The sequence below is a fragment of the Heptranchias perlo genome, chromosome 12, assembly GCF_035084215.1.
Source record: "Heptranchias perlo isolate sHepPer1 chromosome 12, sHepPer1.hap1, whole genome shotgun sequence".
In the NCBI taxonomy this organism is placed as follows: Eukaryota; Metazoa; Chordata; class Chondrichthyes; order Hexanchiformes; family Hexanchidae; genus Heptranchias; species Heptranchias perlo.
Window position 1 is genome coordinate 73,848,061 of NC_090336.1, and position 144,179 is coordinate 73,992,239.

The 144,179-nt window shown below is 49.5% G+C and overlaps 2 protein-coding genes across 9 annotated transcripts in view; both read right to left on the bottom strand.

Annotated features, from left to right (window-relative positions):
* Nucleotides 1-261: 261 nt before the first annotated feature.
* ampd3a (adenosine monophosphate deaminase 3a) lies at nt 262-85,831 on the bottom strand. Of its 6 annotated transcripts, none has more exons than XM_067994262.1 (15): nt 85,732-85,831; nt 79,892-80,117; nt 75,718-75,913; nt 71,764-71,929; nt 69,233-69,452; nt 49,540-49,669; nt 38,670-38,864; nt 37,657-37,788; nt 27,605-27,768; nt 22,924-23,050; nt 15,945-16,108; nt 13,946-14,066; nt 7,970-8,143; nt 4,637-4,747; nt 262-1,020 (listed from the first exon to the last, which is right to left on the bottom strand). In XM_067994262.1, the coding sequence occupies exons 2-15, from the start codon at nt 80,110-80,112 to the stop codon at nt 844-846; spliced, it is 2,298 nt and encodes a 765-aa protein (XP_067850363.1). In that variant the 5' UTR covers nt 80,113-80,117; nt 85,732-85,831; the 3' UTR covers nt 262-843. The 6 variants fall into 6 exon arrangements, with proteins under 6 accessions (XP_067850363.1, XP_067850362.1, XP_067850359.1 ...); XM_067994261.1 differs by lacking the exon at nt 85,732-85,831 and adding an exon at nt 85,345-85,650; XM_067994258.1 differs by lacking the exon at nt 85,732-85,831 and adding an exon at nt 83,487-84,320.
* Nucleotides 85,832-108,147: 22,316 nt separating this feature from the next.
* LOC137328094 (GTPase HRas) overlaps nt 108,148-144,179 on the bottom strand; it is a 68,926-nt gene continuing 32,894 nt past the window's right edge. For all 3 annotated transcript variants that reach the window (XM_067994267.1, XM_067994265.1, XM_067994266.1), the window contains exons 2-6: nt 136,895-137,034; nt 130,340-130,518; nt 128,677-128,836; nt 115,385-115,509; nt 108,148-109,540 (exon numbers count right to left, since the gene is read on the bottom strand). In XM_067994267.1, coding sequence (XP_067850368.1) covers nt 115,390-115,509; nt 128,677-128,836; nt 130,340-130,518; nt 136,895-137,005 — 570 coding nt within the window. In that variant the 5' untranslated portion in view covers nt 137,006-137,034 and the 3' untranslated portion in view covers nt 108,148-109,540; nt 115,385-115,389. The remainder of the gene's footprint in view (nt 109,541-115,384; nt 115,510-128,676; nt 128,837-130,339; nt 130,519-136,894; nt 137,035-144,179) is intronic.

Sequence of the window (144,179 nt, forward strand, 5' to 3'; positions counted from 1 at the left end):
CCTCTGCTGTAGCCAGGTACCCTAATCCCTGAGTACGGCACTGAAATGTCAGCCTAGATTATGCGCTCAAGTTTCTGGAGTGGGACTTGGACCCACGACGGTTCTGACCCACTGCGCCACGGTTGACACCTGATTAGTTTGAACAAATCAAAGTGAGCAGTCCTCCTATCTCAGCAGGTATTTGTACTCGTGACCGAACGTGAATTAGTGCACAAGCACAAATGCCTCTATTGAACAAAAGCCAGTTTGCCTGATGGGAGCTCGGTTTGGGCTGGCACCTTTATTGTATGGTTTTACTCACAACCGTTTCACTCCTCAGTGTATTACATGTACATATGGGAGATATAACGTACATAGAATAGACACATCAATAAAGCAGTTTTATATAAAAATAACAAAATTCTAGAACTTATTGCCAAAACACTTATGACATTAGTCCTGGGTGACTAGGGGGATAAAGTAACATCACCTGGCTCGATTAGTACTACAAATAATCTTTCCAGGTTTAATTTAAATAGTGTACTGTACACTTTATACACTAATGTACTATATTATATATATATATATATATATTCACAGTAATTTCTGCACTAGGATTATTTTTTTTAAAATCTATTTTGAGTTAAAATATATGTAAGTGTCAGGCTAACTATAGGTTGAAATACATGCAATAATCTCACGGTTAGCTGTTAAGAATTTAATCAAACGGCAGCTGTGCTTTTCTGGGCATGCACCAGCCCCGGTATCTAAGTCCATTTTGAAGTGGATTATAATGGGATGGTATGGTTGATTACCCGATGCCGTTGTGCGTGTCCCTGCGAGTGTGTCGACACGAGCCCACCGCTAATCTAAGGGCATGTTAATCTCTGTCGACTTCACGGCGTCCACCAGGAAGGAGAGCTCGTTGCGGAGTGTCTCGTACCGAAACGCCATCCGGATCTGAGCGACGTTCGTCTTACGGATATCATTCCCTTCCGGCCCGTCCTTTAAGTAGTTCGCCCCCAAGAAGTGCTGCTTCTCCTTTGAAGTGAAATAAAGGCAGGCGTATCAGCTGGGCTCTTCACCCGTCTTTATTGGCTGCACTGACGACTTTCACTCCAGCTACACAGCTCATTCAGGGGAGAGCAAGAGGAGGAGGAGGAGGATCAGAGACACAACTACCTCCTTGGGGGAGCGATGAAGACGCAGCCAAGGAGGATGACGATGGAGGAGGTGAATTCAGACTCGTGCCCACCTGTGAGTTCCTGCAGGGACCACCGGCCCTGTGTACCTCTGCTTCGTTCCCTGCTCACTCGCCCACCCCTCCGTCACCCTCACACGCTCAGATATTTTCACCCGGGGTGGGGTGGGGGGAGTAGATAGCGTTAGTGAGGACGTGACACCGGGGAGACGGGGAGAATATTCTTTTATGCAGCGAGTTGTGACGATCTGGAATGCGCTGCCTGAAAGGGCGGTGGAAGCAGATTCAATAATAACTTTCAAGAGGGAATTGGATAAATACTTGAAAAGGAGAATTCACAGGGCTCTGAGGAAAGAGCAGGGGGGGAGTGGGACTAATTGGACAGCCCTTTCAAAGAGCCAGCAAGGCACGATGGGCTATGCGGTTCCGTCATTGACAGAGCATCAGAGAGCCTGGGAGGTGGGTGAGGATGTGCCACTTTCCCAGCAGAAGCTTCAGAGTCGATGGGACCCCCATGGGTACTCGGAAAGAAGGACGCAGGAGGAACACCACGCCACCATTCGGGCTCTGAGGACTTGCGGCAGGCGCTGGTCTGCAGCTCTTGTTTGTGCAGCACGAGGGATGTTTTACCTTCGTTGCAGGCACTAACGGAGCAGGTGGCAGCTTCGTTGGAGTCTGCAGCAAATCCCCCTCGGCCCCGTCCGTATTTGAGGGGGGGAGTGGGGGAGAAAAAAGAGGTGAGGGTGGAGATGAAAATCTCCTAGCAGCCGCAGAATCAGTGAGAAACAAGTCCCGGTCTGTGGAGGCAAAACAGCAAAAGAACAATAAATTGCTACAAAACTCATCCGCCTACTCTTAAAAAGAGAAAGAACTTGTATTTATACAGTGCCTTTCACTACTTCGGGACGTCCTAAAGAGCTTTACAGCCAATGAAGTACTTTTTGAAATGTAGTCGTTATAATGTAGGAAACACGCAGCCAATTTGTGCACAGCAAGCTCCCACAAACAGCAATGAGAGAAGTGACCGGATAATCTGTTTTTAGTGATGTTGGTTGAGGGATAAATATTGGCCCCTAGACACTGGATCTTTCACGTCCACCTGAGAGGGTAGACGGGGGGGGGCTCGGTTAACGTCTCATCCGAAAGACGGCACCTCCGACAGTGCAATCTACTTGCCCTGATCACGCACTGAAATTATGCCGGAAGCAGCATGGAAATATTACCCTCTGTTCAGTGAGGAGAATCACTAACCCCTTTCTTAATCGAGCGCGTTGATGCACTGACTGTTTATTCTGCATATTCTTCCTCAGCCGACAACCAAAACTGCAAGTCACGTCCATACCTGACTTGTAAACCCTCGGTATGACTAAAGCTGCAGGTTTAACCTTCACTTTGTATCGACTGATTTGCACGAGGTGTTGCAATCAGAGCTCGAGTGAATCTCTCAGCATTAATCTCTTAATGTGCTTCCAGTGATCGATTCCAATGGTTGTACAGATAGAAGTTTAAAAAGCACTAATTCTTTACTGTTTGTAATACTGTCTCCGATGATATTGATTCTCAGCTCTGCGTAGAGAAAAGTGCAGATTGTAATGGAAAGAACATTCTCCAGTGGAAGGAAGTCTTGGCACCTTGTGAATGTTCTCTCAATGCAACAGAGGGACAGAACCAGCTTCTACAATGCGCAGAATTTGGTGGCGCAGTAAATGCAATGGAAAGGACAAGTCATCCTGTCCACCTTGGATCAATGGGTAGCACTCATGGGGGTCACCATTGACCAGAAACTTAACTGGACCAGCCATATAAATACTGTGGCTACAAGAGCAGGTCAGAGGCTGGGTATTCTGCGGCGAGAGACTCACCTCCTGACTCCCCAAAGCCTTTCCACCATCTACAAGGCACAAGTCAGGAGTGTGATGGAATACTCTCCACTTGCCTGGATGAGTGCAGCTCCAACAACACTCAAGAAGCTCAACACCATCCAGGACAAAGCAGCCCGCTTGATTGGCACCCCATCCACCACCCTAAACATTCACTCCCTTCACCACTGGCGCACGGTGGCTGCAGTGTGTACCATCCACAGGATGCACTGCAGCAACTCGCCAAGGCTTCTTTGACAGCACCTCCCAAACCCGTGACCTGTACCACCTAGAAGGACAAGTGCAGCAGGCACATGGGAACAACATCACCTGCACGTTCCCCTCCAAGTCACACACCATCCCGACTTGGAAATATATCATAGAGTCATAGAGTTATACAGCACGGATAGAGGCCCTTCGGCCCATCGTGTCCGCGCCGGCCATCAGCCCTGTCTACTCTAATCTCATATTCCAGCATTTGGTCCGTAGCCTTGTATGCTATGGCATTTCAAGTGCTCATCCAAATGCTTCTTGAATGTTGTGAGGGTTCCTGCCTCCACAACCCTTTCAGGCAGTGAGTTCCAGACTCCAACCACCCTCTGGGTGAAAAAGTTCTTTCTCAAATCCCCTCTAAACCTCCCGCCTTTTACCTTGAATCTATGTCCCCTTGTTATAGTACCCTCAACGAAGGGAAAAAGCTCCTTAGTATCCATCCTATCTGTGCCCCTCATAATTTTGTACACCTCACTCCGCGTCTGCAGTGGGCACCCTAGGGGTAAGGAGGAGGTTCCCTCAACTTTAATATTCCAGTCGGGCACTCGACACATGGGGGGGGATGCTGCAAAACGCAGTGGAGGGCATCTTCCCCCAAAAAGATGCCAAAAGTTTGCCTTTTGTACAACAACTTGCATTTATGTAGCGCCTTTAATGTAGTAAAATGTCCCAAGGCATTTCACAGGAGCGTCATCAAACAAAATTTGACTCCAAGCCACAAGATTTAAGGACAGGTAACTAAAAACTTGATTAAAGAGGTAAGTTTTAAGGAGCATCTTAAAAGGAGAGAGAGGCGGAGAGGTTTAGGGAGGGAATTCCAGAGCTTGGAGCCCAGGCAGCTGAAGGCACGGCCGCCAATGGTGGAGCGATGAAAATCAGGGATGCGCAAGAGGCCAGAATTGGAGGAGCGCAGAGATCCCGGAGGGTTGCAGGGCTGGAGGGGGTTACAGAGATCGGGAGGAGCGAGGCCGCGGAGGGGATTTGAACACAAGGATGAGAATTTTAAAATCGAGGCGTTCCCGGACCGGGAGCCGATGTCGGTCAGCGAGCACAGTGGGGGGGGTGATGGGAGAACGGGACTCGGTGCGAGGAAAGGCGGGCGGGGGGCACTAAAAGTCACAATGCCCACTCCCTGCAGCATATTGGGAGCCCCAGCCTCGTTCCCGGCTTTTCCGTCACACTCCCGCCGGATTTACGATTGCGTAGCATCTCCGTGGAAGGGGACGGAGAGGCGGAGGAGGCACGAGAGCAAAGCCACCGTTGGTTGAGAGTACTGAGTCCTTAGGAGGGTGGAGGGACAAACATTCTGTTCGCTGAACTTTACCTTATGAGACAAACCACTTTGCAGCACGCTGTTTCTTGCTATCTCACACTGGTCACAGGTGCTGAGTTTCCAGACCTGAGCAGCTATTGCGTATTCCTCCATTAGTGCCTCCTGCATCAGGACAGAGCAGTTCATTAGTGCCCATCTCAAACCACAAGCAGCATCACGACACAGGCCAGAAACAAAACTGACTGGTACTGTCCTTGTAAGAACCTTTAATAGGGTTTGAGCGCCAAGGCTTCTTCGACAGCACCTCCCGAACCCGCGACCTCCACCACCTGGAAGGACAAGGGCAGCGGGCGCATGGGAACAACACCACCTGCACGTCCCCCTCCGAGTCACACACCATCCCGACTTGGGAATATATCGGCCGTTCCTTCATCGTCGCTGGGTCAAAATCCTGGAGCTCCCTTCCTAACAGCACTGTGGGAGAACCTTCACCACACGGACTGCAGCGGTTCAAGAAGGCGGCTCACCACCACCTTCTCGAGGGCAATTAGGGATGGGCAATAAATGCCGGCCTCGCCAGCGACGCCCACATCCTGAACATGTTTTTTTTAAATTAAATTGAATTATAATCTGAATAAAAGGTGCATTTAATTAACGCTGTAAATTTGGGAATTAATTTCTGCTGCTGTTCTATACCCCATCAAATGTACAGCCGCGTGATACAGTGTGAGACTTTTATTAAAAGCACAAACCTTTGATCCTGGCGAAAAGAGCAGAACCCAACCGACAGTGACCTCCGGCACTGACCCCACAGGTCGGTAGGGTCAAAGGTGGATCACGTAAGTTAATGATGGAACCCCTGCCAGGACATGCAGCTCTAGCCCAAGGTGCCCGGATCTGGGGGCCGATAAGCACGGCCAAACTTTTCCAGTTCGTGGGGGTGTGGGGTGAATATAGAGGGTCCAGGTCATGGCTGGAGGCCACCTGCCCCACACTCCCGTCTCTCAGGGCAGCGCCACGTGCCAGGGGAACATGGGGCCGATGGGCACAACTTGCTGTATTTAGCAGGCTGGCATAGCTGCTCCTGTTCTATCATATCATTGGCTTATCTGCACCTCCCTTGATCCCCTTACCCAACACAAATCTTTCAACCTCAGTCTTGAAAGCTCCAACTGAACCCCAGCATCCACAGCCTATTGGAGGAGTGGGTTCCAGATTTCCACCCCCCTTTGTGTGAAGAAGTGCTTCCTGACATCACCCCTGAACGGCCTGGCTCGAATTTTACGGTTATGCCCCCTTGGTCTGGACTCCCCCCACCAGAGGAAATAGTTTCTCTCTATCTACCCTATATGGACTTCCAGAAGGCATTTAATAAGGTCCCACATAAGAGACTGTTAGCTAAGACAGAAGCCCATGGAATCGAGGGAAAAGCACGGACTTGGTTAGGAAGTTGGCTGAGCGAAAGGCGACAGAGAGTGGGGATAATGGGAAGGTACTCACATTGGCAGGATGTGACAAGTGGAGTCCCGCAGGGATCTGTCTTGGGGCCTCAATTATTGACAATATTTATTAACGACTTAGATGAAGGCATAGAAAGTCTCATATCTAGGTTTGCCGATGACACAAAGATTGGTGGCATTGTAAGCAGTGTAGATGAAAACATAAAATTACAAAGCGATATTGATAGATTAGGTGAATGGGCAAAACTGTGGCAAATGGAATTCAATGTAGACAAATGTGAGGTCATCCACTTTAGATCAAAAAAGGATAGAACAGGGTACTTTCTAAATGGTAAAACATTAAAAACAGTGGATGTCCAAAGGGACTTAGGGGTTCAGGTACATAGATCATTGAAGTGTCATAAACAGGTGCAGAAAATAATCAATAAGGCTAATGGAATGCTGGCCTTTATATCTCGAGGACTGGAGTACAAGGGGGCAGAAGTTATGCTGCAGCTATACAAAACCCTGGTTAGATCGCACCTGGAGTACTGTGAGCAGTTCTGGGCACCGCACCTTCGGAAGGACATATTGGCCTTGGAGGGAGTGCAGCGTAGGTTTACTAGAATGATACCCGGACTTCAAGGGTTAAGTTACGAGGAGAGATTACACAAATTGGGGTTGTATTCTCTAGAGTTTAGAAGGTTAAGGGGTGATCTGATTAAAGTTTATAAGATATTAAGGGGAACAGATAGGGTGGATAGAGAGAAACTATTTCCGCTGGTTGGGGATTCTAGGAGTAGGGGGCACAGTCTAAAAATTAGAGCCAGACCTTTCAGGAGCGAGATTAGAAAACATTTCTACACACAAAGGGTGGTAGAAGTTTGGAACTCTCTTCCGCAAACGGCAATTGATACTAGCTCAATTGTTGAATGTAAATCTGAGAGAGATAGCTTTTTGGCAACCAAAGGTATTAAGGGATATGGGCCAAAGGCAGGTATATGGAGTTAGATCACAGATCAGCCATGATCTTATCAAATGGCGGAGCAGGCACGAGGGGCTGAATGGCCTTACTCCTGTTCCGATGTTCCTATCAAATCCTTTTAACATTTTAAACATCTTGATTAGATCAGTCCTCAATCTTCTAAACTCAAGGGAATACAAACCAAGTTTACGCCACCTGTGCTCATAATTTAACCATGTAGGAACGGGTATCGCTCGGATATGTTTGTGAAAATGGTTTTAAAGTGTAATTGCAAACAGTTCATGTCTGGGAATAGCGCAGGGACATGTAACTGAACCAGTGACTTATGTAGTATTCGAAGACTAATTTTACATGGTAGCATAGCGGTTATGTTACTGGACTAGTAATCCAGAGACCTGGACTAATATTCTGCAGTCATGAGTTCAAATCCCGCCACGGCAGCTGGCAAATTTAAATTCAATTAATTAAATAAAATCTGGAATAAAATACTAGTATCAGTAATGGTGGCCATGAAACGACCGGATTGTCATAAAAACCCATCTGGTCCACTCATGCCCTTTAGGGAAGGAAACCTGCCGTCCTTACCCGCTCCGGCCCGTATGTGACTCCAGACCCACAGCAATGTGGTTGATTCTTAACTCGCCCTCTGAAATGGCCCAGCGAGCCACTCAGTTGTTCAAGAAGGCGGCTCACCACCACCTTCTCAAGGGCAATATTAGGGATGGGCGATAAATGCCAGCCTCGCCAGCGACGCCCACATCCCGTGAACGAATAATTTTTTTAAAAAGATTGTTTTGAGTTTGCACTTCTGGCAGTGACCTTCACCCCTCGGTCACGCGATGCGGGGCAATCGTGGGCTGCGTTGGCAGGCACAGACCAAATGGGCAAGACTCCGCACAAGGCAGAAAAAGACGCCTCCGGTGTCCCTATCAGCATCACCCGGCACTTCGAAGCACCCACCTTCGTGTAATGGAACTGCATGGGGTCGTCGGTGGAGAGAGAGACCTTGAGGCCCTTGTGCAGGAACTCCCGGAGTGGGTTTTTAGAGTATTCCAGGAAAAGGCTGTTGTTGCTCAGCGGGGACATGGCGATGGGGACCTGGGCCAGGTAGTAGAGATACTGAAGAACTGGGCTCTGTGAATTTGAAAACACACACGGAAGAGTCTTTTATCGGACAATCAGGCATCCTTTCTTATTGAATACAAATAAAACCAGCACTGCATTGAATAAATAAATGTACATCACAAGACCCAAACTCAGTGGACTGGATCTTGATTTTTTTGTGAAACTGTAATAGCGAATCGGCAGCGCGTTGATTTTAACAGAGATGTAAAACGGGCTGCCGATTCGCTATTACGTGTTTTACACCATCGCACAGAGCCATGAAACTGTACATTCCACTCCCGGTGAAGAGTCTCACTAGACAGTGCGGCGCTCCCTCAGTGCCGACCCTCCGACAGTGCAGCGCTCCCTCAGTACTGACCCTCCGACAGTGCGGCGCTCCCTCAGTGCCGACCCTCCGACAGTGCAGCACTCCCTCAGTACTGCCCCTCCGACGGTGCGGCGCTCCCTCAGTACCGACCCTCCGACGGTGCGGCGCTCCCTCAGTACCGACCCTCCGACGGTGCGGCGCTCCCTCAGTACTGACCCTCCGACAGTGCGGCGCTCCCTCAGTACTGACCCTCCGACAGTGCGGCGCTCCCTCAGTACTGACCCTCCGACAGCGCGGCCCTCCCTCAGTACTGACCCTCCGACGGCACGGCGCTCCCTCAGCGCCGACCCTCGGACAGTGCGGCGCTCCCTCAGTACCGACCCTCCGACAGTGCGGCGCTCCCTCAGTACCGACAGTGCGGCGCTCCCTCAGTACCGACCCTCCGACGGTGCGGCGCTCCCTCAGTACCGACCCTCCGACAGCGCGGCGCTCCCTCAGTACCGACCCTCCGACAGTGCGGTGCTCCCTCAGTACCGACCCTCCGACAGTGCGGTGCTCCCTCAGGACCGACCCTCCGACAGTGCGGCGCTCCCTCAGTACCGACCCTCCGACAGTGCGGCGCTCCCTCAGTACCGACCCTCCGACGGTGCGGCGCTCCCTCAGTACCGACCCTCCGACGGTGCGGCGCTCCCTCAGTACTGACCCTCCGACAGCGCGGCGCTCCCTCAGTACCGACCCTCCGACAGTGCGGTGCTCCCTCAGTACTGACCCTCCGACAGTGCGGCGCTCCCTCAGTACCGACCCTCCGACGGTGCGGCGCTCCCTCAGTACCGACCCTCCGACGGTGCGGCGCTCCCTCAGTACCGACCCTCCGACGGTGCGGCGCTCCCTCAGTACCGACCCTCGGACAGTGCGGCGCTCCCTCTGTACCGACCCTCCGACAGTGCGGCGCTCCCTCAGTACCGACAGTGCGGCGCTCCCTCAGTACCGACCCTCCGACGGTGCGGCGCTCCCTCAGTACTGACCCTCCGACAGCGCGGCGCTCCCTCAGTACCGACCCTCCGACAGTGCGGTGCTCCCTCAGTACCGACCCTCCGACAGTGCGGTGCTCCCTCAGGACCGACCCTCCGACAGTGCGGCGCTCCCTCAGTACCGACCCTCCGACAGTGCGGCGCTCCCTCAGTACCGACCCTCCGACGGTGCGGCGCTCCCTCAGTACCGACCCTCCGACGGTGCGGCGCTCCCTCAGTACCGACCCTCCGACGGCGCGGCGCTCCCTCAGTACCGACCCTCCGACAGTGCGGTGCTCCCTCAGTACCGACCCTCCGACAGTGCGGCGCTCCCTCAGTACCGACCCTCCGACGGTGCGGCGCTCCCTCAGTGCCGCCCCTCCGACAGTGCGGCGCTCCCTCAGTACTGACCCTCCGACAGTGCGGCGCTCCCTCAGTACTGACCCTCCGACAGTGCGGCGCTCCCTCAGTACTGACCCTCCGACGGTGCGGCGCTCCCTCAGTACTGACCCTCCGACAGCGCGGCGCTCCCTCAGTACCGACCCTCCGACAGTGCGGTGCTCCCTCAGTACTGACCCTCCGACAGTGCGGCGCTCCCTCAGTACCGACCCTCCGACGGTGCAGCGCTCCCTCAGTGCTGCCCCTCCGACAGTGCGGCGCTCCCTCAGTACTGACCCTCCGACAGTGCGGCCCTCCCTCAGTACTGACCTTCCGACGGCACGGCGCTCCCTCAGCGCCGACCCTCGGACAGTGCGGCGCTCCCTCAGTACCGACCCTCGGACAGTGCGGCGCTCCCTCAGTACCGACCCTCCGACAGTGCGGCGCTCCCTCAGTACCGACAGTGCGGCGCTCCCTCAGTACTGACCCTCCGACAGTGCGGCGCTCCCTCAGCACCGACCCTCCGACAGTGCGGCGCTCCCTCAGTACCGACCCTCCGACAGTGCGGCGCTCCCTCAGTACCGACCCTCCGACAGTGCGGCGCTCCCTCAGTACTGACCCTCCCACAGTGCGGCGCTCCCTCAGTACCAACCCTCCGACAGTGCGGCACTCCCTCAGTACCGACCCTCCGACAGTGCGGCGCTCCCTCAGTACCGACCCTCCGACAGTGCGGCGCTCCCTCAGTACTGACCCTCCCACAGTGCGGCGCTCCCTCAGTACCAACCCTCCGACAGTGCGGCACTCCCTCAGTACTGACCCTCCGACAGTGCGGCACTCCCTCAGTACCGACCCTCCGACAGCGCGGCGCTCCCTCAGCACTGACCCTCCGACAGTGCGGCGCTCCCTCAGTGCTGCACTGGTGTCCCGGCCAACATTCCTCTCTCAACCAAAAGCACCAAACACAGATTAACTGCTGATTCGTCCCTTTGCTGTTTGTGGGATCTTCCCGTATGCACCATGGCTGCTGCGTTTGCCTACGTAACAACTTAAAAAGTTAATTCATTGTCTGTGAAGAAGTTTGGGACATCCCAAGGACGTGAAAGATGCAACATAAATGGAAGTTCTCTCTTTGTGTCTCATAAACTGAAGGTAATGATTCTGAAGAGTGAATCACATTCCTTATTACATCGAAGGACAATGTCAAACACTGAGGGCAAATCTACCTCCAATCCATGTTACGAAGAGCAGCTGCTGCTTACAGCAGTTTGAAATGTCCAGTCCCCAAACAGAACACTCGTTTGAGGTTTGCAGATGAATATCCAATTACCAAGTGCTGTTTTGAACTCTTGCCCACTTGGAACTGGATTGGATGTTAACTGATCTCATTTCATTCTGGATCCTGAACAACGTTCAGACTGGCTCTGCCAGATTCCATTCCTGGACTGGCTTTAAATGAAGGTCACTCGAGTGAAAGGGGCAGGTCGTTTATTCTGATCGGCTGCGCTCGAGAGCTGATGACATTGTCCCCAATATTCTCCTGTCCTGGGGGTGCTGACTCTTGTTGGGAACTGCTACCCGATTGGCGACATGAGTCCGGCGAGTGTCCACGAGCTATTCGACCATGGAGAGCCCGACCTGATCTTAATCCCCACCCGACAGTCACACAGACACCCCGATACAGACACCCCCTGACACGCACACAGGTGTACACCCCACCCCGACACACACACCCCGACACGAGCGCACACCCCCTCCCTGACACACGGTCACATTTCTGTGCAGCAGTTCCTGGTGCTGTGAGAACTTGTTCTCGAGCCCAAGGCAACCAAAGCCAAAAGTATTGTTCTAACTGAGAACAACACAAACAGGGGACAGACGCTGGGCCCTGCCGGGTTTGTGCAATACAACTCACACAAATAACTTTCTGGCAGGATTACTAAGTCTGAATGATCAGAGTTTGAATTGTTGAAACATAAAAAAGGACAGCTTGATCGAACGAACTTGCATTTATATAGCGCCTTTCACAACCTCAGGACATCCCAAAGCGTTTTACAGCCAATGAAATACTTTTGAAGTTAGTCAGACAGCAAGATCCCACAAACAGCAATGTGAGACATGACCAAATAATATTTTTTAGTGATGTTGGTTGAGGGATAAATATTGGCCCCAGGACAAGGGGGAGAACTCCCCCCTGCTCTTTGAAATAGTGGCCGTGGGATCTTTTACATCCACCTGAGAGGGGCAGATGGGGCCTCAGTTTAACGTCTCATCCGAAAGACGGCACCTCCGACAGTGCGGCGCTCCCTCAGTACTGACCCTCCGACAGTGCAGCGCTCCCTCAGTACTGACCCTCCGACAGTGCAGCACTCCCTCAATACTGACCCTCTGACAGTGCGGTGCTCCCTCGGTACTGACCCTCCGACGGTGCGGCACTCCCTCAATACTGACCCTCCGACAGTGAAGCACTCCCTCAATACTGACCCTCCGACAGTGCAGCTCTCCCTCAGTACTGACCCTCCGACAGTGCGGCACTCCCTCCGTACTGACCCTCCCTCAGCACTGACCCTCCGACAGTGCTGCACTCCCTCAGTACTGACCCTCCGACAGTGCGGTGCTCCCTCAGTACTGACCCTCCGACAGTGCAGCACTCCCTCAGTACTGACCCTCCGACAGTGCTGCACTCCCTCAGTACTGACCCTCCGACAGTGCGGCACTCCCTCAGTACTGACCCTCCAACAGTGCAGCGCTCCCTCAATACTGACCCTCCGACGGTGCAGCACTCCCTCAGTACTGACCCTCCGACAGTGCGGTGCTCCCTCAGTACTGACCCTCCGACAGTGCAGCGCTCCCTCAGTACTGACCCTCCGACAGCGCGGCGCTCCCTCAGTACCGACCCTCTGACAGTGCAGTGCTCCCTCAGTACTGACCCTCCGACAGTGCAGCGCTCCCTCAGTACTGACCCTCCGACAGTGCAGCACTCCCTCAGTACTGACCCTCCGACAGTGCAGCACTCCCTCAGTACTGACCCTCCGACAGTGCGGCGCTCCCTCAGTACTGACCCTCCGACAGTGCGGCGCTCCCTCAGTACTGACCCTCCGACAGTGCAGCACTCCCTCAGTACTGACCCTCCAACAGTGCGGCGCTCCCTCAGTACTGACCCTCCGACAGTGCGACGCTCCCTCAGTACTGACCCTCCGACAGTGCAGCGCTCCATCAGTACTGACCCTCCGACAGTGCGGCGCTCCCTCAGTACTGACCCTCCGACAGTGCAGCGCTCCCTCAGTACCGACCCTCCGACAGTGCGGCACTCCCTCAGTACTGATCCTCCGACAGTGCGGCGCTCCCTCGGTACTGACCCTCCGACAGTGCAGCACTCCGTCGGTACTGACCCTCCGACAGTGCAGCGCTCCCTCAGTACTGACCCTCCGACAGTGCAGCGCTCCCTCAGTACTGACCCTCCGACAGTGCAGCACTCCCTCAGTACTGACCCTCCAACAGTGCGGTGCTCCCTCAGTACTGACCCTCCGACAGTGCGGTGCTCCAACAGTTCTGACCCTCCGACAGTGCAGCACTCCCTCAATACTGACCCTCCGACAGTGCAGCACTCCCTCAGTACTGACCCTCCGACAGCGCGGCGCTCCCTCAGTACTGACCCTCCGACAGTGCGACGCTCCCTCAGTACTGCCCCTCCGACAGTGCGGCGCTCCCTCAGTACTGACACTCCGACAGTGCGGCGCTCCCTCAGTACCGACCCTCCGACAGTGCAGCGCTCCCTCAGTACTGACCCTCCGACAGTGCAGCGCTCCCTCAGTACCGACCCTCCGACAGTGCGGCGCTCCCTCAGTACTGACCCTCCGACAGTGCAGCGCTCCCTCAGTACCGACCCTCCGACAGTGCGGCGCTCCCTCAGTATTCAATGTCGGCCAGGATTATGTGCTCAAGTCTGTGGAGTGGGACTCGAACTCACAATCGTCTGACTCAGAGGCGAGAGTTGCTCCCACTGAGCCACGGCTGACTGGTTTGAAGTGAGGTGCTGTGATGTTGATGAGCGGGGGCTGATTTTCACAGCCCTCTTGTGGTCGATCATTCCGTGCTGTTTGCTGCGTGTGTTCGTACCTTCTTCAGATTCAGTCCATGTGAAATGTTGTCCGCCGTTAGAAAGGCTGAAACCAAATGAGTGATTGACCCGGCCTCCCCACAGTGAGGCCGGAATTGGAATGTGCTCAAACCTCGCTCCCTGAAAAACAAACCAGACCATCAGTGTCGGGAGGGGGGGTCATAGGGTCCGTATTGGGGGGGTCACAGGGTCCGTATTGGAGGGGGGGGTCACAGGGTCCGTATTGGGGGGGTCACAGGGTCCGTATTGGAGGGGGGGGTCACAGGGTCCGTATTGGGGGTCACAGGGTCCATATTTGGGGGGGGGTCACAGGGTCTGTATTGGGGGGGGGTCACAGGGTCCGTATTGGAGGGGGGGGTCACAGGGTCCGTATTGGGGGTCACAGGGTCCATATTTGGGGGGGGGTCACAGGGTCCGTATTGGGGGGGGGGTCACAGGGTCCGTATTGGGGGGGGGGTCACAGGGTCCGTATTGGGGGTCACAGGGTCCATATTTGGGGGGGGGTCACAGGGTCCGTATTGGGGGGGGGGTCACAGGGTCCCTATGGGGGGGGGGTCACAGGGTCCGTATTGGGGGGGGGGTCACAGGGTCCGTACTGGGGGCGGTCACAGGGTCCGTATTGGGGGGGGGTCACAGGGTCTGTATTGGGGGGGGGGTCACAGGGTCTGTATTGGGGGGTGGGTCACAGGGTCCCTATTGGGGGGGTGGGTCACAGGGTCCCTATTGGGGAGGGTCACAGGGTCCGTATTGGGGGGTGGGTCACAGGGTCCCTATTGGGGGGGGTCACAGGGTTCGTATGGGGATGGGGGGGGGGGGTCACAGGGTACGTGCACCAGGAGTTAGAACGACCCGGGCCTCACGCTGAGTTCCCTGCGGGGGTCTCTCTCCCGTCTGCACCCCAGCCCGTCCCGAACACGGTCTCCACTCCGCCCCCCCCCGCCCAGTTATAAATGACCCCAGTGGGTGAGCTCGGTGGGTCACCCTGGGACTGAAGTGTCCCATCTCTTTTGCTCATTTTCCTTCCCTCGGCTGAACGCGATCACCCTCCGGTGAAAATGCTTCCTGAATCAATGAGCTGGAATCTTTAAACAACACACTGACCTGCGACCCCGCACGCTGACCTGCGACCCCGCACGCTGACCTGCGACTTGTAGAGTTGATGAAGACAGATCTGGGTCAGAAGAAGTGAATGATACAGAACAGAATGAGGCCGTTCGGCCCATTGTGCCTGTGCTGGCTCTTTGAAAGATCTATCCAATCAGTCCCACTCCCCCCTGCTCTTTCCCCCAGAGCCCTGCAAATTTTCTCCCCTTCAAGTATTTATCCAATTCCCTTTTGAAAGTTATTATTGAATCTGCTTCCACCGCCCTTTCAGGCAGCGCGTTCCAGATCAGAACAACTCGCTGCGTAAAATAAATTCTCCTCATCTCACAGGAACATAGGAATCTCTGGCTCTTCTCCAATTACCTAATCTGTCATCTCTGGTTACCAACCCTTCTGTCACTGGAAATAGTTTCTCCTTATTTACTCTCTCAAAACCCTTCGTGATTTTGAACACCTCGATTAAATCTCCCCTTAACCTTCTCTGCTCTAAGGAGAACAATCCCAGCTTCTCCTCTGCACCCTCTCTAAGGCCTTGACATCCTTCCTAAAGTGCGGTGCCCAGATTTGGACACAGTACTCCGGCTGAGGCCTAACCAGTGTTTTATAAAGGTTTAGCATCACTTCCTTGCTTTTGTACCCTACGCCTCTGTTAATAAAGCCCAGGATCCCATATGCTTTTTTAACAGCCTTCTCAACTTGTCCTGCCAGCTTCAAAGATTTGTGTACGTTCACCCCCAGGTCTCTCTGTTCCTGAACCCCCGTTAGAATTGTCCCAGAGATTGATGTACACAACATCAGCTGCACTACCCTCACCACAATGGGTGAGGTAGTTACAAGATCATCTGAGGGAGAGTACACTCTGTTCCGGGCCAGAGTTGATGGGGGAATACTTACTTTCTCAGGTTGTTGAGCACCATGATGTTTGCGTACATGTAGTACAGGTAGTAGCTGTACGGAGGGTTCTGTTCCCTCGTCCACTCCCCCGGAGTTGGGCTCTTTATCGAGAACATGTGAGCGCTGTGCTTGGACTCATCGTCCACGCTGTCAAAGCCCGTCACCTGCGACAGAAAACAGACCAGTCAGACGGCGCAAACTCCCGGTCACGAAGGCAGCGCAGAGTGCGCAACGCGCCCCAGTGAGGTGCATCTTGGCGATTTCAGGGAATGTTAGGACGCAGGCCCACTGGCTCATTGACCAGCACGTTTGCGGCCCATCGAGGAAGGAGGCATTCCTGGACTTGGTTCTGGGGAATGAGGCGGGCCAAGTGGAGCAAGTGTCAGTGGGGGAGCATTTAGGGAACAGCGATCATAGTATCATAAGGTTTCGAATAGCTATGGAAAAGGACACGGACCACTCTAAAGTAAAAATACTCAATTGGAGGAGGGCCAATTTCAATGGGATGAGAACGGGTCTGGCCCGGGGTAAATTGGAATCTAAGATTGGCAGGCAAAACTGTAATTGTACAGTGGGCAGCCTTTAAGGAGGAGATGGTTGGGGTACAGTCTGGGCACATTCCCACGAGGGGGAAAGGGAGGGCAACTAAAGCCAGAGATTCCTGGATGATGAAAGAGATAGAGAGTAAGATGAAATGGAAAAAAGGGACATATGACAGATGTCAGGTTGATAACACAAGTGAGAACCAGGCTGAATGTAGAAAGTTCAGAGGGGAAGTGAAAAAGGAAATAAGAGGGACAAAGAGAGAGTTTGAGAATAGACTGGCGGCCAACATAAAAGGGAATCCAAAAGTCTTCTACAGGCTGTAAACAGTAAACGGGTAGTAAGAGGAGGGGTGGGGCCAATTAGGGACCATAAAGGAGATCCACTCATGGAGGCAGAGGGCATGGCCGAGGCACTAAATGAGGACTTTGCATCTGTCTTTACCAAGGAAGAAGATGCTGCCAGAGTCTCAGTAAAGGAAGGTATAGTTGAGAAACTGGACGGACTAAAAATTGATAAAGAGGAGGTACTGGAAAGGCTGGCTGTACTTAAAGTAGATAAGTCACCCGGTCCGGATGGGATGCATCCTAGGTTGCTGAGGGAAGTAAGGATGGAAATTGCGGAGGTACTGGCCATAATCTTCCAAACATCCGTAGATACGGGGGTGGTGCCAGAGGACTGGAGAATTGCAAATGTTACACCCTTGTTCAAAAAAGGGTGTAAGGATAAACCCAGCAACTACAGGCCAGTCAGTTTAACCTCGGTGGTGGGGAAACTTTTAGAAACGATAATCCGGGACAGAATTAACAGTCACTTGGACGAGTGCGGATTGATTAGGTAAAGCCAGCACGGATTTGTTAAAGGCAAATCGTGTTTAACTAACTTGATAGAGTTTTTTGATGAGGTAACAGAGAGGGTCGATGAGGACAGTGCGGTTGATGTGGTGTATATGGACTTTCAAAAGGCGTTTGATAAAGTGCCGCATAATAGGCTTGTCATCAAGACTGAAGCCCATGGAATAAAGGGGGCAGTGGCAGCATGGATACAGAATTGGTGAAATGAGAATAACAGGGAGTAGTGGTGAACGGTTGTTTTTCGGACTGGAGGGAGGTGTACAGTGGTGTTCCCCAGGGGTCAGTGCTGGGACCACTGCTTTTCTTGATATATATTAATGACTTGGACTTGGGTGTTCAGGGCACAATTTCAAAATTTGCAGATGACACAAAACTTGGAAGGGTAGTAAACAGTGAGGAGGATAGTGATGGACTTCAAGAGGATATAGACAGGCTGGTGGAATGGGCGGACACGTGGCAGATGAAATTTAACACAGAAAAATGCGAAGTGATACATTTCGGTAGGAAGAACGAGGAGAGGCAATATAAACTAAAGGACTGAACTCTAAAGGGGGTACAGGAACGGAGAGATCTGGGGGTATATGTGCACAAATCGTTGAAGGCGACAGGGCAGGTTGAGAAAGCGGTTAAAGAAGCATACGGGATCCTGGGCTTTATAAATAGAGGCATAGAGTACAAAAGTATGGAAGTCATGATGAACCTTCTTCTGCAGTCCGTGTGGTGAAGGTTCTCCCACAGTGCTGTTAGGAAGGGAGTTCCAGGATTTTGACCCAGCAACGATGAAGGAATGGCGATATATTTCCAAGTCGGGATGGTGTGTGACTTGGAGGGGAACGTGCAGGTGGTGTTGTTCCCATGTGCCTGCTGCCCTTGTCCTTCTAGGTGGTAGAGGTCGCGGGTTTGGGAGGTGCTGTCGAAGAAGCCTTGGCGAGTTGCTGCAGTGCATCCTGTGGATGGTACACACTGCAGCCACAGTACGCCGGTGGTGAAGGGAGTGAATGTTTAGGGTGGTGGATGGGGTGCCAATCAAGCGGGCTGCTTTGTCCTGGATGGTGTTGAGCTTCTTGAGTGTTGTTGGAGCTGCACTCATCCAGGCAAGTGGAGAGTATTCCATCACACTCCTGACTTGTGCCTTGTAGATGGTGGAAAGGCTTTGGGGAGTCAGGAGGTGAGTCACTCGCCGCAGAATACCCAGCCTCTGACCTGCTCTCATAGCCACAGTATTTATATGGCTGGTCCAGTTAATATTGATTGATATTTGTTGGGTATTAAGGGCTATGGAACCAAGGCGGGTAAATGGAGTTGGAGTATAGATGAGCCATGATATAATTGAATGGCGGAACAGGCTTGAGGGGCTGAATGGCCTCCTCCTGTTGCTATGTTCCCATAAAATCAATGCTTAAGGAGACCTGGGACCTGCCCACCATACTGGCAAGGAAGAGGAAGGGAGACTAATCAGAAAATAACTGTAAATTGGATACTCAAGGATAGAACACAACAGTTACAGGCAGTGTCTGAAGAGTCCAGTTCAAGCCCTGTGCAGAATGACTCGTAACAGAGTCTGTGTTTCCCCTTTGATTGCGTCAGTCCTGAGTGAGCTCCAAATGACGAGATCTTTGAAGATCGGAGAAACTTAGACTTCGCAAAGCGAGTCAGGAATAGCAATGATCTCAAGCCGCCCGAGACTCAACCGGCCAAGGCACTGTCACACATTCCCGTCCCCGTCACTCGACCCCGTCACTGAGCTCCACCACCGGCAGCAGCTGAAGCTTTGTTCATTGGTGCAACTACTGGATGGGAATGGGGGGGGGGGGATGGGGGTTTGTTTCCCTGCATTTTTCTTTTGCAATGTGTTACATTCTCCCCCGCTCCCTTGCAATGACACCATTTATAGAACGTTCCATTTATAGAAGCTGGGATTGTTCTCCTTGGAGCAGAGAAGGTTAAGGGGAGATTTAATCGAGGTGTTCAAAATCATGAGGGGTTTTGATGGAGTAGATAGAGAGAAAGTGTTTCCAGTGGCAGGAGGGTCAGTAACCAGAGGACGCAGATTTAAGATAATTGGAAAAAGAGCCAGAGGGGGAGATGAGGAGAATTTTTTTTACGCAGCGAGTTGTTCTGATCTGGAACGCGCTGCCTGAAAGGGCAGTGGAAGCAGATTCAATAGTAACTTTCAAAAGGGGAATTGGATAAATACTTGAAAAGGAAATTTTACAGGGCTATGGGGAAAGAGCAGGGGGGAGTGGGACTAATTGGATAGATCCTTCAAAGGGCTGGCACAGGCACGATGGCCCGAACGGCCTCCTTCAGTGCTGTAAGAGTCTATGATTTGAGAGAGGTTCCCTTAGGAATCAGTGTCTGACAATATTGCAATAAACTGACCAGTTTAAGGCTGTTTGTTTGAGCCGAAACACTGAAGAAGGATCAAAAGCTGAGTTGCTGTATCTGATATTTTTAAAACCCCAGGAGAAAGTTATTCTTTTTATTTGATCCTGGGATTATAAAGCACCCTGAAACAAGTAAATAACTTTCTCCCCCCACCCCAAATCCCACAGTTGTCCCCTGACTATTTAGCTGCTCTGATTCTGACAGATAGAAAGAACGACCTTGCATTTATAATGTGAGCACCTCCCGTCCCACGTGGATGCAGTGGTTGTGTTAAGAACATAAGAAATAGGAGCATCCGGCCCCTCGAGCCTGCTCCGCCATTCAATAGGATCATGGCTGATCTTCTACCTCAACCCCATTTCCCTGCACCATCCCCATATCCCTTGATGCCTTTAATATCTAGAAATCTATCGATCTCTGTTTTGAATATACTCAATGACTGAGCCTCCACAGCCCTCTAGGGTAGAGAATTCCAAAGATTCACCACCCTCTGAGTGAAGAAATTTCTCCTCATCTCAGTCCTAAATGGCCGACCCCTTATTCTGAGACTGTGACCCCCTGGTTCTAGACTCCCCAGCCAGGGGAAACATCCTCCCTGCATCTACCCTGTAAGAATTCTGTATGTTTCAATGAGATCACCTCTCATTCTTCTAAACTCTTAGAGAATACAGGCCTAGTCTACTCAATCTCTCCTCAATCAACAATCCCGCCATCCCAGGAATCAGTCTGGTGAACCTTCATTGCACTCCCTCTATGGCAGGTATATCCTTTCTTAGGTAAGGAGACCAAAACTGCACACAATACTCCAGGTGCAGTCTCACCAAGGCTCTATATAATTGCAGTAAGACATCTTTACTCCTGTACTCAAATCCTCTTGTAATAAAGGCCAACGTACCATTTGCCTTCCTAATTGCTTGCTGCACCTGCATGTTTGCTTTCAGTGATTCATGTACAAGGACACCCAGGTCCCTTTGAACATCAACATTTCCCAATCTCTCACCACTTAAAACAAAAACTCTGCATTTCTGTTTTTCCTACTAAAGTGGATAACTTCACATTTTTCCACATTATATTCCATCTGCCATGTTCTTGCCCATTCACTTAGCCTGTCTATATCCCCATGAAGCCTCTTTGCATCCACCTCACAACTCACATTCCCACCTAGTTTTGTGTCATCAGCAAACTTGGAAATATTACATATGGTCCCCTCGTCCAAATCGTTGATATATATTGTGAATAGCTGGGGCCCAAGCACTGATCCCTGCGGTACCCCACTAGTCACTGCCTGCCACCCGGAAAAAGACCCGTTTATTCCTACTCTCCGTTTACTATCTGTTAACCAATTCTCAATCCATGTCAGTATATTCCCCCCAATTCCATGTGCTCGAACTTTGTTTACCACCCTCCTGTGTGGGACCTTATCGAAAGCCTTCTGAAAATCCAAATACACCACATCCACTGGTTCTCCCTTATCGATTCTACTAGTTACATCCTCAAAGAACTCCAGTAGGTTTGTCAAACATGATTTCCCTTTCATAAACCCATGTTGACTCTGCCAAATCCTACTATTATTTTCTAAGTGTCCTGTTATCACATCTTTTATAATAGACTCGAGCATTTTCCCCTCTACTGATGTTAGGCTAACCGGTCTGTAATTCCCTGTTTTTTTTTCTCTCCCTCCTTTTTTAAATAGTGGGGTTACATTTGCCACCCTCCAATCTGTAGGAACTGTTCCAGAGTCTATAGAATTTTGGACTGTTGACTACAACAACAACAACTTGCATTTATATAGCGCCTTTAATGCAATAAAACATCCTAAGGTGCTTCACAAAGCTTCACTAATAATCCAGAGAACATGAGTTCAAATCCCACCAGGGCAGTTTGAGAGTTTGGAAATAAAAAGCCGGTCTCAGTAAAAGTGACCGTGAAGCTTTCGGATTGTCGTAAAAACCCGACTGGTTCATTCACGTCCTTTTAGAGAAGGAAACCTGCCGTCCTTACCCGGTCTGGGCTTATAGGTGACTCCAGCCCCCACACCAACGTGGTTGACCCTTAACTGCCCTCTGAAATGGTCGAGCGAGACACTCCGTTGTATCAAACACGCCACCTTCTCAGGGCAATTAGGGACGGGCGATAATTACCAATTACATTTAGCCCTTTACCATAATTACCCGTTACAGTGTCAGCTCCTCCCACTCTGGTTTACTGCTCACGCCTGATGCCACAATTGGAGTCCCATCCTTCAATCACTATACCTGGTTAGATCGCACCTGGAGTACTGTGAGCAGTTCTGGGCACCGCACCTTCGGAAGGACATATTGGCCTTGGAGGGAGTGCAGCGTAGAATGATACCCGGACTTCAAGGGTTAAGTTACGAGGAGAGATTACACAAATTGGGGTTGTATTCTCTGGAGTTTCGAAGGTTAAGGGGTGATCTGATCGAAGTTTATAAGATATTAAGGGGAACGGATAGGGTGGATAGAGAGAAACTATTTCCGCTGGTTGGGGATTCTAGGAGTAGGGGGCACAGTCTAAAAATTAGAGCCAGACCTTTCAGGAGCGAGATTAGAAAACATTTCTACACGCAAAGGGTGGTAGAAGTTTGGAACTCTCTTCCGCAAACGGCAATTGATACTAGCTCAATTGCTAAATTTAAATGTGAGATAGATAGCTTTTTGGCAACCAAAGGTATTAAGGGATATGGGCCAAAGGCAGGTATATGGAGTTAGATCACAGATCAGCCATGATCTTATCAAATGGTGGAGCAGGCACGAGGGGCTGAATGGCCGACTTCTGTTCCTATGTACCTCTTGCTCCCTCTCTTTAAAAGCTGCTCTTTAATCTTTGTTGAGTTCCCCCTCTTAAATTTTCTCTGTGGCCTGACTCCCTGCACTCCTCCTTGTAAAAGTTATTGGTGAACTGTCTTTAGGTCAAAATGCAAATTGTTGCTGTTGTCTTTTTTTTAAAAACTTTTTAATCTCCAAAAAAAGAATTCGGAAAATTGTAAGTAATTTTTATTCCGATGCCCAAATCATTAACAGTTAAATATTTAGCCGGGTTTTCTCATTTCAATTGGTTTAATTTGGTTTCTTGATATAAAACGTGAGATTAAAAACCCGCTCACTGCCAGAGAGTTCAGTCACGGGCGGGCGGGCGATGGAACAATACAATAAAAGGAGAGCAGGTTTACGCACGTATTTTAGAAAGAGGTGAAGTTCCCGATTTTCTTTGGGGTTGATTGTTGCTTCAAAGAGAGGCATGAAAATGTTCTCCAGCATTTTTCCAAAACTAGGTAAGATTTTCTTTGTTCGAAATATATCGCTGGAATAAAAAGTAAAACAAAGAGTGACAGATCAGTCTGGACAAGATCCACTTACTCCAGTCTCACCACTCATTCGACTTTCACTATTATAGTACGGTGGGGGAAATATTGGATAAGGGCCGTTTTTGGGCGCGGGTAGCGCGATGCGCTATTACCCCGCGCCCAGTGGCCCCTGCGCAGGCAGGACCCGGGTTTCGGCCGGCCCGAGGATCAACGCGATTCCCACTTTCCACTGGCAGGGGGAGCACAATCTCTTAAAGGGAGGATGTTTCTCAGAAATCTCTTAAAGGTAGCTGGTACCTGTTATTTGCTGAAAATAACAGTTTACTGTCTGCAGGGAGTCTGAACAGAGATCAGATATCGCACACGTAAAACACAGATGCAGGTCCCGTCCTTATGTTTACACACTGACGAGTTATGTTAAAACATTGAATAAAGGTTGCGCACCACTAAATCCCACATCCTCCAATCTGCACACCAGACCTCAGCAATCTGCCAATCTGAGTTTGTACCAGGCCTGTGAGAGTGCATGCACCAAGGTTCTCTGCTGATGCACTCGAGACCTTGGAGCAAGAGGTGGACAGAAGGAGGGACATCCTATATCCCTGGGAACGGGGGGCAAAAGGCCCTCCAGACATATACCCAAAAGACCATGGAAGGCAGCGGGGGACGAAGTCAATGCCAGGCTCACAGCATCATGGACATGGACGCAGTGCAGGAAGAAGTTCAATGCTTTGACATGAGTGGTCAAGGTGAGTGAGGTCAACTGTCGAGTGACGTCTCCGACCAACTGCCCCACGGACCACACCCCCATCACCCACAGACCAATAAACTCTCTCCATCAGCACTCAACTCTTCCAATCAGAGGCTTCCTCTCACCCTCACACATTACCTCTGTTTCAAGCCGCCCACCCACAACTCACAGGCCACACACACTGGCAGCTATTCAACCATAACAGGCACTGTCGGAGGGGCAGTACTGAGGGAGCGCTGCGCTGTCGGAGGGGCTGTACTGAGGGAGCGCCGCCCTGACGGAGGGTCAGTACTGAGGGAGCACCGCCCTGACGGAGGGTCAGTACTGAGGGAGCGCCGCACCGTCGGAGGGTCAGTACTGAGGGAGCGCCGCACTGTCGGAGGGTCAGTACTGAGGGAGTGCTGCACTGTCGGAGGGTCAGTACTGAGGGAGCGCCGCACTGTCGGAGGGGCAGTACTGAGGGAGCGCCGCACTGTCGGAGGGTCAGTACTGAGGGAGCGCCGCACTGTCGGAGGGTCAGTACTGAGGGAGCGCCGCACCGTCGGAGGGGCAGTACTGAGGGAGCGCCGCACTGTCGGAGGGTCAGTACTGAGGGAGCACTGCACTGTCGGAGGGTCAGTACCGAGGGAGCGCTGCCCTGTCGGGGGGTCAGTACTGAGGGAGTGCCTCACCGTCAGAGGGTCAGTACTGAGGGAGCGCCGCACTGTCGGAGGGTCAGTACTGAGGGAGCGCCGCACTGTCGGAGGGTCAGTACTGAGGGAGCGCCGCACTGTCGGAGGTGCCGTCTTTCGGATGAGACGTTAAACCGAGGCCCCCTCACCATCCATCTCTATGTTCCGGAGAATATTAAAAGGTCCCATTTATGGGGCAAAAGTTCTCCAACTGTCCTGGTCAACATTCCAATCCCAACCAACACCACCGAAAACACGCAAACATTCAACTCATTGATGCTAGCGGGATCTTGCTGTGCACAAAATGGTTTCCACACTCACCTGCACGACAGTCGTTGCACTTTCCAAGTAATTTGCCGCGTGCCAGATGTTTCTTGGGATGTTTAAGAGTTACAATAAAGATATATCGTCACGATCGCACCCTCTCTGAGGCCATTATGTTTGAGCTGTAACAGTATCTGTCCATGGATCAACCAAGATGACCTGACTTTTACCAATAAGCTCCCCCCTCGCACACCTTTGTAACGTTCTCTGCTCCTCTCCTGCAAGCACCAAACCCTCTCACAGTTTCACAGGTACGAGGCCAACCAAGTGGCCAATCTCTACGTGAGTGTCAACAGGCAATTTGGCCAAGGAGGCATCACGGCCTCGTCCATTCCTCCCCTCGCCTGATGCCCACACATGTCTGGCAGGGGTCACTGGATGACACGTAGGGGAAGACCACCCCTGGTTCCATTGTACACCCCCACCCACCCCACCCACCCCTGCTGCCACAACCAGTTATCACACCACCAGCTGAGGTCAGCTAATTCAGGACAGTCCGGGGATCAAGCCTGGGCCTTCTGGTTCTCATTAGACCGTAAGGGATAGGAGCAGGAGTAGGCCATTCGGCCCCTCGAGCCTGCTCCGCCATTCAATGAGATCATGGCTGATCTGATTTTTACCTCAACTCCACTTTCCCCGCCCTTTCCCCATATCCTTTGACTCCCTCGCTGATCAAAAATTTGTCTAACTCAGCCTTGAATGTATTCAATGACTCAGCCTCCACAGCTTTTTGGGGTAAAGAATTCCAAAGATTCACGACCCTCTGGGAGAAGAAATTCCTCCTCATCTCTTGAGGAGTGTACATATTACAGAGAGGGAGGTGCTGGAAGTCTTAACGCGCATCAAGGTAGATAAATCTCCGGGACCTGATGAAATGTATCCCAGGACGTTATGGGAGGTTAGGGAGGAAATTGCGGGTCCCCGAGCAGAGATATTTGAATCATCCACCGCTACAGGTGAGGTGCCTGAAGATTGGAGGGTAGCAAATGTTGTGCCTTTGTTTAAGAAGGGCGGCAGGGAAAAGCCTGGGAACTACAGACCAGTGAGCCTGACATCTGTAGTGGGTAAGTTGTTAGAGAGTATTCTGAGGGACAGGATCTACAGGCATTTGGAGAGGCAGGGACTGATTAGGAACAGTCAGCATGGTTTTGTGAGAGGAAAATCATGTCTCATGAATTTGATTGAGTTTTTTGAAGGGGTAACCAAGAAGATAGATGAGGGCTGTGCAGTAGACGTGGTCTACATGGACTTTAGCAAAGCCTTTGACAAGGTACCGCATGGTAGGTTGTTACATAAGGTTAAATCTCACGGGATCCAAGGTGAGGTAGCCAATTGGATACAAAATTGGCTTGACGACAGAAGACAGAGGGTGGTTGTCGAGGGTTGTTTTTCAAACTGGAGGCCTGTGACCAGCGGTGTGCCTCAGGGATCGGTGCTGGGTCCGCTGTTATTTGTTATTTATATTAATGATTTGGATGAGAATTTAGGAGGCATGGTTAGTAAATTTGCAGATGACACCAAGATTGGTGGCATTGTGGACAGTGAAGAAGGTTATCTGGGATTGCAACGGGATCTTGATAAATTGGGCCAGTGGGCCGATGAATGGCAGATGGAGTTTAATTTAGATAAATGTGAGGTGATGCATTTTGGTAGATCGAATCGGGCCAAGACCTACTCCGTTAATGGTAGGGCGTTGGGGAGAGTTATAGAACAAAGAGATCTAGGAGTACAGGTTCATAGCTCCTTGAAAGTGGAGTCACAGGTGGATAGGGTGGTGAAGAAGGCATTCGGCATGCTTGGTTTCATTGGTCAGAACATTGAATGCAGGAGCTGGGATGTCTTGTTGAAGTTGTACAGGGCATTGGTGAGGCCACACTTGGAATACTGTGTACAGTTCTGGTCACCCTATTATAGAAAGGATATTATTAAACTAGAAAGAGTGCAGAAAAGATTTACTAGGATGCTACCGGGACTTGATGGTTTGACTTATAGGGAGAGGTTAGACAGACTGGGACTTTTTTCCCTGGAGAGTAGGAGGTTAAGGGGTGATCTTATAGAAGTCTATAAAATAATGAGGGGCATAGATAAGGTAGATAGTCAAAATCTTTTCCCAAAGGTAGGGAAGTCTATAACGAGGGGGCATAGATTTAAGGTGAGAGGGGAGAGATACAAAAGGGTCCAGAGGGGCAATTTTTTCACTCAAAGGGTGGTGAGTGTCTGGAACGAGCTGCCAGAGGCAGTAGTAGAGGCGGGTACAATTTTGTCTTTTAAAAAGCATTTGGACAGTTACATTCGTAAGATGGGTATCGAGGGATATGGGCCAAGTGCAGGAAATTGGGACTAGCTTAGTGGTATAAACTGGGCGACATGGACATGTTGGGCTGAAGGGCCTGTTTCCATGTTGTAACTTCTATGATTCTATGATTCTATGATTCCCCTGCCTTTATACTCCATCGCCCTTGGTTCTGTGGCTCGGTCCCACACTGGGCACTGTATTTACCCAGTGAGTGATTGATGGGTTCAAATGGGAGACCCTGAAACAGATGACTGGGTGAGTGTTGAGTCCATGGTTTGGCCTGAAACAGACGATCGAGGTTATCACGGGAGACTAAGGGTATCTGCCCACAACGGGCCACCTATCCTAATACCTGGTTGGAGTTGTGACTCTCCAACATGATTCTCACGCACAGAGCGAGTTTGGTCATCGCTCGGGATCCATTCCATTTCAATGGCCCGACCCTTTATCACACATGCTGCTGATTCACTCCGGCCCTCCTAAAGTCATCCAGAAAGCTCGGACTTACTAAATTCGAGGGACTTGAATGACCCAGCGGATGTTTGGCGAGTAAACTTGGTGCTTTATAAACCACCGGGCCAGACTGGCCCACTCGCTCGGTGACCCTCCGTAGATCGATAGCCGTGGCTCCATGTGCTGGTACTTGCTCTCTTCCAGCTCGTGAGAGACTTCCTGTGGAGAACCACACGGAGCATTAAAACTCGACAGGAAGTGTTGATGATGACTAAAAGAAAGGACTTGTGTATCTCCAGCGCCTTTCACCCACCTCAGGACGTCCCGAAGCGTTTTACAACCAACGAAGCACTTTTGAAGCGTGGTCACCGTTGTGATGTGGGAAACGCAGCAGCCAATTTGCGCACAGCAAGATCCCACAAACAGCAATGTGATAAAATGACCAGATGGTTGAGGGATAAATATCGGCCCCAGGACACCGGGGGGAGAACTCCCCCCTGCTCCTCTTCGAAATAGTGGCCGTGAGATCTTTTACGTCCACCTGAGAGGGGCAGACGGGGCCTCGGATTAACGTCTCATCTGAAAGACGGCACCTCCGACAGTGCGGGGCTCCCTCAGTACTGACCCTCCTACAGTGCAGCGCTCCCTCAGTACCGACCCTCCGACAGTGCAGCATTCCCTCAGTACTGACCCTCCGACAGTGCAGCGCTCCCTCAGTACCGACCCTCCGACAATGCAGCGCTCCCTCAGTACTGACCCTCCGACAGTGCAGCGCTCCCTCAGTACTGACCCTCCGACAGTGCAGCGCTCCCTCAGTACTGACCCTCCGACGGTGCAGCGCTCCCTCAGTACTGACCCTCCGACAATGCAGCGCTCCCTCAGTACTGACCCTCCGACAGTGCAGCGCTCCCTCAGTACTGACCCTCCGACAGTGCAGCGCTCCCTCAGTACCGACCCTCCGACAGTGCAGCACTCCCTCAGTACTGACCCTCCGACAGTGCAGCGCTCCCTCAGTACCGACCCTCCGACAGTGCAGCACTCCCTCAGCACTGACCCTCCGACAGTGCAGCACTCCCTGCACGGAATTCCCAATTTTAGCTGTGCCACTGTCCGGTGTAGCCAAGGGTAATCCTCAGGCATCCCCTCCGAGGGAGGATGGGAAGAATTGGAGGAAGAGTCAGCCTGATCGATTCCCACACAGTCCCCAATTTGCCAAGGCTTGTCAGCAGGGAGCAGGTTAAAGATGGTAATTCTCACAGAGAGAACAGCGGGCGGCTCGATACACAGGTGTGACACGCCAACACCATTAGTTTTCCGAAAGTTTATATTTTATTTTCCCCGATCAGTTTTCTCCCTCCTCCCCCGGGGCACAGTTCACAGCGACTGCAGGGCATTGTTCGGGTGTGAGCAGAGAGAGAGAGAGAGTCAGGTGTAGAGAGAGACCACGGAACGACAGGCAACGTCCATTCATCCAGCAAGGAGTCACCGATCAGGAGCAAGAGACCCTGTTCGATACGGGGAGTCACCGATCAGGAGCAGGGACCCTGTTCGATACGGGGAGTCACTGATCAGGAGCAAGAGACCCTGTTCGATACGGGGAGTCACCGATCAGGAGCAAGAGACCCTGTTCGATACGGGGAGTCACCGATCAGGAGCAAGAGACCCTGTTCGATACGGGGAGTCACTGATCAGGAGCAAGAGACCCCGTTCGATACGGGGAGTCACCGATCAGGAGCAAGAGACCCTGTTCGATACGGGGAGTCACCGATCAGGAGCAAGAGACCCTGTTCGATACGGGGAGTCACTGATCAGGAGCAAGAGACCCCGTTCGATACGGGGAGTCACTGATCAGGAGCAGGGACCCTGTTCGATACGGGGAGTCACCGATCAGGAGCAAGAGACCCTGTTCGATACGGGGAGTCACCGATCAGGAGCAAGAGACCCTGTTCGATACGGGGAGTCACCGATCAGGAGCAAGAGACCCTGTTCGATACGGGGAGTCACCGATCAGGAGCAAGAGACCCTGTTCGATACGGGGAGTCACTGATCAGGAGCAAGAGACCCTGTTCGATACGGGGAGTCACCGATCAGGAGCAAGAGACCCTGTTCGATACGGGGAGTCACCGATCAGGAGCAGGGACCCTGTTCGATACGGGGAGTCACCGATCAGGAGCAAGAGACCCTGTTCGATACGGGGAGTCACAGATCAGGAGCAGGGACCCTGTTCGATACGGGGAGTCACCGATCAGGAGCAAGAGACCCTGTTCGATACGGGGAGTCACCGATCAGGAGCAAGAGACCCTGTTCGATACGGGGAGTCACAGATCAGGAGCAGGGACCCTGTTCGATACGGGGAGTCACCGATCAGGAGCAAGAGACCCTGTTCGATACGGGGAGTCACAGATCAGGAGCAGGGACCCTGTTCGATACGGGGAGTCACCGATCAGGAGCAGGGACCCCGCTCGATACGGGGAGTCACCGATCAGGAGCAGGGACCGTGTTCGATACGGGGAGTCACCGATCAGGAGCAGGGACCCTGTTCGATACGGGGAGTCACCGATCAGGAGCAAGAGACCCTGTTCGATACGGGGAGTCACTGATCAGGAGCAAGAGACCCTGTTCGATACGGGGAGTCACTGATCAGGAGCAAGAGACCCTGTTCGATACGGGGAGTCACCGATCAGGAGCAAGAGACCCTGTTCGATACGGGGAGTCACTGATCAGGAGCAAGAGACCCCGTTCGATACGGGAAGTCACTGATCAGGAGCAGGGACCCTGTTCGATACGGGGAGTCACTGATCAGGAGCAGGGACCCTGTTCGATACGGGGAGTCACCGATCAGGAGCAAGAGACCCTGTTCGATACGGGGAGTCACTGATCAGGAGCAAGAGACCCTGTTCGATACGGGGAGACACCGATCAGGAGCAAGAGACCCTGTTCGATACGGGGAGTCACTGATCAGGAGCAGGGACCCTGTTCGATACGGGGAGTCACCGATCAGGAGCAAGAGACCCTGTTCGATACGGGGAGTCACAGATCAGGAGCAGGGACCCTGTTCGATACGGGGAGTCACCGATCAGGAGCAGGGACCCCGCTCGATACGGGGAGTCACCGATCAGGAGCAGGGACCGTGTTCGATACGGGGAGTCACCGATCAGGAGCAGGGACCCTGTTCGATACGGGGAGTCACCGATCAGGAGCAAGAGACCCTGTTCGATACGGGGAGTCACTGATCAGGAGCAAGAGACCCTGTTCGATACGGGGAGTCACTGATCAGGAGCAGGGACCCTGTTCGATACGGGGAGTCACTGATCAGGAGCAAGAGACCCTGTTCGATACGGGGAGTCACTGATCAGGAGCAAGAGACCCTGTTCGATACGGGGAGTCACTGATCAGGAGCAAGAGACCCCGTTCGATACGGGGAGTCACCGATCAGGAGCAGGGACCCTGTTCGATACGGGGAGTCACCGATCAGGAGCAGGGACCCTGTTCGATACGGGGAGTCACCGATCAGGAGTAAGAGACCCTGTTCGATACGGGGAGTCACTGATCAGGAGCAGGGACCCTGTTCGATACGGGGAGTCACTGATCAGGAGCAAGAGACCCTGTTTGATACGGGGAGTCACCGATCAGGAGCAAGAGACCCCGTTCGATACGGGGAGTCACCGATCAGGAGCAGGGACCCTGTTCGATACGGGGAGTCACTGATCAGGAGCAGGGACCCTGTTCGATACGGGGAGTCACCGATCAGGAGCAAGAGACCCTGTTCGATACGGGGAGTCACTGATCAGGAGCAAGAGACCCTGTTCGATACGGTGAGTCACTGATCAGGAGCAAGAGACCCTGTTCGATACGGGGAGTCACTGATCAGGAGCAAGAGACCCTGTTCGATACCGGGAGTCACGGATCAGGAGCAAGAGACCCTGTTCGATACGGGGAGTCACCGATCAGGAGCAAGAGACCCTGTTCGATACGGGGAGTCACTGATCAGGAGCAAGAGACCCTGTTCGATACGGGGAGTCACCGATCAGGAGCAAGAGACCCTGTTCGATACGGGGAGTCACTGATCAGGAGCAAGAGACCCTGTTCGATACGGGGAGTCACCGATCAGGAGCAGGGACCCTGTTCGATACGGGGAGTCACCGATCAGGAGCAGGGACCCTGTTCGATACGGGGAGTCACTGATCAGGAGCAAGAGACCCTGTTCGATACGGGGAGTCACTGATCAGGAGCAAGAGACCCTGTTCGATACGGGGAGTCACCGATCAGGAGCAAGAGACCCTGTTCGATACGGGGAGTCACCGATCAGGAGCAAGAGACCCTGTTCGATACGGGGAGTCACTGATCAGGAGCAAGAGACCCTGTTCGATACGGGGAGTCACTGATCAGGAGCAAGAGACCCTGTTCGATACGGGGAGTCACCGATCAGGAGCAAGAGACCCTGTTCGATACGGGGAGTCACCGATCAGGAGCAAGAGACCCTGTTCGATACGGGGAGTCACTGATCAGGAGCAAGAGACCCTGTTCGATACGGGGAGTCACTGATCAGGAGCAAGAGACCCTGTTCGATACGGGGAGTCACTGATCAGGAGCAGGGACCCTGTTCGATACGGGGAGTCACTGATCAGGAGCAAGAGACCCTGTTCGATACGGGGAGTCACTGATCAGGAGCAGGGACCCTGTTCGATACGGGGAGTCACCGATCAGGAGCAAGAGACCCTGTTCGATACGGGGAGTCACTGATCAGGAGCAAGAGACCCTGTTCGATACGGGGAGTCACTGATCAGGAGCAAGAGACCCCGTTCGATACGGGGAGTCAATGATCAGGAGCAGGGACCCTGTTCGATACGGGGAGTCACTGATCAGGAGCAAGAGACCCTGTTCGATACGGGGAGTCACTGATCAGGAGCAAGAGACCCTGTTCGATACGGGGAGTCACCGATCAGGAGCAAGAGACCCTGTTCGATACGGGGAGTCACCGATCAGGAGCAAGAGACCCTGTTCGATACGGGGAGTCACCGATCAGGAGCAAGGACCCCGTTCGATACGGGGAGTCACTGATCAGGAGCAAGGACCCCGTTCGATACGGGGAGTCACTGATCAGGAGCAGGGACCCTGTTCGACACGGGGAGTCACTGATCAGGAGCAGGGACCCTGTTCGATACGGGGAGTCACTGATCAGGAGCAAGAGACCCTGTTCGATACGGGGAGTCACTGATCAGGAGCAAGAGACCCTGTTCGATACGGGGAGTCACTGATCAGGAGCAAGAGACCCCGTTCGATACGGGGAGTCACTGATCAGGAGCAAGAGACCCTGTTCGATACGGGGAGTCACCGATCAGGAGCAAGAGACCCTGTTCGATACGGGGAGTCACCGATCAGGAGCAAGAGACCCTGTTCGATACGGGGAGTCACTGATCAGGAGCAGGGACCCTGTTCGATACGGGGAGTCACTGATCAGGAGCAAGAGACCCTGTTCGATACGGGGAGTCACTGATCAGGAGCTGGGACCCTGTTCGATACGGGGAGTCACCGATCAGGAGCAAGAGACCCTGTTCGATACGGGGAGTCACCGATCAGGAGCAAGAGACCCTGTTCGATACGGGGAGTCACCGATCAGGATCAGGGACCCTGTTCGATACGGGGAGTCACTGATCAGGAGCAAGAGACCCCGTTCGATACGGGGAGTCACTGATCAGGAGCAAGAGACCCTGTTCGATACGGGGAGTCACCGATCAGGAGCAAGAGACCCTGTTCGATACGGGGAGTCACCGATCAGGAGCAAGAGACCCTGTTCGATACGGGGAGTCACCGATCAGGAGCAGGGACCCTGTTCGATACGGGGAGTCACCGATCAGGAGCAAGAGACCCTGTTCGATACGGGGAGTCACTGATCAGGAGCAGGGACCCTGTTCGATACGGGGAGTCACCGATCAGGAGCAGGGACCCTGTTCGATACGGGGAGTCACTGATCAGGAGCAAGAGACCCTGTTCGATACGGGGAGTCACCGATCAGGAGCAAGAGACCCTGTTCGATACGGGGAGTCACCGATCAGGAGCAAGAGACCCCGTTCGATACGGGGAGTCACCGATCAGGAGCAAGAGACCCTGTTCGATACGGGGAGTCACCGATCAGGAGCAGGGACCCTGTTCGATACGGGGAGTCACCGATCAGGAGCAAGAGACCCTGTTCGATACGGGGAGTCACTGATCAGGAGCAGGGACCCTGTTCGATACGGGGAGTCACTGATCAGGAGCAGGGACCCTGTTCGATACGGGGAGTCACTGATCAGGAGCAAGAGACCCTGTTCGATACGGGGAGTCACTGATCAGGAGCAAGAGACCCTGTTCGATACGGGGAGTCACTGATCAGGAGCAAGAGACCCTGTTCGATACGGGGAGTCACTGATCAGGAGCAAGAGACCCTGTTCGATACGGGGAGTCACTGATCAGGAGCAAGAGACCCTGTTCGATACGGGGAGTCACTGATCAGGAGCAAGAGACCCTGTTCGATACGGGGAGTCACCGATCAGGAGCAAGAGACCCTGTTCGATACGGGGAGTCACTGATCAGGAGCAAGAGACCCTGTTCGATACGGGGAGTCACTGATCAGGAGCAAGAGACCCTGTTCGATACGGGGAGTCACTGATCAGGAGCAAGAGACCCTGTTCGATACGGGGAGTCACTGATCAGGAGCGGGGACCCTGTTCGATACGGGGAGTCACTGATCAGGAGCAAGAGACCCTGTTCGATACGGGGAGTCACTGATCAGGAGCAAGAGACCCTGTTCGATACGGGGAGTCACTGATCAGGAGCAAGGGACCCTGTTCGATACGGGGAGTCACCGATCAGGAGCAAGAGACCCTGTTCGATACGGGGAGTCACCGATCAGGAGCAAGAGACCCTGTTCGATACGGGGAGTCACTGATCAGGAGCAAGAGACCCTGTTCGATACGGGGAGTCACTGATCAGGAGCAAGAGACCCTGTTCGATACGGGGAGTCACTGATCAGGAGCAAGAGACCCTGTTCGATACGGGGAGTCACTGATCAGGAGCAGGGACCCTGTTCGATACGGGGAGTCACTGATCAGGAGCAGAGACCCTGTTCGATACGGGGAGTCACCGATCAGGAGCAAGAGACCCTGTTCGATACGGGGAGTCACTGATCAGGAGCAAGAGACCCTGTTCGATACGGGGAGTCACTGATCAGGAGCAAGAGACCCTGTTCGATACGGGGAGTCACTGATCAGGAGCAAGAGACCCTGTTCGATACGGGGAGTCACTGATCAGGAGCAAGAGACCCTGTTCGATACGGGGAGTCACTGATCAGGAGCAAGAGACCCTGTTCGATACGGGGAGTCACTGATCAGGAGCAGAGACCCTGTTCGATACGGGGAGTCACCGATCAGGAGCAAGAGACCCTGTTCGATACGGGGAGTCACCGATCAGGAGCAGGGACCCTGTTCGATACGGGGAGTCACCGATCAGGAGCAGGGACCCTGTTCGATACGGGGAGTCACTGATCAGGAGCAAGAGACCCTGTTCGATACGGGGAGTCACCGATCAGGAGCAGGGACCCTGTTCGATACGGGGAGTCACTGATCAGGAGCAAGAGACCCTGTTCGATACGGGGAGTCACCGATCAGGAGCAAGAGACCCTGTTCGATACGGGGAGTCACTGATCAGGAGCAAGAGACCCCGTTCGATACGGGAAGTCACTGATCAGGAGCAGGGACCCTGTTCGATACGGGGAGTCACTGATCAGGAGCAGGGACCCTGTTCGATACGGGGAGTCACCGATCAGGAGCAAGAGACCCTGTTCGATACGGGGAGTCACTGATCAGGAGCAAGAGACCCTGTTCGATACGGGGAGACACCGATCAGGAGCAAGAGACCCTGTTCGATACGGGGAGTCACTGATCAGGAGCAAGAGACCCTGTTCGATACGGGGAGTCACTGATCAGGAGCAGGGACCCTGTTCGATACGGGGAGTCACCGATCAGGAGCAAGAGACCCTGTTCGATACGGGGAGTCACCGATCAGGAGCAAGAGACCCTGTTCGATACGGGGAGTCACTGATCAGGAGCAGGGACCCTGTTCGATACGGGGAGTCACTGATCAGGAGCAAGAGACCCTGTTCGATACGGGGAGTCACCGATCAGGAGCAGGGACCCTGTTCGATACGGGGAGTCACCGATCAGGAGCAAGAGACCCTGTTCGATACGGGGAGTCACTGATCAGGAGCAGGGACCCTGTTCGATACGGGGAGTCACCGATCAGGAGCAAGAGACCCTGTTCGATACGGGGAGTCACCGATCAGGAGCAAGAGACCCTGTTCGATACGGGGAGTCACCGATCAGGAGCAAGAGACCCTGTTCGATACGGGGAGTCACTGATCAGGAGCAAGAGACCCTGTTCGATACGGGGAGTCACCGATCAGGAGCAAGAGACCCTGTTCGATACGGGGAGTCACTGATCAGGAGCAAGAGACCCCGTTCGATACGGGGAGTCACCGATCAGGAACAAGAGACCCTGTTCGATACGGGGAGTCACCGATCAGGAGCAAGAGACCCTGTTCGATACGGGGAGTCACTGATCAGGAGCAAGAGACCCTGTTCGATATGGGGAGTCACTGATCAGGAGCAAGAGACCCCGTTCGATACGGGGAGTCACCGATCAGGAGCAGGGACCCTGTTCGATACGGGGAGTCACTGATCAGGAGCAAGAGACCCTGTTCGATACGGGGAGTCACTGATCAGGAGCAAGAGACCCTGTTCGATACGGGGAGTCACCGATCAGGAGCAAGAGACCCTGTTCGATACGGGGAGTCACCGATCAGGAGCAGGGACCCTGTTCGATACGGGGAGTCACTGATCAGGAGCAAGAGACCCTGTTCGATACGGGGAGTCACTGATCAGGAGCAAGAGACCCTGTTCGATACGGGGAGTCACCGATCAGGAGCAAGAGACCCTGTTCGATACGGGGAGTCACCGATCAGGAGCAAGAGACCCCGTTCGATACGGGGAGTCACTGATCAGGAGCAGGGACCCCGTTCGATCATTTCTCATGTGCCATCTGAAGGCTGATCAGACGGAGATTGGAGAGCTCTGGAGATGAATTCTGGGCCTGTCGGGCTGCAACATTTGCTCGCTCGACCTTCAATCAGTATTAACTGAAAGATGTCAAGGCCTTAGAGAAGGTACAGAGGAGATTTACTAGAATGGTTCCAGGGACGAGGGACCTCAGTTATGTGGAGAGACTGGAGAAGCTGGGATTGTTCTCCTTAGAGCAGAGAAGGTTGAGGGGAGATTTAATAGAGGTGTTCAAAATTCTGAAGGGTTTTGATAGAGTAAATAAGGAGAAACTGTTTCCAGTGGCAGAAGGGTCGGTAACCAGAGGACACAGATTTAAGATAATTGGAAAAAGAACCAGAGGGGGAGATGAGGAGATGCCTGAAAGGGCGGTGGAAGCATATTCAATAATAACTTTCAAAAGGTAACTGGATAAATACTTGAAAAGGAAAAATTTACAGGGCTCTGGGGAAAGAGCAGGGGGCAGTGGGACTAATTGGATAGCTCTTTCCAAAGAGCCGGCACAGACTCGGTGGGCCGAACGGCCTCCTCCTGTGCTGTATTATTCAATGACTCTATGACGGGAGGCCGCTGACTCCCGGGGAACAGACTGTCCCCTTAATTCCATTCTTGTCCCCTCTCACGCGGCCTCTCTTCATTCTCCGATCCGTAAAGTGCTACGATCTCCCTGTTTCCCGACGCTGGGAATGTGACGTAGACGCAGGTTGTACTCGTCAGGACGTTTGCCCCCTCCCGCCTTCGGGCGTCGGGGTCAGCGGGACAAGGGAGACGGGGAGGTGGGGGGGGGGAAAAAACGCAACAATAAAAAGGGGAAATTTCCCCAAAACGCCCCCCATAAAGGTGGCGGTTAAAATAGCTGGTTTAAATAAAAGGAAAAATGTATTTAAACCGCACAAGGCAAAACCGAAATATCAACGACTGGACTGTGTGTATTGCTGCTCTGTGGTTTTCAGGTTCATATTGAGATATTTTAATTACGACACAGAGTGTCCAAACACTCCTCCAATCAACACACCTTGATAATGCGAGCAAAGTACTCTCCTTGCATGTAATTGTCGGTCTTCAGGTAAAGGTCCCTCAGTTCACTGGCACCAACTGGATTGTACTTTGCGTTGAATTTATCAAATCGATGAAAAGTCTGACGGCCCTAGAGGAGAAATTATTCTTCTTCGGTTAACTTTCTTCGATGCAAATTTATTATGGGAGTACAAATACAAAAAAAAAATCAAGTTCAAAGAATCACAAGAACGATGGAGCGATAGGAGAAGGCCATTCGGGCCATCGGGCCTGTGCTGGCTCTTTGAAAGAGCTGTCCAATTAGTCCCACTTCCCCCCTGCTCTTTCCCCATCGCCCTTAATTTTTCACCTTTAAGTATTTATCCAATTCCCTTTTTGAAAGTTATTATTGAATCTGCTTCCCCCGCCCTTTCAGGCAGCGCGTTCTAGATCAGAACAACTCGCTGCGTAAAAATAAATTTCTCCTCATCTCCCCCTCTGGCTTTTTTGCCAATTATTTTAAACCTGCGTCCTCTGGTTACCGACCCTCCTGCCACTGGAAACAGTTTCTCCTTATTCACTCTATCAAAACCCCTCATGATTTTGAACACCTCGATTAAATCTCCCCTTAACCTTCTCTGTCCCAAGGAGAACAATCCCAGCTTCTCCAGTCTCTCCACGTAACTGAAGTCCCTCATCCCTGGCACCATTCGAGTAAATCTCCTCCGCACCCCCTCTCGAAGACTGCTTTTAATTTCCAAAGCTTTCCTTTTACCTCTGGGCCCAGACGGACAAGTTCCGTCTTCTCTCCCTGGCAACGTACTGTGAGTTTGTGCAGGCTATCTCTTTTGGCCGAGTTTTTGGTCACCTGTCCTAACATCTCCTTCTGTGCCTCGGGGTCAAATTTTTGTTTGATAATCGCTCCTGTGAGGCGCCTCGGGACGTTTTACTACGTTAAGGGCGCTATATAAATGCAGGTTGTTGCAATAAACACAATGACAAAAGTAGATAATCGGAATCAAAGGCTCTCACTGCGTGTACGTCCAGCGAGTCGACCGTTAGATCGTAAGGTTCCATGTTGAGACTCGCAAACACCTCTCTCAGGGTCATCTTACACCCTTTCTTCTCCAGCACAATGCGATCGGCCTCGTTCTTGTTCGTCTGCTGAATAAATCTCAGCAGATGTTTCTGACTCATGCAGGCAGCAGCGTGGATGTGTGTATCCACCTGCAGTGGGAGAGTCATGGTTAGACTTAGGAGAACAACAAAACAGGGAAAATTTTCAGGCACGAAACAAATTATTACAAACACCATTAATTACAGCAACAGCAAACCAGGGGTGTTATTACATCGAATGTACAGCACAGAAACAGGCCATTCGGCCCGACTGGTCCGTGCTGGTGTTTATGCTCCACACGAGCCTCCTCCCTCCCTGCTTCATCTCACCCGATCAGCATATCCTTCTATTCCTTTCTCCCTCATGTGTTTATCCAGCTTCCCCTTAAATGCGTCTACACTATTCGTCTCAACTACTCCTTGTGGGAGCGAGTTCCACATTCTCACCACTCTCTGGGTAAAGAAGTTTCTCCTGAATTCCCTATTGGATTTATTAGTGACTATCTTATATTTATGGCCCATGGTTCTGGTCTCCCCCACAAGTGAAAACATCTTCTCTACGTCTACCCCATCAAACCCTTTCATAATCTTAAAGATCTCTATCAGGTCACCCCTCATCCTTCTCTTTTGCAGAGAAAAGAGCCCCAGCCTGTTCAATCTTTCCTGATAGTTAAAACCTCTCAGTTCTGGTATCATCCCAGTAAATCTTTTTTGCACCTTCTCCAGTGCCTTAAGAAAAGACATACTTGCTCTCGAGGCAGTACAAAGAAGGTTCACTCGGTTAATCCCGGGGATGAGGGGGCGGACATATGAGGAGAGGTTGAGTAGATTGGGACTCGACTCATTGGAGTTCAGAAGAATGAGAGGCGATCTTATTGAAACATATAAGATTGTGAAGGGGCTTGATCGGGTGGATGCGGTAAGGATGTTCCCAAGGATGGGTGAAACTAGAACTAGGCATAATCTTAGAATAAGGGGCTGCTCTTTCAAAACTGAGATGAGGAGAAACTTCATCACTCAGAGGGTAGTAGGTCTGTGGAATTTGCTGCCCCAGGAAGCTGTGGAAGCTACATCATTAAATAAATTTAAAACAGAAATAGACAGTTTCCTGGAAGTAAAGGGAATTAGGGGTTACGGGGAGCGGGCAGGAAATTGGACACGAATTTAGATTTGAGGTTAGGATCAGATCAGCCATGATCTTATTGAATGGCGGAGCAGGCTCGAGGGGCCGATTGGCCGACTCCTGCTCCTATTTCTTATGTTCTATATCCTCTATATTATATTTGCTTAAGTGTGAATACAGCAGTCATAGAAAAAACTTGCAATGATAGAGTCCTTTACAGTCAGGGGTCAGTTTAATGTAAGGCCAGGGGGTGCATCAGTGCTACAGGTAGGAATGGGATCGCGAGATCTCACAGGACACAGCAGAAAAATACTTGTTGCAGGTCCCTCGTCCCAAAGAAAGAACGAACTTGCATTTATATAGCGCCTTTCACATCCTCAGGACGTCCCAAAGAGCTTTACAGCCAATTAAGTACTTTTGAAGTGTAGTCACTGTTGTAATGTAGGAAATGCGGCAGCCAATTTGCGCACAGCAAGATCCCACAAACAGCAATGTGATAAATGAACAGATAATCTGTTTTAGTGATTTTGATCGAGGGATAAATATTGTCCCCAGGACACCAGGGAGAACTCCCCCCTGCATTTCTTCAAAATAGTGGCCGTGGGATCTTTTACATCCACCTGAGAGGGCAGACGGAGCCTCGGTCTAACGTCTCATCCAAAAGATAGCCCCTCCGACAGTGCAGCGCTCCCTCAGTACTGACCCTCCGACAGTGCGGCGCTCCCTCAGTACTGACCCTCCGACAGTGCGGCGCTCCCTCAGTACTGACCCTCCGACAGTGCGGCGCTCCCTCAGTACTGACCCTCCGACAGTGCGGCGCTCCCTCAGTACTGACCCTCCGACAGTGCGGCACTCCCTCAGTACTGACCCTCCGACAGTGCGGCGCTCCCTCAGTACTGACCCTCCGACAGTGCGGCGCTCCCTCAGTACTGACCCTCCGACAGTGCGGCGCTCCCTCAGTACTGACCCTCCGACAGTGCGGCACTCCCTCAGTACTGACCCTCCGACAGTGCAGCACTCCCTCAGTACTGACCCTGACAGTGCAGCACTCCCTCAGCACTGACCCTGACAGTGCAGCACTCCCTCAGCACTGACCCTCCGACAGTGCAGCACTCCCTCAGTACTGACCCTCCGACAGTGCGGCACTCCCTCAGTACTGACCCTCCGACAGTGCGGCGCTCCCTCAGCACTGACCCTCCGACAGTGCGGCACTCCCTCAGTACTGACCCTCCGACAGTGCGGCACTCCCTCAGTACTGACCCTCCGACAGTGCGGCGCTCCCTCAGTACTGCACTGGGAGGGTCAGCCTGGATTTTGTGCTCAAGTCTCTGCAGTGGGACTCGAACTCACGACTTTCTGACTCAGGAGGGGGGAGAGAGAGAGAGAGAGAGACCCACTGAGCCATGACACTGACACTGAGGATGCCCATTAACCTTTCAGGATACCCTGGTTGTTGAGCTCATTATCTTTTGGTTGGGAGAATTTCTGCATTCCCATGTTGGTCGCATTTATCGGGAATTTGGGCACGGAGGTTAGTGGATAATCTGGCAGCTCTTTCTGATCTCAGAGCCTGAATTCCTGAGAGACGCTCCCAGCCACAAAGCTGCACAGCAGGAGAACAAATTCCTGGACCCCCTCGGACTCAGCACTTCCTCCGGAGGGAAATGTTTTTTGAGGAATTTCCGTGGATCTAATCCCACTGGTGCTCTCAATGAACCCGGGGCGGGAAGGAGGTGGATTGACTGCTCCCTCGTCAATTCCCAATCTCAGCCAGGACTCTTGTATCGGCTCCTTGCCCACAGAGAAGGGGATATTCTCGCCCGCCTGTGGGACTCGTGGGCTCCCCTCCCTGCTCCCAGTCGAGCGGGAGTCTGCCACCGAGAGACAGCCTGCTCAAACGGCAGAAAATGAGGCGAAAATGGAAGAAAATAATCAGAAAGAAATGACATCCAACGTCCCCCTCTGTAGACGGAGCTCGGTCCCCATTTTCCCCTCTCTGTAGACGGAGCTCAGTCCCCATTTTCCCCCTCTGTGTAGACGGAGCTCAGTCCCCATTTCCCCCTCTGTAGACGGAGCTCAGTCCCCATTTTCCCCCTCTGTGTAGACGGAGCTCAGTCCCCATTTTCCCCCTCTGTGTAGACGGAGCTCAGTCCCCATTTCCCCCTCTCTGTAGACGGAGCTCGGTCCCCATTTCCCCCTCTCTGTAGACGGAGCTCGGTCCCCATTTCCCCCTCTCTGTGTAGACGGAGCTCAGTCCCCATTTCCCCCTCTCTGTGTAGACGGAGCTCGGTCCTCATTTCCCCCTCTCTGTAGACGGAGCTCAGTCCCCATTTCCCCCTCTCTGTAGACGGAGCTCGGTCCCCATTTCCCCCTCTCTGTGTAGACGGAGCTCGGTCCCCATTTCCCCCTCGCTGTAGACGGAGCTCGGTCCCCATTTCCCCCTCTCTGTGTAGACGGAGCTCAGTCCCCATTTCCCCCTCTCTGTAGACGGAGCTCGGTCCCCATTTCCCCCTCTCTGTGTAGACGGAGCTCAGTCCCCATTTCCCCCTCGCTGTAGACGGAGCTCGGTCCCCATTTCCCCCTCTCTGTGTAGACGGAGCTCAGTCCCCATTTCCCCCTCTCTGTAGACGGAGCTCAGTCCCCATTTCCCCCCTCTGTAGACGGAGCTCGGTCCCCATTTCCCCCTCTCTGTGTAGACGGAGCTCAGTCCCCATTTCCCCCTCGCTGTAGACGGAGCTCGGTCCCCATTTCCCCCTCTCTGTGTAGACGGAGCTCAGTCCCCATTTCCCCCTCTCTGTGTAGACGGAGCTCGGTCCCCATTTCCCCCTCTCTGTGTAGACGGAGCTCGGTCCCCATTCCCCCCTCTGTGTACACAGAGCTCAGTCCCCATTTCCCCCTTTCTGTAGACAGATCCCGGTCCCCATTTCCCCCACTCTGTAGACGGAGCTGAGTCCCCATTTTCCCCCTCTCTGTAGACGGAGCTCGGTCCCCATTTCCCCCTCTGTAGACAGAGCTCGGTCCCCATTTCCCCCTCTGTAGAGTCATAGAGTTAGAGTCATAGAGTTGTACAGCACGGATAGAGGCCCTTCGGCCCATCGTGTCCGCGCCGGCCATCAGCCGGAGCTCAGTCCCCATTTCCCCCTCTGTAGACGGAGCTCAGTCCCCATTTTCCCCCTCTGTGTAGACGGAGCTCAGTCCCCATTTCCCCCTCTGTGTAGACGGAGCTCAGTCCCCATTTCCCCCTCTGTGTAGACGGAGCTCGGTCCCCATTTCCCCTCTGTGTAGACGGAGCTCAGTCCCCATTTCCCCCTCTGTAGACGGAGCTCAGTCCCCATTTCCCCATCTCTGTAGACGGAGCTCAGTCCCCATTTTCCCCCTCTGTGTAGACGGAGCTCAGTCCCCATTTCCCCCTCTCTGTAGACGGAGCTCAGTCCCCATTTCCCCATCTCTGTAGACGGAGCTCGGTCCCCATTTCCCCCCTCTGTAGACGGAGCTCAGTCCCCATTTCCCCCTCTCTGTAGACGGAGCTCAGTCCCCATTTCCCCCTCTCTGTAGACGGAGCTCGGTCCCCATTTCCCCCTCTCTGTAGACGGAGCTCAGTCCCCATTTCCCCATCTCTGTAGACGGAGCTCGGTCCCCATTTCCCCCCTCTGTAGACGGAGCTCAGTCCCCATTTCCCCCCTCTCTGTAGACGGAGCTGAGTCCCCATTTCCCCCTCTCTGTAGACGGAGCTCAGTCCCCATTTCCCCCCTCTCTGTAGACGGAGCTCAGTCCCCATTTCCCGCTTTCTGTAGACGGAGCTCAGTCCCCATTTCCCCCTCTCTGTAGACGGAGCTCGGTCCCCATTTCCCCCTCTCTGTAGACGGAGCTCAGTCCCCATTTCCCCCTCTCTGTAGACGGAGCTCGGTCCCCATTTCCCCCTCTCTGTAGACGGAGCTCGGTCCCCATTTCCCCCTCTCTGTAGACAGAGCTCGGTCCCCATTTCCCCCTCTCTGTAGACGGAGCTCGGTCCCCATTTCCCCCTCTGTAGACAGAGCTCGGTCCCCATTTCCCCCTCTGTAGAGTCATAGAGTTAGAGTCATAGAGTTATACAGCACGGATAGAGGCCCTTCGGCCCATCGTGTCCGCGCCGGCCATCAGCCGGAGCTCAGTCCCCATTTCCCCCTCTGTAGACGGAGCTCAGTCCCCATTTTCCCCCTCTGTGTAGACGGAGCTCAGTCCCCATTTCCCCATCTCTGTAGACGGAGCTCAGTCCCCATTTCCCCCTCTCTGTAGACGGAGCTCAGTCCCCATTTCCCCCTCTCTGTAGACGGAGCTCAGTCCCCATTTTCCCCCTCTCTGTAGACGGAGCTCAGTCCCCATTTCCCCCCTCTGTAGACGGAGCTCGGTCCCCATTTCCCCCCTCTCTGTAGACGGAGCTCGGTCCCCATTTCCCCCTCTCTGTAGACGGAGCTCGGTCCCCATTTCCCCTCTCTGTAGACGGAGCTCGGTCCCCATTTCCCCCCTCTGTAGACGGAGCTCAGTCCCCATTTCCCCCTCTCTGTAGACGGAGCTCGGTCCCCATTTCCCCCCTCTGTAGACGGAGCTCAGTCCCCATTTCCCCCTCTCTGTAGACGGAGCTCGGTCCCCATTTCCCCCTCTCTGTAGACAGAGCTCGGTCCCCATTTCCCCCCTCTGTAGACGGAGCTCAGTCCCCATTTCCCCCCTCTGTAGACGGAGCTCAGTCCCCATTTCCCCCTCTGTGTAGACGGAGCTCGGTCCCCATTTCCCCTCTCTGTAGACAGAGCTCGGTCCCCATTTCCCCTCTCTGTAGACGGAGCTCGGTCCCCATTTCCCCCTCTCTGTAGACGGAGCTCAGTCCCCATTTCCCCCTCTCTGTAGACGGAGCTCAGTCCCCATTTCCCCCTCTGTAGACGGAGCTCAGTCCCCATTTCCTCTCTCTGTAGACAGAGCTCGGTCCCCATTTCCCCTCTCTGTAGACGGAGCTCGGTCCCCATTTCCCCTCTCTGTAGACGGAGCTCGGTCCCCATTTCCCCCTCTCTGTAGACGGAGCTCAGTCCCCATTTCCCCCTCTGTAGACGGAGCTCAGTCCCCATTTTCCCCCTCTGTGTAGACGGAGCTCAGTCCCCATTTCCCCCTCTGTGTAGACGGAGCTCAGTCCCCATTTCCCCATCTCTGTAGACGGAGCTCAGTCCCCATTTCCCCCTCTCTGTAGACGGAGCTCAGTCCCCATTTCCCCCTCTCTGTAGACGGAGCTCAGTCCCCATTTTCCCCCTCTCTGTAGACGGAGCTCAGTCCCCATTTCCCCCCTCTGTAGACGGAGCTCGGTCCCCATTTCCCCCCTCTCTGTAGACGGAGCTCGGTCCCCATTTCCCCCTCTCTGTAGACGGAGCTCGGTCCCCATTTCCCCTCTCTGTAGACGGAGCTCGGTCCCCATTTCCCCCCTCTGTAGACGGAGCTCAGTCCCCATTTCCCCCTCTCTGTAGACGGAGCTCGGTCCCCATTTCCCCCCTCTGTAGACGGAGCTCAGTCCCCATTTCCCCCTCTCTGTAGACGGAGCTCGGTCCCCATTTCCCCCTCTCTGTAGACAGAGCTCGGTCCCCATTTCCCCCCTCTGTAGACGGAGCTCAGTCCCCATTTCCCCCCTCTGTAGACGGAGCTCAGTCCCCATTTCCCCCTCTGTGTAGACGGAGCTCGGTCCCCATTTCCCCTCTCTGTAGACAGAGCTCGGTCCCCATTTCCCCTCTCTGTAGACGGAGCTCGGTCCCCATTTCCCCCTCTCTGTAGACGGAGCTCAGTCCCCATTTCCCCCTCTCTGTAGACGGAGCTCAGTCCCCATTTCCCCCTCTGTAGACGGAGCTCAGTCCCCATTTCCCCTCTCTGTAGACAGAGCTCGGTCCCCATTTCCCCTCTCTGTAGACGGAGCTCGGTCCCCATTTCCCCTCTCTGTAGACGGAGCTCGGTCCCCATTTCCCCCTCTCTGTAGACGGAGCTCAGTCCCCATTTCCCCCTCTCTGTAGACGGAGCTCGGTCCCCATTTCCCCCCTCTCTGTAGACGGAGCTCGGTCCCCATTTCCCCCTCTCTGTAGACGGAGCTTATTGCAGTTAGAACACCAAGTACTCACATTTTAGCTGTAAGTTTTAAAATATCCATATGTTTACTGTTTGTAACACTTTAACCCTGGAATGTGACATACAGAGTGTTAACACACAGAGACGGTCAGCAGATCAAAACTAAATATAGACCCAGGGAATCCAAGACATGTTCACTTCATATCAGAAATAGCTTAGTGTCTGTCGGCAAATGTAAAGTGATAGGAAGTTAATTCATCTCCAGCTCAAACCCTAGAAACGTAACAAACAATTAATGCACAGCCCAAGAGCTCACAGACAGCAATGGGACAAATAACCAGTTAATGTGGCTGTCCTGGCCCCATATAGCAATAAATAATGGCCATGAGATCTTTTACATTCACCTGAGAGGGCAGACGAAGCCTTGGTTTAACATACGATCCGAAAGATGGCACCTCTGACAGTGCGGCACTCCCTCAGTACTGACCCTCCGACAGTGCGGCGCTCCCTCAGTACTGACCCTCCGACAGTGCGGCTCTCCCTCAGTACTGACCCTCCGACAGTGCGGCACTCCCTCAGTACTGACCCTCCAACAGTGCGGCTCTCCCTCAGTACTGACCCTCCGACAGTGCGGCACTCCCTCAGTACTGACCCTCCGACAGTGCAGCGCTCCCTCAGTACTGACCCTCCGACAGTGCGGCACTCCCTCAGTACTGACCCTCCAACAGTGCGGCTCTCCCTCAGTACTGACCCTCCGACAGTGCGGCGCTCCCTCAGTACTGACCCTCCGACAGTGCGGCACTCCCTCAGTACTGACCCTCCGACAGTGCGGCATTCCCTCAGTACTGACCCTCCGACAGTGCGGCACTCCCTCAGTACTGACCCTCCGACAGTGCGGCGCTCCCTCAGTACTGACCCTCCGACAGTGCGGCATTCCCTCAGTACTGACCCTCCGACAGTGCAGCGCTCCCTCAGTACTGACCCTCCGACAGTGCAGCGCTCCCTCAGTACTGACCCTCCGACAGTGCGGCACTCCCTCAGTACTGACCCTCCGACAGTGCGGCATTCCCTCAGTACTGACCCTCCGACAGTGCGGCACTCCCTCAGTACTGACCCTCCGACAGTGCGGCGCTCCCTCAGTACTGACCCTCCGACAGTGCGGCATTCCCTCAGTACTGACCCTCCGACAGTGCAGCGCTCCCTCAGTACTGACCCTCCGACAGTGCGGCGCTCCCTCAGTACTGACCCTCCGACAGTGCAGCACTCCCTCAGTACTGACCCTCCGACAGTGCGGCACTCCCTCAGTACTGACCCTCCGACAGTGCGGCGCTCCCTCAGTACTGACCCTCCGACAGTGCAGCGCTCCCTCAGTACTGACCCTCCGACAGTGCGGCGCTCCCTCAGTACTGACCCTCCGACAGTGCGGCGCTCCCTCGGTACTGCACTGGGAGATTCCGCCTGGATTTTGTGCTGGAGTGGGACTCGAATACACGACTTTCTGACTCAGAGGCAAGTGCTGCCCACTGAGCCACGGCTGACACTAAACTGAGATTGTCTGGAAACACTTTGGGACGTCCTGAGTTGATGAAAGGCACTATCTAAATTCAAGTTCTTTCTTTTTCTCTCTTTTCGCATTAATACTAAATAAACAGTAGGAGGGAGAATGCAGTAGATTACAGGAGTTTATAGATCGTAGCGATGCGTTCTCAAATACAGAAAATCATAAATAGATGTGACCTGACACTAATACTTCTTGGATTAGAGGCAGCAGCAACCTGCACAATAATTTAAGGTTCTCTGCTTATTCCCCCACGTAGTTTCTTCGACAGCACCTCCCAAACCCGCGACCTCTACCACCTAGAAGGACAAGAGCAGCAGGCACATGGGAACACCACCACCTGCACGTTCCCCTCCGAGTCACACACCATCCCGACTTGGAAATATATCGGCCGTTCCTTCATCGTCGCTGGGTCAAAATCCTGGAACTCCCTTCCTAACAGCACTGTGGGAGAACCGTCACCACACGGACTGCAGCGGTTCAAGAAGGCGGCTCATCACCACCTTCTCGAGGGCAATTAGGGATGGGCGATAAATGCCGGCCTCGCCAGCGACGCCCACATCCCATGAACGAATAAAAATAAACTTCCATGTCCTCAGGACACCTGGTAAACTGGAAGAGTCCTGTGCACGATGTACCCCAGATACCCTTTGAAGTTCAACCGGGAACAAAGGAAATTTTCTGCTTAATTTATTCTCGGGATGTGGGCATCGCTGGCGAGGCCGGCATTTATTGCCCATCCCCTCGTTGAGAAGGTGGTGGTGAGCCGCCATCTTGATCCGCTGGTGGTTTGACACAACAGAGTGTCTCGCTGGACCACTTCAGAGGGCGGTTAAGAGTCAACCACGCTGGTGAGGAGACTGGAGTCACATGTAGGCCCAGACCGGGTAAGGACGGCAGGTTTCCTTCCCGAAAGGACATCAGTGAACCAGTTGGGTTTTTAAACCACAGCTTTGTGGTCACTGCAGTCTCATCACCTGGCCCCGTGACTGTCAGCACTGTGGTCTAATTATAACCCAAATCCATCTGCCTTAACGGACCACTGATCGAACAAAGCCCACGGGTATCAGGAGTTGCGGCTGACGATCTTGACCCAGATGGCTGTGCAATTAGCCACCATTAACACGTGATATCTAACTGGTCTCACCCCAGCTGCTTTGTCGCTGGGAACTGGCGTATTGGCATTAAAATAACGTGCCCAGACCGGGGTTGTTTCTTGAAGCGAATCTGATTTTAGACAACATACAAATGCAGCGTGGACAGAACATGCACTGTGTCACAACCCGGCTCGGGTGAATAGATGCAGCCCAGCACTCTGCAACTCACTGTGCATCAGTTAAAAGAATTTGAGAATAGGACAGAGTGTCTGGAGGAAGGGAGTCATTTTTGAAAAATGCTTACAAAAAAAATTGAGGACAGTTCCCACCCCGAAAATCACTACACGGCTCCTTACTGAATAAAGCAAGGGGCCTGCTCCAGGCTGGAGTTTAAACAGAATTGCATATTCCATGTACAGCACAGGCCGTTCAGCCCATCAGGTCCATGCCGGTGTTTATGCTCCACACGAGCCTCGTCTCACCCCCATCAGCGTATCCTTCCGTTCCTTTCTCCCTCGTGTGTTTATCCAGCTTCCCCTTAAATGCACCTCTGCTATCGGAAGGTAAGAAACGGGAGCAGGAGTGGGCCATTCGGCCCCTCGAGCCTGCTCCGCGGTTCAGTCAGATCACGGCTGATCTTCGGCCTCAACTCCACTTTCCCGCCCGATCCCCATATCCCTTGTTCACCTCGACCACTCCTCGTGGGAGCGAGTTCCGCCTCCTGACCGCTGTCTGGGTGAAGAGGTTTCTCCTGAATTCCCTATCGGATTTATTGGCGATTGTCTTATATTCAGACCGGGTGCAACTGTCGCAAGAACAGAGTTTGGAACTCCTCAAAAGGACGACAGCTCCTCTTTGCCCGTCGCAGGTAATTACTGCGGCGAGGACAACCGACTTGCTTCTCTCTCTCTCTCTCTCTCTCTCTGCTTTCCTCACCTTCCTGACGTTGTAGAAGTCCCGATGGGGCACGCCCTTCAGCTCCCGGAGCTCTGCCATCTCGTTCAACATCTCGTGCAGGTAGAACTTTGACCCCAAGAAGTTCAGCCTCCGGTGACAGTAAGTCTTCCTGTTGAAAGGGAGTTCGATTAGAGACGGATGGATCAGCTGCCCGACTGAACTCCCGTCTTGCACGACTCAACGGTTGAACGAATGAAAACCCCTCGAATCAAATAATATTCTTTTCCTTTGATAAATATTCAACCAGGTCCTTCGGATAAATTTTAAATGGTCACATTGCCCCCCGGCCACCCCGATCTTCCTCGAGTTCACCTTGTAGAATTATAGGACGGCCTGAGGGGAGGGGCAATACCTCTCTGTAAAATGTCATATTAAACATGGTGATTTCAGATTAATTATAGGTCGTTTTACACTTCACAGTGCGAGACTTCGAATTTAATGAATAATTTTGAGTCAATTTAGGTGAGATTGATGACTTGAATCAGCATTATAAACTACTAACACAGAGCACTCTGTATACTGTCTATCCCACAGTATACTAAGACTCTGTATACTGTCTATCCCACAGTATACTGAGACTCTGTATACTGTCTATCCCACAGTATACTAACACTCTGTATACTGTCTATCCCACAGTATACTAAGACTCTGTATACTGTCTATCCCACAGTATACTAAGACTCTGTATACTGTCTATCCCACAGTATACTGAGACTCTGTATACTGTCTATCCCACAGTATACTAACACTCTGTATACTGTCTATCCCACAGTATACTAACACTCTGTATACTGTCTATCCCACAGTATACTAACACTCTGTATACTGTCTATCCTACAGTATACTAACACTCTGTATACTGTCTATCCTACAGTATACTAACACTCTGTATACTGTCTATCCCACAGTATACTAACACTCTGTATACTGTCTATCCCACAGTATACTAACACTCTGTATACTGTCTATCCCACAGTATACTAACACTCTGTATACTGTCTATCCCACAGTATACTAACACTCTGTATACTGTCTATCCCACAGTATACGAACACTCTGTATACTGTCTATCCCACAGTATACTAACACTCTGTATACTGTCGATCCCACAGCATACTAACACTCTGTATACTGTCTATCCCACAGCATACTAAGACTCTGTATACTGTCTATCCCACAGTATACTAACACTCTGTATACTGTCTATCCCACAGTATACTAAGACTCTGTATACTGTCTATCCCACAGTATACTAAGACTCTGTATACTGTCTATCCCACAGTATACTAACACTCTGTATACTGTCTATCCCACAGTATACTAAGACTCTGTATACTGTCTATCCCACAGTATACTAACGCTCTGTATACTGTCTATCCCACAGTATACTAACACTCTGTATACTGTCTATCCCACAGTACACTAACACTCTGTATACTGTCTATCCCACAGTATACTAACACTCTGTATACTGTCTATCCCACAGTATACTAAGACTCTGTATACTGTCTATCCCACAGTACACTAACACTCTGTATACTGTCTATCCCACAGTATACTAACACTCTGTATACTGTCTATCCCACAGTATACTAACACTCTGTATACTGTCTATTCCACAGTATACTAACACTCTGTATACTGTCTATCCCACAGTATACGAACACTCTGTATACTGTCTATCCCACAGTATACTAACACTCTGTATACTGTCTATCCCACAGTATACTAACACTCTGTATACTGTCTATCCCACAGGAAACTAACACTCTGTATACTGTCTATCCCACAGTATAATAACACTCTGTATACTGTCTATCCCACAGTATACTAACACTCTGTATACTGTCTATCCCACAGTATACTAACACTCTGTATACCGTCTATCCCACAGTATAATAACACTCTGTATACTGTCTATCCCACAGTATACTAACACTCTGTATACTGTCTATCCCACAGTATACTAACACTCGGTATACTGTCTATCCCACAGTATACTAACACTCTGTATACTGTCTATCCCACAGTATACTAAGACTCTGTATAGTGTCTATCCCACAGTATACTAACACTCTGTATAGTGTCTATCCCACAGTACACTAACACTCTGTATACTGTCTATCCCACAGTATACTAACACTCTGTATACTGTCTATCCCACAGTATACTAACACTCTGTATAGTGTCTATCCCACAGTACACTAACACTCTGTATACTGTCTATCCCACAGTATACTAACACTCGGTATAGTGTCTATCCCACAGTATACTAACACTCTGTATACTGTCTATCCCACAGTATACTAACACTCTGTATACTGTCTATCCCACAGTACACTAACACTCTGTATACTGTCTATCCCACAGCATACTAACACTCGGTATAGTGTCTATCCCACAGTATACTAACACTCTGTATACTGTCTATCCCACAGTATACTAACACTCTGTATAGTGTCTATCCCACAGTATACTAACACTCTGTATACTGTCTATCCCACAGTATACTAACACTCGGTATAGTGTCTATCCCACAGTATACTAAGTCTCTGTATAGTGTCTATCCCACAGTACACTAACACTCTGTATACTGTCTATCCCACAGTATACTAACACTCTGTATACTGTCTATCCCACAGTATACTAAGTCTCTGTATAGTGTCTATCCCACAGTATACTAAGTCTCTGTATAGTGTCTATCCCACAGTACACTAACACTCTGTATACTGTCTATCCCACAGTATACTAACACTCGGTATAGTGTCTATCCCACAGTATACTAACACTCTGTATACTGTCTATCCCACAGTATACTAACACTCGGTATAGTGTCTATCCCACAGTACACTAACACTCTGTATACTGTCTATCCCACAGTATACTAACACTCTGTATACTGTCTATCCCACAGTACACTAACACTCTGTATACTGTCTATCCCACAGTACACTAACACTCTGTATACTGTCTATCCCACAGTATACTAACACTCTGTATACTGTCTATCCCACAGTATACTAACACTCGGTATAGTGTCTATCCCACAGTATACTAACACTCTGTATACTGTCTATCCCACAGTATACTAACACTCGGTATAGTGTCTATCCCACACTATACTAACACTCTGTATACTGTCTATCCCACAGTATACTAACACTCGGTATAGTGTCTATCCCACAGTATACTAAGTCTCTGTATAGTGTCTATCCCACAGTGCACTAACACTCTGTATACTGTCTATCCCACAGTATACTAACACTCTGTATAGTGTCTATCCCACAGTATACTAACACTCTGTATACTGTCTATCCCACAGTACACTAACACTCTGTATACTGTCTATCCCACAGTATACTAACACTCTGTATACTGTCTATCCCACAGTACACTAACACTCTGTATACTGTCTATCCCACAGTATACTAACACTCTGTATACTGTCTATCCCACAGTATATTAACACTCTGTATACTGTCTATCCCACAGTATACTAACACTCTGTATACTGTCTATCCCACAGTATACTAACACTCTGTATACTGTCTATCCCACAGTATACTAAGACTCTGTATACTGTCTATCCCACAGTACACTAACACTCTGTATACTGTCTATCCCACAGTATACTAACACTCTGTATACTGTCTATCCCACAGTATACTAACACTCTGTATACTGTCTATCCCACAGTATACTAACACTCTGTATACTGTCTATCCCACAGTATACTAACACTCGGTATAGTGTCTATCCCACAGTACACTAACACTCTGTATACTGTCTATCCCACAGTATACTAACACTCTGTATACTGTCTATCCCACAGTACACTAACACTCTGTATACTGTCTATCCCACAGTACACTAACACTCTGTATACTGTCTATCCCACAGTATACTAACACTCTGTATACTGTCTATCCCACAGTATACTAACACTCGGTATAGTGTCTATCCCACAGTATACTAACACTCTGTATACTGTCTATCCCACAGTATACTAACACTCGGTATAGTGTCTATCCCACACTATACTAACACTCTGTATACTGTCTATCCCACAGTATACTAACACTCGGTATAGTGTCTATCCCACAGTATACTAAGTCTCTGTATAGTGTCTATCCCACAGTACACTAACACTCTTTATACTGTCTATCCCACAGTATACTAACACTCTGTATAGTGTCTATCCCACAGTATACTAACACTCTGTATACTGTCTATCCCACAGTACACTAACACTCTGTATACTGTCTATCCCACAGTATACTAACACTCTGTATACTGTCTATCCCACAGTACACTAACACTCTGTATACTGTCTATCCCACAGTATACTAACACTCTGTATACTGTCTATCCCACAGTATATTAACACTCTGTATACTGTCTATCCCACAGTATACTAACACTCTGTATACTGTCTATCCCACAGTATACTAACACTCTGTATACTGTCTATCCCACAGTATACTAAGACTCTGTATACTGTCTATCCCACAGTACACTAACACTCTGTATACTGTCTATCCCACAGTATACTAACACTCTGTATACTGTCTATCCCACAGTATACTAACACTCTGTATACTGTCTATCCCACAGTATACTAACACTCTGTATACTGTCTATCCCACAGTATACTAACACTCGGTATAGTGTCTATCCCACAGTACACTAACACTCTGTATACTGTCTATCCCACAGTATACTAACACTCTGTATACTGTCTATCCCACAGTACACTAACACTCTGTATACTGTCTATCCCACAGTACACTAACACTCTGTATACTGTCTATCCCACAGTATACTAACACTCTGTATACTGTCTATCCCACAGTATACTAACACTCGGTATAGTGTCTATCCCACAGTATACTAACACTCTGTATACTGTCTATCCCACAGTATACTAACACTCGGTATAGTGTCTATCCCACACTATACTAACACTCTGTATACTGTCTATCCCACAGTATACTAACACTCGGTATAGTGTCTATCCCACAGTATACTAAGTCTCTGTATAGTGTCTATCCCACAGTACACTAACACTCTGTATACTGTCTATCCCACAGTATACTAACACTCTGTATAGTGTCTATCCCACAGTATACTAACACTCTGTATACTGTCTATCCCACAGTACACTAACACTCTGTATACTGTCTATCCCACAGTATACTAACACTCTGTATACTGTCTATCCCACAGTATATTAACACTCTGTATACTGTCTATCCCACAGTATACTAACACTCTGTATACTGTCTATCCCACAGTATACTAACACTCTGTATACTGTCTATCCCACAGTATACTAAGACTCTGTATACTGTCTATCCCACAGTACACTAACACTCTGTATACTGTCTATCCCACAGTATACTAACACTCTGTATACTGTCTATCCCACAGTATACTAACACTCTGTATACTGTCTATCCCACAGTATACTAACACTCTGTATACTGTCTATCCCACAGTATACGAACACTCTGTATACTGTCTATCCCACAGTATACTAACACTCTGTATACTGTCTATCCCACAGTATACTAACACTCTGTATACTGTCTATCCCACAGGAAACTAACACTCTGTATACTGTCTATCCCACAGTATAATAACACTCTGTATACTGTCTATCCCACAGTATACTAACACTCTGTATACTGTCTATCCCACAGTATACTAACACTCTGTATACCGTCTATCCCACAGTATAATAACACTCTGTATACTGTCTATCCCACAGTATACTAACACTCTGTATACTGTCTATCCCACAGTATACTAACACTCGGTATACTGTCTATCCCACAGTATACTAACACTCTGTATACTGTCTATCCCACAGTATACTAAGACTCTGTATAGTGTCTATCCCACAGTATACTAACACTCTGTATAGTGTCTATCCCACAGTACACTAACACTCTGTATACTGTCTATCCCACAGTATACTAACACTCTGTATACTGTCTATCCCACAGTATACTAACACTCTGTATAGTGTCTATCCCACAGTACACTAACACTCTGTATACTGTCTATCCCACAGTATACTAACACTCGGTATAGTGTCTATCCCACAGTATACTAACACTCTGTATACTGTCTATCCCACAGTATACTAACACTCTGTATACTGTCTATCCCACAGTACACTAACACTCTGTATACTGTCTATCCCACAGCATACTAACACTCGGTATAGTGTCTATCCCACAGTATACTAACACTCTGTATACTGTCTATCCCACAGTATACTAACACTCTGTATAGTGTCTATCCCACAGTATACTAACACTCTGTATACTGTCTATCCCACAGTATACTAACACTCGGTATAGTGTCTATCCCACAGTATACTAAGTCTCTGTATAGTGTCTATCCCACAGTACACTAACACTCTGTATACTGTCTATCCCACAGTATACTAACACTCTGTATACTGTCTATCCCACAGTATACTAACACTCTGTATACTGTCTATCCCACAGTATACTAACACTCTGTATACTGTCTATCCCACAGTATACTAACACTCGGTATAGTGTCTATCCCACAGTACACTAACACTCTGTATACTGTCTATCCCACAGTATACTAACACTCTGTATACTGTCTATCCCACAGTACACTAACACTCTGTATACTGTCTATCCCACAGTACACTAACACTCTGTATACTGTCTATCCCACAGTATACTAACACTCTGTATACTGTCTATCCCACAGTATACTAACACTCGGTATAGTGTCTATCCCACAGTATACTAACACTCTGTATACTGTCTATCCCACAGTATACTAACACTCGGTATAGTGTCTATCCCACACTATACTAACACTCTGTATACTGTCTATCCCACAGTATACTAACACTCGGTATAGTGTCTATCCCACAGTATACTAAGTCTCTGTATAGTGTCTATCCCACAGTACACTAACACTCTGTATACTGTCTATCCCACAGTATACTAACACTCTGTATAGTGTCTATCCCACAGTATACTAACACTCTGTATACTGTCTATCCCACAGTACACTAACACTCTGTATACTGTCTATCCCACAGTATACTAACACTCTGTATACTGTCTATCCCACAGTACACTAACACTCTGTATACTGTCTATCCCACAGTATACTAACACTCTGTATACTGTCTATCCCACAGTATATTAACACTCTGTATACTGTCTATCCCACAGTATACTAACACTCTGTATACTGTCTATCCCACAGTATACTAACACTCTGTATACTGTCTATCCCACAGTATACTAAGACTCTGTATACTGTCTATCCCACAGTACACTAACACTCTGTATACTGTCTATCCCACAGTATACTAACACTCTGTATACTGTCTATCCCACAGTATACTAACACTCTGTATACTGTCTATCCCACAGTATACTAACACTCTGTATACTGTCTATCCCACAGTATACGAACACTCTGTATACTGTCTATCCCACAGTATACTAACACTCTGTATACTGTCTATCCCACAGTATACTAACACTCTGTATACTGTCTATCCCACAGGAAACTAACACTCTGTATACTGTCTATCCCACAGTATAATAACACTCTGTATACTGTCTATCCCACAGTATACTAACACTCTGTATACTGTCTATCCCACAGTATACTAACACTCTGTATACCGTCTATCCCACAGTATAATAACACTCTGTATACTGTCTATCCCACAGTATACTAACACTCTGTATACTGTCTATCCCACAGTATACTAACACTCGGTATACTGTCTATCCCACAGTATACTAACACTCTGTATACTGTCTATCCCACAGTATACTAAGACTCTGTATAGTGTCTATCCCACAGTATACTAACACTCTGTATAGTGTCTATCCCACAGTACACTAACACTCTGTATACTGTCTATCCCACAGTATACTAACACTCTGTATACTGTCTATCCCACAGTATACTAACACTCTGTATAGTGTCTATCCCACAGTACACTAACACTCTGTATACTGTCTATCCCACAGTATACTAACACTCGGTATAGTGTCTATCCCACAGTATACTAACACTCTGTATACTGTCTATCCCACAGTATACTAACACTCTGTATACTGTCTATCCCACAGTACACTAACACTCTGTATACTGTCTATCCCACAGCATACTAACACTCGGTATAGTGTCTATCCCACAGTATACTAACACTCTGTATAGTGTCTATCCCACAGTATACTAACACTCTGTATACTGTCTATCCCACAGTATACTAACACTCGGTATAGTGTCTATCCCACAGTATACTAAGTCTCTGTATAGTGTCTATCCCACAGTACACTAACACTCTGTATACTGTCTATCCCACAGTATACTAACACTCTGTATACTGTCTATCCCACAGTATACTATGTCTCTGTATAGTGTCTATCCCACAGTATACTAAGTCTCTGTATAGTGTCTATCCCACAGTACACTAACACTCTGTATACTGTCTATCCCACAGTATACTAACACTCGGTATAGTGTCTATCCCACAGTATACTAACACTCTGTATACTGTCTATCCCACAGTATACTAACACTCGGTATAGTGTCTATCCCACAGTATACTAACACTCTGTATACTGTCTATCCCACAGTATACTAACACTCGGTATAGTGTCTATCCCACAGTATACTAAGTCTCTGTATAGTGTCTATCCCACAGTACACTAACACTCTGTATACTGTCTATCCCACAGTATACTAACACTCTGTATAGTGTCTATCCCACAGTATACTAACACTCTGTATACTGTCTATCCCACAGTACACTAACACTCTGTATACTGTCTATCCCACAGTATACTAACACTCTGTATACTGTCTATCCCACAGTACACTAACACTCTGTATACTGTCTATCCCACAGTATACTAACACTCTGTATACTGTCTATCCCACAGTACACTAACACTCTGTATACTGTCTATCCCACAGTATACTAACACTCTTTATACTGTCTATCCCACAGTATACTAACACTCTGTATAGTGTCTATCCCACAGTATACTAACACTCGGTATACTGTCTATCCCACAGTATACTAACACTCTGTATACTGTCTATCCCACAGTATACTAACACTCTGTATACTGTCTATCCCACAGTATACTAACACTCGGTATACTGTCTATCCCACAGTATACTAACACTCTGTATACTGTCTATCCCACAGTATACTAACACTCTGTATACTGTCTATCCCACAGTATACTAACACTCCGTATAGTGTCTATCCCACAGTATACTAACACTCTGTATAGTGTCTATCCCACAGTATACTAACACTCGGTATACTGTCTATCCCACAGTATACTAACACTCTGTATACTGTCTATCCCACAGTATACTAACACTCTTTATACTGTCTATCCCACAGTATACTAACACTCTGTATAGTGTCTATCCCACAGTATACTAACACTCGGTATACTGTCTATCCCACAGTATACTAACACTCTGTATACTGTCTATCCCACAGTATACTAACACTCTGTATAGTGTCTATCCCACAGTATACTAAGACTCTTTATACTGTCTATCCCACAGTATACTAACACTCTGTATAGTGTCTATCCCACAGTATAATAACACTCTGTATACTGTCTATCCCACATTATACTAACACTCTGTATACTGTCTATCCCACAGTATACTAACACTCTGTATACTGTCTATCCCACAGTATACTAACACTCTGTATACTGTCTATCCCACAGTATACTAACACTCTGTATACTGTCTATCCCACAGTATACTAACACTCTGTATACTGTCTATCCCACAGTATACTAAGTCTCTGTATAGTGTCTATCCCACAGTATACTAAAACTCTGTATACTGTCTATCCCACAGTATACTAAAACTCTGTATACTGTCTATCCCACAGTATACTAACACTCTGTATACTGTCTATCCCACAGTATACTAACACTCTGTATAGTGTCTATCCCACAGTATACTAACACTCTGTATACTGTCTATCCCACAGTATACTAACACTCTGTATAGTGTCTATCCCACAGTACACTAACACTCTGTATACTGTCTATCCCACAGTATACTAACACTCGGTATAGTGTCTATCCCACAGTATACTAACACTCTGTATACTGTCTATCCCACAGTATACTAACACTCGGTATAGTGTCTATCCCACAGTATACTAACACTCTGTATACTGTCTATCCCACAGTATACTAACACTCGGTATAGTGTCTATCCCACAGTATACTAAGTCTCTGTATAGTGTCTATCCCACAGTACACTAACACTCTGTATACTGTCTATCCCACAGTATACTAACACTCTGTATAGTGTCTATCCCACAGTATACTAACACTCTGTATACTGTCTATCCCACAGTACACTAACACTCTGTATACTGTCTATCCCACAGTATACTAACACTCTGTATACTGTCTATCCCACAGTACACTAACACTCTGTATACTGTCTATCCCACAGTATACTAACACTCTGTATACTGTCTATCCCACAGTACACTAACACTCTGTATACTGTCTATCCCACAGTATACTAACACTCTTTATACTGTCTATCCCACAGTATACTAACACTCTGTATAGTGTCTATCCCACAGTATACTAACACTCGGTATACTGTCTATCCCACAGTATACTAACACTCTGTATACTGTCTATCCCACAGTATACTAACACTCTGTATACTGTCTATCCCACAGTATACTAACACTCGGTATACTGTCTATCCCACAGTATACTAACACTCTGTATACTGTCTATCCCACAGTATACTAACACTCTGTATACTGTCTATCCCACAGTATACTAACACTCCGTATAGTGTCTATCCCACAGTATACTAACACTCTGTATAGTGTCTATCCCACAGTATACTAACACTCGGTATACTGTCTATCCCACAGTATACTAACACTCTGTATACTGTCTATCCCACAGTATACTAACACTCTTTATACTGTCTATCCCACAGTATACTAACACTCTGTATAGTGTCTATCCCACAGTATACTAACACTCGGTATACTGTCTATCCCACAGTATACTAACACTCTGTATACTGTCTATCCCACAGTATACTAACACTCTGTATAGTGTCTATCCCACAGTATACTAAGACTCTTTATACTGTCTATCCCACAGTATACTAACACTCTGTATAGTGTCTATCCCACAGTATACTAACACTCTGTATACTGTCTATCCCACATTATACTAACACTCTGTATACTGTCTATCCCACAGTATACTAACACTCTGTATACTGTCTATCCCACAGTATACTAACACTCTGTATACTGTCTATCCCACAGTATACTAACACTCTGTATACTGTCTATCCCACAGTATACTAACACTCTGTATACTGTCTATCCCACAGTATACTAAGTCTCTGTATAGTGTCTATCCCACAGTATACTAAAACTCTGTATACTGTCTATCCCACAGTATACTAAGACTCTGTATACTGTCTATCCCACAGTATACTAACACTCTGTATACTGTCTATCCCACAGTATACTAACACTCTGTATAGTGTCTATCCCACAGTATACTAACACTCGGTATACTGTCTATCCCACAGTATACTAACACTCCGTATACTGTCTATCCCACAGTATACTAACACTCCGTATACTGTCTATCCCACAGTATACTAACACTCTGTATACTGTCTATCCCACAGTATACTAACACTCTGTATAGTGTCTATCCCACAGTATACTAACACTCTGTATACTGTCTATCCCACAGTATACTAACACTCTGTATAGTGTCTATCCCACAGTATACTAACACTCTGTATACTGTCTATCCCACAGTATACTAACACTCTGTATACTGTCTATCCCACAGTATACTAAGTCTCTGTATAGTGTCTATCCCACAGTATACTAACACTCTGTATACTGTCTATCCCACAGTATACTAACACTCTGTATACTGTCTCTCCCACAGTATACTAACACTCTGTATAGTGTCTATCCCACAGTATACTAACACTCTGTATACTGTCTATCCCACAGTATACTAAGTCTCTGTATAGTGTCTATCCCACAGTACACTAACACTCTGTATACTGTCTATCCCACAGTATACAAACACTCTGTATACTGTCTCTCCCACAGTATACGAACACTCTGTATACTGTCTATCCCACAGTATACTAACACTCTGTATACTGTCTATCCCACAGTATACTAACACTCTGTATACTGTCTATCCCACAGTATACTAACACTCTGTATACTGTCTATCCCACAGTATACTAACACTCTGTATACTGTCTATCCCACAGTATACTAACACTCTGTATACTGTCTATCCCACAGTATACTAACACTCTGTATACTGTCTATCCCACAGTATACTAACACTCTGTATACTGTCTATCCCACAGTATACTAACACTCTGTATACTGTCTATCCCACAGTATACTAACACTCTGTATACTGTCTATCCCACAGTATACTAACACTCTGTATACTGTCTATCCCACAGTATATTAACACTCTGTATACTGTCTATCCCACAGTATACTAACACTCTGTATACTGTCTATCCCACAGTATACTAACACTCTGTATACTGTCTATCCCACAGTATACTAACACTCTGTATACTGTCTATCCCACAGTATACTAACACTCTGTATACTGTCTATCCCACAGTATACTAACACTCTGTATACCGTCTATCCCACAGTATAATAACACTCTGTATACTGTCTATCCCACAGTATACTAACACTCGGTATAGTGTCTATCCCACAGTACACTAACACTCTGTATACTGTCTATCCCACAGTATACTAAGACTCTTTATACTGTCTATCCCACAGTATACTAACACTCCGTATAGTGTCTATCCCACAGTATACTAACACTCGGTATACTGTCTATCCCACAGTATACTAACACTCTGTATAGTGTCTATCCCACAGTATACTAAGACTCTGTATACTGTCTATCCCACAGTATACTAACACTCTGTATACTGTCTATCCCACAGTATACTAACACTCTGTATACTGTCTATCCCACAGTATACTAACACTCTGTATACTGTCTATCCCACAGTATACTAACACTCTGTATACTGTCTATCCCACAGTATACTAACACTCTGTATACTGTCTATCCCACAGTATACTAACACTCTGTATACTGTCTATCCCACAGTATACTAACACTCCGTATAGTGTCTATCCCACAGTATACTAACACTCTGTATACTGTCTATCCCACAGTATACTAACACTCTGTATACTGTCTATCCCACAGTATACTAAGACTCTGTATAGTGTCTATCCCACAGTATACTAACACTCTGTATCGTGTCTATCCCACAGTACACTAACACTCTGTATACTGTCTATCCCACAGTATACTAACACTCTGTATACTGTCTATCCCACAGTATACTAACACTCTGTATAGTGTCTATCCCACAGTATACTAACACTCTGTATACTGTCTATCCCACAGTATACTAACACTCTGTATAGTGTCTATCCCACAGTATACTAACACTCTGTATACTGTCTATCCCACAGTATACTAACACTCTGTATACTGTCTATCCCACAGTATACTAACACTCTGTATACTGTCTATCCCACAGTATACTAACACTCCGTATAGTGTCTATCCCACAGTATACTAACACTCTGTATACTGTCTATCCCACATTATACTAACACTCTGTATAGTGTCTATCCCACAGTATACTAACACTCTGTATACTGTCTATCCCACAGTATACTAACACTCTGTATACTGTCTATCCCACATTATACTAACACTCTGTATAGTGTCTATCCCACAGTATACTAACACTCTGTATACTGTCTATCCCACAGTATACTAACACTCTGTATAGTGTCTATCCCACAGTATACTAACACTCTGTATACTGTCTATCCCACAGTATACTAACACTCTGTATAGTGTCTATCCCACAGTATACTAACACTCTGTATACTGTCTATCCCACAGTATACTAACACTCTGTATACTGTCTATCCCACAGTATACTAACACTCTGTATACTGTCTATCCCACAGTATACTAACACTCTGTATACTGTCTATCCCACAGTATACTAACACTCTGTATACCGTCTATCCCACAGTATACTAACACTCCGTATAGTGTCTATCCCACAGTATACTAACACTCCGTATAGTGTCTATCCCACAGTATACTAACACTCTGTATACTGTCTATCCCACAGTATACTAACACTCTGTATAGTGTCTATCCCACAGTATACTAACACTCTGTATAGTGTCTATCCCACAGTATACTAACACTCTGTATAGTGTCTATCCCACAGTATACTAACACTCTGTATACTGTCTATCCCACAGTATACTAACACTCTGTATAGTGTCTATCCCACAGTATACTAACACTCTGTATACTGTCTATCCCACAGTATACTAACACTCTGTATACTGTCTATCCCACAGTATACTAACACTCTGTATAGTGTCTATCCCACAGTATACTAACACTCTGTATACTGTCTATCCCACAGTATACTAACACTCTGTATACTGTCTATCCCACAGTATACTAACACTCTGTATAGTGTCTATCCCACAGTATACTAACACTCCGTATACTGTCTATCCCACAGTATACTAACACTCTGTATACTGTCTATCCCACAGTATACTAACACTCTGTATACTGTCTATCCCACAGTATACTAACACTCCGTATAGTGTCTATCCCACAGTATACTAACACTCTGTATACTGTCTATCCCACAGTATACTAACACTCTGTATAGTGTCTATCCCACAGTATACTAACACTCTGTATACTGTCTATCCCACAGTATACTAACACTCCGTATACTGTCTATCCCACAGTATACTAACACTCCGTATAGTGTCTATCCTACAGTATACTAACACTCCGTAGACTGTCTATCCCACAGTATACTAACACTCTGTATACTGTCTATCCCACAGTATACTAACACTCTGTATAGTGTCTATCCCACAGTATACTAAGTCTCTGTATAGTGTCTATCCCACAGTATACTAACACACTGTATACTGTCTATCCCACAGTATACTAACACTCTGTATAGTGTCTATCCTACAGTATACTAACACTCCGTATACTGTCTATCCCACAGTATACTAACACTCTGTATACTGTCTATCCCACAGTATACTAACACTCTGTATACTGTCTATCCCACAGTATACTAACACTCTGTATAGTGTCTATCCCACAGTATACTAAGTCTCTGTATAGTGTCTATCCCACAGTATACTAACACACTGTATGCTGTCTATCCCACAGTATACTAACACTCTGTATAGTGTCTATCCTACAGTATACTAACACTCCGTATACTGTCTATCCCACAGTATACTAACACTCTGTATACTGTCTATCCCACAGTATACTAACACTCTGTATACTGTCTATCCCACAGTATACTAACACACTGTATACTGTCTATCCCACAGTATACTAACACTCTGTATAGTGTCTATCCCACAGTATACTAACACTCTGTATAGTGTCTATCCCACAGTATACTAACACTCTGTATACTGTCTATCCCACAGTATACTAACACTCTGTATAGTGTCTATCCCACAGTATACTAACACACTGTATACTGTCTATCCCACAGTATACTAACACTCTGTATAGTGTCTATCCCACAGTATACTAACACTCTGTATAGTGTCTATCCCACAGTATACTAACACTCTGTATAGTGTCTATCCCACAGTATACTAACACACTGTATACTGTCTATCCCACAGTATACTAACACTCTGTATAGTGTCTATCCCACAGTATACTAACACTCTGTATACTGTCTATCCCACAGTATACTAACACTCTGTATACTGTCTATCCCACAGTATACTAACACTCTGTATACTGTCTATCCCACAGTATACTAACACTCTGTATACTGTCTATCCCACAGTATACTAACACTCTGTATACTGTCTATCCCACAGTATACTAACACACTGTATACTGTCTATCCCACAGTATACTAACACTCTGTATACTGTCTATCCCACAGTATACTAACACTCTGTATAGTGTCTATCCCACAGTACACTAACACTCTGTATAGTGTCTATCCCACAGTATACTAACACTCTGTATACTGTCTATCCCACAGTATACTAACACTCCGTATAGTGTCTATCCCACAGTATACTAAGACTCTGTATACTGTCTATCCCACAGTATACTAACACTCTGTATACTGTCTATCCCACAGTATACTAACACTCTGTATACTGTCTATCCCACAGTATACTAACACTCTGTATACTGTCTATCCCACAGTATACTAACACTCTGTATACTGTCTATCCCACAGTATACTAACACTCTGTATACTGTCTATCCCACAGTATACTAACACTCTGTATACTGTCTATCCCACAGTATACTAAGACTCTGTATACTGTCTATCCCACAGTATACTAACACTCTGTATACTGTCTATCCCACAGTATACTAACACTCTGTATACTGTCTATCCCACAGTATACTAACACTCTGTATACTGTCTATCCCACAGTATACTAACACTCTGTATACTGTCTATCCCACAGTATACTAACACTCTGTATAGTGTCTATCCCACAGTATACTAACACTCGGTATACTGTCTATCCCACAGTATACTAACACTCTGTATACTGTCTATCCCACAGTATACTAACACTCTGTATACTGTCTATCCCACAGTATACTAACACTCTGTATACTGTCTATCCCACAGTATACTAACACTCTGTATACTGTCTATCCCACAGTATACTAACACTCTGTATACTGTCTATCCCACAGTATACTAACATTCTGTATACTGTCTATCCCACAGTATACTAACACTCTGTATACTGTCTATCCCACAGTATACTAACACTCTGTATACTGTCTATCCCACAGTATACTAACACTCTGTATACTGTCTATCCCACAGTATATTAACACTCTGTATACTGTCTATCCCACAGTATACTAACACTCTGTATACTGTCTATCCCACAGTATACTAACACTCTGTATACTGTCTATCCCACAGTATACTAACACTCTGTATACTGTCTATCCCACAGTATACTAACACTCTGTATACTGTCTATCCCACAGTATACTAACACTCTGTATACCGTCTATCCCACAGTATAATAACACTCTGTATACTGTCTATCCCACAGTATACTAACACTCTGTATACTGTCTATCCCACAGTATACTAACACTCGGTATAGTGTCTATCCCACAGTACACTAACACTCTGTATACTGTCTATCCCACAGTATACTAAGACTCTTTATACTGTCTATCCCACAGTATACTAACACTCCGTATAGTGTCTATCCCACAGTATACTAACACTCGGTATACTGTCTATCCCACAGTATACTAACACTCTGTATAGTGTCTATCCCACAGTATACTAAGACTCTGTATACTGTCTATCCCACAGTATACTAACACTCTGTATACTGTCTATCCCACAGTATACTAACACTCTGTATACTGTCTATCCCACAGTATACTAACACTCTGTATACTGTCTATCCCACAGTATACTAACACTCTGTATACTGTCTATCCCACAGTATACTAACACTCTGTATACTGTCTATCCCACAGTATACTAACACTCTGTATACTGTCTATCCCACAGTATACTAACACTCCGTATAGTGTCTATCCCACAGTATACTAACACTCTGTATACTGTCTATCCCACAGTATACTAACACTCTGTATACTGTCTATCCCACAGTATACTAACACTCTGTATAGTGTCTATCCCACAGTATACTAACACTCTGTATACTGTCTATCCCACAGTATACTAACACTCTGTATACTGTCTATCCCACAGTATACTAACACTCTGTATACTGTCTATCCCACAGTATACTAACACTCTGTATAGTGTCTATCCCACAGTATACTAACACTCTGTATACTGTCTATCCCACAGTATACTAACACTCTGTATAGTGTCTATCCCACAGTATACTAACACTCTGTATACTGTCTATCCCACAGTATACTAACACTCTGTATACTGTCTATCCCACAGTATACTAACACTCTGTATACTGTCTATCCCACAGTATACTAACACTCTGTATACTGTCTATCCCACAGTATACTAACACTCTGTATACCGTCTATCCCACAGTATACTAACACTCCGTATACTGTCTATCCCACAGTATACTAACACTCTGTATACTGTCTATCCCACAGTATACTAACACTCTGTATACTGTCTATCCCACAGTATACTAACACTCTGTATACTGTCTATCCCACATTATACTAACACTCTGTATAGTGTCTATCCCACAGTATACTAACACTCTGTATACTGTCTATCCCACAGTATACTAACACTCTGTATAGTGTCTATCCCACAGTATACTAACACTCTGTATACTGTCTATCCCACAGTATACTAACACTCTGTATAGTGTCTATCCCACAGTATACTAACACTCTGTATACTGTCTATCCCACAGTATACTAACACTCTGTATACTGTCTATCCCACAGTATACTAACACTCCGTATACTGTCTATCCCACAGTATACTAACACTCTGTATAGTGTCTATCCCACAGTATACTAACACTCTGTATACTGTCTATCCCACAGTATACTAACACTCTGTATACTGTCTATCCCACAGTATACTAACACTCTGTATACTGTCTATCCCACAGTATACTAACACTCTTTATAGTGTCTATCCCACAGTATACTAAGTCTCTGTATAGTGTCTATCCCACAGTATACTAACACACTGTATACTGTCTATCCCACAGTATACTAACACTCTGTATAGTGTCTATCCTACAGTATACTAACACTCCGTATACTGTCTATCCCACAGTATACTAACACTCTGTATACTGTCTATCCCACAGTATACTAACACTCTGTATACTGTCTATCCCACAGTATACTAACACACTGTATACTGTCTATCCCACAGTATACTAACACTCTGTATAGTGTCTATCCCACAGTATACTAACACTCTGTATAGTGTCTATCCCACAGTATACTAACACTCTGTATACTGTCTATCCCACAGTATACTAACACTCTGTATAGTGTCTATCCCACAGTATACTAACACACTGTATACTGTCTATCCCACAGTATACTAACACTCTGTATAGTGTCTATCCCACAGTATACTAACACTCTGTATAGTGTCTATCCCACAGTATACTAACACTCTGTATACTGTCTATCCCACAGTATACTAACACTCTGTATACTGTCTATCCCACAGTATACTAACACTCTGTATACTGTCTATCCCACAGTATACTAACACTCTGTATACTGTCTATCCCACAGTATACTAACACTCTGTATACTGTCTATCCCACAGTATACTAACACTCTGTATACTGTCTATCCCACGCACCCACTGCAAAAATCGCTGCTCAGGAGGCTAAAATTTTCAGAACGCTTTCAAACCATCACCGTTAATGAACAGACATCGAGTGTCGCACAAGTACCTCGTTCCCTGCCATCTCCATGGAGACGTAACTTACGTGGGCCCATCAGCAATCAGCGCGAGGACGTGACTGAGGTCCAGTGTGAAGGTCTGGAGGTCAGGGTACGGAAGGCTTCTGGGCTCACCCAGTTCCAGCATCTCCTTGTTGTCATAAACGAAGATGATCCCGTCCCTCATCCTCGCCACATATTCCAGGTTCCCCGGAGCGTCACTGAGGTCATAAGGGTCTTCACCATCTCTGGGAGTCGGATGGAAATCTGGTAAACGTGAGCAGACAGCAGTTAGTCGCAGTTAACCGCTTCCGTTAATAGTCCGGCTGACTATAAAACGCATCTCCCTTCCATAAGACATCCCGGAGACATTCCCACAAGCTGCAGCAACCAGGAATTCTAACCGCTGGACTGACGGACATCGGGATCGTGGGCCATGAGAAGACCAAGGTCCATCTCGACCAGCTGGAGTACTGTGTGCAGTTCTGGTCGCCGCACTACAGGAAGGATGTGATCGCTTTGGAGAGGGTGCAGAGGAGATTCACCAGGATGTTACCAGGGCTGGAGCGCTTCAGCTATGAAGAGAGACTGGGAAGATTGGGTTTGTTTTCCTTGGAGCAGAGGAGGCTGAGGGGGGACATGATTGAGGTGTACAAAATTATGAGGGGCACAGATAGGATGGATACTAAGGAGCTTTTTCCCTTCGTTGAGGGTTCTATAACAAGGGGGCATAGATTCAAGGTAAAAGGCGGGAGGTTTAGAGGGGATTTGAGAAAGAACTTTTTCACCCAGAGGGTGGTTGGAGTCTGGAACTCACTGCCTGAAAGGGTTGTGGAGGCAGGAACCCTCACAACATTCAAGAAGCATTTGGATGAGCACTTGAAATGCCATAGCATACAAGGCTACGGACCAAATGCTGGAATATGGGATTAGAGTAGACAGGGCTGATGGCCGGCGCGGACACGATGGGCCGAAGGGCCTCTATCCGTGCTGTATAACTCCATGACTCTATGACTCTATCTCGTTCGCCTTCTTCCATAGAATCATAGAATCATAGAATCATAGAATCATAGAAGTTACAACATGGAAACAGGCCCTTCGGCCCAACATGTCCATGTCGCCCAGTTTATACCACTAAGCTAGTCCCAATTGCCTGCAATAGAATCCATCCTGTTAGTCACGTGATAGTCTGCAACTCCAGCATCGTTCTGATGGAATCTTACAGCACAGGGAGGAGGCCATTCGGCCCATCGTGCCTGTGCCGGCTCTTCGAAAGAATTAGTCCCACTCTCCCCCTGCTCTTTCCCCGCAGCCCTGCAAATTTTTTCCCTTCAGGTATTTATCCGAATCCTTTTTGAAAGTTATTATTGAATCTGCTTCCAAATTAATTCAAATCAAAATTCTGAGGGGTTTTGATAGAGTAAACAAGGAGAAACAGGAGGGTCGGTAACCAGAGGTCACAGGTTTAAGATAATTGGCAAAAGAGCCAGAAGGGAGAGGAGGATAAATTTTTTTTAACGCAGCGAGTTGTTCTGATCTGGAACGCGCTGCCTGAAAGGGCGGTGGAAGCAGATTCAATAATAACTTTTCAAGTATTTATTTAATTCCCTTTTAAATGGAAAAATTTGCAGGGCTCTGGGGAAAGAGCAGGGGGGGGGAGTGGGACTAATTGGATCGCTCTTTCAAAGAGCCGGCACAGGCACGATGGGCCGAATGGCCTCCCTCTATGCTCTATGATTCTGTGAACAGGCTCGAGGGGCTGAATGACCTTCTCCTGTTCCTTTGTACTGGCAGGAAGAAGGTGTCAGCTCTTGATAACAACAATAACCTGCATTTATATAGAGCCTTTAACGTAGTAAAACGTCCCAAGGCGCCTCACAGGAGCGATTATCAAACAAAAATTGACACCGAGCCACATAAGGAGATATTAGGACAGGTGACCAAAAGCTTGGTCAAAGAGATAAGTTTTAAGGAGGAGAGAGAGGCGGAGAGGTTTAGGGAGGGAATTCCAGAGCTTAGGGCCCAGGCAGCTGAAGGCACGGCCGCCAATGGTGGAGCGATTAAAATCAGGGATACGCAAGAGGCCGGAATTGGAGGAACGCAGAGATCTCGGAGGGTTGTAGGGGCTGGAGGAGGTTACAGAGATCGGGAGGGGGGGTGAGGGCCATGGAAGGGATTTGAAAACAAGGATGAGAATGTTAAAATCGAGGCGTTCCCGGACCGGGAGCCAATGTGGGTCAGCGAGCACAGCGGGGGTGATGGGTGAACGGGACTCGGTGCGAGTTAGGATACGGGGGGCAGCAGAGTTTTGGATGAGCTCTAGTTTATGGAGGGTGGGAGATGGGAGGCCGGAGAGGAGAGCATTGGAATAGTGGAGTCTGGAGGTAACAAAGGCAGGGATAAGGGTTTCAGCAGCAGATGAGCTGAGGCAGGACGGAGACGGGTGATGTATTTCACTCACATACTCATATACAGACACACACACACACAAATACATTCACATACATACCCTCAAACACACGCACTGAAATACACACTCACACTCAAACACACACACAAACAGTTCAAATCTCCTTACCTGGTAACACTTCATCTTCCTCCCGCCATCGTTCATTCTCGATTGAGCGCAGGTACTGGCCCGTTGTTCTTGGGAATATCTGGTAGGCGAGACGCATGTACTTCTCGCGAATGAACAAAGCTTTGATCAGTCCTTTGGCAGCGTGTTCGTAGTCCTCCACGGTGATCTGGGTCAGACCATATCGCAACCAGTTATAAAGAGGCGACTCCACGTACTCTGCCTCCTCCCTGCACCCTCATTGTGTTGGTTTCAAGACTCATTTTCTATTCCCAACTTGTTCATTCTCAGCGCCTCACGAAGCTCAGAAATCCTCTCCTCCCCCAGTCCTCCCACCCCCTCCCTGCCCACCGTCAGCTCTACGGGCCTTTAAAACCCAAGCTTGCAATCGTCCAATGGTCTGATCGGGTGAGATGAAGCTCGTGTGGAGCATAAACACTGGCATGGACCAGTTGGGCCGAATGGCCTGTTTCTGTGCTGTAAATTCCATGTCATTTCTACTTGTGTGGACCTATCTTGTTGTCCTCCTAGCAAATAAGGCAAAGGGAATACACAATAAATGGGAGGATACTGAGAGACGTAGAGGAAGTGAGGGACCTTGGGTGAATAGAGAGAAACTATTTCCGCTGGTTGGGGATTCTAGGAGTAGGGGGCACAGTCTAAAAATTAGAGCCAGACCTTTCAGGAGCGAAATTAGAAAACATTTCTACACACAAAGGGTGGCAGAAGTTTGGAACTCTCTTCCGCAAACGGCAATTGATACTAGCTCAATTGCTAAATTTAAATGTGAGATCGATAGCTTTTTGGCAACCAAAGGTGTTAAGGGATATGGGCCAAAGGCAGGTATATGGAGTTAGATCACAGATCAGCCATGATCTTATCAAATGGCGGAGCAGGCACGAGGGGCTGAATGGCCTACTCCTGTTCCTAGGTCCACAGATCCCTGAAGGGAGCAGGACAGGTAGATAAGGTGGTTAAAAAGGCATACGGGATACTTTCCTTTATTAGCCGAGGCATAGAATATAAGAGCAGGGAGGTTATACTAGAACCATATAAAATACTGGTTAGGCCACAGCTTGAGTACTGGGCACAGTTCTGGTCACCACATTACAGGAAGGATGTGATTGCACTGGAGAGGGTACAGAGGAGATTTACGAGGATGTTGCCAGGACTGGAGAATTTTAGCTATGAGAAAAGATTGGATAGGCTGGGGTTGTTTTCTTTGGAACAGAGGAGGCTGAGGGGAGATTTAATTGAGGTGTACAAAATTATGACGGGGCCTCGATAGAGTGGATAGGAAGGACCTATTTCCCTTAGCAGAGGGGTCAATAACCAGGGGACTTGGATTTAAAGTAATTGGCAGAAGGATTAGAGGGGTGCAGAGGAGAATTTTTTTCACCCAGAGGGTGGTGGGGGGTCTGGAACTCACTGCCTGAGAGGGTGGGAGAGGCAGAAACCCTGTTTTCTGTCCGTTAACCTATTCTCTATCCATGCTAATATATTTTGCGTTAAATTGGTCGTGTAGCGCCCGTTGTTTCGGTGCTACGCGCCGGACGCCATCTTGGTATCGGAGTTTGCGCAGGCGCAGATAACGAACGCTGGAATCATGTCAAGTAGGGAGAAAATGGCTTCAATCAGTGTGCAACGCTGAGTTAAAGTAATAAGTCCCAAAATGGTGTCTAACGCTCAACTCAACGCACAGTCTTAACCCCGACCATCTGAACGTATCCGTTATTACCGTCCCCCCAAAGGGCCCTTCCGCGCAGGGCCCTTTGGGGGGACAGTAATAACGGATCGGGCTACCCCCGCCCAAAAACAGGACGGATCCAATTTAACCCCCATTACCTCCAACCCCATGAGCCCTTATCTTGTGTAACAACCTTTTATGTGGCACCTTATCGAATGCCTTTTGAAAATCCAAATATACGACATCCACTGGTTCCCCTTTATCTACCCTGCTAGTTACATCCTCAAAGAACTCTAATGAATTTGTCAAACACGATTTCCCTTTCATAAAACCATGTTGACTCTGGCTGATCATATTATGATTTTCTAAGTGCTCTGTTACTTCGTCCTTAATAATGGATTCCAGCATTTTCCCAATGACCGATGTCAGGCTAACTGGCCTGTAGTTCCCTGTTTTCTCTCTCCCTCCTTTCTTGAATAGCGGGGTCATATTTGCCACCTTCCAATCCACTGGGACCGTTCTGGAATCTAGGGAATTCTGGAAGAGCATAACCAATGCATCCACTATCTCTGCGGCCACCTCTTTTAGAACCCTAGGGTGTAGGCCGTCAGGTCCAGGGGATTTATCGGCTTTTAGTCCCATTAATTTCTCCAGTACTTTTTCTTTACTAATATTAATTACTTTAAGTTCCTCACTCTCATTAGTCCATTGGTTCCCCACAATTTCTGACACTCCGACAGTGCAGCGCTCCCTCAGTACTGACCCTCCGACAGTGCAGCGCTCCCTCAGTACTGACCCTCCGACAGTGCAGCACTCCCTCGGTACTGACCCTCCGACAGTGCAGCACTCCCTCAGTACTGACCCTCCGACAGTGCAGCACTCCCTCAGTACTGACCCTCCGACAGTGCGGCGCTCCCTCAGTACTGACCCTCCGACAGTGCAGCGCTCCCTCAGTACTGACCCTCCGACAGTGCGGCGCTCCCTCAGTACTGCCCCTCCGACAGTGCGGCGCTCCCTCAGTACTGACCCTCCGACAGTGCGGCGCTCCCTCAGTACTGACCCTCCGACAGTGCGGCGCTCCCTCAGTACTGACCCTCCGACAGTGCGGCGCTCCCTCAGTACTGCCCCTCCGACAGTGCGGCACTCCCTCAGTACTGACCCTCCGACAGTGCAGCACTCCCTCAGTACTGACCCTCCGACAGTGCAGCACTCCCTCAGTACTGACCCTCCGACAGTGCAGTGCTCCCTCAGTACTGACCCTGCGACAGTGCGGCGCTCCCTCAGTACTGACCCTCCGACAGTGCAGCGCTCCCTCAGTACTGACCCTCCGACAGTGCGGCGCTCCCTCAGTACTGACCCTCCGGCAGCGCGGCGCTCCCTCAGTACTGACCCTCCGACAGTGCGGCGCTCCCTCAGCACTGACCCTCCGACAGTGCGGCGCTCCCTCAGTACTGCCCCTCCGACAGTGCGGCGCTCCCTCAGTACTGACCCTCCGACAGTGCGGCGCTCCCTCAGTACTGCCCCTCCGACAGTGCGGCGCTCCCTCAGTACTGACCCTCCGACAGTGCAGCGCTCCCTCAGCACTGACCCTCCGACAGTGCAGCGCTCCCTCAGCACTGACCCTCCGACAGTGCGGCGCTCCCTCAGCACTGACCCTCCGACAGTGCAGCGTTCCCTCAGTACTGACCCTCCAACAGTGCAGCGCTCCCTCAGTACTGACCCTCCGACAGTGCAGCGCTCCCTCAGTACTGACCCTCCAACAGTGCAGCACTCCCTCAGCACTGACCCTCCGACAGTGCGGCGTTCCCTCAGTACTGACCCTCCGACAGTGCAGCGCTCCCTCAGTACTGACCCTCCGACAGTGCAGCACTCCCTCAGCACTGACCCTCCGACAGTGCAGCGTTCCCTCAGTACCGACCCTCCGACAGTGCGGCGCTCCCTCAATACTGACCCTCCGACAGTGCGGCGCTCCCTCAGTACTGACCCTCCGACAGTGCGGCGTTCCCTCAGTGCTGCACTGGGATTGTCGGCCTGGATTTTGTGCTCAAGTCTCTGGAGTGGGGGCTCGAACCCACGACCTCCTGACTCAGAGGCGAGAGTGATACCCACTGAGTATAGTGATTATTTGTGATTGGAAGAGGGTTATTAATAGTAATTGATGAGGATTGAGCACAAACTTTACAAAGCAGTAACTTAACGTCTACAAGTGAGAGATGAAGCAGTGGTTTTCATTAGTTTGACAGCATTGCTGTCAGATATACGTTGATTACCCCAGAGCAGTAATCTCCAGTAATGGTCACTCGCTGAAACTCTGGAACGTCGTATGGCCGTTGTATCCCAAGGAAAGGAACATTCTGAATCGGTGTCTGTGGGGACAAGGAGGGGGAAATCAGCGAGACGGTCCCATCACAAGTTGGGATCTGCAAGGACAACGAATGAGATCGGATCAGCCTGAGACTCTTCTTCCTGCAGAGAGAATTCACAGAAAAACAGGAATACAGTTAAAGAGCTTCTGTCCTCGACAAGGAAAATTGTCCCAGGTAAAAACATTCTCGTATCTCAGATTTACTGCCCGTTTTCAGCCACTTTGAGAGAGTTTTTATTCAAAATCCAGATCGAAAAAAATTCAAGCCTTGATACAGAGTAAAGCTCCCTCTACACTATCCCGTCAAACACTCCCAGGGCAGGTACAGGGTTAGATACAGAGTAAAGCTCCCTCTACACTGTCCCATCAAACACTCCCAGGGCAGGTACAGGGTTAGATACGGAGTAAAGCTCCCTCTACACTGTCCCATCAAACACTCCCAGGGCAGGTACAGGGTTAGATACAGAGTAAAGCTCCCTCTACACTGTCCCATCAAACACTCCCAGGGCAGGTACAGGGTTAGATACAGAGTAAAGCTCCCTCTACACTGTCCCATCAAACACTCCCAGGGCAGGCACAGGGTTAGATACAGAGTAAAGCTCCCTCTACACTGTCCCATCAAACACTCCCAGGGCAGGTACAGCACGGGTTAGATACAGAGTAAAGCTCCCTCTACACTGTCCCATCAAACACTCCCAGGGCAGGTACAGGGTTAGATACGGAGTAAAGCTCCCTCTACACTGTCCCATCAAACACTCCCAGGGCAGGTACAGGGTTAGATACAGAGTAAAGCTCCCTCTACACTGTCCCATCAAACACTCCCAGGGCAGGTACAGGGTTAGATACAGAGTAAAGCTCCCTCTACACTGTCCCGTCAAACACTCCCAGGGCAGGTACAGGGTTAGATACAGAGTAAAGCTCCCTCTACACTGTCCCACCAAACACTCCCAGGGCAGGTACAGGGTTAGATACGGAGTAAAGCTCCCTCTACACTGTCCCGTCAAACACTCCCAGGGCAGGTACAGGGTTAGATACAGAGTAAAGCTCCCTCTACACTGTCCCGTCAAACACTCCCAGGGCAGGTACAGCACGGGTTAGATACAGAGTAAAGCTTCCTCTACACTGTCCCATCAAACACTCCCAGGGCAGGTACAGGGTTAGATACAGAGTAAAGCTCCCTCTACACTGTCCCACCAAACACTCCCAGGGCAGGTACAGGGTTCGATACGGTGTAAAGCTCCCTCTACACTGTCCCGTCAAACACTCCCAGGGCAGGTACAGGGTTAGATACAGAGTAAAGCTCCCTCTACACTGTCCCGTCAAACACTCCCAGGGCAGGTACAGCACGGGTTAGATACAGAGTAAAGCTTCCTCTACACTGTCCCATCAAACACTCCCAGGGCAGGTACAGGGTTAGATACAGAGTAAAGCTCCCTCTACACTGTCCCGTCAAACACTCCCAGGGCAGGTACAGGGTTAGATACAGAGTAAAGCTCCCTCTACACTGTCCCATCAAACACTCCCAGGGCATGTACAGCACGGGTTAGATACAGAGTAAAGCTCCCTCTACACTGTCCCATCAAACACTCCCAGGGCAGGTACAGCATGGGTTAGATACAGAGTAAAGCTCCCTCTACACTGTCCCATCAAACACTCCCAGGACAGGTACAGGGTTAGATACAGAGTAAAGCTCCCTCCACACTGTCCCATCAAACACTCCCAGGGCAGGTACAGGGTTAGATACAGAGTAAAGCTCACTCTACACTGTCCCGTCAAACACTCCCAGGACAGGTACAGGGTTAGATACAGAGTAAAGCTCCCTCTACACTGTCCCATCAAACACTCCCAGGACAGGTACAGGGTTAGATACAGAGTAAAGCTCCCTCTACACTGTCCCATCAAACACTCCCAGGGCAGGTACAGGGTTAGATACGGAGTAAAGCTCCCTCTACACTGTCCCGTCAAACACTCCCAGGGCAGGTACAGGGTTAGATACAGAGTAAAGCTCCCTCTACACTGTCCCGTCAAACACTCCCAGGGCAGGTACAGGGTTAGATACAGAGTAAAGCTCCCTCTACACTGTCCCATCAAACACTCCCAGGGCAGGTACAGGGTTAGATACAGAGTAAAGCTCCCTCTACACTGTCCCATCAAACACTCCCAGGGCAGGTACAGGGTTAGATACAGAGTAAAGCTCCCTCTACACTGTCCCGTCAAACACTCCCAGGGCAGGTACAGGGTTAGATACAGAGTAAAGCTCCCTCTACACTGTCCCGTCAAACACTCCCAGGGCAGGTACAGGGTTAGATACAGAGTAAAGCTCCCTCTACACTGTCCCGTCAAACACTCCCAGGGCAGGTACAGGGTTAGATACAGAGTAAAGCTCCCTCTACACTGTCCCATCAAACACTCCCAGGGCATGTACAGCACGTGTTAGATACAGAGTAAAGCTCCCTCTACACTGTCCCATCAAACACTCCCAGGGCAGGTACAGCATGGGTTAGATACAGAGTAAAGCTCCCTCTACACTGTCCCATCAAACACTCCCAGGACAGGTACAGGGTTAGATACAGAGTAAAGCTCCCTCCACACTGTCCCATCAAACACTCCCAGGGCAGGTACAGGGTTAGATACAGAGTAAAGCTCCCTCCACACTGTCCCATCAAACACTCCCAGGACAGGTACAGGGTTAGATACAGAGTAAAGCTCCCTCCACACTGTCCCATCAAACACTCCCAGGACAGGTACAGGGTTAGATACAGAGTAAAGCTCCCTGTACACCATCCCATCAAACACTCCCAGGACAGGTACAGGGTTAGATACAGAGTAAAGCTCCCTGTACACCATCCCATCAAACACTCCCAGGACAGGTACAGGGTTAGATACAAAGTAAAGCTCCCTCTACACTGTCCCATCAAACACTCCCAGGGCAGGTACAGCATGGGTTAGATACAGAGTAAAGCTCCCTCTACACTGTCCCATCAAACACTCCCAGGGCAGGTACAGCATGGGTTAGATACAGAGTAAAGCTCCCTCTACACTGTCCCATCAAACACTCCCAGGGCAGGTACAGCATGGGTTAGATACAGAGTAAAGCTCCCTCTACACCATCCCATCAAACACTCCCGGGGCAGGTACAACAGCCCTCACGTAAGTCTCGGGGGGCGGGGGGTTGGTGAGGTGAACACGACGGGGGTGGCGATCGTGGGGTAAGAGCAGTCTGCAGTATCCAGAGGGAGATCACCTGCTGTTACCGACTCCACATTAAAGCAAATGTGAACAAAAACATACAATTTTTGCTGGCTGCTTCCAGTGGGCCCTTTGAGAACCTACACTCGTCTCAGATCAGCTGCGATCCGTCGCACTGCTCAATCTGTCACCGATAAGCCCAATTTTAATTGTCAAATGGCTGCGACTGTGTCGAATTTATGGCCCGATGTTTTAAATTTTTTTAAAACAGCGTGCAGGGGAGATTTACTAGAACAGTACCAGGGATGAGGGACTCCAGTTACGTGGAGAGACTGGAGAAGCTGGGATTGTTCTCCTTGGAGCAGAGAAGGTTAAGAGGAGATTTAATAGAGGTGTCCAAAATCATGAAGGGTTTTCAGAGAGTAGAGAGGGAGAAACTTTCCAGCGGCAGGAGGGTCGGTAACCAGAGGACGCAGATTTAAGGTAATTGGCAAAAGAACCAGAGGGGGAGATGAGGAGAAACGTTTTTACGCAGCGAGTTGTTCTGATCTGGAACGCGCTGCCTGAAAGGGCGGTGGAAGCAGATTCAATAATAACTTTCAAAAGGGAATTGGATAAATACTTGAAAAATTTGCAGGGCTCTGGGGAAAAGAGCAGGGGGGGAGTGGGACTAATTGGATAGCTCTTTCAAAGAGCCGGCACAGGCATGATGGGCCGAATGGCCTCCTCCTGTGCTGAATGATACTATGAATTTTACTTTTTTTATAAATAAAAATCCCTTCGAAAGTGCGTGAGCCATGGTTTTACTGCTCGACATTCCCAGTGCAGGGTCAGGTTGGGATTGGGCCAATGTGAGATGTGACCACTCCAGGACATTTGGAAGGACAGACCTTTTCGCCGTGGTGTCTGACTGCTGCTCGGCAATCTCCTTTTGTAGCTCCCTCTCCGTTGCCTCCTTTTTACCGATCGGACAATCTGCGGCAACGTCAAACAGAGACAAGGCGTCCTTGGTGTCCTCCTCACGCAGTGCGGAGGCAAAGACCTTCTCTGCTATAATCCGAACATGTTCGTCCTCCTCCTTCTGTGCAATCTTTGGGAATTGCCTGGGCATCTCGGCTTGGGGGGAGGGGGGGGAAAAATCAGAAAAAGAAGGTAAATATACTGCTCTTCATATTATAACTGAGTCATTAGAACGTCCCTAGCAAGTGGATTTCACATCAAACTGTATGAACCAGTTCACATTTTCCTGTGCAGAAGATGTAACGAGTGAGGGCTGTAATGGTCGGGTCATTGGGCAGTGCAAAGGTTACAGGGGTCGGGTCAATGGGCAGCACAAAGGTCAGGTCATTGGGCCGTGCAAGGGTTACAGGGGTCAGGTCAATGGGCAGTGCAAGAGTTACAGGGGTCGGGTCAATGGGAAGCACAAAGGTCAGGTCATTGGGCAGTGCAAGGGTCACAGGGGTCGGGTCAATGGGCAGCACAAAGGTCAGGTCATTGGGCAGTGCAAGGGTTACAGGGGTCAGGTCAATGGGCAGTGCAAGGGTTACAGGGGTCGGGTCAATGGGCAGCACAAAGGTCAGGTCATTGGGCAGTGCAAGGGTCACAGGGTTCGGGTCAATGGGCAGCACAAAGGTCAGGTCATTGGGCAGTGCAAGCGTTACAGGGGTCAGGTCAATGGGAAGCACAAAGGTCAGGTCAATGGGCAGTGCAAGGGTCACAGGGGTCGGGTCAATGGGCAGTGCAAGGGTTACAGGGGTCGGGTCATGGGCAGTGCAAGGGTCACAAGGTTCGGGTTATGGGCAGTGCAAGGGTTACAGGGGTCGGGTCAATGGGCAGTGCAGGGGTCACAAGGGTCAGGTCAATGGGCAGTGCAAGGGTTACAGGGGTCGGGTCAATGGGCAGTGCAGGGGTCACAAGGTTCGGGTCAATGGGCAGTGCAGGGGTCGCGTTAACATCCTAGGATTTTACTTAATTTATCCTTGTGATCACGAGTAATTCCTTTTGGGAGGATTTACCTTTGCTTGGGTCTAGTCCATGATCGGGCTGAATGTTTTTTCTGGTTTTAAACACACACTTAACCTTCACCAAAAATACATTGCACAGATGTGACAACGAGGGCAGATGATGACTCTGAGATACACTGGCATCACCTGTGAGTGTTACTTACTGCCATAGTACAGCCCAGTCACTGGGCAGGGAGGGGCGGTTTTAGTTGCTGTGGTTCTAACCCAGAGCCGGATTTTTGCTGTGAAATTAACAGCGTTATTTATACGTAAATCGGACAGCACCTTCAGGCGGGCGGACACGTGCAGAAATCGGGAAGTTGCTGTCCTCCGTAAGCTGCACGAAAACGGCATCTCGCTGTCTGACTCCCCGTTCAATACAGCGTGAGGTTCCTGCACCGACATCGCAGATACGGACTACACTCACCAACAAAATGTTAGAGCTTGTCCTTTCCGGTCTAAATACCCCTTTTAATGGTATGGTAAGTCTTAATTACTGCCAAACAACCTCTCTGGCCCTGGAAATTAACTTTTACAAGTGTGGAGTCTCATTGCTTCAGCTTTTAATTGGTGTTGGAGATTTAACAAAAAAATTTAAATAATTTTTTTTGTTACTTTTCTTTCTGTCTCTTTATCCGATCTTTCTCTCCCTCTCTTCATTTCGCTTTGACATTGTATTCACTATTCTGACCTACACTTCCTGGTTCAGACTCTGCGCTGTCATTAACGATTCTTCAATCTGATTAAGGAGATGCCCAGTTACCTGCGCTGTTCACACAGGTCCCAGACGCCCTGCAGGGCGAGCCGTCCTGTTTGGATCTCCCGCTGACAGCAACTTGCCGTGTAAAACCCCACAGAAAGTCTATGGGCAATTCTAACAAACAGTGGGCACTGTTCACCATAGAGATATCAGTCCCAATTTCTGGTGAATCTGGTGATAATTTAGGGGCTATTTATTTACGCAGTTCACTTTCAGTAGAATTGGTTTTAAACACAGTATTTCCAGTAGTCGAGTTCAGAAATCTTTGCTTTCACAGTTAGTTGCGTTACAATTTGGAGACACATTTTCACCATAACACTAGCGTAAAGCTGGACTGTACACAGACAGTTAGAGCAGTCATCTGATTTCCCGCCAAACTAAACCATTGAAATTTACAGCACAGAAGGAGCCCATTCGGCCCATCTTTGAAAGAGCTATCCCATTAGTCCCACTCTCCCCCTGCTCTTTCCCCAGAGCCCTGCAATTTTTTTCCCCTTCGAGTATTTATCCAATTCCTTTTTGAAAGTTATTATTGAATCTGCTTCCACCGCCCTTTCAGGCAGCACGTTCCAGATCAGAACAACTTCGCTGCGTAAAAAAAATTTTCCTCTTCTCCCCTCTGGTTCTTTTATTATCTTAAATCTGTGTCCTCTGGTTACCGACCCTCCCGCAGTTTCTCCTTATTTACTCGATCAAAACCCCTGATAATTTTGAGCCCACGGTCACTCGCCGGGTGCAGTATAACTCCGACCCTGCCAGGTGAACTAATCTCAAGAATGGAGCCAGAAGCTGATGGGATAAAATGTTGATCTGTCTTTAACCGTTTAGGTCCTGTCCTGTTCTCCACAATCTACATGGTCATTGTTTTAAAACAAAAAAGTAAATGTGAGTTTAAATAAATGCAACTTCTTTCTTTTTAAGCCCCTGAGTTTAATCATTTCCAATCCCCAGGACAGAAACATCCCAAACACCTGCACTGAGCTAAAACAATCTGCCCACCGTTAATGGCCAGTGGTTATTGTTCCAGGCACTGACTGACCCTGTCCCACATCTGGATCAAAACACAACTTCACCCCAAACCTCAGCCCGTCCCTGTCCCGGTCCTGGTCCGGGTCTGATGTCTGTCCCGGTCCCGGTCCTGGTCTTGGTCCGGGTCTGATGTCTCTCCCGGTCCTGGTCCTGGTCCGGGTCTGATGTCTCTCCCGGTCCTGGTCCTGGTCCTGGTCCGGGTCTGATGTCTCTCCCGGTCCTGGTCCTGGTCCTGGTCTGATGTCTGTCCCGGTCCTGGTCCTGGTCCGGGTCCTGGTCGTCCTGGTCCTGGTCTGATGTCTGTCCCGGTCCTGGTCCTGGTCCTGGTCCGGGTCTGATGTTTCTCCCGGTCCTGGTCCTGGTCCGGGTCCTGGTCGTCCTGGTCCTGGTCCTGGTCCGGGTCCTGGTCGTCCTGGTCCTGGTCTGATGTCTGTCCCGGTCCTGGTCCTGGTCCGGGTCTGATGTCTCTCCCGGTCCTGGTCCTGGTCCTGGTCCGGGTCTGATGTCTCTCCCGGTCCTGGTCCTGGTCCTGGTCCGGGTCTGATGTCTGTCCCTGTCCCTGTCCCGGTCCTGGTCCGGGTCTGATGTCTCTCCCGGTCCTGGTCCTGGTCCGGGTCTGATGTCTGTCCCTGTCCCTGTCCCGGTCCTGGTCCGGGTCTGATGTCTCTCCCGGTCCCGGACCCCTGCCCTTACCTTGGGTCGGAGTCCCGGCCATGTCCCGGTCCTGGTCCTGGTCCCGATCCTGATCCCGGTGTCCCGGTCCTAGTCCTGGTCCTGGTCCTGATCCTGATCCCGGTCCTGATCCCGGTGTCCCGGTCCTGGTCCTGATCCCGGTCCTGATCCTGGTCCCGGTCCTGATCCTGATCCTGGTCCTGATCCTGATCCTGGTGTCCCGGTCCTGATCCTGGTCCTGGTCCCGGTCCCGGTCCTGATCCTGATCCAGGTCCTGATCCCGGTCCTGATCCTGGTGTCCCGGTCCAGGTCCTGATCCTGGTCCTGATCCTGATCCCGGTGTCCCGGTCCTGATCCTGATCCTGATCCCGGTGTCCCGGTCCTGATCCTGATCCTGGTCCTGATCCTGATCCTGATCCCGGTGTCCCGGTCCTGATCCTGATCCTGGTCCTGATCCTGGTGTCCCGGTCCTGATCCTGGTCCTGGTCCCGGTCCTGATCCTGGTCCTGATCCCGGTCCTAATCCTGGTCCTGATCCCGGTCCTGATCCTGATCCTGATCCCGGTGTCCCGGTCCTGATCCTGATCCCGGTGTCCCGATCCTGATCCTGATCCCGGTGTCCCGGTCCTGATCCTGATCCCGGTGTCCCGATCCTGATCCTGATCCCGGTGTCCCGGTCCTGATCCTGATCCCGGTGTCCCGATCCTGATCCTGATCCCGGTGTCCCGGTCCTGATCCTGATCCCGGTGTCCCGATCCTGATCCTGATCCCGGTGTCCCGGTCCTGATCCTGATCCCGGTGTCCCGGGGCTGCTTTGCCGCTGAGCCGCCGGCTCCGGGTTTTATTCCCCGGGACTTTGGGCTATTTTAAGAAGCGGAGCCGGGAACCGAACCCGGAGCGGAGCGGAGCCGGGAACCGAACCCGGAGCGGAGCGGAGCCGGGAACCGAACCCGGAGCGGAGCGGAGCCGGGAACCGAACCCGGAGCGGAGCGGAGCCGGGAACCGAACCCGGAGCGGAGCGGAGCCGGGAACCGAACCCGGAGCCGAGCCGGATCAGCAGCAAAAACCGGCCGGCGTCAGGAGAGAGGGATCGCTTCATATACAGGGGAATTAAAGGGGAGGGGGCATTAAAGGGGTATTAAAGGGGCAGGGGGAATTAAAGGGGCAGGGGAATTAAAGGAGCACAGGAGGCATTAAAGGGGTAGGGGCATTAAACTGGTGGGGGTATCAAAGGGGGCATTAAAATTACAGGGAGCATTAAAGGGGTAGTGGACATTAAAGAGGGCAATGGGCATTACAGGGGTGTGGAATTAATGGGGGCAAGGGGCATTAAAGGGGCAAGGGGAATTAAAGGGGCAAGGGGAATTAAAGGGGACATTAAGTTACCAAAACATTTTAGAAACTGAAATCCAATTATAAATTGGCCAGTAATAATATTGACAAACACATCATGAGCTAACTAATAGGCAGTGACTCCCTCCCTCCCTCCCTCAAATTATATATATTTTTAAAAAGTTAAAACATTTCTCCATGAAGTTGATGTTCCCTTTAGGAGTAATGCAAATGCATGAGGTTTTGTTTCTCAGTGAGCTCCCGCCCTTGTTAATGTAACCCCCGTTGGTGGGGGTGGGGGTCTCTGTCCCTTTAAGCTATCTTTCTGCGCGGCCCTTTCCCTGAAGATTTTGCAGACTCCCTGATAATTCCTGAGTTGGGTGATGAGCCCGGTCCGGGTATTTACTGCGGGCACCAGCTCAGCTCCGGGTGTCGAGTTTCCAGCCTCACAGCACCGGGAACGTACATCACCCCCACCCACTCCCGCCTGACCCTGACCCTCTCCCGGGTATCTCCGCCGTTCTGGGAGAGACACCGTGAATTCTTACCTTCTTTACGCCGGCTCTGTTTAAGACGGAACGGCAGAGCGAATCCAATTCCAACCGTCCAGTTCCAATCTAATTCCACTCCCGACAGAAACACAGACAAGTCCGGGAATAATGAAGGAGCAGTGTGGTTTTTGTTTCAAAGTTAAACATTTCCTGCAGTCGGGTGTGATGTAATCTTTGCACTTATCTGCTGGCAACCAGCTCTTCAACCCTTCCCTTCAAATCAACAGGCCGCAGTGGCCCTGCTTTTCTCAGATTATTTCAGGGGTGCGCGTGTGTGGATGGGCTGTGGGGGATATTTAATTTGAAATGCTATTCACGCCTTGGCAATTAAGATCAATGTTCAGGCCTGGGAATCCAAGCTCTGAGACAAGAAAAGGAATTTACCTGCAGTGACTCAGGAGCCCACAGTCGCTCGGTGCACGTACAGCACAGACCCCTCTTTACAATGCAGTGGCAGGAGTGGCTGCACTAAACACTACTCAGTTCCTGCCCTTCAGAGACACATTAACGAGCACCAACCGCATTCCAGAAAAGGCTTGAAGATTTATGAACTGGACAAGCAACGCCAGGCAATGAGAAAAAAAACTATCGATTGTGTATTTTAAAAATAATTCATTGGATCATATGACTGGATACAATCAGAGGACAGCGCGTTGTGATGTCCAGAGCAGCATAGCTCCCATTAGGCAGCGGATAAACTGGCTTTTACAGCAGTGCTGAGCTTTTTCTTGGTGCATTCGCAATGCAGTAACTGGTTGCAAATCCTGTTGCAGTCGGTAATCCAAAAGAAAGAAATAACTTGCATTTATATAGCGCCCTTGCTGACTTCAGGACATCCCAATGTGCTTCACGGCCAATGAAGTACTTTTGAAGTGTGGCCACTGTTGTAATGTAGGAAACGCGGCAGCCAATTTGCGCACAGCAAGATCCCACAAACAGCAATGTGATAAATGACCAGATGATCTGTTTTTTAGTGATGTTGGTTGAGGGGTAAATATTGGCCCCGGGACACCCGGGGAGAACTCCCCACAGCTCTTCTTCAAAATAGTGCCCGTGGGATCTTTCACGCAGACGTGTCCCTCGGTTTAACGTGTCATCTGAAAGACGGCACCTCCGACAGTGCAGCGCTCCCTCAGTACTGGCACTGGGAGTGTCAGCCCAGATTTTGTGCTCAAGTCTTGAACCCACAACCTTCTGGCTCGGAGGCGAGAGTGCGACCCATCGAGCCGCGGCTAACGCCTGACACAAAGTTAAATCTCAGACAGAAATGTTTCATTTTTGTCACAGTACTCCTGTATAAAAATTGCAATGAACTGGTCTTGCTTATATTAAAAGAGTTTAATAAATCAGTCTCGTTTAAACAGAAGACGCCATCACAAAGTATTGGACCTGATCTTTAGTTCTTTCATGTAGCAAGTCATGTTTACAGTTACTCTGGTATTGCTTAGGAACAAAGGCTATTAAAACCAGCTCCGTCATTATGGTCGTCATGGCAGCACCATCTTTTGAACTGCAATATTCCCTTCTTTTCTCCGTGTCACTGAATATTCTTATTTCCAAAGTAGTTTCTGCATCTTAAACCACTGAATTAGACGAAGGCATAGAAAGTCTCATATCTAAGTTTGCCGATGACACAAAGATTGGTGGCATTGTAAGCAGTGTAGATGATAACATAAAATTACAAAGCGATATTGATAGATTAGGTGAATGGGCAAAACTGCGGCAAATGGAATTCAATGTAGACAAATGTGAGGTCATCCACTTTGGGTCAAAAAAGGATAGAACAGGGTACTTTCTAAATGGTAAAAAGTTAAAAACAGTGGATGTCCAAAGGGACTTAGGGGTTCAGGTACATCGATCATTGAAGTGTCATGAACAGGTGCAGAAAATAATCAATAAGGCTAATGGAATGCTGGCCTTTATATCTCGAGGACGAGAGTACAAGGGGGCAGAAGTTATGCTGCAGCTATACAAAACCCTGGTTAGACCGCACCTGGAGCACTGTGAGCAGTTCTGGGTACCGCACCTTCGGAAGGACATATTGGCCTTGGAGGGAGTGCAGCGTAGGTTTACTAGAATGATACCCGGACTTCAAGGGTTAAGCTACGAGGAGAGATTACACAAATTGGGGTTGTATTCTCTGGAGTTTAGAAGGTTAAGGGGTGATCTGATCGAAGTTTATAAGATATTAAGGGGAACAGATAGGGTGGATAGAGAGAAACTATTTCCGCTGGTTGGGGATTCTAGGAGTAGGGGGCACAGTCTAAAAATTAGAGCCAGACCTTTCAGGAGTGAGATTAGAAAACATTTCTACACACAAAGGGTGGTAGAAGTTTGGAACTCTCTTCCGCAAACGGCAATTGATACTAGCTCAATTGCTAAATTTAAATCTGAGATGGATAGCTTTTTGTCAACCAAAGGTATTAAGGGATATGGGCCAAAGGCAGGTATATGGAGTTAGATCACAGATCAGCCATGATCTTATCAAATGGCGGAGCAGGCACGAGGGGCTGAATGGCCTACTCCTGTTCCTATGTTCCTAATTGACTTATTTTTCTGGCACAGTCTCCCAACTCTTTGAGGATCTCAGCGTGCACTAGCCTGACATCACTGAATTACATTTGTAAAGTGAAGTTGATGTCTGAGTGGGTGGTTTGTGGATAGTGTCAGAACGTGGACTTTCTTTAGTTCAGCGTTGATCAAAATGGACAATTTATTGCATTTTTTTTTGGGCGGGTCTGTTATAAATAATAAATCACAGCAGCACCTGGCTTCCTGGGCTGTGCACAAGTCTGCACAAAATTCCGCTTGTTCAGTCGTCTAAACGTGTTCAGTCGTCTAAACGTGTTCAGTCGTCCAAACGTGTACTGATGCTATGCGGCAGTAATCAGGCGCAGACTAATGGGGCAATTATACAGCAAGATCCAATGCTGCCAGACGTTGTGCGTGAACAGAGAGTTGGGCCAGTCGCACGGCAAACGGCCACCTCCAGCCGGGCGATCAGGTCCAATAATTTGTGATGGCGTCTTCTGTTTAAACTAGACTGATTTATTAAACTCTTTTAATATAAGCAAAACCAGTTCATCGCAATTTCTATACAGGAGTACTGTGACAAAAATGAAACATTTCTGTCTGAGATTTAACTTTGTGTCAGGCGTTAGCCGCGGCTCGATGGGTCGCACTCTCGCCTCCGAGCCAGAAGGTTGTGGGTTCAAGACTTGAGCTCAAAATCTGGGCTGACACTCCCAGTGCCAGTACTGAGGGAGCGCTGCACTGTCGGAGGTGCCGTCTTTCAGGGTGGCGTCCAAACTCGTTCCTCCTCTCGTGACCTGCCTTTCGACATCACGGCGGAATCTTTGTATTAAGCTCCTGTAATATATCCTTGCCTGAACCCCTTGCCTTTATAGGAATTGACTCACACTGTCCCACATCTACTTGTAGGGTAACATAGTCCAATGGTACCCGCTCGTGACCTGAACTGGATATTCTCGTCTCCGAAGGTGGGTCGAGCAAGCGCGTGCCGAGACAAGGCCAGATACGGCCCATTAAGCTGCCTGACATCCATTATTGGGAAGATGCTAGAAGGGATTGTAAAGGATGCCCTTTATGATCACTGGGAAATGGGAAAGGGGCCATTGGAAATTCACAACACGGCTTCCGGAAAAACAGGTCGTGCAAATTCGATTGGGCCTTTTGAGGCGGTCACTGGGGTAGTGGATGAGGATAATCCAGTGGACATTGTCTACCTGGACTTTCAGAAAGCCTTTGATAAGGTTCCCCTCTCTGGGTTACTTCACAAGATAGAATCTTGTGTCCGTAGGGAATTTGAAACGCTGGATTAGGAGTTGGCTCCAAACCCGCAGCTCAACAGTTGAAGTTAACGGATGTGGATCAGCCTGGAGACATGTTACTCGCGGTGTCCCCCAGGATCGGTCCTGGGCCCCGCGTCTCTTCATGGTCTTTATTAATGACCCGGACAGTGGCGCTGGGAGTACGGCCAGTAAGTTTACAGATGACAACAAAATCTGTGCAAGGGTTAAGTCAGTAGAAGAGTGGAATCAAGTCCAAAGAGATTTAGATGCGTTAGGGGAGTGGGCCACACAATATGGCAAATGTGGTGTCATGCATGTTGGTAGGGCCAACGCAGAATCCACGTATCATTTGCAGGGAACGATACTGAAAGAGGTTGAGAGAGAAAAAAATCTTGGTGTTATTGTGCACAGGTCACTAAAGGTTTACGGCCAATGGGGAGAAGCTGCAGCTAAAGCTGACACAGTATTGGGCCGTATTAATAGAACCATTCAGTATAAATCAAAGGACACCATTTTGGCACTATTCAGGTCGCTGGTCAGACATCATCTGGAGCACTGTGCCCAGTTCTGGTCTCCCCACATGGTGGGTGATACAGTGACCTTGGAAAAGGTCCAGGGGAGAGCTACAAGAATGATTCCTTGCTTAAAGAAACTCAGCCACTCAGATAGGCTCAAGGACCTTGGTCTGTTCACCTTCGAGCAGCATAGACTTAGAGGTGGCCTGATAGGGGGGGTCTATAAAATAATTATAGGGCTGGATAGCGTCCCTGTTGAGAGATGATTCCAGTGTGACAGATTGGGGAGGACCAGGGAACACGAATTTAAACTATGGAAGAGTGGGAATAGACTGGGTGTTGAGAGATTCCTCTTTTCCCAGAGAGGAGCGACTCTCCGGAATGTGTTGCCGGCTGGTGTGGGGGGAGTTGACTCTCTGCCTTCGAGAGGGAGCTGGACTGGTTCCTGACTGGGGCAGAGATCGCATCATTCTCTGCTTTTTGCCTCTCCCAGGAGATTACATGGCAGGGGGGGGGCGGGGGGGGGGGTGTGGGGTGGGGGTTGGGAAGTGTCCGGTCACGATGATCCGGCCATCATGGCGTGGGGACGGGCTGGATGGACCGTTAATTTCGTAGGTTCATGATAAATGCCGACCTTGGCCAGCGACGCCCGCTTCCCAAGAATGAACGAGAAGCAAATCGGGTGTTGGCGGGGGGGGGTTTGGGAGGGAGGTATCAAAGGGAAATTACCCTACTGAGAGAGAAGTCTGGCTTAACACACAAAACTCCAAACTCAGACCCCTAGAACTAATTTTAAACCGTTTCAAGGAGAGAGCTTTAAACAGAAGCAAACTAGTTCTGTGCCTGAGATTCATTTTGATAACACAGCGAGGGAGCAGCTGTGACCAGCTCCCTACGACCTCTCCCCCCGCCCCAGCACCGACCTCTCGCCCCTCCCGACCTCCCCCTCTTGACCTCCACCCCCCCGCGACCTCCCCTATCCCCCGACCTCCCTCCCACCAGGCTTTATTTCAATAGCAAGGACATGCGACTGAATCCAGGGAAGATTCCAGACAGCATTGTGTAACTGATCTAAAGATAACCTACTGACTGAACACCAAAACAATAGTTCACCTTGAATAAGGGTTCTTGTAATATGAGAACTAACACTGCACTAGAATGGTCCCAGGGATGAGGGACTTCAGTTATGTGGAGAGACTGGAGAAGCTGGGGTTGTTCTCCTCAGAGCAGAGAAGGTTAAGAGGAGATTTAATGGAGGTGTTCAAAATTATTTGGGATCTTGATCGAGTAGAGAGGGAGAAACCGTTTCCAGTGGCAGGAGGGTCGGTGACCAGAGGACACGGATTTAAGGTAATTGGAAAAAGAGCCAGAGGGGGAGACGAGGAGACATTTTTTTACGCAGCGAGTTGTTCTGATCTGGAATGCGCTGCCTGAAAGGGCGTTGGAAGCAGATTCAATAATAACTTTCAAAAGGGACTTGGATAAATACCTGAAAAAATTGGCAGGGCCATGGGGAAAGAGCAGGGGGGGGAGAGTGGGACTAATCGGACAGCTCTTTCAAAGAGCCGGCACAGGCACAATGGGCCGAATGGCCTCCTTCTGTGCTGTAAGCGTCTGTGATTCTACGATAACGAATGAGCCATTCCGTTATAAAGCAAAAAGGCACTGACTCACTTCACTCTGATTCTTACAGCAGCCCTGCGCTCTCTCATTCACCTCCTATCGCGAAGCAGTTCCACATCTTCCTCAGGAACAGAAACAAAAACTGGCTAACGCTGGAAACACACAGCAGGTCGGTCAGCACCTGAATCACGTGCGCAAAGCCAGTTAAGGTTTTCAGATCGGACTCTTGGTCAGAACGTTAACTCTACACAAGAGTCTACCCTCGAGGTGTTAACCTGCTGCCTTCTCTCTTTCCAGATACTGAGGCGGTTGTCGTTCACATCCCAGTATTTGCAGTTTTCCTTTTGTCAGTCGGGATCCGATTGTCTCATCGGTAATTACATTACCAGGACATTCATTGACTGCCGCTCTCTATCGCAAGGTCACAAGGTATTGGCCGTTCAGACCCATCTTAACTCATCCATCCAGAACAATCCTGCATTATCCCCCCAAAGCAGCGTCCAATATTTTCGTAAATGATTCCAGAATTTTCGCCACTCTGTCCAGAATTCAATTCCTGTGTCTGTTTATTCCCTTTTTGAATTTGAGCACAACATTAAGCTGCTTACACGGGAACAGGAGGAGGCCATTCAGCCCCTCGAGCCTGTTCCAGCATTCAATTAGACCAACAATTACCCAACAAAAATCTATCGATCTTCAATTGACCCCCAGCCTCAACAGCTTTTTGGGGGGGAGAGAGTTCCAGATTTCCACTCCCCTTTGTGTGAAGAAATGTTTCCTGACATCACCCCTGAACGGCCTGGCTCTAATTTTAAGGTTCTGCCCCCTTGTTCTGGACTCCCCCCACCAGAGGAAATAGTTTCTCTCTATCGACCCTATCAAATCCTTTAATCATCTTAAACACCTCAACTAGATCACCCCTTAATCTTCTGCACTCGAGGGAATACAAGCCTAGTCTATGCAACCTGTCCTTTTTAACCACCTTATCTACCTGTCCTGCTACCTTCAGGGATCTGTGGACATGCACTCCAAGGTCCCTCTGTTCCTCTACACCTCTCAGTATCCTCCCATTTATTGTGTACTCCCTTGCCTTGTTTGCTTTCCCCAAATGCATTACCTCACACTTCTCTGGATTGAATTCCATTTGCCACTTTTCTGCCCACCTGACCAGTCCATTGATATCTTCCTGCAGTCTACAGCTTTCCTCCTCACTATCAACCACACAGCCAATTTTTGTATCATCTGCAAACTTCTTAATCATTCCCCCTACATTTAAGTCCAAATCATTAATTTATATCACAAAAAGCAAGGGACCTCGTCCTGAGCCCTGCGGAACCCCACTGGAAACAGCCTTCCAGTCACAAAAACACCCGTCGACCATTACCCTTTGCTTCCTGCCACTGAGCCAATTTTGGATCCAATTTGCCACTTTCCCTTGGATCCCATGGGCTTGTACTTTTTTGACCAGTCTGCCATGTGGGACCTTGTCAAAAGCCTTGCTAAAATCCATGTAGATTACATCAATTGCACTACCCTCATCGACCCTCCTTGTTACCTCCTCAAAAAATTCAATCAATTTAGTCAGACACGACCTTCCCTTAACAAATCCATGCTGACTATCCTTGATTAACCCGTGCCTTTCTAAGTGATGCTTTATCCTGTCCCTCAGAATTGATTCCAATAATTTGCCCACCACCGAGGTTAGACTGACTGGCCTATAATTACTCTGTCTATCCCTCGCTCCCTTTTTAAACAACGGTACAATGTTAGCGGTCCTCCAATCCTCCGGCCCCACGCCTGTATCCAGAGAGGATTGGAAAATGATGGTCAGAGCCTCCGCTATTTCCTCCCTTGCTTCTTTTAACAGCCTGGGATACATTTCATCTGGGCCAGGCGATTTATCTACTTTCAAAGGTGCTAAACCCCTTAATACTTCCTCTCTCACTAAGTTTATCCCATCCAATATTTCACACTCCTCCTCCTTAACTACAATCTCTGCATCGTCCCCCTCTCTTTTGTGAAGACAGACGCAAAGTGTTCATTAAGAACCATCCCCACATCATTAACCCTCCAATTTATTGGGACCTCTCCAGTGTCCATTGACTCTCACATAATGATTGTCAGTGCCTCACAAATCTCCTCCCTCGTCTCGCTCAGCGCTCTGGGATATATACAATCAAACCCTGGGCATTTATTTGTTTTAAGCATTTTCAGCTTGCCTATAGGACTTCCACCTTTGGCTGGAGGTCCTGATTTTGCCGCGGGACTATTTATTTTAGCACCGCTGTGATGTCCATATCTTCCCTTTTGAATACTCGGGAGGAAGTCATCATTCAGAATATTTATTGTCTCATGTCAATCCTCAAATTCAAGCCCCATTTGTGCCATTTAATGTTCTCACCTCTTCCCCAACAGCCCTGTCACAGGATTGTCACGTTTTACCTTTACAGCTAGGCTTTTTTGCTAGGACTCTCTTTGCTTCCCAGAGAACACAGAAACATAGAAAACAGGAGCAAGAGTAGGCCATTCGGCCCTTCGGGCCTGCTCCGCCATTCAAGATGATCATGGCTGATCGTCTAACTCAGTACCCTGTTCCTGCTTTTTCCCCATATCCCTTCATCCCTTTAGCATTAAGAAATATATCCATCTCCTTCTTGAATACATCTAATGACTTGGCCTCCACTGCCTTCTGTGGGAGAGAATTCCACAGGTTCACCACCCTCCGAGTGAAGAAATTTCTCCTCATCTCGGTTCTAAATGGCACACCCCGTATCCTGAGACTGTGACCCCTGGTTCTGGACTCCCCAGCCATCGGGAACATCCTCCCTGCATCTAGTCTGTCCGGTCCTGTTAGAATTTTATATGTTTCGATGAGATCACCTCTCATTCTTCTAAACTCTAGTGAATATATGCCTGGTCATTGCCTGGCACTTGTCTGGCATGAATGTTACTTGCCACTTATCAGCCCAAGCCTGGATGTTGTCCTCGTCTTGCTGCATGTGGGCTCGGACTGCTTCATTATCTGAGGGGTTGCGAATGGAACTGAACACTGTGCAATCATCAGCGAACATGCCCATTTCTGATCTTATGATGGAGGGAAGGTCATTGATGAAGCAGCTGAAGATGGTTGGGCCTAGGACACTGCCCTGAGGAACTCCTGCAGCAATGTCCTGGGGCTGAGATGGTTGGCCTTCAACAACCACTACCATCTTCCTTTGTGCTAGGTATGACTCCAGCCACTGGAGAGTTTTCCCCCTGATTCCCATTGACTTCAATTTTACTAGGGCTCCTTGGTGCCACACTCGGTCAAATGCTGCCTTGATGTCAAAGGCAGTCACTCTCACCTCACCTCTGGAATTCAGCTCTTTTGTCCATGTTTGGACCAAGGCTGTAATGAGGTCTGGAGCCGAGTGGTCCTGGCGGAACCCAAACTGAGCATCGGTGAGCAGGTTATTGGTGAGTAAGTGCCGCTTGATAGCACTGTCGACGACACCTTCCATCACTTTGCTGATGATTGAGAGTAGACTGATGGGGCGGTAATTGGCCGGATTGGATTTGTCCTGCTTTTTGTGGACAGGACATACCTGGGCAATTTTCCACATTGTCGGGTAGATGCCAGTGTTGTAGCTGTACTGGAACAGCTTGGCTAGAGGCGCAGCTAGTTCTGGAGCACAAGTCTTCAGCACTACAGCCGGGATGTTGTCGGAACCCATAGCCTTTGCTGTATCCAGTGCACTCAGCCATTTCTTGATATCACGTGGAGTGAATTGAATTGGCTGAAGACTGGCTTCTGTGATGGTGGGGATATCGGGAGGAGGCTGAGATGGATCATCCACTCGGCACTTCTGGCTGAAGATGGTTGCAAATGCTTCAGCCTTGTCTTTTGCACTCGTGCTAGACTCCGCCATCATTGAGGATGGGGATGTTTGCAGAGCCTCCTCCTCCCGTTAGTTGTTTAATTGTCCACCACCATTCACGACCGGATGTGGCAGGACTGCAGAGCTTTGATCTGATCCGTTGGTTGTGGAATCGCTTAGCTCTGTCTATAGCATGTTGCTTCCGCTGTTTAGCATGCATGTAGTCCTGAGTTGTAGCTTCACCAGGTTGGCACCTCATTTTTAGGTACGCCTGGTGCTGCTCCCGGCATGCTCTTCTACACTCCTCATTGAACCAGGGTTGACCCCCAGGCTTGTTGGTAATGGTAGAGTGAGGAATATGCCGGGCCATGAGGTTACAGATTGTGCTGGAATACAATTCTGCTGCTGCTGATGGCCCACAGCGCCTCATGGATGCCCAGTTTTGAGCTGCTAGATCTGTTCTGAATCTATCCCATTTAGCACGGTGGTAGTGGCACACAACACGTTGGATGGTGTCCTCAGTGTGAAGACGGGATTTCATCTCCATGAGGACTGTGCGGTGGTCACTCCTACCAATACTGTCATGGACAGATGCATTTGCGACAGGGAGATTGGTGAGGACGAGGTCAAGTAAGTTTTTCCCTCGTGTTGGTTCGCTCACCACCTGCCGCCGGCCCAGTCTGGCAGCTACGTCCTTCAGGACTCAGCCAGCTCGGTCAGTCGTGGTGCTACTGAGCCACTCTTGGTGATGGACATTGAAGTCCCCCACCCAGAGTACATTTTGTGCCCTTGCTACCCTCAGTGCTTCCTCCAAGTGGTGCTCAACATGGAGGAGGACTGATTCATCAGCTGAGGGAGGACAGTAGGTGGTAATCAGCAGGAGGTTTCCTTGCCCATGTTTGACCTGATGCCATGAGATTTCATGGGGTCCAGAGTCAATGTTGAGGACTCCCAGGGCCACTCCCTCCTGACTGTATATCACTGTACCGCCACCTCTGGTGGGTCTGTCCTGCCGGTGGGACAGGACATACCCAGGGATGGTGATGGAAGTGTGGGACGTTGGCTGAAAGATATGATTCTGTGAGTATGGCTATGTCAGGCTGTTGCTTGACTAGTCTGTGGGACAGCTCTCCCAATTTTGGCACAAGTCCCCAGATGTTAGTGAGGAGGACCTTGCAGGGTCGACTGGGCTTGGTGTTTTGCCGTTGTCGTGTCCGGTGCCTAGTGGTCCGATGCCGGGTGGTCCGTCCGGTTTTATTCTTATTGTGACTTTTTTTTAGCAAGATTTTACAACTGAGTGGCTTGCTAGGCCATTTCAGAGGGCGATTAAGAATCAACCACATTGCTACACCACGAGCTGTTATTTTGTGTAGTCGCCTTTGATGTGGCACCTTGTCGAAAGCCTTCTAGAAATCCACGTACACCACATCCTCAGGATCCCCTTTATCCACGTTGCTTGTTACTTCCTCAAAGAGCTTTAGTAAATTAGTCAAACACGATTTCCCTTTCACAAAGCCGTGTTGACTCTGCCTCGGCTAGGGGGCACAGTCTCAGGGTATGGGGTCGGCCATTTAGGACTGAGATGAGGAGGAATTTCTTCACTCAGAGGGTGGTGAATCTTTGGAATTCTCTCCCCCAGAGGGCTGTGGAGGCTCAGTCGTTGGGTAAAATTAAGGCTGAGATCGATAGATTTTTGGACTCGAGGGGAATCAAGGGATATGGGGATCGGGCAGGAAAGTGGAGTTGAGGTCGAAGATCAGCCATGATCTGATTGAATGGCGGAGCAGGCTCGAGGGGCCGAATGGCCTACTCCTGCTCCTATTTCTTTTGTTCTTATGTTTCGAGCTTTTTCCTATTTTTGTTTCACATTTCCAGCATTCACAGTTTTTCGCTTTTTATTGAATTTCACTGCTAAGAATTTAGTGTCGTGGGGACACGACCAGAAATTTTTAATGAAATACTTAAAAAAAAAACCCGCACTCTTTCCCTCAAAAGAAAACCCAGCTCACTGCAAGCACGACCAGGGCTATTTATATCCTGCATTCACTAATGAGAAAACATGTTCGGAGAGCAGACGGGAGGAGAGGCGAGTGGATTCTGTAACTTTCCCTGATCGAGAAGCCAGGCTGAGATTAAGGCTCGAAACTGGGGAGTAGCAGTGACATCGCAAACTGCGAGAATAGAAACAAGGTCTGTGAACCTGCTCCAGCTTGTGACACGTTTAGTTCAGTGTATTACTTGTGCTCTTTAGTCTAACACTGTCTTTTTATTTAAATCTGCACGTCACAAAAGGGAGAGCTTTACCGTAACAGTGCTCCTGGCGAGGCCGGCATTTATCGCCCATCCCTAATTGCCCCTTGAGAAGGTGGTGGTGAGCCGCCTTCTTGAACCGCTGCAGTCCGTGTGGTGAAGGTTCTCCCACAGAGCTCATCAGGGAGGGAATTCATTCTTTTAAGGATCTTCCAAGTATCTCGCTCGGCCACCAGAGAGCAGTTAAGAGTCAACCATGTTGGTGTGGGGACTGGAGTCACATATAGGCCCAGACCGGGTAAGGACGGCAGGTTTCCTTCCCTAAAGGACATTAGTCCAGTTGGGTTTTTAACGATAATCCGACGGCTTCACGGTCACTTTTACTGATGCCAGATTTTTAGTTTCAGTTTTTAAAAAAAAACTGAACTAAAATTCTCAAAACTGCCCATGGTGGGATTTAAAACCCATGTTCTCTGGATTATCAGTCCAGGCCTGTGGATCACCAGCCCAGTAACAAAACCACTACACTACCAGATCCACCACTGATGTCAAGTTGAGTTGGAAAATTTAGCAATTATTTTTTATTCGTTCGTGGGATGTGGGCGTCGCTGGCGAGGCCGGCATTTATTGCCCATCCCTAATTGCCCTCGAGAAGGTGGTGGTGAGCCGCCTTCTTGAACCGCTGCAGTCCGTGTGGTGACGGTTCTCCCACAGTGCTGTTAGGAAGGGAGCTCCAGGATTTTGACCCAGCGACGATGAAGGAACGGCCGATATATTTCCAAGTCGGGATGGTGTGTGACTTGGAGGGGAACGTGCAGGTGGTGTTGTTCCCATGTGCCTGCTGCCCTTGTCCTTTTAGGTGGTAGAGGTCGCGGGTTTGGGAGGTGCTGTCGAAGAAGCCTTGGCGAGTTGCTGCAGTGCATCTTGGAAATGAGCCTCCCCCTTCTTCTCACTTCGACTGACACACACTTAAGATGGGGAATGATTCCAGTCTCCACTATGTGGGCAATATATTGATCACAATTTAGCGTTTGCACGGCGAGGGTTTACTGTAAGAGGCCATGTGTGGTTCATTTCGAGTCCCGTATTAAACCAGCTGAACTATTAAGTGTTTTGTCAGTGGGCACAGCATTGACGTAAAACCACTTGAGCCTTGGCGCGGGAGAGATGTCAGAAAACAAACATGATGTGGAGATGCCGGTGATGGACTGGGGTTGACAATTGTAAACAATTTTACAACACCAAGTTATAGTCCTTCAAGGAGGAAGCCTCTGAAAGCTTGTAGATTTCAAATAAAAATCGTTGGACTATAACTTGGTGTTGTAAAATTGTTTACAACAGAAAACAAACAGGAATCGAGTTGAAAACAACTTTATTTACCAAACTCCACACACAAATAATGAGCTGGATGTCAGAGTCACCACCGTTACAGCTTGGTTTCAGAGTAACAAGAGCACAGCACTGCCTTAGCTTAGAGTTTGGCTCCAATGATCACGCTGTGTAACTTTTGTAGTTCACAACGGCAGCAAGCAAGGTAGCAATGCTCGGCTGAGCCTGATTCATTAATAAAAAGGTTTATAATCTCTGTAGGGTCAACGCTGAATCCTTCTTGGTGGTGATTTGACAAATAGTAAACGATTATTAGCACTGGTCTGTGAGACAGTAATCAGAGGGCACAAATTTAAAACCACAAATAGAATTAATGGGGAGGACAGAAGAAAATGTTTTCACAGAGGTCAGAATGTGGAATTATCTGCAACAAACCGTTGAAGCTAAAATAAAAACTGAAAATGCTGGAGCAGCTCAGCAAGTCAGGGAGCATCTGATGTTGAAGCAAGACTGGGTGGGATATTAAAGGGTACGGGGAGTGAGGGGGAGAGTGGGATTAGACTGGGTGGGATATTAAAGGGTACGGGGAGTGAGGGGGAGAGTGGGATTAGACTGGGTGGGATATTAAAGGGTACGGGGAGTGAGGGGGAGAGTGGGATTAGACTGGGAGGGATATTAAAGGGTACGGGGAGTGAGGGGGAGAGTGGGATTAGACTGGGTGGGATATTAAAGGGTGTGGGGAGTGAGGGGGAGAGTGGGATTAGACTGGGTGGGATATTAAAGGGTACGGGGAGTGAGGGGGAGAGTGGGATTAGACTGGGTGGGATATTAAAGGGTACGGGGAGTGAGGGGAGAGTGGGATTAGACTGGGTGGGATATTAAAGGGTATGGGGAGTGAGGGGGAGAGTGGGATTAGACTGGGAGGGATATTAAAGGGTACGGGGAGTGAGGGGAGAGTGGGATTAGACTGGGTGGGATATTAAAGGGTACGGGGAGTGAGGGGAGAGTGGGATTAGACTGGGTGGGATATTAAAGGGTACGGGGAGTGAGGGGGAGAGTGGGATTAGACTGGGTGGGATATTAAAGGGTACGGGGAGTGAGGGGGAGAGTGGGATTAGACTGGGTGGGATATTAAAGGGTGTGGGGAGTGAGGGGAGAGTGGGATTAGACTGGGTGGGATATTAAAGGGTACGGGGAGTGAGGGGGAGAGAGGGATTAGACTGGGTGGGATATTAAAGGGTACGGGGAGTGAGGGGAGAGTGGGATTAGACTGGGTGGGATATTAAAGGGTACGGGGAGTAAGGGGGAGAATTGGATTAGACCGGGTGGGATATTAAAGGGTACGGGGAGTGAGGGGGAGAGTGGGATTAGACTGGGTGGGATATTAAAGGGTACGGGGAGTGAGGGGGAGAGTGGGATTAGACTGGGTGGGATATTAAAGGGTACGGGGAGTGAGGGGGAGAGTGGGATTAGACTGGGTGGGATATTAAAGGGTACGGGGAGTGAGGGGGAGAGTGGGATTAGACTGGGTGGGATATTAAAGGGTACGGGGAGTGAGGGGGAGAGTGGGATTAGACTGGGTGGGATATTAAAGGGTACGGGGAGTGAGGGGGAGAGTGGGATTAGACTGGGTGGGATATTAAAGGGTACGGGGAGTGAGCGGGAGAGTGGGATTAGACCGGGTGGGATATTAAAGGGTACGGGGAGTGAGGGGGAGAGTGGGATTAGACTGGGTGGGATATTAAAGGGTACGGGGAGTGAGGGGAGAGTGGGATTAGACTGGGTGGGATATTAAAGGGTACGGGGAGTGAGCAGGAGAGTGGGATTAGACCGGGTGGGATATTAAAGGGTACGGGGAGTGAGGGGAGAGTGGGATTAGACTGGGTGGGATATTAAAGGGTACGGGGAGTGAGGGGGAGAGTGGGATTAGACTGGGTGGGATATTAAAGGGTACGGGGAGTGAGGGGGAGAGTGGGATTAGACTGGGTGGGATATTAAAGGGTACGGGGAGTGAGGGGGAGAGTGGGATTAGACTGGGTGGGATATTAAAGGGTACGGGGAGTGAGGGGAGAGTGGGATTAGACTGGGTGGGATATTAAAGGGTACGGGGAGTGAGGGGGAGAGTGGGATTAGACTGGGTGGGATATTAAAGGGTACGGGGAGTGAGGGGGAGAGTAGGATTAGACTGGGTGGGATATTAAAGGGTACAGGGAGTGAGGGGAGAGTGGGATTAGACTGGGTGGGATATTGAAGGGTACGGGGAGTGAGGGGGAGAGTGGGATTAGACTGGGTGGGATATTAAAGGGTACGGGGAGTGAGGGGAGAGTGGGATTAGACTGGGTGGGATATTGAAGGGTACGGGGAGTGAGGGGGAGAGTGGGATTAGACTGGGTGGGATATTAAAGGGTACGGGGAGTGAGGGGAGAGTGGGATTAGACTGGGTGGGATATTAAAGGGTGTGGGGAGTGAGGGGGAGAGTGGGATTAGACTGGGTGGGATATTAAAGGGTACGGGGAGTGAGGGGGAGAGTGGGATTAGACTGGGTGGGATATTAAAGGGTACGGGGAGTGAGGGGGAGAGTGGGATTAGACTGGGTGGGATATTAAAGGGTACGGGGAGTGAGGGGGAGAGTGGGATTAGACTGGGTGGGATATTAAAGGGTACGGGGAGTGAGGGGGAGAGTGGGATTAGACTGGGTGGGATATTAAAGGGTACGGGGAGTGAGGGGGAGAGTGGGATTAGACTGGGTGGGATATTAAAGGGTACGGGGAGTGAGGGGAGAGTGGGATTAGACTGGGTGGGATATTAAAGGGTACGGGGAGTGAGGGGAGAGTGGGATTAGACTGGGTGGGATATTAAAGGGTGCGGGGAGTGAGGGGGAGAGTGGGATTAGACTGGGTGGGATATTAAAGGGTACAGGGAGTGAGGGGAGAGTGGGATTAGACTGGGTGGGATATTGAAGGGTACGGGGAGTGAGGGGGAGAGTGGGATTAGACTGGGTGGGATATTAAAGGGTACGGGGAGTGAGGGGGAGAGTGGGATTAGACTGGGTGGGATATTAAAGGGTACGGGGAGTGAGGGGGAGAGTGGGATTAGACTGGGTGGGATATTAAAGGGTACGGGGAGTGAGGGGGAGAGTGGGATTAGACTGGGTGGGATATTAAAGGGTACGGGGAGTGAGGGGGAGAGTGGGATTAGACTGGGTGGGATATTAAAGGGTACGGGGAGTGAGGGGAGAGTGGGATTAGACTGGGTGGGATATTAAAGGGGATGGGGAGTGAGGGGGGAGAGTGGGATTAGACTGGGTGGGATATTAAAGGGTACGGGGAGTGAGGGGAGAGTGGGATTAGACTGGGTGGGATATTAAAGGGTGTGGGGAGTGAGGGGAGAGTGGGATTAGACTGGGTGGGATATTAAAGGGTATGGGGAGTGAGGGGGAGAGTGGGATTAGACTGGGTGGGATATTAAAGGGTACAGGGAGTGAGGGGAGAGTGGGATTAGACTGGGTGGGATATTAAAGGGTACGGGGAGCGAGGGGGAGAGTGGGATTAGACTGGGTGGGATATTAAAGGGTACGGGGAGTGAGGGGGAGAGTGGGATTAGACTGGGTGGGATATTAAAGGGTACGGGGAGTGAGGGGGAGAGTGGGATTAGACTGGGTGGGATATTAAAGGGTACGGGGAGTGAGGGGAGAGTGGGATTAGACTGGGTGGGATATTAAAGGGTACGGGTAGTGAGGGGAGAGTGGGATTAGACTGGGTGGGATATTAAAGGGTACGGGGAGTGAGGGGAGAGTGGGATTAGACTGGGTGGGATATTAAAGGGTGTGGGGAGTGAGGGGGAGAGTGGGATTAGACTGGGTGGGATATTAAAGGGTGTGGGGAGTGAGGGGGAGAGTGGGATTAGACTGGGTGGGATATTAAAGGGTGTGGGGAGTGAGGGGGAGAGTGGGATTAGACCGGGTGGGATATTAAAGGGTACGGGGAGTGAGGGGGAGAGTGGGATTAGACTGGGTGGGATATTAAAGGGTACGGGGAGTGAGGGGAGAGTGGGATTAGACTGGGTGGGATATTAAAGGGTACGGGGAGTGAGCGGGAGAGTGGGATTAGACTGGGTGGGATATTAAAGGGTACGGGGAGTGAGGGGGAGAGTGGGATTAGACTGGGTGGGATATTAAAGGGTGTGGGGAGTGAGGGGGAGAGTGGGATTAGACTGCGTGGGATATTAAAGGGTACGGGGAGTGAGGGGGAGAGTGGGATTAGACTGGGTGGGATATTAAAGTGTACGGGGAGTGAGGGGGAGAGTGGGATTAGACTGGGTGGGATATTAAAGGGTACGGGGAGTGAGGGGGAGAGTGGGATTAGACTGGGTGGGATATTAAAGGGTACGGGGAGTGAGGGGGAGAGTGGGATTAGACTGGGTGGGATATTAAAGGGTGTGGGGAGTGAGGGGAGAGTGGGATTAGACTGCGTGGGATATTAAAGGGTGTGGGGAGTGAGGGGGAGAGTGGGATTAGACTGCGTGGGATATTAAAGGGTACGGGGAGTGAGGGGGAGAGTGGGATTAGACTGGGTGGGATATTAAAGGGTACGGGGAGTGAGGGGAGAGTGGGATTAGACTGGGTGGGATATTAAAGGGTACAGGGAGTGAGGGGGAGAGTGGGATTAGACTGGGTGGGATATTAATGGGTACGGGGAGTGAGGGGGAGAGTGGGATTAGACTGGGTGGGATATTAAAGGGTACGGGGAGTGAGGGGAGAGTGGGATTAGACTGGGTGGGATATTGAAGGGTACGGGGAGTGAGGGGAGAGTGGGATTAGATTGGGTGGGATATTAAAGGGTACGGGGAGTGAGGGGGAGAGTGGGATTAGACTGGGTGGGATATTAATGGGTACGGGGAGTGAGGGGGAGAGTGGGATTAGACTGGGTGGGATATTAAAGGGTACGGGGAGTGAGGGGAGAGTGGGATTAGACTGGGTGGGATATTAACGGGTACGGGGAGTGAGGGGAGAGTGGGATTAGACTGGGTGGGATATTAAAGGGTGTGGGGAGTGAGGGGGAGAGTGGGATTAGACTGGGTGGGATATTAAAGGGTACAGGGAGTGAGGGGAGAGTGGGATTAGACTGGGTGGGATATTAAAGGGTACAGGGAGTGAGGGGGAGAGTGGGATTAGACTGGGTGGGATATTAAAGGGTACGGGGAGTGAGGGGAGAGTGGGATTAGACTGGGTGGGATATTAAAGGGTACGGGGAGTGAGGGGAGAGTGGGATTAGACTGGGTGGGATATTAAAGGGTACGGGGAGTGAGGGGAGAGTGGGATTAGACTGGGTGGGATATTAAAGGGTACAGGGAGTGAGGGGGAGAGTGGGATTAGACTGGGTGGGATATTAAAGGGTACAGGGAGTGAGGGGGGGAGTGGAATGTAATTCATTGGCTGTAAACTGGGATGTCCTGAGGTGGTGATAATTGCTGTATAAATGCAAGTTTTTAAAAATTATTATTTCACTCTGATTTATCATCAAGTGTTAGTGTGAAGGATAAACCCACCCTTAAATATAAGCTCGCACTGCCTGAAACGATAATTGGGACATCAGGAGCTGGTGTGATGACCTGTCAGCACTTTCAAACTGAACAGCTGAAGAGATTGATTAAAAAAAACAGAAAGATTTCAATATTCATTTGGGAGGGGTGTTTTTTGTTTTGAGTTGCCTACATACCATCTCAGATCAGACAACCTCCCAGTGCGAGAAGGCAGATCTCTCTGCAGCAGGAGATTATTTATAGATCCTGAGCACAGAGTTGGCCTCAACAGTTCACCGTTCTGGTGGGAAAGTGACTCTCGGGGGTAATGTTGGGGGTGAGGGAAACTTTCCAGTATGTGCTGGTGGCAAGTTATATTCCCCCTCTGGTGAATACTCTAGAAATGACCCTTTACCTGTAAGAAAGGAGACAGGAACAGGAGGAGGCCATTCAGCCCCTCAGGCTTGTTCCACCATTCGATTAGACCATGGCTGACCCGTATCGCAACTCCAAACCCCCTCGATACCCTCACCCAACAAAAATCTATCCATCTCAGTCCTGAAAACTGCAATTGATCCCCAGCCTCAAATTACAGCGTTTACAGATTTTTATACAGAATTTACAGCACAGAAACAGGCCATTCGGCCCAACTAGGTCTATGCCAGCGTTTACGCTCCACACGAGCCTCTCTGATGATATCTTCCCACTCTGCCCCATATCCCCCTATCCCCTTTCTCCCTCCTGTACGCATCGGGCCTCCCCTTAAATACATTGATGCTCTCCGCGTGGCAGTGAGTTCCACGTTCTCACCACTCTCTGTGTAAAGAAATTTCTCCTAAATTCTTTATTTGATCCATTAGTGACCACCTTATATTTATGCCCCCTTGTTTTAGACCATAAGAGATAGGAGAAGGAGCAGGCCATTCGGCCCCTCGAGCCTGCTCCGCCATTCAATGAGATCACGGCTGATCTGATTTTTACCTCAACTCCACTTTCCCGCCCTTTTCCCCATATCCTTTGACTCCCTCGCTGATCAAAAATTTGTCTAACTCAGCCTTGAGTGCAGCCTTCTTCTGGTCTCACCCACAAGTGGAAACAATTTTTCCACATCCACCCCTATTGAACCCCTTCATAATTTTAAAGACCTCCATCAGGTCACCTCTGAGTCTTCACTTTTCCAAGAAAAAAAAAGAGCCCCAGCCTGTTCAATCTTTCCTGATAAATCCTAAATTCGGACTATCCAGCAATGAAGCAACAGCGTTAAGAACAGCCCTTTCCCAAAGTGGGGAGAAAGAGGGGCAGAATGTGACTTCTGTTAGAGCATTTAACAAATTACACTTCCAAGTTTATGCCATGGGCAGCTGCCATTATCCCCCTCTGGTACCTTTAATTAAGTTAGTTCTATCAAATTCTATTACAGTCTATTGCAGCTTGCAGAGGTCCCATTCCCTGCCCAAAGGCCCCAGCAATTCCCAAAGTCCCATGATCCCTGCTCAAACCCTCAACCTATTCCCAAAGTCCGATGTCCCCTGCTCAAACCCTCTCAATCTATTCCCAAAATCCCACAGGATGCACTGCAGCAACTCGCCAAGGCTTCTTCGACAGCACCTCCCAAACCCGCGACCTCTACCACCTAGAAGGACAAGAGCAGCAGGCGCATGGGAACAACACCACCTGCACGTTCCCCTCCGAGTCGCACACCATCCCGACTTGGAAATATATCGGCCGTTCCTTCATCGTCGCTGGGTCAAAATCCTGGAACTCCCTTCCTAACAGCACTGTGGGAGAACCTTCACCACACGGACTGCAGCGGTTCAAGGCGGCGGCTCACCACCACCTTCTCAAGGGGGCAATTAGGGATGGGCAATAAATGCCGGCCTCGCCAGCGACGCCCGCATCCCACGAACGAATATACATATATAAAAAAAACCCTGCTCAAACCCTCTCAACCCATTCCCAAAGTCCCATGCTCAATTTAACCCTTACAATAACAGAGTCCAAAGAATTTTTTTTTTCAAATCATCTTTATTTCCACCAGAAAATGTACAACGTCTTAAATTTTGTTGAACAAACAAGAGAATTGTCAGCAAGTTGGCGACACGGACCCTCTCCCCCAACACTCGGAGTGGGGTCCACGATACTGCTGTTTAAAGGGGGATTATTTCACCTTTGTGAATGCCCTGGGTCAGGATAACAATGCAGTTTGGAGAGGACTGTTAACCAGGTTACTGTGGGCAACACTGAAGAATTGTGCTCACCGCCAATCGGTGAGATACGGTTTATAGAGAGACCGTCAAGAAGGGTCAGGGAACGTCTCCCGCCTGACACAGGAAGTGGCTTTTAGTTTTATGTCTCGGCATTGATTAATCTCGTTCTTCTTGCAACCTGGCACGAGTTTCAACTCCCTAACAGTCGGGCAGTGCTGTTCGACATTCTACTGCCTCATTCAAGTATTCCAGTGCCCCAGGTAAAAGAACGGGGCAATTCCCCCCCACCCCAAATAAAGAACGGGGCAATCCCCCCCTCAAATAAAGAACAGGGCAATCCCCCCCCTCAAATAAAGAACGGGGCAATCCCCCCCCTCAAATAAAGAACGGGGCAATCCCCCCCCAAATAAAGAACGGGGCAATCCCCCCCCAAATAAAGAACGGGGCAATCCTCCCCCAAATAAAGAACGGGGCAATCCTCCCCCCAAATAAAGAACGGGGCAATCCCCCCCCAAATAAAGAACGGGGCAATCCCCCCCCCCAAATAAAGAACGGGGCAATCCCCCCCCCCAAATAAAGAACGGGGCAATCACCCTCCCCCCCAAATAAAGAACGGGGCAATCCCCCCCCCAAATAAAGAACGGGGCAATCCCCCCCCCTCAAATAAAGAACGGGGCAATCCCCCCCCCCAAGTAAAGAACGGGGCAATCCCCCCCCCAAATAAAGAACAGGGCAATCCCCCCCCAAATAAAGAACAGGGCAATCCCCCCCCCAAATAAAGAACAGGGCAATCCTCCCCCCCCAAATAAAGAACGGGGCAATCCCCCCCCCCAAATAAAGAACGGGGCAATCCCCCCCCCCCAAATAAAGAACGGGGCAATCCCCCCCCCAAATAAAGAACGGGGCAATCCTCCCCCCCAAATAAAGAACGGGGCAATCCCCCCCCCCAAATAAAGAACGGGGCAATCCCCCCCTCAAATAAAGAACGGGGCAATCCCCCCCCCAAATAAAGAACGGGGCAATCCCCCCCTCAAATAAAGAACGGGGCAATCCCCCCCCCAAATAAAGAACGGGGCAATCCCCCCCCCAAATAAAGAACGGGGCAATCCCCCCCCCAAATAAAGAACGGGGCAATCCCCCCCCCAAATAAAGAACGGGGCAATCCCCCCCCCAAATAAAGAACAGGGCAATCCTCCCCCCCAAATAAAGAACAGGGCAATCCCCCCCCAAATAAAGAACGGGGCAATTCCCCCCTCAAATAAAGAACGGGGCAATCCCCCCCCCCAAATAAAGAACGGGGCAATTCCCCCCTCAAATAAAGAACGGGGCAATCCCCCCCCCCAAATAAAGAACGGGGCAATTCCCCCCCAAATAAAGAACGGGGCAATCCCCCCCCCAAGTGCCCCAGGTAAAGAAGAGGGCAATCCCCCCCCACCCAGGTAAAGAACGGGGCAATTCCCCCCTTCCCCCAGTGCCCCAGGTAAAGAACAGGGCAATTCCCCCCTTCCCCCAGTGCCCCAGGTAAAGAACGGGGCAATTCCCCCCCCACCCAGGTAAAGAACAGGGCAATTCCCCCCCCTCCCATCCCCCAGGTAAAGAACAGGGCAATTCCCCCCCCACCCAGGTAAAGAACAGGGCAATTCCCCCCCCCCACCCCCAGGTAAAGAACAGGGCAATCCCCCCCCTCCCATCCCCCAGTGTTTGAATTAGATGATAGAGACCCCAGTCTCAGTCAAAGTGGGAGACAGAGTAGCTCACATGTACCTTCTCGAGGGCAATCAGGGATGGGCAATAAATGCCGGCCTCGCCAGCGACGCCCACATCCCGTTAACAAACACAAAAAAAAACTAATGCCCCAGTCAGTTGGGGCATTTATTGCAGCAACACGTCTGTAAAGCTGGTCAATTTTGGCAGAAAGTAATACTGACGTACGGTTAGCCTTAATCACACAGTCCTGAGCGAAACCCGCAATCGGGCTTCGTTAGTGAAAGCCTTTAATGGGATCGGCAGAATGTTTACCATCAGCCCTCTCCTCTCCTCCTCTCGACATTATTGAGAAAAGTTTCAATACATAACATGAGGTATTTGTTGGAGGTGCAACAGGACAAGTGGGAGGGGGGGGGGGGAAGAGAAACGAGGCAGCTGGAGACTGCGGACCCTGAAGAGGTGATGAGCAGGGAAAAGGGGGTTTTGAAACCCAGTGTCGCCCACGCTGCGCAGAGCGGAGAGTGGGATTAATTGCCCCTTCTCCAACACTCAATCCAGGGCGCAGTTCTGAGACGAGCTTCCTCCCACCGAGCAGCTGCTTGCTTCCTCCAAGCTACCTGTTGGATGTCTGGGCCTCCTCGGGCTCTACATACACAGTACACGTACTTAAGTTTGCAATTTGCATTTTAAACGAAGAAAACACCTCATTAACACTCAACGGCAAGTGTATACTCCCCCTCCACCAAAAACAATGAATCACCGAAAACGCTGCCAGCTTGTTCCCCGTGTAGGGATTCGATACCCTCTGGGGATCAGTGAAGCATTGCAACATTGAAGACTCTACATTATAACCCAACAACTTTACTCTATGTACAAAACGATATTTAGATGGGAAGCCATGTTTTCAGCACTGAAAAACAAAACGCAGGCATTCGTTTTTAAAATAAAATAAAAAAAATCGCATCAGCTCAAAGTACAAAGTATAAAACAATTCTCTGTTTTCAAGATCCTGCAACTTTTCAGTTAGTGATTTATATACAATATTTATGACAGGGGCACAATCCCCCCGCCAGCGACGCTGAAATATGACACGGAATCACAGAGTAACTAGTGTAAGAATAATTTAGTGTGATTTTAAAATCTACGGCTCTATACAACTGGAGACCTGTCAGTCTGAGCAGCTGACGGCGAGCGTCACACACAGGGACCCACACCCGCCTCGTTTATACAGGTTTGGTTGCTCCTCCATACTTCTCTCCGCTGTCACCTTCTTACACTACTTGTTTCTCTCTCTTTCACTCTCTCTCTCTCTTTCCCCCTCCATCAGCATCTTGCACCAGTGTGTTGAATGAATCTTCCAGTGTTCCTGTGAACTACACACAGACACACACAATCACAATCCAGAAAGTCCAAGGCAAACATCAGCACGGACAGAGTTTTAAAGAATTTAACATTTTTTTAAAAAAGAAAGTTGTTACGATTTGGGAGGTTTTAAGTGTCTCACTGCGGATTCTGTACGTGCAATAGACTCCCCATACAGACAGAAGATGATGAAGAAAAACCACACATTTATACAGCATCTTTCACGACCTCAGGACATCCCAAAACACTTTTACAGCCAATGGATTACTTTTGAAGTGATCGCATTCAAAATTATGAAGGGTTTTGATAGAGTAAATAAGGAGAAACTGTTTCCAGTGGCAGGAGGGTCGGTAACCAGAGGACACAGATTTAAGGTAATTGGAAAAAGAACCAGAGGGGGAGATGAGTAGAATTTTTTTTTTTAAACGCAGCGAGTTGTTCTGATCTGGAACGCGCTGCCTGAAAGGGCGGTGGAAGCAGATTCAATAATAACTTTCAAAAGGGAATTGGATAAATACTTCAAGGGGAAAAATTTGCAGGGCTACGGGGAGAGAGGGACTAATTGGATAGCTCTTTCAAAGAGCCGGCACAGGCACAATGGGCCGAATGGCCTCATTCTACATGAGTGGGATTGCAAAGCCAACGTTGGTCTCAGGCGCCACCATGTGGCGACTCAGGCAAGTTCAATGGGAAAAGCTGACAGGAGAAAGAGCTTCTGTTTATTGAGCACCCCAGAGTGCTTCATAACTAATTCAGCGGCTGAAGTTATGTCACCATTACGCGGCAGCTAATTTGTGCACAGCAAGATCCCACAGTATAGGAACAGGAGAATAGACAGGATGAATGCGTGGCTGCAGGGATGGTGTAGGAGGGAGTGATTTAGATTCCTGGGACATTGGGACTGGTTCTGGGGAAGGTGGGACCTGTACAAGCGGGACGGGTTACACCCGAGCAGGACCGGGACCAATGTCCTCGCGGGGGTGTTTGCTAGTGCTGTTGGGGAAGGTTTAAACTAGAGTGGCAGGGGGATGGGAACCTGAGCGGGGAGTCAGAAGGGAATAAAGTTGAGAGCAGCGAGAGAGGGGAAGACCCAAGTGAAATCTACAATACAAATAATACAAACAGTTGTTCAAGAACAAGTGAAAGGGAAAAGCGTAGAGCAGCGGAAAGAAAGTGTACTTTAGGTACTTCAGGCACGACAGATAAAATAAAAACTAGAAGGCTAAGGCGATTAACCCAGCATCAAAGCTGTGGCAGGGGGTTGGGAACCTGAGCAGGGAGACAGAGGAAAGCGTGTCAGGAAGGGACAGAAGGTATGGAGTAAAAGGTAAAGTGTTAAAAAAGGAAAAAGCAGGAACTAAGTGTCACAAAACATATTTGAAAGTTCTTTATCTGAATGCATGTAGCATTCGTAACAAAATGGACGAGTTAACGGCACAAATAACGACGTATGGGTATGATCTTGTGGCCATTACAGAAACATGGCTGCAGGGTGACAAGGACTGGGAATTAAATATGCCAGGGTATTTAACAATCAGGAAGGACAGGCAGGAAGGAAGGGGAGGTGGGGTGGCTATGTTAATAAAGGAAGGAATCACTGTAATACAGAGAAAAGATAGTGGGACAAAGGATCAGGATAATGAAACAGTTTGGGGAGAGATAAGGAATAATAAGGGAAAAAAACCACTCATGGGCGTAGTATATAGGCCTCCTAATAGTTGCAACTCTGCTGGAAGAAGTATTAATCAGGAAATAGTCGGGGCATGTAATAAGGGAACAGCTATAATTATGGGGGATTTTAACTATCATATTAACTGGACAAATCAAATTGGGCAGGGCAGCCTTGAGGAAGAGTTTATTGAGTGTATTAGGGATGGATTTCTTGAGCAGTATGTAACTGATCCTACAAGGGGGCAGGCAACCTTGGACCTGGTCCTGTGTAATGAGCCAGGATTAATTAATAATGTCCTAGTTAAGGATCCCCTCGGAATGAGTGACCATAACATGGTTACATTCCATATCCAATTAGAGGGTGAGAAGGTTGGTTCTCAAACAAGCGTACTGAGCTTGAATAAAGGAGACTATGATGGTATGAGAGCGGAATTGATTAAAGTGGACTGGGAAAATAGTTTAAAGGGTAAGACGGTACATGAGCAGTGGTGTTCATTTAGGGAGTTATTCTACAACTTTCAAAAAATATATATTCCACTGAGGAAAAAAGGGTGTAAAAGAAATGACAGCCACCCGTGGCTAAGTAAAGAAATTAAGGACAGTATCCGACTAAAAACAAGGACATATAAGGTAGCCAAACTTAGTGGGAGGATAGAAGATTGGGAAGTCTTCAAAAGACAGCAAAAAGTAACGAAAGGATTGATTAAGAAAGGGAAGATAGATTATGAAAATAAATTAGCAAAAAATATAAAAACAGATAGCAAGAGTTTCTATAGTTATATAAAAAGAAAAAGGGTGGCTAAGGCAAACGTAGGTCCCTTCGAGGATGAGACTGGGAAATTAATGGTGGGAAACATGGAGATGGCAAAAATGCTGAACAAATATTTTGTTTCAGTCTTTACGGTAGAGGACACTAAGAATATCCCAACACTGGACAAACAGGGGGCTCTAGGGGGGGAGGAGCTAAATACAATTAAAATCACTAAGGAATTGGTACTCAGTAAATTAATGGGACTCAAGGCGGATTTATCCCGTGGACCTGATGGCTTACATCCTTGGGTCTTGAGGGAAGTGGCAGTAGGGATTGTGGATGCTTTGGTAATAATTTTCCAAAATTCTCTGGACTCGGCAAAGGTCCCGGCAGATTGGAAAACTGCTAATGTAACACCCTTATTTAAAAAGGGTAGTAGGCAGAAGGCTGGAAATTATAGACCAGTTAGCCTAACATCTGTGGTGGGTAAAATTTTGGAGTCTATTATTAAGGAGACAGTAGCGGAACATTTGGACAAACATAATTTAATAGGACAAAGTCAGCATGGCTTTACGAAGGGGAAGTCATGTCTGACAAATTTGCTTGAGTTCTTTGAGGATATAACGTGCAGGGTGGATAAAGGGGAACCAGTGGACGTAGTGTATTTAGACTTCCAGAAGGCATTCGACAAGGTGCCACATAAAAGATTATTGCTCAAGATAAAGAATCACTGGATTGGGGGTAATATTCTGGCATGGGTGGAGGATTGGTTATCTAACAGGAAGCAGAGAGTTGGGATAAATGGTACATTCTCGGACTGGCAACCAGTAGCCAGTGGTGTTCCGCAGGGGTCGGTGCTGGGTCCCCAACTCTTTACAATCTATATTAACGATTTGGAGGAGGGGACCGAGTGTAACATATCAAAGTTTGCAGATGATACAAAGATGGGAGGGAAAGTAGAGAGTGAGGAGGACATAAAAAACCTACAAGGGGATCTCGACAGGCTGGGTGAGTGGGCGGAGATTTGGCAGATGCAATACAATATTGGAAAATGTGAGGTTATGCACTTTGGCAGGAAAAATCGGAGAGCAAGTTATTATCTCAATGGCGAGAAACTGGAAAGTACTGCAGTACAAAGGGATCTGGGGGTCCTAGTGCAAGAAAATCAAAAGGTTGGTATGCAGGTGCAGCAGGTGATCAAGAAGGCCAACGGAATGTTGGCTTTTATTGCTCGGGGGATAGAATATAAAAACAGGGAGGTATTGCTGCAGTTATATAAGGTATTGGTGAGACCGCACCTGGAATACTGCAGACAGTTTTGGTCTCCATACTTAAGAAAAGGCATACTTGCTCTCGAGGCAGTACAAAGAAGGTTCACTCGGTTAATCCCGGGGATGAGGGGGCGGACATATGAGGAGAGGTTGAGTAGATTGGGACTCTACTCATTGGAGTTCAGGAGAATGAGAGGCGATCTTATTGAAACATATAAGATTGTGAAGGGGCTTGATCGGGTGGATGCGGTAAGGATGTTCCCAAGGATGGGTGAAACTAGAACGAGGGGGCATAATCTTAGAATAAGGGGCTGCTCTTTCAAAACTGAGATGAGGAGAAACTTCTTCACTCAGAGGGTAGTAGGTCTGTGGAATTTGCTGCCCCAGGAAGCTGTGGAAGCTACATCATTAAATAAATTTAAAACAGAAATAGACAGTTTCCTAGAAGTAAAGGGAATTAGGGGTTACAGGGAGCGGGCAGGAAATTGGACATGATTTTAGATTTGAGGTTAGGACCAGATCAGCCATGATCTTATTGAATGGCAGAGCAGGCTCGAGGGGCCGATTGGCCTACTCCTGCTCCTATTTCTTATGTTCTTATGTAAACAGCAATGTGAAAATGATCAGATAATCTGTTTCAGTGACACTGGTTGAGGGATAAATTTCAGCCAGGACACTGGGGAGAACTCTCCTGCTCTTCTTCGAATTGCGGCCGTGGGACAGACGGGGTCTCGGTTTAATGTCTCATCCGAAAGACGACACCTCCGACAGTGCGGCGCTCCCTCAGTACTGACCCTCCGACAGTGCGGCACTCCCTCAGTGCCGCACTGGGAGTGTCAGCCTGGATTTTGTGCTCAAGTTTCTGGAGTGGGACTACGAACCCACGACCTTCTGACTCAGAGGCGAGAGTGCTCCCACTGAGCCATGGCCAACACTTCTGAAGCAGATTGATATCTGCTCCTGATCAAACCAAATACAACAATACAACTACAACAATTTGCATTTATATAGATTACATAGGTCATTGAAGTGTCATGAACGGGTGCAGAAAATAATCAAGAAGGCTAATGGAATGCTGGCCTTTATACCTAGAGGACTGGAGTACAAGGGGGCAGAAGTTATGCTGCAGCTATACAAAACCCTGGTTAGACCGCACCTGGAGTACTGTGAGCAGTTCTGGGCACCGCACCTTCGGAAGGACATATTGGCCTTGGAGGGAGTGCAGCGTAGGTTTACTAGAATGATACCCGGACTTCAAGGGTTAAGTTACGAGGAGAGATTACACAAATTGGGGTTGTATTCTCTAGTTTCGAAGGTTAAGGGGTGATCTGATCGAAGTTTATAAGATATTAAAGGGAACGGATAGGGTGGATAGAGAGAAACTATTTCCGCTGGTTGGGGATTCTTGGAGTAGGGGGCACAGTCTAAAAATTAGAGCCAGACCTTTCAGGAGCGAGATTAGAAAACATTTCTACACACAAAGGGTGGTAGAAGTTTGGAACTCTCTTCTGCAAACGGCAATTGATACTAGCTCAATTGCTAAATTTAAGTCTGAGATAGATAGCTTTTTGTCAACCAAAGGTATTAAGGGATATGGGCCAAAGGCAGGTATATGGACTTAGATCACAGATCAGCCATGATCTTATCAAATGGCGGAGCAGGCACGAGGGGCTGAATGGCCTTACTCCTGTTCCTATGTCCCTATTTAGCGCCCTTAATGTAGTAAAACATCCCAAGGTGCTTCACAGGGGCAAATATCAACAAAATTTAACACCGAGCCACATAAGGAGATATTAGGACAGGTGACCAAAAGCTTGGTCAAAGAGGTAGGTTTTAAGGAGCGTCTTAAAGGAGGAGAGAGAGGCGGAGAGGTTTAGGGAGGGAATTCCAGAGCTTTGGGCCCAGGCAGCTGAAGGCACGGCCGCCAATGGTGGAGCGATTAAAAATCGGGGATGCGCAAGAGACCAGAATTGGAGGAGCGCAGAGATCTGGGAGGGTTGTAGGGGCTGGAGGAGGTTACAGAGATCGGGAGGGGAGAGGCCATGGAGGGGATTTGAAAACAAGGATGAGAATTTTAAATTCGAGGGAATTAGTCACCCATACGCTGACTGCTAGGAAATTGTGCCTTGCTCCTAATGGACCCAGGACGAAATCAGACTTACCCAGGTCACAATATCACACATTTACAGTTGTTACAGTCCTGTCCACTGTCATCTGGCGGGTTCGACTTCCTCACTTTGTGTTGACTAATCTCTCGGACCAAGGTGTAAAAGGCATCCTCCACTCCCTGACAATGCAAATGGAGATTGGTTAGGAGAAAATCAGATGCACAATTAGTCCCACTCCCCCCCTGCTCCTTCCCCAGAGCCCTGAAAATTTCTCCTTTTCAAGTATTTATCCAACTCCCTTTTGAAAGTTATTATTGAATCTGCTTCCACCGCCCTTTCAGGCCACGCGTTCCAGGTCAGAACAACTCGCTGCGTAAAAAACATTTCTCCTCATCTCCCCCTCTGGTTCTTTTTCCAATTATCTTAAATCTGTGTCCTCTGGTTACCGACCCTCCTGCCACTGGAAACAGTTTCTCCTTATTTACTCTATCAGAACCCTTCATGATTTTGAACACCTCGATCAAATCTCCCCTTAACCTTCTCTGCTCGGAGAACAATCCCAGCCAAATTAGGTTTGATAATTGCTCCCGTGATATAAATGCAAGTTGTTGTTGTTCTCTCGTCTCTGCTCGATGGAGGGGATAACTTCGCAAAGTCTCACATCTCAGGAGCACCCTTTCCCCATCACAGTATCCAGCTGCTAACTGCATTATTCCAGCATCTATTTAATATATATTTTCATTCTCAGGAGATGGGTGTTCCTGGCGAGGCCGGCATTTATTGCCCATCCCTAATTGCCCTTGAGAAGGTGGTGGTGAGCCGCCTTCTTGAACCGCTGCAGTCCGTGTGGTGAAGGTTCTCCCACAGTGCTGTTAGGAAGGGAGTTCCAGGATTTTGACCCAGCGACGATGAAGGAACGGCCGATATATTTCCAAGTCGGGATGGTGTGTGACTTGGAGGGGAACGTGCAGGTGGTGTTGTTCCCATGTGCGTGCTGCCCTTGTCCTTCTAGGTGGTAGAGGTCGCGGGTTTAGGAGGTGCTGTCGAAGAAGCCTTGGTGAGTTGTTGCAGTGCATCCTGCGGATGGTACACACTGCAGCCACAGTGCGCCGGTGGTGAAGGGAGTGAATGTTTAGGGTGATGGATGGGGTGCCAATCAAGCGGGCTGCTTTATCTTGGATGGTATCGAGCTTCTTGAGTGTTGTTGGAGCTGCACTCATTCAAGCAAGTGGAGAGTATTCCATCACACTCCTGACTTGTGCCTTGTAGATGGTGGAAAAGCTTTGGGGAGTCAGGAGGTGAGTCACTCGCCGCAGAATACCCAGCCTCTGACCTGCTCTTGTGGGCACGGCATTTCGAATCAGATCAAGTTGAGAACCGTCCTTCTCGCAGCCTCTCTCTGCGCAAAGATCTTACAGGTGGGCAATCACAACTATTATATAATTATAACTGGGCACCAAACAGCCTCATCCTACTTAAATTTTTTTAAAGAGAGATCTGATCTGGAGTTTGTGCAGACTCTGAGTGCAGATGTTCCGGTGAAGGTGAAGGTGTCGGTGTCAGCCATGGCTCAGTGGGCATCACTCGCCCCTCGGAGTCAGGAGGTCATGGGTTCGAGTCCCACTCCAGAGACTTCAGCACAAAATCTAGGCTGACACCCCCAGTGCAGTACTGAGGGAGTGCTGCACTGTCTGAGGTCCCATCTTCCCTCTCAGGTGGATGTAAAAGATCCCTTGGCCACCGTATTTGAAGAGCAGGGGAGTTCTCCCCGGTGTCCTGGGCCAATTTTTATCCATCAACCAACATCACTAAAACAGATCATCTGGTCATTATCACACTGCTGTGTGGGATCTTGCTGTGCATAAATTGGCTGCCGCGTTTCCCACATTACAACAGCGACTACACTTCAAAAGTACTTAATTGGCTGTAAAGCGCTTTGGGACGTCCTGAGAGGAGTTATATAAATGCAAGTCTTGCTTTCTTTTAAACGTGTGGTACTGCACAATTTGTTAATGTTTATATTTGCAAAATAATACTTCAACTCGGGAAACATGCATCTACGTGTACCTTAAAATTAGTCCATCTTAGAACCCATTATAAAGTACCTGCAGTACTGGTTATGCCTGCAGGTGGCACTGTGGTAGGTATTTTCTTGTCAGAGGGCGTCACAGAATTAGTCACCCATGTGACACACAACAGCTATTATTCCACTGCCTGGGCAGATTCAATAGTGACTTTCAAAAACGGAATCGGACAAATACTTGAAGGGGAAAGATTTGCAGGGCTATGGGGAAAGAGCAGGGGGGAGTGGGACTAATCGGATAGCTCTTTTCAAAGAGCCAGCACAGGCACGATGGGCCGAACGGCCTCCTTCCACGCTGTAAGATTCTGTTTTAAGAGAGAAAGCACGCATGTCATAAGAAAGCAGCTGTCGGACGGCCGTTGCAGTCTTCAGCCGCCGAGCGGCACGGGGAACAGATTTCTGAAAAATTTCTGCGGCTCGTTCGCCATTTTTTTTTTGCTTCTGACTTTTCTCTTCAAGCAAGTTCTTTCTTGAAATTAATTTTGTAGCTTATGCGTTAAGATTTTACAGTTTGTTACTAATGCTTTCTCTCTTTTCCTCCCCACCCCAAATCAATTCGCTCGATCTGATCTGATCTGGGCCACCGCCCCCCCCCTTTCCTCTCCCCTATGCAACTGTGCACTGGCTTCCCGCAGATTCCCCTCTCCCTTCCCGAGCTGATGATGCTCCTGCCACCTGTTCTGCCGACCCGCTGACTAACTCTGGCCGTGAGCAGGCTTCCAATATCGCCACAGCCCTCGGACTGAACGCGTCAAGAGGAGGTAGTGATTAAACCGTACAGGGCTCCGATCAAACCGCGCCTCGAGTACAGCGTCCGGAGTTCTACCCTCAGACGCAAGGGTGACATTCAAGGACTGGAGGCAGTGCGGAGAGGAGCCACGAGGCTGGCCCCCAGTGTCAGGGGTCGGAGTTATAGGGAGAGACTCAGACTATTCAGCTGGAAAGGAGGAGTGTGAGAGCTGATCTTAGAGGGATGTACCTCCACATCCAGAGCGGAAAAATTAACCTGGGATATGACTTTCAATTAAACTGCGGGAACAGATTCAGGTTCAAATTCGTAAACCGTAATTTTAGGGCTGATATCAGGAAATTCCTCTTTACGCAGAGAGCGATCCAAGTGTGGAATAAACTCCCAGATTAGAGCAGCGGAGGCAAAATCCCTGGAATAGTTCAAGAAACAATTGGATGCCCCAATGGGAGAACGTTAAAAGATGGCTGGGTGGATGAATTAAGATGGGCCCAATGGCCTTCCTCATTACCTTGTGACCTTGCGTTGGGAGAATCACTAATGGATATTGAGCTGAAGTGTTCTGTACTGGGGCTGTTCATTCTCCTGCCCCGGCAGGAACTAACTGTATCACAGCATCACCAAGGATATATTGCCCTCGGAGGGGGCGCAGCGCAGGTTCACCAGAATGATATCGGGGCTAAAAGGGTTAAATTATGAGGACAGGTTGCACAGACTAGGCTTGTATTCCCTCGAGTGCAGAAAATTAAGGGGTGATCTAATCGAGGGTGTTTAAGATGATTCCTGGGATGAGAGGGTTGTCCTATGAGGAGAGATTGAGTAGAATGGGCCTATACTCTCTGGAGTTTAGAAGAATGAGAGGTGATCGTATTGAAACATACACAATTCTTAGAGGGCTTGAAAGGGTAGATGAAGATATTTCCCCTGGCTGGAGAGTCCAGGACTAGAATCATTGAAAGGTTACAGCATGGAAGGAGGCCATTTGGCCCATCGAGTCCATGCCGGCTCTCTGCAAGAGCAATCCAGCTAGTCCCACTCCCCCGCCCTATCCCCGTAGTCCTGAAAATGTTTTCCCTTCAAGTATTTACCCAGTTCCCTTTTGAAGGCCATGATTGAATCTGCCTCCACCACCCCCTCGGGCAGTGCATTCCAGATCCTAACCACTCGCTGGGTAAAAAAGTTTTTCCTCATGTCGCCTTTGGTTCTTTTGCCAATCACCTTAAATCTGTGTCCTCTGGTTCTTGACCCTTCCGCCAATGGGAACAGTTTCTCTCTATCTACTCTGTCTAGACCCTTCATGATTTTGAACACCTCGATCAAATCTCCTCGCAACCGTCTCTGCTCTAAGGAGAACAATCCCAGCTTCTCCAGTCTATCCACGTAACTAAAGTCCCTCATCCCTGGAACCATTCTAGTAAATCTTTTCTGCATCCTCTCTAAGGCCTTCACATTCTTCCTAAAGTGCGGTGCCCAGAACTGGACACAATACTCCAGTTGGGGCCGAACCAGTGTTTTATGAAGGTTCATTTAGTGATGGGCAATAAATGCTGGCCTTGCCAGCGACGCCCACATCACAAATGAATAAAAAAATCATAACTTCCTTGCTTTTGTACTCTATGCCTCTATTTATAAAGCCCAGAAGCCCATAAGCTTTTTTAACCGCTTTCTCAACCTGCCCTGCCACCTTCAACGATTTCTGCACATACATCCCCAGATCTCTCTGTTCCTGTACCCCTTTTAGAATTGTACCCTCTGGTTTATATTGCCTCTCCACATTCTTCCGACCGAAATGTATCACTTCACAATTTTTTGGGTTAAAAAAAATACATGGCAGATGAAATTTATTCATTCATGGGATGTGGGAGTCACTGGCGAGGTCGGCATTTATTGCCCATCCCTAATTGCCCTTGAGAAGGTGGTGGGTGAGCTGCCTTCTTGAACCTAAACAGTCCGTGTGGTGAAGGTTCTCCCACAGTGCTGTTAGGAAGGGAGTTGCAGGATTTTGACCCAGTGACGATGAAGGAACGGCGATATATTTCCAAGTCGGGATGGTGTGTGACTTGGAGGGGGACGTGCAGGTGATGTTGTTCCCATGTGCCTGCTGCCCTTGTCCTTCTAGGTGGTAGAGGTCGCGGGTTTGGGAGGTGCTGTCGAAGAAGCCTTGGTGAGTTGCTGCAGTGCATCCTGTGGATGGTACACACTGCAGCCACAGTGCGCCGGTGGTGAAGGGAGTGAATGTTTAGGGTGGTGGATGGGGTGCCAATCAAGCGGGCTGCTTTGTCCTGGATGGTGTCGAGCTTCTGAGTGTTGTTGGAGCTGCACTCATCCAGGCAAGTGGAGAGTATTCCATCACACTCCTGAGTTGTGCCTTGTAGATGGTGGAAAGGCTTTGGGGAGTCAGGAGGTGAGTCACTCGCCACAGAATACCAGCCTCTGACCTGCTCTTGTAGCCACAATATTTAAATGGCTGGTCCAGTTAGGTTTCTGGTCAACGGTGACCCCCAGGATGTTGATGGTGGGGGATTTGGCAATGGTAATGCCGTTGAATGTCAAGGGGAGGTGGTTAGACTCTCTCTTGTTGGAGATGGTTATTGCCTGGCACTTAAGTGGCAAGTAACATTCACGCCTGACATTAGCCCAAGCCTGGATGTTGTCCAGGTCTTGCTGCATGTGGGCACGGACTGCTTCATTATCTGAGAGGTTGCGAATGGAACTGAACACTGTGCAGTCATCAGTGAATATCCCCATTTCTGACCTTATGATGGAGGGAAGGTCATTGATGAAGCAGCTGAAAATGGTTGGGCCGAGGACACTGCCTTGAGGAACTCCTGCAGCAATGTCCTGGGGCTGAGATGATTGGCCTCCAACAACCACTACCATCATCCTTTGTGCTAGGTATGACTCCAGCCACTGGAGAGTTTTCCCCGATTCCAACTGACTTCAATTTTAATAGGGCTCCTTGGTGCCACACTCCGTCAAATGCTGCCTTGGTGTCAAGGGCAGTCACTCTCACCTCACCTCTGGAATTCAGCTCTTTTGTCCATGTTTGGACCAAGGCTGTAACGAGGTCTGGAGCTGAGTGGTCCTGGTGGAACCCAAACTGAGCATCGGTGAGCAGGTTATTGGTGAGTAAGTGCCGCTTGATAGCACTGTCGACGACACCTTCCATCACTTTGCTGATGGGACGGTAATTGACTGGATTGGATTTGTCCTACTTTTTGTGGACATACCTGGGCAATTTTCCACATTGTCGGGTAGATGCCAGTGTTGTAGCTGTACTGGAACAGTTTGGCTAGAGGTGCAGCTAGTTCTGGAGCACAAGTCTTCAGCACTGCAGCCAGGATGTTGTCGGGGCCCATCGCCTTTGCTGTATCCAGTGCACTCAGCCGTTTCTTGATACTCCACCACCATTCACGACTGGATGTGGCAGGACTGCAGAGCTTTGATCTGATCCATTGTTTGTGGAATCGCTTAGCTCCGTCTATAGCATGTTGCTTCCGCTGTTTAGCATGCATGTAGTCCTGAGTTGTAGCTTCACCAGGTTGGCACCTCATTTTTAGGTATGCCTGGTGCTGCTGCTGGCATGCTCTTCTACACTCCTCATTGAACCAGGGTTGATCCCCTGGCTTGTTGGTAATGGTAGAGTGAGGAATATGCTGGGCCATGAGGTTAAAGATTGTGCTGGAATACAATTCTGCTGCTGATGGCCCACAGCGCCTCATGGATGCCCAGTTTTGAGCTGCTAGATCTGTTCTGAATCTATCCCATTTAGCACAGCGATAGTGCCACACAACACATTGGATGGCGTCCTCAGTGCGAAGACGGGACTTCATCTCCACAAGGACTGTGCGGTGGTCACTCCTACCAATACTGTCATGGACAGATGCATCTGCGACAGGTAGATTGGTGAGGACAAGGTCATGTCGGTTTTTCCCTCGTGTTGGTTCGCTCACCACCTGCCGCAGGCCTAGTCTGGCAGCTACGTCCTTCAGGACTCGGCCAGCTCAGTCAGTAGTGGTGCTACCGAGCCACTCTTGGTGATGGACATTGAAGTCCCCCACCCAGAGTACATTTTGTGCCCTTGCTACCCTCAGTGCTTCCTCCAAGTGGTGCTCAACATGGAGGAGGACTGATTCATCAGCTGAGGGAGGACGGTAGGTGGTAATCAGCAGGAGGTTTCCTTGCCCATGTTTGACCTGATGCCATGAGATTTCATGGGGACCAGAGTCAATGTTGAGGACTCCCAGGGCCACTCCCTCCTGACTGTATATCACTGTACCGCCACCTCTGGTGGGTCTGTCCTGCCGGTGGGACAGGACATACCCAGGGATGGTGATGGAAGAGTCTGGGACGTTGGCTGAAAGGTATGATTCTGTGAGTATGGCTATGTCAGGCTGTTGCTTGACTAGTCTGTGGGACAGCTCTCCCAATTTTGGCACAAGTCCCCAGATGTTAGTGAGGCGGACTTTGCAGGGTCGACTGGGGTTGGTTTGCCGTTGTCGTGTCCGGTGCCTAGTGGTCCGACCGGTTGTATTCTTATTATGACTTTGTTTAAGCGAGATTTTACAACTGAGTGGCTTGCTAGGCCATTTCAGAGGGCAATTAAGAATCAACCACATTGCTGTGGGTCTGGAGTCACATATAGGCCAGACCGGGTAAGGACGGCAGGTTTCCTTCCCTAAAGGGCATTAGTGAACCAAATGGGTTTTTACAACAATCCGGTAGGTTTATGGCCATTATTACTAATACCAGTTTTTTTTAAATTCCAGATTTTAATTTAATTAATTGAATTTAAATTCGCCAGCTGCCATGGCGGGATTTGAACTCATGACTCTGGATTTTAGTCCAGGCCTCTGGATTACTCGTCCAGTAACATAACCACTATGCTACCGTAACCGATGAGAGTGCGCGCCCATCTATATCCTCTTGAAGTCTATCACTATCCTCCTCACTGCTCACTACACTTCCAAGTTTTGTGTCATCTGCAAATTTTGAAATTGTGCCCTGTACACCCAAGTCCAAGTCATTAATATATATCAAGAAAAGCAGTGGTCCCAGCACTGACCCCTGGGGAACACCACTGTACACCTCCCTCCAGTCCGAAAAACAACCGTTCACCACTACTCTCTGTTTCCTGTCACTTGGCTAATTTCATATCCATGCTGCCACTGCACCCTTTATTCCATGGGCTTCAATCTTGATAAGCCTATTACGCGGCACTTTATCAAACACCTTTTGGAAGTCCATATACATCACATCAACCGCATTGCCCTCATCAACCCTCTCTGTTACCTCATCAAAAAACTCAATCAAGTTAGTTAAACACGATTTGCCTTTAACAAATCCATGCCGGCTTTCCTTAATTAATCCGCACTTGTCCAAGTGACTGTTAATTCTGTCCCGGATTATCGTTTCTAAAAGTTTCCCCACCACTGAGGTTAAACTGACTGGCCTGTAGTTGCTGGGTTTATCCTTACACCCTTTTTTGAACAAGGGTGTAATATTTGCAATTCTCCAGTCCTCTGGCACCACCCCCGTATCTACGGATGATTGGAAGATTATGGCCAGTACCTCCGCAATTTTCACTCGGAGGCATAATCTCAGGATAAAGGGTCTGTCATTTAGGACCGAGATGAGGAAAAATTTCTTCCCTCAGGGGGGTTATGAATCACCCCCAAAGGGCTGTGGATGCTCATTCATTGACTATATTCAAGACCGAGATCGATAGATTTTTGGACACTAAGGGAATCAAGGGATATGGTGATAGGGCAGGAAAGTTGATTTGAGGTAGAAGATCAGGCAAGATTGAGTGGCAGAGCAGGCTCGAGGGGCCGTATGGCCTACTCCTACTCCTATTTCTTATGATTAAAGGATTCAATAGGATAGATAGAGAGAAACTATTTCCTCTGGTGGGGGAGAGTCCAGAACAAGGGGGGCATAACCTTAAAATTAGAGCCAGGCCGTTCAGGGGTGATGTCAGGAAGCATTTCTTCACACAAAGGGGGGTGGAAATCTGGAACTCTCTCCCCCAAAAAAAGCTGTTGAGGCTGGGGGTCAATTGAAAATTTCAAAACTGAAATCAACAGATTTTTGTTGGGTAAGGGGATTAAGGGTTATGGAACCAAGGGGGGTAAATGGAGATACAGATCAGCCATGATCTAATTCAATGGTGGAACAGGCTCGAGGGGCTGAATGGCCTCGTCCTGCTCTTATGTTCCTCGGTAGTCGGAATGGGATGCACAGCACTGCGTCGCGAGACTCCCGATCTCACCCACGCCCTGCTCTTTCAGCTCGAGTGGAGGAAATTCTGCATCATCTAGTGACTCACCACCTAGTGCCAGCTTGGAGATTGGCAGCAAAGGAGAAATGGCAGGACACAGCTCCAACCAGCCTGCAGAACAGTGCGTTCAGGACCTGGAGAGGGCGCGAGTTGGGAAGCAAATAAAATGCAAGTGTATTCACAAATCACAAAATAGCAACGCAGGTTAACAAGGCCATTAAAAAAAGGCAAACCAAGCCCTAGAGTTCATTTCCAGCGGGATAGAATTGAAAAGCAGAGAAGTTGTGTTAAGCTTGTATAGAACCTTGGTTAGACCACACTTGGAGTACAGTGCACAGTTCTGGTCTCCATATTATCAAAAGGATATAGAGGCACTGGAGAAGGTGCAAAAGAGATTTACTAGGATGATACCAGAACTGAGAGGTTATACCTATCAGGAAAGATTGAACAGGCTGGGGCTCTTTTCTCTGCAAAAGAGAAGGCTGAGGGGTGACCTGAGAGAGGTCTTTAAGATTATGAAAGGGTTTGATAGGGTAGACGTAGAGAGAATGTTTCCACTTGTGGGGGAGACCAAAACTAGAGGCCATAAATATAAGATAATCACTAATAAATCCAATAGGGAATTCAGGAGAAACTTCTTTACCCAGAGAGTGGTGAGAATGTGGAACTCGCTCCCACAAGGAGTAGTTGAGGCGAATAGTGTAGATGGATTTAAGGGGAAGCTGGATAAACACATGAGGGAGAAAGGAATAGAAGGATATGCTGATAGGGTGAGATGAAGTAGGGAGGGAGGAGGCTCGTGTGGAGCATAAACACCAGCATAGACCAGTTGGGCCGAATGGCCTGTTTCTGTGCTGTAAAATTCGATGTATATTTCAAATTTAAAAAAACTATTTCAGGCGCGTATTCTGAGAAACGGGGACAAAGGAAGTCTCTTAAACCACATGGCATTTCATGTTTAATCTTCTGGAACTCGGATTGTTGTAAAAACCCAACCGGTTCATTCATGTCCTTTAGGGAAGGAAACCTGCCGTCCTTACCCAGTCTGGGCCTCTATGTGACTCCAGTCCCACACCAACGTGGTTGACTCTTAACTGCCCTCTGAAGTGTCCTAGCAAAGCAACTCAGTTGTATCAAACCTGGTACCCAGAGCTCCCTTCCTAACAGCACTGTGGGAGAACCTTCACCACACGGACTGCAGCGGTTCAAGAAGGCGGCTCACCACCACCTTCTCAAGGGGCGATTAGGGATGGGCAATAAATGCCGGCCTCGCCAGCGACGCCCACATCCCGAGAATGAAATTTAAAAAAAATTCCACTGTAAATGTCCGATCTTTTTAACACCCCGTGTGCCCGTTTTTTCTTCTTGTAAGAACTCTCTCTCCACGGCAACTGTCCTGTCGCTATAAACAATGTTGTAACGGCCTTAGGAGTGAAGCACGTGCAGCACTAGGAGCAATAACTTGCATTTATATAGCACCTTCAACATAGTAAAACTTCCCAAGGCGCTTCACAGGAGCGTTATCCAACAAAATTTGACACTGAGCCACGTAAGCAGATATCAGGACAGGAATCTTGGTCAAAGAGGTAGGTTTTAAGGAGCGTCTTAAAGGAGAGAGAGGCGGAGAGGTTTAGGGAGGGAGTTCCAGAGCTTAGGGCCCAGGCAGCTGAAGGCACGGCCGCCAATGGCGGAGTGATGGAAATCGGGGATGGGCAAGAGGCCGGAATTGGAGTATCGCAGAGATCTCGGAGGGTTGTAGGGGCTGGAGGAGGTTACAGAGATAGGGAGGGGCGAGGGCCATGAAAACCAGGATGAGAATTTTAAAATCGAGGCGTTCCCGGACCGGGAGCCAATGTAGGTCAGCGAGCACAGCGGGGGTGATGGGAGAACGGGACTTGGTGTGAGTTAGGATACTGGGCAGCAGAGTTTTGGATGAGCTCATGTTCTATCCACACTTGGGACACACGGTCCCAGCTACGAGCAAGTGTCAATGAGGTGGCTGAAAGACGGGAGGGGCCCAGTCGTCACTGGGTTCCCCTCCCCGCGCCTCCCAACTGGCAAACGGGAGATTGCGAGCTCTGCCCTTTGCTCCAGAGGAGATAGAGGGGGCAATCAGGCTGAACCCAGCCTTCCCGTGAGGGCCCACAAGCACAGGACTCCCTCTGCACGGACATGCTGACGCAGAGGCAACAGTTTGGCTGCTAACGTCAGATTTTAAAACACAGGCCCTGGTAAAACTAGAAATTAGAAAGAAAAAATAACTTGCATTTATGCAACGCCTCAGGATGTCCCAAAGCACTTTACAGCCAGAGGTAGTTTTTGAAGTGTAGTCACTGTTGTAATGTAGGAAACGTGGCAGCCAATTTGCGCACAGCAAGATCCCACAAGCGGCAATGCGATACTGACCAGATCATCTGTTTTAGTGACGTTGGTTGAGGGATAAATATTGGCCCCAGGACACCGGGGGAGAACTCCCCCCTGCTCTTGTTCGAATAGTGGCCGTGTAATCTTTTACGTGCACCGGAGAGGGGCAGACAGGGCTTCGGTTTATCACCGCATCCGAAAGACGGCCCCTCCGACAGTGCAGCGCCCCCTCGGTACTGGCACTGTGAGTTTCAGCCTAGGTTATGGGGCTCGAGTCTCTGGAGTGGGGGTTTGAACCCACGACATTCAGACTCAGAGGCGAGAAGTGCTGCCCACTGAACCACGGCTGACAATTACCAGAGACGGTTAATTCTCACCCTGTTAATTGTGTGATTTATATCAATTAGCGTCAATTGTAATCAGGTGGTGCGTATCAATTGAGGGACTCACATGTCCTTTCATGAGAGCTGATCTTGGCTGTGGTGCTGGGAAATCTGGAGCTCTGTAAATAAAGGCTTGGGAGCAACTGAAGACCAGGCTGTGGTAGTCTCTCCTTTTGAGAATCCTCGTTTTCCCCCACTCCCCAGAGTTTGTCCTCTCGCTGGGATGCAGTTCTCAGAGCGAGCTGCCTTCCTACCCGCCCCCCCACACAAGCGACCATGCTTTGCGTGTGTGGGAGAGCTAGGACAGCAAGTGTGGGGTCGATGACTGCACTGCCGGGACCCCACCCAGCAAACCATCTCCACGTCTGTACGCTCCAAGAAGGGGGGTGACTGGACAGCAAATGAGGAGCAGGAACCCTGGCTGATTGTCTTTTCCCGCCCATCGCGGAGGGCGCAGGGCAGACCGCCAACGTGGCGGTGGCCAGCCAATAAGCGCAGACCAAGGTCAAATCTGGGATCTTCCTCGTCACTTTGGCTCAGTACCACTGTGAAACGACAGGGAGGGACGGGGTCTTTTTTTGAAATTAAAGTTTGTACAAATACATGCCCAAAGCCTCCAGTAGTTTTAAAGATCTTCCAACTGCTGCTAAAGTGTTCTCACCTGTTCAAACTCCGTCTGTCAGCAGTCTCCAGTCTAAACAAGCCCGAGTGCCTGGGAGAGGCCGGGCATCAGCCAGAGGAACAGCGAGATAGAAAATCTTTCCACTGGGCAGGAGATCAATCTTCGCAATGACCTCATCAAAAGCAAGCACTGGTTTGAAGACGACGAGCTCATTCCCCAGTCAAGAGGGAGTCTGGGGCAGAACCTGGAATTAGAGGCAGGAAACATTCTTCCTGCTCAGGGGCTTCTGTTCGGATTCTTAAACAACCTGCGTTTATATAGCACCTTTAACATCCCGATGCGCTTAACGAACAAAATGTGACACCAAGCCACATAAGGAGATATTAGGACAGTGACCATAAGAGGTAGGTTTTAAGGAGCATCTTAAAAGGAGAGAGAGAGGCGGAGAGGTTTAGGGAGGGAATTCCTGAGCTTGGGCCCGAGGCAGCTGAAGGCACGGCCGCCAATGGTGGAGCGATGAAAATCGGGGATGCGCAAGAGGCCAGGATTGGAGGGGCGCAGAGATCTCGGAGGGTTGTAGGGGCTGGAGGAGGTTACAGAGATAGGGAGGGGCGAGGGCCATGAAAACCAGGATGAGAATTTTTAAATCGAGGCGTTCCTGGACCGGGAGCCAATGTCGGTCAGCGAGCACAGTGGGGGGGGTGATGGGAGAACGGGACTTGGTGCGAGTTAGGATACGGGGGCAGCAGAGTTTTGGATGAGCTCAAGTTTACAACCAGTGTGTGGTTGGGGGGAGGTGGAGAGAGGAGAGAGGAGAGAGGCACCCAATCACAACCGCATGTCACTCGATACAGGCAGCCTCCTACCTGTCTAGTTTTGGCGGAGGTTTCGATATAAGGAATGCCATAACTCCGAGCCAGGTCCTGGGCCTGCCGAGTCTCGACGTTTCGGGACGGCAGATCGCACTTGTTCCCCACCAACACCATCGGGACATCGTCTGAGTCTTTCACCCTCTTTATCTGTTCTCTGCAAAGACACAAGGAGTTGCCTTCAATTATTGATTCAGATCAAAGGTGACATCTGACCATGCCTCAACCCCGATGGGGATGAGTCAGCTGCGATTGGAAATCAGAATCTTACAGCACGGGAGGGCGGCCATTCGGCCCATCGAGCCTGTGCCGGCTCTTTGAAAGAGCTATCCAATTAGTCCCACTCCCCCCCTGCTCTTTCCCCCAGACCCCTGCAAATTTTTCCTTTTCAAGTATTTATCCGATTCCCTTTTGAAAGTTATTATTGAATCTGCTTCCACCGCCCTTTCAGGCAGCGCGTTCCAGATCAGAACAACTCGCTGCGTTAAAAAAAAATTCTCATCTCCCCCTCTGGTTCTTTTGCTAATTATCTTAAATCTGTGTCCTCTGGTTACCGACCCTCCTGCCAGGTACGTTAAGAAGACGCATCTCCTGATCTGGTGGTTTTTTGACTGCGAGCGAGACTCCCTCTCCTCCTGGTCGTGTCGCTCTACACCATGGATCGGTCTGGGTTTGTGGGGGACTTGTCCCCCAGCCCCGAGGAGAGGCCCCGCGACTCTCGCACAGAGACAGCGACAATGACAATACACATACACCAGAGCGAGCTCCCTGCAGGATCCCTGGGGTTAGTCTCCCCCGCGCATTCCCATCCCCTCACTCCCCCTAGGTACCCACCCGCACACCTTCTCACCACTTACCCTCCCCTCACCCACACACTGCTATGTTTTTGCCACATTTTCATTAGGAGTGGGAGCAGGCCATTCAGCCCCTCGAGCCCGCTCCGCCATTTGATAAGATCATGGCTGATCTGTGATCTAACTCCATATACCTGCCTTTGGCCCATATCCCTTAATACCTTTGGTTGCCAAAAAGCTATCCCTCTCAGATTTAAATTTAGCAACTGAGCCAGTATCTCAACTTTTTCCATTACAAATTCCAGTGGCCACACTGCGAATGGGAATTCCCTATGTAAACTCGTCACGCTGCAATTACACCCTCCTGCACATGGTGGCGTTGTAGCTCCCGTCTGTGCTGTGGAGAAACTCCTCTCCTCCAACCATCTCACTCCTGTTTCCCAAACAGCGGCTATTTAACTACAAATAACAAGACTGAAGTGTTGTGTCTAAATAAGGACAGAATGAATGACTTTACAACGGGGTCCAATTATCCCATCCTCTAACCCTCCCCCTTAACCTGAAGACCACACTTGGTCTCGACTCCCCCTGTGAAACGATGCAAGGAGATGAACTACTTCAAATAAACTGATCCAAAACTTCCTTCACACAAGCCTTAGAATTTCTTAAAATCGATGATGGAGGGCGCAGTTGGTCAGTTTGAAGATGGCGCCTGAACGAGGCTTCTTCCCAACCTTCCAACGGTTGTCCTGCATCAGCAGAGCGGCCATTGTGTCCCACCCTGTCCCTGTCCGGCTTCCCCCCTCGGTGTACCCTCCTCTCCGGGAGGGGCGAGGGACGAGGTTGGGCTGTAACGCTACACCGACCTGTACTGGTGAATGTCTTCGAATGATTTGGTGTTGTTGATTGCAAAGACGCAGAGGAAGCCCTCTCCTGTCCTCATGTACTGGTCTCTCATGGCGCTGTACTCCTCTTGACCTGCCGTGTCCAGGATGTCCAACAAGCACGTTTCCCCATCGATAACCACCTGCTTTCTATAGGAATCCTGCAATTAGGGAAAGAGAGAGAGACGCAAACGAGTCAGAACTGGCGATCTGAGCGGCCATCTTTCATAGAGAATATTTTGAAGGTTAGCAATGAATGTTCCTTCATTTTAAACAAATGAAAGCAAAAATGAAACCGTTTACAGCAAGGGTCAAAAAAAAAAAATCCATCGCAGGCGGTTTGAATTTTATATAAATACAGCTTTGAAGAGGACAAAAGTTCTCGCACCTGCCATTCTGTGCTTCTCTGGAGCCGAACTACAATCATTCACAGTTCCGTTTTATGAAATACAACACGCAAAAAAGGTAAACTGATTGTGATGGGCCGTCGGGAGCAGCAGGAACGGTTTAAGAGTTTTAAAATTGAGAAACGGAGTTTGGTGTGTGAGACGGAGGCAGACCGGGGGAGGTAGGGGAAGAGAGGAGGGAGAGAGAGCAAGAGAGAGAGAGAGCGAGAGAGAGAGAGCGTGAGAGAAGGGGGAAGATAGAGACGGACAGGTGCACGAGCGACTCAAACCCGTCAATCTGATATTTGTTCCATTTCCATGGAGGTTTGTTTCCCGATAAAGGTGCTCGTCGTTGAATTCCGATACTCTCCGACCCCTGAAACTTCTCCTTGGGACCGACCAGCGACTGACCGTTTAACGTGTCCTCCCGATATCCACCCCCCCCTCCCTCACTGTAGCGGGGGTGGAGCCCGGTTGGAACGGCCAGGTGGAACGGTAGCCAGTGGCCGACGCCTCAGTTATGTGTTACTGGGCCCATCGCACCACAGTGAAGCTGCGTTATAGCTGCTAATTTGGCAACTTCAAATATTCTTTTAACTGTAGTTAGGTCGGACTCTGAATTCCGATAACCTGAGGCAATCCGGTAACATCACTAAACCACACTCTTGCTTTCATCTGCAGGAAGGATTACTTGTTGGGAACAATGACTCCTGGGCACAAGCACTGAAGTCTGACGCCCGTGTGGAGTTTTGGCAAGTCTCGTTCTCCACTGGTCACCTCCGGTCGGCCCCCACTCCCTCAGACTGCTCGTCACTCCAGAGCCCCGAGCACACACCTGATTAGCTTGTGCTGATCTTAAGCCACTTTTCCACTGGGAGACTGGAAACTTCTAAACTATGTGGTTCAATTATTAACCCGAGGGGGAAGTCTGGATACAAAAGGTTTCTAGCGCAAAAGGTCAGACAAAGTTTAAGCGACGGTCAGCGATGTGCAAAAACCACCGGGGTTTTAAAATGGTGCAGCTCTCCCCAGTCCACAGTGGGTAGGAACACAGGCGCCAGAGTCAGAGGGTCGTGGGTTCAACAGACTTAAGCTTCATAATCCAGGCTGACAGTCCCGGGGCAGTACTGGGGGGAGGGCCGCACCGTCGGAGGGGCAGTACTGGGGCGGGGCAGTACTGGGGCGGGGCAGTACTGGGGCAGGGCCGCACTGTCGGAGGGGCAGTACTGGGGCAGGGCCGCACTGTCGGAGGGGCAGTACTGGGGCAGGGCCGCACTGTCGGAGGGGCAGTACTGGGGCAGGGCCGCACTGTCGGAGGGGCAGTACTGGGGCAGGGCCGCACTGTCGGAGGGGCAGTACTGGGGCAGGGCCGCACCGTCGGAGGGGCAGTACTGGGGCAGGGCCGCACCGTCGGAGGGGCAGGGCCGCACCGTCGGAGGGGCAGTACTAGGGGAGGGCCGCACCGTCGGAGGGGCAGGGCCGCACCGTCGGAGGGGCCGCACCGTCGGAGGGGCAGGGCCGCACCGTCGGAGGGGCAGGGCCGCACCGTCGGAGGGGCAGGGCCGCACCGTCGGAGGGGCAGGGCCGCACCGTCGGAGGGGCAGGACTGGGGCAGGGCCGCACCGTCGGAGGGGCAGGACTGGGGCAGGGCCGCACCGTCGGAGGGGCAGGACTGGGGCAGGGCCGCACCGTCGGAGGGGCAGTACTGGGGCGGGGCAGTACTGGGGCAGGGCCGCACCGTCGGAGGGGCAGTACTGGGGGAGGGCCGCACCGTCGGAGGGGCACTACTGGGGGAGGGCCGCACCGTCGGAGGGGCAGTACTGGGGCAGGGCCGCACCGTCGGAGGGGCAGTACTGGGGCAGGGCCGCACCGTCGGAGGGGCAGGACTGGGGCAGGGCCGCACCGTCGGAGGGGCAGGACTGGGGCAGGGCCGCACCGTCGGAGGGGCAGTACTGGGGCAGGGCCGCACCGTCGGAGGGGCAGTACTGGGGCAGGGCCGCACCGTCGGAGGGGCAGTACTGGGGCAGGGCCGCACCGTCGGAGGGGCAGTACTGGGGCAGGGCCGCACTGTCGGAGGGGCAGGACTGGGGGAGGGCCGCACCGTCGGAGGGGCAGTACTGGGGCAGGGCCGCACCGTCGGAGGGGCAGTACTGGGGCGGGGCCGCACTGTCGGAGGGGCAGTACTGGGGCAGGGCCGCACCGTCGGAGGGGCAGTACTGGGGCAGGGCCGCACCGTCGGAGGGGCAGTACTGGGGCAGGGCCGCACCGTCGGAGGGGCAGGGCCGCACCGTCGGAGGGGCAGTACTGGGGCAGGGCCGCACCGTCGGAGGGGCAGTACTGGGGGAGGGCCGCACTGTCGGAGGGGCAGTACTGGGGGAGGGCCGCACTGTCGGAGGGGCAGTACTGGGGGAGGGCCGCACTGTCGGAGGGGCAGTACTGGGGGAGGGCCGCACTGTCGGAGGGGCAGTACTGGGGCAGGGCCGCACTGTCGGAGGGGCAGTACTGGGGCAGGGCCGCACCGTCGGAGGGGCAGTACTGGGGGAGGGCCGCACCGTCGGAGGGGCAGTACTGGGGGAGGGCCGCACCGTCGGAGGGGCAGTACTGGGGGAGGGCCGCACCGTCGGAGGGGTAGTACTGGGGCAGGGCCGCACCGTCGGAGGGGCAGTACTGGGGCAGGGCCGCACCGTCGGAGGGGCAGTACTGGGGGAGGGCCGCACCGTCGGAGGGGCAGTACTGGGTTGCTGTGTTTTGGATGAGACGTTAAACCGAGGCCCTGTCTGCCTCCTCAGGTGGATGTTAAAGATCCCATGGCTCTATTCGAAGAGCGGGGAGTGAGCTCTCCCCGGTGTCCTGGCCAATATTTATCCCGCAATCAACAATGCTAAAACAGATTGTCTGTCCACTTGTCACATTGATGTTTGTGGGATCTCGCTGTGCGCAAATCGGCTGCCGTGTTTCCCACATTACAACAGCGACTACAATTCAAAAAGTACTTCATTGGCTGCGAAGAGCTTTGGGACACCCTGAAGTCGTGAAAGGCACTGTACAAACGCAAGTTCGTTCGTCTTTCCCGAAGAAACAGAGGTCCTATTCAAATCATTGTATCATTGGGATCTGACCACAGGAAACATCCTGCACATCAGCGGCCCTCGTGGAAGAAGCAGCCTCCGTGCCTTCACCGTGCGGCAGTCCACGGGGCTCGTGACACTGGAAGGAGAAGCGACAGTGGCTGGGTGTCTCCTGGGGGCAGAGACCCTTCCTCCGGGGGCAGAGAGTGTTGATTCATTCAAATGAGAGATTTCTTTCAGAAAGTTGTGTTTCGGGATCCAGTGTTTGAGTAATTTGAGACGTGACGTGTGGGGAGTGTAACAGGCGACTTTGGACCTCTGGTTCCCAAAACTCTCCACCACTGGGGGTTTTCCTCGCCTCATGTCTGGGTCTGTTGGAGACTCACTGATGGAGATTGATTGCTAGGATTAGTCAATAACTCCATTATTGTTCGATCATGCGACTACCAGGATGGTCGAAGGTGGACTTTGGTCTTTACTGTCCAGCGATTCCCACGTTCCTGGTTTTGGCTTTGTATTGATTCAAGGTGTGACTGGCTCTTCTCTGTCAAGCTGCTTTACATGGCGCTAAGGCCCCACGAGCGATACCAGCCCCCTCCCCCCATTGCAAGGGTCCGTCACACTTTGCGGAAACCCAAAGGCAAACTCCCGAGGATTCACCAAGTGGCCGGGGAGACCCACTCTTAAAATCAGCTTTTCCTGGCCGTGGGAAACGATTGGGGGGGGGGTCGAACACAGGTCCGAGCTGGTGGAGGGAGACTCGGACACAGCAGAGACTATCGTGCAGCGGCCACACACCCAGGCCCTCGTGCGATATAAAAGTAGTTTTAAAAAAAAACTCCGTAGCAGATCAGAGTATTTTTTTTTAAATGGTGAACAGCTAGGAACAGTGGAGGTCCAAAAGAGATTTAGGGGCCCATGTACACAGATCACTAAAATGTAGTAGTCGGGTACAAAAAATAATCAATAAGGCCAAAGGAATAACTAGAGGGCTAGAATATAAAAGGGGAGGAAGTTTTGCTACAGCTATACAAAACCCTGGTTAGACCGCACCTGGAGCACTGTGTACAGTTCTGGGCACCGCACCTTCGGAAGGACATATTGGCCTTGGAGGGAGTGCAGTGAAGATTCGCCAGAATGTTACCAGGGCTCCAAGGGTTGGATTATGAGGAGAGATTACATAAACTAGGCTTGTATTCCCCGGAATATAGAAGGTTAAGGGGTGATTTGATTGAGATTTTTAAGATTCGATAGGGTAGATGGAGAGAAACTTTTTCCGCTGGTAGGTGATTCTAGGACAATGAGACAAAACCTTAATCAGAGCCAGGCCGTTCAGGAGAGAAGTTAAGAAACACTTCTTCACACAAAGGGTGGTAAAAGTGTGGAAAACTCTCCCACAAAAAGCAATAGATGCTAGCTCAATTAATCATTTTAAATCAGAGATTTTTGCTCGTCAGAGTATCAAGGGATATGGAGCCAAGGATAGTTAGGATACAAATCAGCCATGATCTCACTGAATGGCGGAACAGGCTCGAGGGGCTGAACGGCCTCCTCCTGTTCCTAATGTTACTTTATGTACGAATAATAAGAAAGTGCAACCAGTGGGACAGAAAACAACTCCGTTAACTGGACAACAAAACCAGAAAAATCTGGAAACACCGAGTGGGTCAGTCAGGTCCTGTGGAGCAATCTTCACGTCTTAGGTACTTTCTCAGAAGGGTCTAAATCGCTCCTCCACAGACGCTGACTGTCACAGGATACAGGAGGAGGCCATTCAGCCCCTCGAGCCTGTTCCGCCATTCAGTCAGATCACGGCCGATCCGTACCTTAACTCCATTTACCCGCCTTTGCTCCACATCCCTCGATACCCTCGCCCATCGACCCCAGGTTTTTATTTCGGGTTTCCAGCACCTGCAGCTCTTTCCCTTTTTGTTTCTGTTAACTGGAGACTTCTCTACAATCAGATCTTCTTCTCTGCACTTTTTGCGTTTAACCCAGCAGTTTACGGTGTGACCGCGTGCCTGCCCACGTCATTTCATCGCTACTCCGCTTCTACACTGTCCACAGAACAGCGTAGAGCCAAAAAAAAATTAATCGGATGCTGCCAATTCTCGGATTGATGTGAAAGTCTTGACTGGAGAAGCGAGGAGTGCCTTGTGGAATGAGTAAGTGTCTGGAGTTGTTGTACCCTGGTCACAGTTGTGGGCCTAATCAGTGCCGTGCTGCTAGCAGCTGATTTAGTTACAGCAGAGGTGGCTTGATGGAGGAGTTCAAAATTTACGAAGGGATAGGTCAGGGCACAGAGAAAAAGCTTAGTTGCAGTGACCGAGGAAGTCTAGAACGAGGGGACATCGATACAAGATTCAAGACAGAGCAGGAGAAACTTTTTTTTTTAAAAAAAGAAGAGGGTTGTGAGGCTGAGGCCAGTAATGAAGCAGAGGCTATGTCAACATTTAAGATTAGGTGGATGAAGGAAAAGGGGGCCAGAGGGCCAAGTTACTGCTCGAGTGGAGGACAAACCACCACACAGACTGGTCAGGCTGAATGGCCTGTTTCTGTATTGTAACTTTATTCTGTGTAACAGTCACCAAAAGATTTCTCCAGCGCCTTTCACCGTCTCAGGACGTCCCAAAGCATTTTACAGCCGATGAAGTAGTTTTTGAGGCGTAGTTGCTGTTGTAATGTAGGAAGATGGGAAAGTGGAGTTGAGGTCGAAGATCAGCCATGATCTTAGCGAACGGCGGAGCAGGCTCGAGGGGGCCGTGCGGCCTACTCCTACTTGCGTTCTTATGAAACGCGGCAGCCGATTTGCGCACAGCAAGATCCCACAAACAAATGAGATAACGACCAGATAATCTGTTTTTAAGTGATGTTGGTAGAGGGGTAAATATTGGCCCCAGGACACCGGGGAGAACTCCCTCTGCTCTTCTTCGAAACAGTGGCCGTGGGATCTTTTACATCCACCCGAGGGGGCAGACGGGGCCTCGGTTTATCCTCTCATCTGAGAGACGAGGGAAGGAGACACCAAGGAAAAGGCAACTGCGAAGCTTTCAGGCTGTGGTTTGTGCGTGGACGTACTGTACCTCTATCGTGGGATCGTATTCGTCCACAAAGTGGTTCTGGATGAGCTGAATTGTTAAAGCACTCTTTCCGACACCTCCAGCTCCAACTACCACCAACTTGTACTCTGTCATCTTCAGGTTCACCTCAGCCCGACCGTCGCCTGCAATCGTAAAGAGAGGATTATCAACCACCTGCTCTGGTCCTCGCTCCTTCAAATTTAACTCAGGCTTTCTGCAGAACAAAAAAGGTGGCCCAGCGAGCTTTTGGACTGCAGCTTTAAAACTAAAAACAAAAAGTGGAGAGATATTCTCACCAATCGCATAACAAAAAGGCACTTGTTAAAAACTCTCAATGTTTAAGGCGAAGGAGACAACTTTGGTCCAAGCTGCGTGTGACCAAGGTATTGGTTCAATTGATCAGATGGAAGAGAATAGAAGGTGAAACCAGAAATCGTACACCTGCTCACACTTCCTGTCAACTTTCCCCCCCCCCATTATAAATTCCCACTTCTTTATTTATAATGGAAACTTAAAAAAAAAAGCTCTCGGGATGTGGGCATCGCTGGCATTTATTGCCCATCCCTAGTTGCCCTGAGGTGGTGGTGTTGGGCCACCTTCTTGAACGTCTGGTACCAGGTTTGATGCAACTGAGTGTCTCGCTCGGCCGCTTCGGAGGGCAGTTAAGAGTCAACCGCGTTGGTGTGGGGACTGGAGTCACATATATAGGCCCAGACCGGGTAAGGACGGCAGGTCTCCCTCCCTAAAAAGGACATCAGTGAACCAGTCGAGATTTTACGACAATCCGACAGCTTCACGGTCACTTTTCCATTAAAAACGTGGATCGTAGAAATTCATAAATGGAAAATCAGGGCAGAACCCGTGACTCTAAAGCGGGGGCTGGATTACGTTACACCCCCCGGTCCATTTAACTGCCTTCCTCTGACCCCACTCACGCTAGACTCCCTGGGTGTAGCACCATTGGTAGATCGTCTAGCTGCCCTCAAAGAAATCTGCTCCAGTGTAAACAGGGAGATAATATCAGTATCTGTACGGGAATGATCGATGTTCACTCAGATAGGTGACTGTATCAATCTCTGTGTTTGCTCTCTGCTCCAAACACGTTCACATCAGGCTCTATGGCTGATTTCTTTAACGTTGAAAAGTTTGCGAAAGCTTGCAGTTGACTGAGGGCTGTCCTGGGTGAGATCAGGAGGCAGTCAGAGGAAGGAGGTTTGGCAACATCCCAATGATCAAATCAGTGAACAAGGAACTGCAGTGAAGGTGGTGCAAATGGTTTTCCTGTTCAGAGCAAAGCTGGAGCTTCATCGCACGTGCAGTGAGAAGCATTTGCTAGTTTGCTTTCAGTGCCGTCAATCTGAGGAGAATAACTCTCCGATCCCCAGCCCATTAGACCATCGGTACGGGCAGTGTACAAGGTCCCAGCAGATTTAACTCTCGCCGTGGTGGGAGGGGGAAAAAATCAAACAATGCTGCCATTTCCAACCCATTTTGCTTCCTCTGCTCGCTGGCATTTCAAATAAAAGCTTCTTACAGGAAACCAGGACAAGCAGCTAAACAAACAAACACCAACTGCTCAGGAAATTGGCAAACCAATAGATGGAGACTGAGAGATTGCGCGCAGCGAGTCCGGGCAATGGAGTATCTTCAGGACAGTTAGTTTCTAATCTGGCCAGGCCACCGCTCAGTGAACACACGGGAGGTCAGACAGCCAGTGAAGCTCACAGTAAATTCTAGGCCAATGACTGGCTTTCTTTTGTACAAGACGGTTTTGTATCTACAACAAAAAAAGACATTCGAATGTGAGGTGGTTGCGCTCGACACAAGGCCGCCGTACGTGTATCTTGTCCGACAGGTAAACCATAGAACCAGCCGTTTGCAGCACTGGAGGCGGCCATTCGGCCCATCGCGCGTGTGCCGGCTCTTTGCTAGGCCAATCCAATGAATCCCAGTGCCCCATACGTTCTCCGCTAAAAATACTGATCTACTCTTCCATTAAATAATGCCACGGTCTCTCCCTCAACTACCCCTGCGGTAAAGCATGCCATGATCCAATGACCCTGTGTAAAGTCACTCCTCCCAACCTCTTTCAGCGAGAATTTAAGAACATAAGAAATAGGAGCAGGAGTAGGCCAATCGGCCCCTCGAGCCTGCTCCGCCATTCAATAAGATCGTGGCTGATCTGATCCTAACCTCAAATCTAAATTCATGTCCAATTTCCTGCCCGCTCCCCGTAACCCCTAATTCCCTTTACTTCTAGGAAACTGTCTATTTCTGTTTTAAATTTATTTAATGATGTAGCTTCCACAGCTTCCTGGGGCAGCAAATTCCACAGACCTACTACCCTCTGAGTGAAGAAGTTTCTCCTCATCTCAGTTTTGAAAGAGCAGCCCCTTATTCTAAGATTATGCCCCCTAGTTCTAGTTTCACCCATCCTTGGGAACATCCTTACCGCATCCACCCGATCAAGCCCCTTCACAATCTTATATGTTTCAATAAGATCGCCTCTCATTCTTCTGAACTCCAATGAGTAGAGTCCCAATCTACTCAACCTCTCCTCATATGTCCACCCCCTCATCCCCGGGATTAACCGAGTGAACCTTCTATGGATGACCCCTCATACCAGGTTCAAAATCCATCATGATTTTAAAAACCTCGATTAAATTCCCTCCTACCCTTCTTTGTTCCAGCGGAAACAGTCCCAGTATCTCAAGAGTCTCGCCTCACGACTCTAGTTTCCCATTCCTGGTATCATCTTGGTGAGCTGTTGGATTGTGGTAAAAACCCAACTGGTTCACTGATGTTCTTTGAAGAAGGAAACCTGCTGGTCCTTACCCGGTCCGGGCCTATAAGTTTCTCCAGTCCCCACACCAACTCTCAACTGCTCTGGTAAGCCACTCAGTTGTATCAAACTCAGGGCAACTAGGAATGGGCGATAAATGCCGGCCTTGACAGCGACGCCCGCTTCCCAAGAACGAATAAAAATTAATTTAGCTCCTCATTATCAGCCTCACCAGCTCTACAAAGTCCTTGATCAAAACAAATTGCTGTTTAAACTGAAGACATGAAGACAACACAAGGGTAACAAACTCCCCGAAGCTTAGAATTACATAGAACGTACAGCACAGAAACAGGCCATTCAGCCCAACAGGTCCATGCCGGTGTTTATGCTCCACACGAGCCTAACTGTTTAATAAAATCAAGAGCCCAGATGGTGAGACTCTAACAACCCGTCACTCATGAGAAAACAGAGATTCATTTTAAATGAAGATTGGCGCTTCAGAATCAGCCCGTGACAGACAGATACATCCTGCCCAGAGGTGGAGTCAGTCATACATTTAAAAATAGGATCACAAAGAACAAACAAACTTGCATTTATACAGCGCCTTTCATGACTCCAGGACGTCTCAAGGCGCTTTACAGCCAAAGTACCTCCTGAATGGTGGTCACTGTTGTAATGTAGGAAACGCAGCAGCCAATTTGCGCACAGCAAGATCCCACATACAGTAATGTGATAAATGACCAGATAACCTGTTTTTAGTGATGTTGGTTGCGGGATAAATATTGGCCCCAGGATACCAGGGAAGAACTCCCCCCTGCTCTTCTTCGAAATAGTGGCCGTGGGACCTTTTACATCCACCTGAGGGGGCAGACAGGGCCTCGGCAATACAGCACTCCCTCAGTACTGGCACTGGGAGTGTCAGCCCTAGTTTTTGTGCTCAAGTCTCTGGAGTGGGACTCGAACCCACGACCTTCTGACTCGGAGACGAGCGTGCTACCCACTCAGCCAGGGCTGACACATTCTGATCTTAAAAAGGACCCAACATACAAACTCTGTTTTTAAAGGGAGTCAAGCCCAGATGGCGAGTTCAGACCGCGGATGTTATAGAGTCATAGAGTTATACAGCACGGATAGAGGCCCTTCGGCCCATCGTGTCCGCGCCGGCCATCAAGCCCAGTCTAATCTAATAAAGAGTGGATCGGATTGTGAGGCGACACCAGCTCAATGGCGATGGACTCAGGGCACGAGGAGGCCTGAAACACGCCCTGCGGTGGTGGAGGAGTTTCCAATGTTTTGGAGCAAGAATCTGATCCAACTGGAACATTCTGCCTCAGGAAAGAGAGACGGATGGAGGGTGATGGAGCCATCGTAACTTCAACTACACGCAGAGCAGCGTGAGGGGAGAGCAGAGACTACTTTGGTCGTAAACTTGCCAAGTGTTTCTTGCGATAGTCAATAGGGTACGGTAGATGTAGAAGGTCACTGGCTCAGTGATTCTGGAACTGGAAAGCAACCCAGCAGTAGCGGGGTCAACCTCGACTTTGAGAGTGCGTAAAACAGGCTGTAACAAATCCCGCTCAACATCGCTCCCCTGTTTGTATTTCCATTGACTCCAATCGGGAGAGATGTAAGACAGTTTGCCAGTTCGCTATCGTCCGACTTACACCATCGCACAAAAGTCAAGATCTACCCACTTGAGTTCAAATAACCCCATCCTGACCAACTGTGGAATTGGAAACAATAAATCTGGTGATTTGTGGGTTGGCACCGGATAAAATGACGGTGGAATCTATCGGATCGTTGTAAAAAAATCCAACAGGTTCACGGATGTCCTTCGGGGAAGGGACCCTGCCGTCCTTACCCAGACGGACCCACGTGTGACTCTAGTCCTGGACTCAATGGGTAACAAAAATTGCATTTCCAGTGTCGCCCACATCCGTAGAAGAAACATATAAATAAACTGCTTTGAAGGGCAGCCACCGTGCGGGAAAAATGCAGGAGCCATTTTGTACCGAGCCAAAGTGGCACAAACCGCAAGATGAATGGCTTTGGTGGGTGACGTTGGTCGAGGGAGAATGTTGGCCCAGGAGAACTCCCTGCTCTTCCTTTGAATATGGAAACCAAGTCTGAGGTCCTGGTGGCACCTCTGGCAGAGCAGTGCAGCGCTCCCTCAGTATTGCACTGGAGTGTGTGCCCGTGTCTCTGGAGTGGAGGCTTGAACCCATGACCTTCTGACTCCAAGGTGAGCACTCCCCACTGAACCACGGCTGACATCTACAGGTGGGTTGCAAATCACACGAGAGGACACCACCCACCAGGTACATGGTTCATACTCCTGTGACTCGGCCAACGTTGTCTGCCTCATACGTTGCAGGAAAGGATGCCCCGGAGCACGGTACATTGGCGAGACCATGCAGACGCTGCGACAACGGATGAACGGACACTGCGCAACAATCGCCAGACAGGAGGGTTCTCTCCCAGTCGGGGAACACTTCAGCAGTCAAGGACATTCAGCCACCGATCTTCGGGTAAGCGTTCTCCAAGGCGGCCTTCGAGACACACAACAATGCAAAATCGTCGAGCGGAAATTGATAGCCAAGCTCCGCACCCATGAGGACAGCCTCAACCGGGATCTTGGGTTCATGTCACGCTACACATAACCCCACCAGCGGAAAAAAAAGTTATCTGTTTTTAATACAACTGGACATTCTCTCTCTCTCTCTCTCTCTGCCTTTCGGGTCTCTTTCTCTCTCTGTCTTTGTAATCTGACCCATTGTGTATTCAGTATACTGGGATGTAATGTTTTCCGTGGCTAACCTGTCTGAACACCAACGACACCTTTGATTGCTGTGACAATATGGAAACCAAGTCTAAGGTCCTGAAACTATGTGCGGCTCCACACCTTGCTGTAAGTGCAGAGATCTGCCGGCCACTTTGAGAGAGGGAATTTAGCGCCTGAACTTCAGGAGCCCGTGGCCAAGATCCCAGCGTCCGGTTTGTCCATCTGCTCCAAAAACAATCCAAGATCGCAAGAACTCAACGTTCAGCATCTCGGCTCCAGATTTAAAAACAAACGCTCAAAAGCACGATCTCGGAAGGAGAGCGTTTCTCGCCTCTGCGGTTTCGCCAAAAGGAGAGTCCGTGGACAGCGACAGCTTTCGAGAAAAGGAAAGAAATAACTTGGAACTCCCAGGAAACAAAAAAAAAGCAGGCCTGCCGCCAACATTCTTTCACAGCTTGCTGGTCCATGACGGTTCCTGTCCGTAAAAGCTGCACAGTCTCCCCAGAGACCAGGCCACATCTGCTGAGAGCCAAATGCTCGTCGTGTAGATCCAAGAATGATTGGGGAGTAGAGTTTTCAGGAACAGACGATTTGTTCTGATTAACCTCGCGACAAGTTACCGGGAAGCAGTAGCCTCCTGATATCTTGCTGCACACAGTAGGAAGGTATTTCCTTGAGATTGTCCAGCCTACTCATCCGATCGTAGCAAGTCTTCCACACAAAATGTAAACGAGAGCTTGGTCTCGTGGTTTCAGCTCCCCTGGGCAACAAACTCCTTTTTAATGCCATCATTTTTTTTTCTCTATTCTACATCTGCAAACTGGCTTTGGCCGCACGCTTGGAACATCTTCCAGCCTCACCATTGGGTTTCGTAATCGGATGGGGATGGCGTGTCATTCTCGGGGGCAGAGGGAAGGAACTTGCGTTTATGCAGCATCTCCTCAGGACGTCCTCTGCGTACTTCACTGCCAATCGATTACATTTCCAGTGTAGTCACTGTAACGTAGACAAACGTGGCAGACAATTTGCACACGGCACGGTCATAGGAACAGGAGTAAGGCCATTCAGCCCCTCGTGCCTGCTCCGCCATTTGATAAGATCATGGCTGATCTGTGATCTAACTCCATATACCTGCCTTTGGCCCATATCCCTTAATACCTTTGGTTGCCAAAAAGCTATCTATCTCAGATTTAAATTTAGCAATTGAGCTAGTATCAATTGCCGTTTGCAGAAGAGAGTTCCAAACTTCTACCACCCTTTGTGTCTAGAAATGTTTTCTAATCTCACTCCTGAAAGGTCTGGCTCTAATTTTTAGACTGTGCCCCCTACTCCTAGAATCCCCAACCAGCGGAAATAGTTTCTCTCTATCCACCCTATCCGTTCCCCTTAATATCTTATAAACTTCAATCAGATCACCCCTTAACCTTCGAAAGTCCAGAGAATACAACCCCAATTTGTGTAATCTCTCCTCGTAACTTAACCCTTGAAGTCCGGGTATCATTCTAGTAAACCTACGCTGCACTCCCTCCAAGGCCAATATGTCCTTCCGAAGGTGCGGTGCCCAGAACTGCTCACAGTACTCCAGGTGCGGTCTAACCAGGTCCTACAAAATGCACGCAGAGACAAGTGACACGCTCCCCGCCAAACTCCACGGTCATGCGCCTGGTCCAAGGAGGGACGTCAGGGACGAGGGTCACTCTGTGCTACGGGGTCGTGAGGTGACG

Coding starts and splice junctions, on each gene's coding strand:
- ampd3a (XM_067994258.1), bottom strand. CDS start 83,508: ATGGCCGGGACTCCGACCCAAG. Junction 75,914..79,891: donor TCAGACACCACGGCGAAAAG/GTCTGTCCTTCC, acceptor TTCTCTCTGCAG/GAAGAAGAGTCTCAGGCTGA. Junction 23,051..27,604: donor ATTCAAGTCCCTCGAATTTA/GTAAGTCCGAGC, acceptor TTTTTATTCCAG/CGATATATTTCGAACAAAGA.